The sequence below is a fragment of the Salvelinus fontinalis genome, chromosome 32, assembly GCF_029448725.1.
Source record: "Salvelinus fontinalis isolate EN_2023a chromosome 32, ASM2944872v1, whole genome shotgun sequence".
Lineage (NCBI taxonomy): Eukaryota > Metazoa > Chordata > Actinopteri > Salmoniformes > Salmonidae > Salvelinus > Salvelinus fontinalis.
Window position 1 is genome coordinate 41,597,396 of NC_074696.1, and position 121,896 is coordinate 41,719,291.

The 121,896-nt window shown below is 42.4% G+C and overlaps 5 protein-coding genes and 3 non-coding genes across 12 annotated transcripts; 2 read left to right on the top strand and 6 right to left on the bottom strand.

Annotated features, from left to right (window-relative positions):
* Positions 1-51,882: 51,882 nt before the first annotated feature.
* LOC129831368 (chloride intracellular channel protein 1-like) lies at positions 51,883-62,927 on the top strand. 2 transcript variants are annotated; one of them, XM_055894713.1, is made up of 7 exons: positions 51,883-52,063; positions 52,360-52,438; positions 54,637-54,746; positions 54,890-55,015; positions 56,311-56,417; positions 56,930-57,111; positions 59,130-62,927. In XM_055894713.1, the coding sequence occupies exons 2-7, from the start codon at positions 52,397-52,399 to the stop codon at positions 59,289-59,291; spliced, it is 729 nt and encodes a 242-aa protein (XP_055750688.1). In that variant the 5' UTR covers positions 51,883-52,063; positions 52,360-52,396; the 3' UTR covers positions 59,292-62,927. The 2 variants fall into 2 exon arrangements, with proteins under 2 accessions (XP_055750688.1, XP_055750689.1); XM_055894714.1 differs by lacking the exon at positions 51,883-52,063 and adding an exon at positions 52,089-52,111.
* Positions 62,928-67,670: 4,743 nt separating this feature from the next.
* Positions 67,671-78,279, top strand: LOC129831369 (N(G),N(G)-dimethylarginine dimethylaminohydrolase 2-like). Of its 4 annotated transcripts, none has more exons than XM_055894715.1 (6): positions 67,671-67,957; positions 69,190-69,863; positions 70,127-70,315; positions 70,877-70,996; positions 72,920-73,063; positions 76,069-78,279. In XM_055894715.1, exons 2-6 carry the CDS (start codon positions 69,555-69,557, stop codon positions 76,183-76,185), a joined length of 879 nt encoding a protein of 292 aa, XP_055750690.1. In that variant the 5' UTR covers positions 67,671-67,957; positions 69,190-69,554; the 3' UTR covers positions 76,186-78,279. The 4 variants fall into 4 exon arrangements, with proteins under 4 accessions (XP_055750690.1, XP_055750693.1, XP_055750692.1 ...); XM_055894718.1 differs by having other exon boundaries at positions 69,194-69,863; XM_055894717.1 differs by lacking the exon at positions 67,671-67,957 and adding an exon at positions 68,065-68,210.
* Positions 78,260-81,093, bottom strand: LOC129831370 (40S ribosomal protein S5). The gene is made up of 6 exons (XM_055894719.1): positions 80,986-81,093; positions 80,088-80,197; positions 79,608-79,817; positions 78,991-79,119; positions 78,540-78,638; positions 78,260-78,382 (listed from the first exon to the last, which is right to left on the bottom strand). Coding segments are annotated over exons 1-6 (618 nt in total). The 5' UTR covers positions 80,987-81,093; the 3' UTR covers positions 78,260-78,313.
* LOC129831495 (small nucleolar RNA SNORA3/SNORA45 family) lies at positions 78,730-78,860 on the bottom strand. The gene has a single exon (XR_008755743.1). It is a non-coding gene; the product is annotated as a small nucleolar RNA SNORA3/SNORA45 family (small nucleolar RNA).
* LOC129831493 (small nucleolar RNA SNORA65) lies at positions 79,312-79,439 on the bottom strand. Its single transcript, XR_008755741.1, has one exon. It is a non-coding gene; the product is annotated as a small nucleolar RNA SNORA65 (small nucleolar RNA).
* LOC129831494 (small nucleolar RNA SNORA3/SNORA45 family) lies at positions 79,897-80,028 on the bottom strand. The gene has a single exon (XR_008755742.1). It is a non-coding gene; the product is annotated as a small nucleolar RNA SNORA3/SNORA45 family (small nucleolar RNA).
* A 6,350-nt stretch (positions 81,094-87,443) lies between the features above and the next one.
* Positions 87,444-98,454, bottom strand: LOC129831371 (lysosomal thioesterase PPT2-A-like). Its single transcript, XM_055894720.1, has 8 exons — positions 97,929-98,454; positions 91,110-91,263; positions 90,183-90,278; positions 89,940-90,047; positions 89,720-89,803; positions 89,386-89,470; positions 88,723-88,777; positions 87,444-88,592 (listed from the first exon to the last, which is right to left on the bottom strand). The coding sequence occupies exons 1-8, from the start codon at positions 98,103-98,105 to the stop codon at positions 88,449-88,451; spliced, it is 903 nt and encodes a 300-aa protein (XP_055750695.1). The 5' UTR covers positions 98,106-98,454; the 3' UTR covers positions 87,444-88,448.
* A 3,563-nt stretch (positions 98,455-102,017) lies between these two features.
* cratb (carnitine O-acetyltransferase b) lies at positions 102,018-121,672 on the bottom strand. Its single transcript, XM_055894721.1, has 15 exons — positions 121,173-121,672; positions 117,097-117,327; positions 116,738-116,856; positions 114,970-115,023; positions 114,514-114,667; positions 112,893-113,067; positions 112,299-112,389; positions 112,019-112,106; positions 111,709-111,809; positions 111,203-111,322; positions 109,223-109,345; positions 108,466-108,601; positions 107,875-107,937; positions 107,647-107,784; positions 102,018-104,090 (listed from the first exon to the last, which is right to left on the bottom strand). Exons 1-15 carry the CDS (start codon positions 121,221-121,223, stop codon positions 103,887-103,889), a joined length of 1,848 nt encoding a protein of 615 aa, XP_055750696.1. The 5' UTR covers positions 121,224-121,672; the 3' UTR covers positions 102,018-103,886.
* Positions 121,673-121,896: the final 224 nt, after the last annotated feature.

A 121,896-nucleotide genomic window follows, 5' to 3' on the forward strand; every position in this document is an offset into this window, starting at 1 on the left:
CCTTGATTTTGAGAGTATCCCAATGCATCAGCATTCTCAACACCTGGGCAGTCTCATGAGCCCTCTCTCTCCGCGAAGGTCTCCTCCTCCTCTCAACAAATTATGCCACCCATTGCCAAGACCTGATCCGCATTCTGTTTTCTCCGTATCACATCAGAAGAAAGGACTGGAAGAGTAGCCGCTCCCTCTTCATGCTGAAGGATGCTGGCAGAATACTAGGCCAATTTGCTATTTTCGCACTGGCACACTCGCATCCCACTCCAGACAGGATTCCAAAACTGCTTTCACTCCAGAAGCAACTTGAGCCAGGATCTCACCACCTTGGATATTGACTGACAGTTTGAATGCGTCCTGGATGGACTCTGAAGTCACATACTCTGGGAACTCACTTGCCTTCCTAGCTCCAACGAACGGCTGTCGACTAAGCAGGTCTGCTGGGACATTCTGGGGCCCGGGGATCGACTTCAAGTCAAAGTCGAAGGGGGCCAGTTTAGAGACCCACCGTTGCTCACAGACGTCTAGCTTTGGTTTCCTCATTATATATATCAGGGGGTTGTTATCTGCTGGACTGTGAATCTAGCTTTGAGAAAAATCTGTAATTAAAAGCTCTATACAAATGAAAGTGTGTTATTATTATTACACTCACACACGTGTCGGTCTGTCCGACTGTCTTTGTCTCATTGTCTCTCCCTCCTCCTCCTCCTCTTCCTTCTCTGTCTTTATCTCTGGGTAAGGACAGGTGTCGCAAACATTACCTCATACTCCCTTTGTTTGATTCTCTACCCTGCCATTGATCTGTAAGCACCCGTTAACCTTTTCTCCACCCACATCAGCCATTCCTCTCATACTACTCATCAACATCTCAATGTGTCCACTTACAGGTGTCATATGACCCTGTTGCACATGTCACACCCTGTTACCTTCATGTTTCCATCATCTCCATCAGCATCAAACTCTCAGCATATAAGTGGGTGTCCAAGTTGGTGCTCCTCATTCTACACAGCTCTACACTTCATTAAGTTGCAATTTGGACTCTGGATTATTGAGTTGCATTATTCCAATACTCACTATTGAACTTTGATATTTTTCCATCTACTTGGATCAAGATGAACAAATTCATGTTGGGATGTGTGGTGCTGGTGGGACTCTTTGCTGTCGGTAAGTTGGTTTTATTCTCTCTGGGCAGGTTATTATTATTCATTGGACAAATTGGGGCTTGTTCTAAAAATACTTTTTTTGTGTGTGTTGGAAAAAAGGACCATTAAAGTCCACAACAGTTTTTAACTGGTTATTTGTTCGAGATCATGAAGAGTTTTTAACTGATTATTTGTTTGAGATCATGACAAAGAATGTAAAGACTGGAGATATGAAGAATGGGTGGGTAGGAAGTCAAGCTCGGATGGATCATGCTTGCATGTGAGTGGAGTTGAGCAGTCGGAAATCCCGCTTATCGCGCATGTTGGTGATCGCGCACGGCTCTGGACATCCTTTCCAACCTGCCTTCCACCGCTCCGCTAAAAACCGGTCCTAGCTCACAGAAATAACAACTGCGACTCCAAATTCGCTCCATTCATTAAAATCACAATTTAACCAACACCTATTTATTTTTGCGACTACCTGGACCTACCATTTGGTTTTGAAGTATTGAAACCAAACCATATGGATTTGAATGAAAAGTATTTGAATAAACATGAAAACGTGAATGGAAGAAGCGCACATCATTTCAAATAAGCTAAATGTCATATTCTACAGCATATAAACACTCAAAATAGGTCAAGATTCAGACAGGGAGCCTAAGAAGGAATGGCAATGAATTATTTAGTCTATATTATTTATATTTTTGTTCAAAGCTATAGCCTACAAATAAATACAGTGTGAATCGTTTGCGAGTGCGGCGACACAATCGGCTGGTAGGGACATTAACTTTGAATTTCCTTAGAATTAAGTACAAATTAAATGAAAAATGACATATTAGTGGGTATGAATTCATTTTTATAATTCAATTTTAGATATACGAGTTTGGCCGGTCTGTGGCATCAGGCTCATGCGATGGTGCCTGGAGAGAAGGCTAACAGTAAAGAATGGGTATGCCTAAAGGTTTTTAGGCAAAATAACGCAATCAAAACGGAAAACTCATTGAACATGTGAATACTGTATTGGGACAAAATCAATTATCGCCTATTGTATAGATAATAGAACAAAAATGAACGTAACGTTGAAGAGATCTGATTTTTAGTAAATAAATACTTTGCTACAATGACACGCTTAGTTATCTACCCACCTGGTTTCTTTCTTTTAGCATGTGCACGTAGTAAGTAAACCATCATGCTTTCGGAATAAGTGTCTTTTCAGATTCCACAATGATTCTGGACTCTACATCACCGCACTCCCTCTTTTGCTCTTGGTTCTCATTTTTGTAAGTAACCTTGATTTAGCAAGGAAAATATTTAGGAAACTCCATGACAATAGCGAAACCAAGGGGCTATAGCAGCACACAGGTAGACTTCAAATGCATGCTGGACCGGGTATTCCCTCAGCTCATGAAGTGTGCGCTACTGGAGCAGAGAAGGCTGACGCACCAGCTTTTGGGAATCTTGCTCTGCGCTCCAGTCAAATTGGGCATGCTCTATTCCTCGCTATGCTCCAGCTCAGCTCCACTCATACTCCGGTGGCCACTGACCTCGGATCTGTCTGAAAATATGTAGAATATTGACCAGATCCGAAATTAGGCTATATTTGAAGAAGAAAATATCCAGATGAAAATAAATATCCTCAATAACTCAGATTTGCTCAGCGAACTTGCAGTTTCCCATGTCAATGATCTCGGGAATGGGCACGGCTGTATTTGAGCGAGGGAGAAGTGTTCAGGTAGACTATGTTATGACACATCCACTGGAGAAATGGGAACAGCAATATGTTGCTATTTCACAGTGGCTCCTTGATCACACCAACAGTGTATTTGCATTCTGGAACATCAGAAGTACATTGATTTCCAATGGAACGCTGCATTTGCCTTTCAGCATTGCATTGCAGAGGCAATGTTGAAATTTTTTTGTACACATATCCAGATGATGCTGAGTACCATTTTGCTCTAACACTATTGGTGTGGGTAACCACCAGATTTTTGGTCCTTAAATACATTTTTGTTAACAAACTTCAAGCAGGTTGGAGAATACTGGAGATCCAGTGAAGAGATTGCTTTTCAGTTAACCTAAATTAAATTGCCAGAGAATTCCGTTTTCATTTCTCTACCATAAGTCGCCTGCAACCTCGTTTTAGAGAATTTCGCAGTACGTCCAACCGGCCTCACAACCGCAGACTGTAACCACGCCAGCACAGGACATCCACATCCGGTTCTTCACCTGCGGGACAGTTTGAGACCAGCCACACGGACAGCTGATGAAACTGAGGAGTATTTCTGTCTGTAATAAATCCCTTTTGTGGGGAAAACCCATTCTGATTGGCTGGGACTGGCACCTCAGTGGGTGGGCCTATGCCCTCCCAGGCCCACCCATGGCTGTGCCCCTGCCAAGGCATGTGAAATCCATAGAATTGACTGATTTCCTTATATGAAATGTAACTCAGTAAAATCATAGAAATTGATAATTGTTGCATTTATATTTTTGTTCTGTATATTTACGGATAGTCAGGGGCACACTCCAACACTCAGACATAATTTACAAAAAAAAAATTGTGTTTCGTGAGTCCGCCAGATCAGAGGCCTGTAGGAAAGACCAGGGATGTTGTCTTGATTTAGTGTGTAAATTGGACTATTTTCCTGTCCTGCTAAGCATTCAAAATGTAATGCATACTTTTGGGTGTCAGGGGAAATTAATGGAGTAAAAAGTGCATTGTTTTCTTATCAGGAGTGTATTGAATTAAAAGTCAAAGTCTAAAATATAAATTGTAAATTAAAGTACAGATACCCCCAAAAAACTACTTAAATAGTACTTTCAAGTATTTGTTCTTAAATACTTTACCACACTGCCTACTATCAGACGTCACCAAATGGGAACTTTTATAGGACAACACTCCACTAAAAGTGCTTTTCAGTCCAAGAATAGGTTCACTCTGGGTGTATGGTTGTGCAATCAACAATTTAAAGTAGTCCAAATAGAGTCCGTCAATTCATTAATTAAACTGACAGGTATTAACCTAATATTTATGTGGCCTTGCAAACTCTTATTTCTGTGCTGGACTGAACAAAGAAAGGAAAAAACAAACAAATGATGTGTATGTTTGTACATATAGTGTCATGAATGACAGCAATCTTATTTGTTTCTCTCCTCTTTCTTCTCTCTCCTCGTTGCTCTCTGTCTCTCCATCTTTCTCTCATTCCATCTCACAGCAGAGTCCCTGAAGTGCAACACATGTACTGTGGGGTTGTCCAGCCTTTGCTTTATTGGTTCAACTGCAGTATGTACCACCTCCGAGCCCAACTGCTTCACCGAACAAGCAGGTACTGACCCTGTGTTTTCGTACAAGTAGAACGCTACAATACAAATAGCTCATTGAGTTACTGTGTAATTCCAAAGTTATAACTGTGTAATTCCTAGGTTATTACTGTGTAATTCTTAGACAATTATTGTGTCATTCCCATTTCACAGTGTAATTTCTGTTAATATCTAGTCATTTTTGTACTGTAAAATAAAGAGCTACCCAAACAAAAACGACCTGTAATTACGATTGTTCTTCCTTCATCCAGAGTTCAACGTCACTAAATTCCTGAATCTCAAGCGCAAGGGTTGCATGGCCACAGCTTTGTGCAACACCACATCCATTGGTACCATCCTGACAGCCGACTACACCGTCTCAAGGACCTGCTGCAACACCAGCGACCAGTGCAATGGGGCCGTAGCCATCCAACTCCCTCTCACTGTGGCCCTTGGTGCCGCCCTGGTGGCCATCTGGAGCACTTTATCTTAAACAAACCCTTCACAATAAGGGGACCTCCTCCATCGGCTTCCATTGAAGTGTGTTGTAGTTCTTAAAAAACAGAATATACTGAAACTGGTTTTATTCTGGGAAAGACTGCAATGTTTATTCAGGCTATATCCCCTCAACTTTAGTTCCAAGTACCAACTCAAACTGATTTTACCTCTAGGCTAAGCAACATCCTTCTACAGCATCGTAATGTACAGTTCAATCAATGTCACTGCATTTATATTGGGAACTTATCTGTGTGACATAAGTACCTTTTAATGGCATAAATTCTCACTCATGTCACTATCAATTATCATTATCTAGCAAGTTTTTATTTTCCCCATTGAGTATGTTACCCTCTGTATTCTTTTATAAAGATAACATTTCTATGTATTCTATGTACAATAAATAAACATACTACACTTAAAAATATATCTACTACTACGAGACACTACATTATGTGTGTGTGTGTGAAATGGTTGAACAAATAATAAAATAAAGACTAAACAAATTTAACTCATTCCAATCTGACATAAATACTGTCTGCATTCCTTCCTCTTCTTTTCCGACTAACGTCCTCTTAGCACCCTCATGGAAGACAATAAAACTTGTTACACTTCATTATAGTAGCCTATAATCAAGTCTCCTATCATGTACCACCCACTTAGCAGGAAACTGGAATTTCCCACATATATTTATTAGTAATCTTTCCTCAGCATGCTCTAAGTCAGTGGTTCCCAAAATGTAGGACAGCAGGCCTCGCGCCCGAAAAAAAATTACACATTCATATATATTTTTTAAAGGAACTCAATTTTCACAGGGAGGAGTGGGATTGACCCCAAAGCTGGAAGGGGGGCCCTGCTCGAAGTGAGCACTTTTTGAGAAAACTCATTCATTAGGGATTAAGCCTACGACTCCTATTGAAAACAACAAACACTACCCTCCTACAAGAAGATGAAGACTAATATTTTGATAGGGCTTTCTGTATTGGTGGTCTTCATAGCAGTGGGTAAGTCCTATCAGATAATTTGTTGCTATGGCAATATTCAAAGACAGATACAGTAAAGGTAGTGATTTGATGAGTTTTGATGATTTAAGGTTTAATCGCAAATTCTGTACTCTGTGATTATATTTTCTAAGGCTATAAATTGTTGATGTGGGATGATGGTACAGTCCCCTACATATGTGTTTGGACAGTGAAGCTCAACATTTTTATTTGGCTCTATACTCCAGCATTTTGGATTTGAAATCAAATGTTTCATATGAGCCGACAGTACAGAGTGGCACCTTTTATTTGAGCGTATTTTCATACATATCTGTTTTACCGTTTGCAAATGAAAGCACTTTATGTATCTAGTCCCACCATTTGAAGGTGATAAGTATTTGGACAAATTCACTTGTGTATTAAAGTAGTCAAACATTTAGTTGCCTATTTGATCCCATATTCCTAGAACGCAATGACTAGATCATGCTTGTGACTCTACAAACTTGTTGGATGCATACGCATTTTGTTTTGGTTGTGTTTCGGATAATGTTGTGCCCAATAGAAATGAATAGTAATTAGTGTATTGTGTTATTTAATAACGTGGATGCTACCATGATTACAGACAATCATGTTCTCTCTAAGCTGCGTTGGCGCATTAGCCTGAGACTGCCTCCCAGCTCCCCAGGACTGCAGAGCAGAAGAAATATCAGCAGCACAAGGTTGAACTTCACTCAACTTTATAAAGTTTCCCCTGTTAGTCGACACCATCAATGTTTCCCTTTACTGTGGCAATTGTGATCGAATCAACGCAATATTAGCCACTTTCAATGGAACATACCAAAACAAAACGAACTATGCAAAACTTATTATACAAAACAAACTATGCACGAGATGTTGTTGTAAGCAGAACGCATCGGAGTAGGATTCTATTGCATTGACCTCCATGTACTCTACACAGACATGATGCGGCAATATCAAGTCAGAGCTGCAGTAGGCCTATATGCAGGTAGACCATTTCCATATATGGATCTGTGCCATTTACTTTGAACTGAACTGTGTTTACAGCATGAGCGGTCATGAGTAGATGTGCTTGTTTTGAGATCATAGCGAGAGCTGCATGTAGCCACGTGTGCACATTTTGTTAATATCCTTTGCTAATATGTGAGTTATTAGCCCAGTTAAATATAATTTGTAGTCAGCAATAGGGGAGTGATATGTAGCCTTAGAAATAATGTTCATGAAATAAATAACATTCATATATTAGCCATTTCTGAGACTCACTTAAATAATTCATTTGATGATACATCAGTGGCAATACAAGGATATAACATCTATAGAAGAGACAGAAATGCTTATGGGGGAGGTGTTGCTGTATATATTCATAGCCATATCCCTGTAATGCTTAAAGAAGATCTTATGTCTAGTGTTTTTGAAGTGTTGTGGTTGCAGGTTCACTTGGCACATCTAAGCCTATTCTTTTGGGGTGTTGCTATGGGCCACCAAGTGCTAACAGTCAGTATCTAAATAATATGTGTGAAATTCTTGAGAGTAGAGGTCGACCGATTATGATTTTTCAACGCCGATACCGATTATTGGTGGACCAAAAAAAGCCGCTACCGATTAATCGGCCGATTATTATTTATTTTTTTGTATTTTGTAATAATGACAATTACAACAATACTGAATGAACACTTATTTTAACTTCATTAAATACATCAATAAAATCAATTTAGCCTCAAATAAATAATGAAACATGTTCAATTTGGTTTAAATAATGCAATAACAAAATGTTGGAGAAGAAAGTAAAAGTGAAATATGTGCCATGTAAAAAGCTAACGTTTAAGTTCTTTGCTCAGAACATGAGAACATATGAAAGCTGGTAGTTCCTTCTAACATGAGTCTTCAATATTCCCAGGTAAGAAGTTTTAGGTTGTAGTTATTATAGGAATTATAGGACTATTTCTCTCTATACCATTTGTATTTCATATACCTTTGACTATTGGATGTTCTTGTAGGCACTTTATTATTGCCAGTGTAACAGTATAGCTTCCGTCCCTCTCCTTGCCCCGACATGGGCTCGAACCAGGAACACATCGACAACAGCCACCCTCGAAGCAGCGTTACCCATCACTCCACAAAAGCCGCGGCCCTTGCAGAGCAAGGGGAACAACTACTCCAAGTCTCAGAGCGAGTGACGTTTGAAACGCTACTTGCGCGCACCCTGCTAAATAGCTAGCCATTTCACATCGGTTACACCAGTGCAAGGGGTGCGTACTGGCGGCAGCGAAGTCAGGCGCAGGAGAGCAAAAACTGATTTACAACGGCGCAGTCTAATAAATAAAACCACCGTTAGCAGTACAATAATAAATGGGTAAAACCCGTCACACACCAGCATTTTGTGCACAAGCATTACAAATAAACAATACCGGACAAGGACATGGGGAAAACAGAGGGTTAAATACACAACATATAATTATGGAATTGGAACCAGGTGTGTGGGAAGACAAGACAAAACAAATGGAAAATGAAAAGTGGATCGGCGATGGCTAGAAGGCCGGTGACGCCGACCGCCAAACATTGCCCGAACAAGGAGAGGGACCGACATTCGGCGGAAGTTGTGACAGGCCTCGGGAACGACCCGGAGGGCAAGGCGCAGGGCGATCCGGACAAAGACGGTGGAAATCCTGCAGCATAGAAGGGTCCAACACGTCCTCGACTGGCACCCAGCACCTTTCCTCCGGACCGTACCCCTCCCACTCCACGAGATACTGAAGGCCCCTCGCCCGACTCAAATCCAGTATGGAGCGAACGTAGTACGCCAGGAACCCCTCAATGTCCAGAGGGGGCGGAGGAACCTCCCGCACCTCAGACTCCTGGAGCGGACCAGCCCCACCGGCCTGAGCAGAGACACATGGAACGAGGGGTTAATACGGTAATCGGGTGGAAGCTGTAACCTATAACAAACCTCGTTCACTCTCCTCAGGACTTTGAATGGCCCCACAAACCGCGGACCCAGCTTCCGGCAGGGCAGGCAGAGGGGCAGGTTTCGGGTCGAGAGCCAGACCCGGTCCCCCGGTGCGAACACCGGGGCCTCACTGTGGTGGCGATCTGCGTTCTCCTTTTGTCGCAGCACGGCCCGCTGAAGGTGAACACGGACAACTTCCCATGTCTCCTCCGCGCGCCTGAACCAGTCGTCCACCGCAGGAACCTCGGTCTGACCCTGATGCCAAGACACCAGAACCGGCTGGTACCCCAGTACACACTGGAAGGGAAAGAGGTTAGTGGAGGAGTGGCGAAGCGAGAGGGCACGAACGCCGCCCACTCCCCCGGGCTGGTCCTGGCAATAGGACCGCAGAAACCTGCCTACATGCTGATTTACTCTCTCCACCTGCCCATTACTCTTGGGGTGAAACCCTGAAGTAAGGCTGATCGAGACCCCCAAACGTTCCATGAATGCCTTCCAGACCCTAGACGTGAACTGGGGACCTCGATCAGACACTATATCCTCAGGCACCCCGTAGTGCCGGAAGACGTGCGTAAACAAGGCCTCCGCAGTCTGTAGGGCCGTAGGGAGACCGGGCAGAGGGAGGAGACGACAGGACTTAGAGAACCGATCCACAACGACCAGGATCGCGGTGTTACCCTGTGAGAGGGAAAGATCAGTAAGAAAAAATCCACCAACAGGTGCGACCAAGGCCCCTGTGGAACGGGTAAGGGGTGTAACTTCCATCTGGGCAGGTGCCTAGGAGCCTTACACTGGGCGCACACCGAGCAGGACAAAACATAAACCCTCACGTCCTTAGCCAACGTAGGCCACCAGTACCTCCCGCTCAAACAACGCACTGTCCGACCGATCCCAGGATGACCAGAGGAGGGTGATGTGTGGGCCCAATAGATCAACCGGTCACGAACAGCAGACAGGACGTACAGACGCCCAGCGGGACACTGGACGGGAGCGGGTTCTGGACGTAACACCTGCTCAATGTCCGTGTCCAGCTCCCACACTACCGGCGCCCCCAGGCAGGTGGCGGAAACATAGGAGTGTGATCCATGTACCGCTCCTCTGTGTCATACAGCCGGGACAATGTGTCTGCCTTAGCGTTCTGGGAGCCTGGTCTGTAGGGAAGGGTGAACACAAAACGGGTGAAAAACATGGCCCACCTTGCCTGGCGAGGGTTCAGTCTCCTCGCTGCCTGGATGTACTCCAGCTGCGGTGGTCAGTCCAGATGAGAAAAGGGTGTTTAGCCCCCTCAAGCCAATGTCTCCACGCCGTCAAAGCCTTGACGACAGCCAACAGCTCCCGGTCCCCCACATCATAGTTTCGCTACGCCGGGCTGAGCTTCTTCGAGAAGAAGGCACAGGGACGGATCTTCGGAGGCGTACCCGAGCGCTGAGAGAGCACGGCTCTCAGTGATCTGGTTCAGACTCCGATAGTCAATACACGGGCGCAGACCTCGCTCCTTCTTCTTCACAAGAAAGAAACTGGAGGAGGCGGTTGAAGTGGAGGACCGAATATACCCCTGACGCAGGGATTCGGAGACATATCGTTGAATAGCCTCCGTCTCCACCTGTGAGACGGGATACACGTGACTCCTGGGAAGTGCAGCATCTACCAGGAGATCTATCGCACAATCGCCCTGTCGATAAGGTGGTAATTGAGTCGCCTTCTTTTTGGAAAAGGCGAGAGCCAAATCGACATATTCAGGGAGGAATGCGTACGGTGGAGACACCTCCCCGAGCACTCTTGGGACCACCCCGTGAGAGCCCTCTGTGGCCAAGTGATAAGAGAATTTTGTTCTCAGGTTCATAACCCGATTTATTATATTACTCAGTCTGCAAACCAGAATTTGTAAGATCCTGGTCGAATGAAACAGACGGAGGCCCAGCTAAAATAGTCAAAAAGGTTAATTCACGGGAACGTTCTAAAGTCAAGAATACAAAAAAATAAATTTTATACTGACTTCTCACCCCCACACACATTCACACAACAATATGCACACTCATACACACACACAACCATACGCACACACATGTCCTGCTACCCAGCCGACAGAGATTAGTGACCTTGTCCTTGAGACGTACTCCCCGTTCTCTCCCAAATCTCTAGTGAGGTCGGCACCAAGCTCAGACAGTCTGTGTTTAAAATACCATAAAGACATATTGTCTTTACCCTAATTCTGACTAGGACTACACATTTATTGATTATGATTTTATACATTCTAATCAATTCCATACAATTATATGTTTCAGGGCGGAATATTCTTATCATTCAATTAACAGATCATTCTCAACTAACACCAAGAAGCAGTGGGGTCATGACAAACTAACCAGGGTAGACCTAGCACCATGGGAAACACAGGAGAGTCAATAAGGAAGAGACTGATTCTCTCTGTGTGACCCCCCTGCGTCACCATGCCCAGAGGAGTGGTGGCCTCCCTAATCAACCCTGACCCTAATGGTCGACTATCTAAGGCGTAAACGGGAAGGGCTCAGCCACGGGAACAATGGGGATCCCTAAACTATGGGCGAATGATTTATCTATAAAATTCCCAGCCGCACCTGAATCGACAAGCGCCTTATGCTGGGAATGCGGGGAAAACTCAGGGAAAGTGAAATACACAAACATATGTGCAACAGAGGGCTCTGGGTGAGAATGGCACCGGCTCACCTGGGGTGGCGCCAGAGTGCACTGCCTGCTGCCTCGATACCCAGAGGAACCAACCCGGGCACCGACCGGCAGTGTGACCTCTGCGGCCACAGATGGTGCACGAGCTGGAACCCCCTCCGGTCTCCCTGCGCACCGCCCATCCCAGCTCCATGGGTATCAGAGAAGCGGTGCGAGGGGATGGAACCAACAGACCCTGATCTGAACGTCCACGGGTAGCCAGCAGGTTATCCAGCCGGATGGACAGGTCCACCAGCTGGTCGAACGTGAGGGTGGTGTCTCTGCAGGCCAACTCCCGACGGACGTCCTCGTGCAGACTGCAACGATAATGGTCAATCAGGGCCCTGTCGTTCCATCCCGCGCCAGCAGCCAGGGTCCGAAACTCGAGGGCGAAATCATTGGCGCTGCTCGTCCCCTGCCTCAGATGGAAGAGGCGCTCACCCGCCGCTCTACCCTCGGGCGGGTGGTCGAAGACTCCCCGGAAATGGTGGGTGAACTCCTCAAACTGGTCCAACGCCGCATCTCCCTCTCTCCACACGGCGTTGGGCCACTCCAGAGCTTTCCCGGTGAGGCAAGAGACGAAGGCGGACACCCTCTCACGGCCCGAAGGAGCCGGGTGGACGTTTGCCAGGTATAAGTCCAGCTGCAATAGGAACCCCTGGCAGTTCGCAGCCGTCCCATCATATTTCTGGGGAAGGGAGAGACGAAGCCCACTGGGACAAGGAGAAGGAGGGGCGCGTGATGAAGACCCCAGTTGTGCTGGTGGAGGCGCTGGGAGAACTCCCTGTCTCTCCCAGCGGTCCATTGTCTGGACAACGCAGTCCATGGCGGTGCCGAGATGGTGGAGCATTGCTGCGTGCTCCCTGACGCGCTCCTGCAGCCCTATACCTGGGGTACCTGCTCCTGCTGACTCCATAAGTTTGGTCCGGAATTCTGTAAGGGGTGCGTACTGGCAGCAGAGAAGTAAAAACTGATTTACAACTGCGCAGTCTAATAAATAAAACCACCGTTAGCAGTACAATAATAAATGGGTAAAACCCGTCACACAACAGCATTTCGTGCACAAGCATTACAAATAAACAATACCGGACAAGGACATGGGGAAAACAGAGGGTTAAATACACAACATATAATTATGGAATTGGAACCAGGTGTGTAGGAAGACAAGACAAAACAAATGGAAAATGAAAAGTGGATCGGCGATGGCTAGAAGGCCGGTGACGCCGACCGCCAAACATTGCCCGAACAAGGAGAGGGACCGACATTCGGCGGAAGTTGTGACAGGCCTCGGGAACGACCCGGAGGGCAAGGCGCAGGGCGATCCGGACAAAGACGGTGGAAATCCTGCAGCATAGAAGGGTCCAACACGTCCTCGACTGGCACCCAGCACCTTTCCTCCGGACCGTACCCCTCCCACTCCACGAGATACTGAAGGCCCCTCGCCCGACTCAAATCCAGTATGGAGCGAACGTAGTACGCCAGGAACCCCTCAATGTCCAGAGGGGGCGGAGGAACCTCCCGCACCTCAGACTCCTGGAGCGGACCAGCCCCACCGGCCTGAGCAGAGACACATGGAACGAGGGGTTAATACGGTAATCGGGTGGAAGCTGTAACCTATAACAAACCTCGTTCACTCTCCTCAGGACTTTGAATGGCCCCACAAACCGCGGACCCAGCTTCCGGCAGGGCAGGCAGAGGGGCAGGTTTCGGGTCGAGAGCCAGACCCGGTCCCCCGGTGCGAACACCGGGGCCTCACTGTGGTGGCGATCTGCGTTCTCCTTTTGTCGCAGCACGGCCCGCTGAAGGTGAACACGGACAACTTCCCATGTCTCCTCCGCGCGCCTGAACCAGTCGTCCACCGCAGGAACCTCGGTCTGACCCTGATGCCAAGACACCAGAACCGGCTGGTACCCCAGTACACACTGGAAGGGAAAGAGGTTAGTGGAGGAGTGGCGAAGCGAGAGGGCACGAACGCCGCCCACTCCCCCGGGCTGGTCCTGGCAATAGGACCGCAGAAACCTGCCTACATGCTGATTTACTCTCTCCACCTGCCCATTACTCTTGGGGTGAAACCCTGAAGTAAGGCTGATCGAGACCCCCAAACGTTCCATGAATGCCTTCCAGACCCTAGACGTGAACTGGGGACCTCGATCAGACACTATATCCTCAGGCACCCCGTAGTGCCGGAAGACGTGCGTAAACAAGGCCTCCGCAGTCTGTAGGGCCGTAGGGAGACCGGGCAGAGGGAGGAGACGACAGGACTTAGAGAACCGATCCACAACGACCAGGATCGCGGTGTTACCCTGTGAGAGGGAAAGATCAGTAAGAAAAAATCCACCAACAGGTGCGACCAAGGCCCCTGTGGAACGGGTAAGGGGTGTAACTTCCATCTGGGCAGGTGCCTAGGAGCCTTACACTGGGCGCACACCGAGCAGGACAAAACATAAACCCTCACGTCCTTAGCCAACGTAGGCCACCAGTACCTCCCGCTCAAACAACGCACTGTCCGACCGATCCCAGGATGACCAGAGGAGGGTGATGTGTGGGCCCAATAGATCAACCGGTCACGAACAGCAGACAGGACGTACAGACGCCCAGCGGGACACTGGACGGGAGCGGGTTCTGGACGTAACACCTGCTCAATGTCCGTGTCCAGCTCCCACACTACCGGCGCCCCCAGGCAGGTGGCGGAAACATAGGAGTGTGATCCATGTACCGCTCCTCTGTGTCATACAGCCGGGACAATGTGTCTGCCTTAGCGTTCTGGGAGCCTGGTCTGTAGGGAAGGGTGAACACAAAACGGGTGAAAAACATGGCCCACCTTGCCTGGCGAGGGTTCAGTCTCCTCGCTGCCTGGATGTACTCCAGCTGCGGTGGTCAGTCCAGATGAGAAAAGGGTGTTTAGCCCCCTCAAGCCAATGTCTCCACGCCGTCAAAGCCTTGACGACAGCCAACAGCTCCCGGTCCCCCACATCATAGTTTCGCTACGCCGGGCTGAGCTTCTTCGAGAAGAAGGCACAGGGACGGATCTTCGGAGGCGTACCCGAGCGCTGAGAGAGCACGGCTCTCAGTGATCTGGTTCAGACTCCGATAGTCAATACACGGGCGCAGACCTCGCTCCTTCTTCTTCACAAGAAAGAAACTGGAGGAGGCGGTTGAAGTGGAGGACCGAATATACCCCTGACGCAGGGATTCGGAGACATATCGTTGAATAGCCTCCGTCTCCACCTGTGAGACGGGATACACGTGACTCCTGGGAAGTGCAGCATCTACCAGGAGATCTATCGCACAATCGCCCTGTCGATAAGGTGGTAATTGAGTCGCCTTCTTTTTGGAAAAGGCGAGAGCCAAATCGACATATTCAGGGAGGAATGCGTACGGTGGAGACACCTCCCCGAGCACTCTTGGGACCACCCCGTGAGAGCCCTCTGTGGCCAAGTGATAAGAGAATTTTGTTCTCAGGTTCATAACCCGATTTATTATATTACTCAGTCTGCAAACCAGAATTTGTAAGATCCTGGTCGAATGAAACAGACGGAGGCCCAGCTAAAATAGTCAAAAAGGTTAATTCACGGGAACGTTCTAAAGTCAAGAATACAAAAAAATAAATTTTATACTGACTTCTCACCCCCACACACATTCACACAACAATATGCACACTCATACACACACACAACCATACGCACACACATGTCCTGCTACCCAGCCGACAGAGATTAGTGACCTTGTCCTTGAGACGTACTCCCCGTTCTCTCCCAAATCTCTAGTGAGGTCGGCACCAAGCTCAGACAGTCTGTGTTTAAAATACCATAAAGACATATTGTCTTTACCCTAATTCTGACTAGGACTACACATTTATTGATTATGATTTTATACATTCTAATCAATTCCATACAATTATATGTTTCAGGGCGGAATATTCTTATCATTCAATTAACAGATCATTCTCAACTAACACCAAGAAGCAGTGGGGTCATGACAAACTAACCAGGGTAGACCTAGCACCATGGGAAACACAGGAGAGTCAATAAGGAAGAGACTGATTCTCTCTGTGTGACCCCCCTGCGTCACCATGCCCAGAGGAGTGGTGGCCTCCCTAATCAACCCTGACCCTAATGGTCGACTATCTAAGGCGTAAACGGGAAGGGCTCAGCCACGGGAACAATGGGGATCCCTAAACTATGGGCGAATGATTTATCTATAAAATTCCCAGCCGCACCTGAATCGACAAGCGCCTTATGCTGGGAATGCGGGGAAAACTCAGGGAAAGTGAAATACACAAACATATGTGCAACAGAGGGCTCTGGGTGAGAATGGCACCGGCTCACCTGGGGTGGCGCCAGAGTGCACTGCCTGCTGCCTCGATACCCAGAGGAACCAACCCGGGCACCGACCGGCAGTGTGACCTCTGCGGCCACAGATGGTGCACGAGCTGGAACCCCCTCCGGTCTCCCTGCGCACCGCCCATCCCAGCTCCATGGGTATCAGAGAAGCGGTGCGAGGGGATGGAACCAACAGACCCTGATCTGAACGTCCACGGGTAGCCAGCAGGTTATCCAGCCGGATGGACAGGTCCACCAGCTGGTCGAACGTGAGGGTGGTGTCTCTGCAGGCCAACTCCCGACGGACGTCCTCGTGCAGACTGCAACGATAATGGTCAATCAGGGCCCTGTCGTTCCATCCCGCGCCAGCAGCCAGGGTCCGAAACTCGAGGGCGAAATCATTGGCGCTGCTCGTCCCCTGCCTCAGATGGAAGAGGCGCTCACCCGCCGCTCTACCCTCGGGCGGGTGGTCGAAGACTCCCCGGAAATGGTGGGTGAACTCCTCAAACTGGTCCAACGCCGCATCTCCCTCTCTCCACACGGCGTTGGGCCACTCCAGAGCTTTCCCGGTGAGGCAAGAGACGAAGGCGGACACCCTCTCACGGCCCGAAGGAGCCGGGTGGACGTTTGCCAGGTATAAGTCCAGCTGCAATAGGAACCCCTGGCAGTTCGCAGCCGTCCCATCATATTTCTGGGGAAGGGAGAGACGAAGCCCACTGGGACAAGGAGAAGGAGGGGCGCGTGATGAAGACCCCAGTTGTGCTGGTGGAGGCGCTGGGAGAACTCCCTGTCTGTCCCAGCGGTCCATTGTCTGGACAACGCAGTCCATGGCGGTGCCGAGATGGTGGAGCATTGCTGCGTGCTCCCTGACGCGCTCCTGCAGCCCTATACCTGGGGTACCTGCTCCTGCTGACTCCATAAGTTTGGTCCGGAATTCTGTAAGGGGTGCGTACTGGCAGCAGAGAAGTAAAAACTGATTTACAACTGCGCAGTCTAATAAATAAAACCACCGTTAGCAGTACAATAATAAATGGGTAAAACCCGTCACACAACAGCATTTCGTGCACAAGCATTACAAATAAACAATACCGGACAAGGACATGGGGAAAAACACAACATTTAAGTATGGAATTGGAACCAGGTGTGTGGGAAGACAAGGCAAAACAAATGGAAAATGAAAAGTGGATCGGCGATGGCTAGAAGGCCGGTGATGCCGACCGCCGAACGCCGCCCGAACAAGGAGAGGGATCGACTTCGGCGGAAGTCGTGACAACCAGCCTAATCTCGGGAGTTGATAGGCTTGAAGTCATAAACAGCGCAATGCTTGAAGCATTGCAAAGAGCTGCTGGCTAATGCACGAAAGTGCTGTTTGAATGAATGCTTACGAGCCTGCTGCCGCCTACCATCGCTCAGTCAGACTGCTCTATCAAATCATAGACGTAATTATAACATAATAACACACAGAAATGCGAGCCTTTGGTCATTAATATGGTCGAATCCGGAAACTATCATTTCGAAAACAAAACATTTATTCTTTCAGTGAAATACGGAACTGTTACATATTTTATCTAACGGATGGCATCCCTAAATCTAAATATTGCTGTTACATTGTACAACCTTCAATGTTATGTCATAATTATGTACAATTCTGGCAAAGTAATTACGGTCTTTGTTAGGAATAAATGGACTTCACACAGTTTGCATCGAACCAGGCGGCCCAACCTGCTGCATGTACCCTGACTGTTTTCACAGAACGCAAGAGAAGTGACACAATTTCCCTAGTAAAAATTCATGTTAGCAGGCAATATTAAAACTTCTTGCGAATATAGGGGGTACGGTTTCGACTTAGCATAAATTGGTCTCCAGATTAAACTGCCTAGTACTCAATTCTTGCTCGTACAATATGCATATTATTATTATTGGATAGAAAACACTCTCTAGTTTCTATAGCCGTTGGAATTATGTCTCTGAGTGAAACAGAACTCCTTCTACAGCACTTTTCATGACAGGGAGTGAGATTTCAGAAATCTTGGCCCCTGTTCCCAGGTCAGTTGTAATGTCCCTGTGAATGCTATGGGGAAACAAACACTGCCTACGTCTTCCTCTAGATGTCAGTAAGTGGTGACACTTTGAATGGAGTCGATTGCGCAATCAGGGCCTGTATAAAAGACCAATGACCGGAAGTACATTTCTTTTCGTCTCTGCGCCTGACGCACGATGGACGTCGGACTTGCCTCCTTCCAAGCTGTTGTTTAGCCAGTAATATTTCTCCGGTCATGTTTTTACTCGTTATAGGTGTTAAAAACATCATAAGGTAGTTAATTTAAACCGTTTTATAGCAATTTATATCCGTTTAGGGCGATTTTATGGCATTTCTGTGTGACGCACTTCAAGGAGCTGGGCACTTTTCTAGTACATGGTGAACGTTAGTGGCCATTTCGACGGGACAAGAGGACATCTTTCGACCAAAAGACGATTAGACCGGAGAAAAGATTCATTGCCCAAGATTCTGATGGCAGTTCAGCTAATAGTAAGAACTATTTATGATGATAAATCGTTGTTCTGTCGAAAAATGTTAAACGCTTATGCCGCCATTTTCTTTGGGGTAGCTTCGCTTTGGCGCAACCTGTATTGAACAGTAAGGATAATTTAAAAAATGTAATTCAGCGATTGCATTGAGAACTAAATTGTCTTTCAATCGCTGTCCACCCTGTATTTTTTAGTCAAGTTTATGAGTATTCATTAGACTAGATCACTGTCCAATATGGCGCCCGACATTTTCTGACCAGCTTGGCTACTTTTCTCATTGTATAAGCACAATTTTGGTGGCTAAATATGCACATTTTCGAACAAACTCTATATGTATGTTGTAATATGATGTTACAGGAGTGTCATCTGAAGAATTCTGAGAAGGTTAGTGAAAAAATTAATACATTTTGGTGGTGATAATGCTATCGCTCTTTTTGCCGTGAATCAATGCTGGGGTAATGTTTGCACATGTGGTATGTTAATATAACGATTTATTGTGTTTTCTCTGTAAGACACTTAGAAAATCTGAAATATTGTCTGGATTCACAGGATCTGTGTCTTTCAATTAGTGTACGCTGTGTATTTTTAAGAAATGTTTTATGATTAGTAATTAGGTAATACACGTTGCTCTCTGTATTTATTCTAGTCGAGTTGTGATGGTGGGTGCAATTGTAAACTACGATTTCTACCTGAAATATGCAAATTTTTCTAACAAAACCTATCCTATACAATAAATATGTTATCAGACTGTCATCTGATGAGGTTTTTTCTTGGTTAGTGGCTATCAATATCTTTATTTGGTCGAATTGGTGATAGCTACTGGTGGTGAGAAAAAATGGTGGACAAAGAAAAATTGTGTCTTTTGCTAACGTGGTTAGCTAATAGATTTACATATTGTGTCTTCCCTGTAAAACATTTTACAAATCAGAAATGATTGCTGGATTCACAAGAAGTGGATCTTTCATCTGGTATCTTGGACTTGTGATTGAATGATATTTAGATGCTACTATTTACTTGTGACGCTATGCTAGCTATGCTATTCAGCTTTTTACTGGTGGGGGAGGTGGGGGTGCTCCCGGATCCGGGTTTCTGAGTCAGTAGAATTAACTAAATATGCAGGTTTAAAAAATATATACTTGTGTGTTGATTTTAAAGAAAGGCATTGATGTTTATGGTTAGGTACATTGGTGCAACGACAGTGCTTTTTCGCAAATGCGCTTGTTAAATCATCACCCGTTTGGCGAAGTAGGCTGTGATTCGATGAGAAATTAACAGACACAGCATCGATTATATGCAACGCAGGACACGATAAACTAGACAGGACACGATTGCTAGATAAACTATCTAGCAACTTACCTTGGCTTCTTGCTACCCTCGCGTAACAGGTAGTCAGCCTGCCACGCAGGCTCCTCGTGGAGTGCAATGTAAGGCAGGTGGTTAGAGCATAAGCGTTGGACTAGTAACTGGAAGGTTGCAAAAACGAATCCCCGAGCTGACAAGGTAAAAATCTGTCGCTCTGCCCCTGAACAAGGCAATTAACCCACCTTTCCTAGGCCGTCATTGTAAATAAGAATGTGTTCTTAACTGACTTGTATGGTTAAAAAAAGGTGTCAAAAAAATATATATATTTTTTTTTAATTCGGCCAATCGGTGTCCAAAAATACTGATTAACGATTGTTATAAAAACTTGAAAACGGCCCTAATTAATCGGCCATTCCAATTAATCGGTCGACCTCTACTTGAGAGTGTATGTGATGTAAACAGAGGTCTACTTTCTTGGGGACTTGAATATTGACTGGTTTTCATCAAGCTGTCCGCTCAAGAGGAAGCTTCTTACTGTAACCGGTGCCTGTAATCTGATTCAGGTTATTAATCAACCTACCAGGGGGTTTACAAACACTACAGGAACAAGATCATCCACATGTATCGATCACATTTTTACTAATACTGTAGAACTTTGTTCTGGCTTACTTAGGAGAGGTGAAAAAAGTATTGTTATCGATCAATTATGACTAACTTAGAAGGAAAGCTACTGAGGATGGTAGCTGACTCTATAGCCACTCCTATCTGTCATATTTTTAATCTGAGCCTAGAGGAAAGTCTTTGTCCTCAGGCCTGGAGGGAAGCCAAAGTAATTCAGCTACCTAAAAGTGGTAAAGCAGCCTTTACTGGTTCTAACAGCAGACTTATAAGCTTCCTGCCAGCTCTTAGCAAACTTTTGGAAAAAAATTGCAAAATTGTGTTTGACCAACTGCAATGCTACAGTGCCTTGCAAAAGTATTCATTACATTACAACCTGTAATTTAAATAGATTTTTATTTGGATTGCATGTAATGGACATACACAAAATAGTCCAAATTGGTGAAGTGAAATGAAAAAAATTACTTGTTTCAAAAAAATAAATAAAAAAAATAACGGAAAATTGGTGCGTGCATATGTATTCAACCCCTTTGCTATGAAGCCCCTAAATAAGATCTGGTACAACCAATTACCTTCAGAAGTCACATAATGAATTGAATAAAGTCCACCTGTGTGCAGTCTAAGTGTCACATGATCTCAGTATATATATTCACCTGTTCTGAAAGGTCCCAGAGTCTGCAATACCACCAAGCAATGGGCATTATCAAGACCAAGCAATGGGCACCATGAGACCAAGGAGCTCTCCAAACAGGTCAGGGACAAAGCTGTGGATAAGTACAGATCAGGGTTGGGTTATAAAAAAATATCCGAAACTCTGAACATCCCACGGTCACCATTAAATCCATTATTAAAAAATGGAAAGAATATGGCACCACAACAAACCTGCCAAGAGAGGGCCGCCCACCAAAACTCATGGACCAGGCAAGGGGGGCATTAATCAGAGAGGCAACAAAGAAACCAAAGATCACCCTGAAGGAGCTGCAAAGCTCCACAGCGGAGATCGGAGTATCTGTCCATAGGACCACTTTAAGCTGTACACTCCACGGAGCTGGGCTTTATGGAAGAGTGGCCAGAAAAAAGCCATTGCTTAAAGAAGAAAATAAGCAAACACGTTTGGTGTTCGCCAAAAGGCATGTGGGAGACTCCCCAAACATATAGAAGATGGTACTCTTGGTAAAATTGAGCTTTTTGACCATCAAGGAAAACGCTATGTCTGGCGCAAACCCAACCTCTCATCACCCCGAGAACACCATGTTTTTCATCGTCTGGGAAACTGGTTTGTTTCACAATAAAAAATATTTTGCATCTTCAAAGCGGTATGCATGTTGTGTAACTCAAATGATACAAACACCCCAAAAATCTATTTTGATTCCAGGTTGTAAGGCAAAAAATAGGAAAAATGCCAACGGGGGTGAATACTTTTGCAAGCCATTGTACCTTATACGTATAGCTTTTTATCGTGAATTACTGAGGGAGTTATAGGTAGACAGTCATTCTGTCTTCTTGCATTCTTCAACCTGATGCCACTCGTGATTACCAACAAGCACATGTTCAGTCAGGTGTTCCTATCTACAGTATCTACTGTATCATTGTTTGTTTCGGATTGTATTGTGTTGTACTGCACATGATTCATCAACTTCTCTTGCCTCTCATCCATGTTCTACCGCCCAGTCATTGACTTGTAAGCAGTGCATTGTGGGAATCTTTGGGACGTCATTCTTTTCCACGAACGTGGTGTGAACATGGTGTGTGACAACTCCACTCTTAACTGCTACACCAGAGAAGCGTGTAAGGACACCTGAATGATGAAGAACTGTAGGTTACGTGTCAGCCTGGTCTCATAGAATAGACATAACATAGTAAACGTAAATATGTGACACTCAAATTAGTATGATATGTTACATTTGGTACGGTTACATAAGACAGATGGTAGCCACCTAGCTACATAGTTAGAATATGTAACATATCAAACTTTTTGCAAATTTGTAACATATAGTACATTTAGTAAATTCATAACATATTGTATATTTAACAAATTCGTAACATATAATTCAAATTGTAATTCAGAACATAGCATACGAAATGGGTGATGGACATTTGGGGTGGCAGGTAGCCTAGTCATTAGTGTTGGGCCAGTAACCGAAAGGTTGTTAGATCAAATCCCTGAGCTGACAAGGTAAAAATCTTTTGTTCTGCCCCTGAGCAAGGCAGTTAACCCACTGTTCCTAGGCTGTCATTGTAAATAAGAATGTGTTCTTAACTGACTTAAAACATTTAAAAAATCCAAAAATGAAAACAAAATGTAACAGTAACAAAAGGTGGAATGTCTCAGATTTCCATACAGAATAAAACAAAATGCTCTGAGACCAGGTTGCAGCGCACTGCAGAGGCCTGACCTCTTTAGCCAATCAGAACGTTGAAGAAAAATGTAAATTCACCATGTGTCGGCCTTGATGTTCATAAAACTCCACGGGCCCCCTCTTGCACAATGGAACCCAGAATGATATGTGACCACAGGTCATTACCGTTCTTCCTAGGACCCCTAAACCAGACTGGCTACCGCAAAGCCCAAAGAGCCTGACCCTCTCTGGAATCACTGTACCAGTGCTTGGGATATTTAGCCTATATTGGCTGTTGGTTGAGATGTGTTGCTCGTTCTAGCTATGCCAGGGTGAGCAATTGTAAATGTGAATTAGGCCAAGTTGGAGGTAATAATGGATTTAGGTTACATTTTATTGAGATGCACGAATATACCACGCCAAAAGCTTGATTTTTATGGCTGTTTTATGAATTTCTTGCAGTTCTACATAGTACTGATTTGTGTTCACTACTTGGACAACTGATTTGATAGCATGTTTAGTCTATGAAAATAAATTCTATGAATCGATAGTTAACCTCTCTGTTTTCTTTTATTCTGTAATAGGGTATATTGTAACCATGTGTTCAATGAAAACGTATTTATGGTACAGCATAGTGTAAGTTACACAATACAATGAAATGTCTATTCGCAACTAAATGTCTCCTCACAAACAGTGCAATGATATTAAGTTACACGTTTTTTTATTGACATTAGGCTATAGCCTACAAATAGCTATATCGCGCCGTTGTAGGCAATACTGCAAATTATTGTTTGTTCCTGAACTGGCCGAATGGCACAGCTAGCCTTCGGCTATTTTTCAGCACCACAAGTTGGTTCAACTTCTTTAACATCATGCGATCCTGGTGCTGTCCTTTCAGAACCATGAAGGTCGCTCCAATCGCTTAAAATAACACTCATCGAAATCTGTTTTCTACACCTAATAGTCCTACTAATCACTTATTGTTATTATTATTATTACAAATATAAGATGATCACTTCTCAAAATGGTGCAGGGTTCAGTAAAGTTAGATCAAAGCTGAATAAATGTCATGCATGTCACGCCCTGACCTTAGAGATCCTTTTTATGTCTCTATTTTGGTTTGGTCGGGGCGTGAGTTGTGGTGGGCATTCTATGTTTTGTGTTCTATGTTTTTTTTTATTTCTGTGTGTTTGGCTGGGTGTGGTTCTCAATCAGAGGCAGCTGTCTATCGTTGTCTCTGATTGAGAATCCTACTTAGGTAGCCTGTTCCCACCTGTGGTTTGTGCATAGTTGTTTTCTGTCTTTGTGTCTGTTCCAGACAGGACTGTTTTGTTTCGTTCATTCTCTTTGTTATTTTGTGTAGTGTTCTGTTTTAATAAATTAACATGAACACTTACCACGCTGCGCTTTGGTCCGATGATTACTCATCTTCAGACGACGAACGTGACAATGCAAGATCACCTAATGATTCATTTGCATTTTAAATAACAGAACCAAATATAATAGCATATTAGGCCTATAACATTACTGTTACAACAAAAACACTTCTAATTTCTAGTGATGGTTAGCTGAAGCCGAATATTGACATTATTTTCTCCCGTGCCAAAACTCAACAGAGCATGCCACAAGGCAGGATATACACTATATGATCAAAAGCATGTGGACAACTGCTCGTCGAACATTAATATGGAGTTGGTCACCTCTATGCTACTATAATAGCCACCACTCTTAAGGGTAGGCTTTCCACTAAATGTTGGAACATTGCTGCGGGGACTTGCTTCCATTCAGCCACAATAGCATTAGTGAGGTTGGGCACTGATGTTGGGCGATTAGGCCTGGCTCGCAGTCTGTGTTCCAATTAATCCCAAAATTATACGATGGGGTTGAGGTCAGATGCTATGTACAGGCCAATCAAGTTCTTCCACACCGATCTCGACAAACCATTTCTCTATGGATCTCGCTTTGTGCACAGAGGCATTGTCATGCTGAAACAGGAAATGGCCTTCCCCAAACTGTTGCTATAAAGTTGGAAGTACAGAATCATCTACAATGCCATTGTATACAGTATCGTTAAGATTTTCCTTCACTGGAACTAAGGGGGCTAGCCCGAACCATGAAAAACAGCCCATTATTCCGCCAACTTTACAGTTGGCACTGCGCATTGGGTCAGGTAGCGTTCTCCTGGTATCAGCCAAACCCAGATTCGTCCATCGGACTGCCAGATGGTTTCGCGTCTTTCTCCAGAGAAAGTGTTTCCGTTACGCCAGAGTCCAATGGCGGTGAGCTTTACACATCTCCAGCCGACGCTTAAATCAAATCAAATGTATTCATAAAGCCCTTCTTAAATCAGCTGATGTCACAAAGTGTTGTACAGAAAGAGATTGTAGCAGAACATGGCCAAGATGTTCAAATGTTCATAGATGACCAGCAGGGTCAAATAATAATAATCACAGTGGTTGTCGAGGGTGCAACAGGTCAGCACCTCAGGAGTAAATGTCAGTTGGCTTTTCATAGCCGATCATTGAGAGTATCTCTATCGCTCCTGCTGTCTCTAGAGAGTTGAAAACAGCAGGTCTGGGACAGGTAGCACGTCCGGTGAACAGGTTCCACGTCCGCAGGCAGAACAGCTGAAACTGGAGCAGCAGCATGGCCAGGTGGACTGGGGACAGCAAGGAGTCATCAGGACAGGTAGTCCTGAGGCATGGTCCTAGGGCTTAGGTCCTCCGAGAGAGAGAAAGAAAGAAAGAGAGAGAGAGAGAGAGAGAGAATTAGAGAGAGCATACTTAAATTCTCACAGGACACCGCATAAGACAGGAGAAATACTCCAGATATAACAGACTGACCCTAGCCCCCGACACAAACTACTGCAGCATAAATACTGGAGGCTGATACAGGAGGGGTCGGGAGACACTGTGGCCGCATCCAATGATACCCCCAGACAGGGCCAAACAGGCAGGATATAACCCCACCCCCTTTGCCAAAGCACAGCCCCACACCACTAGAGGGATATCTTCAACCACCAACTTAACATCCTGAGACAAGGCCGAGTATAGCCCACAAAGATCTCTGCCCCGGCACAACCCAAGGGGGGGGGGGGCTCCAACCTGGACAGGAAGATCACATCAGTGACTCAACCCACTCAAGTGACACACCCCTCCTAGGGACGGCATGGAAGAGCACCAGTAAGCCAGTGACTGAGAGAATCCCATTGGAGAGAGGGGAACCGGCCAGGCAGAGACAGCAAGCGTGGTTCATTGCTCCAATGCCTTTCCGTTCACCAGCACACTCCTGGGCCAGACAATACTCAATCATAGGACCTACTGAAGAGATGAGTCTTCAATAAAGACTTAAAGGTTGAGACCGAGTCTGCGTCTCTCACATGGGTAGGCAGACCATTCCATAAAAATGGAGCTCTATAGGAGAAAGCCCTGCCTCCAGCTGTTTGCTTAGAAATTCTAGAGACAGTAAGGAGGCCTGTGTCTTGTGACCGTAGCGTACGTGTAGGTATGTACGGCAGGACCAAATCGGAAAGATAGGTAGGAGCAAGCCCATGTAATGCTTTGTAGGTTAGCAGTAAAACCTTGAAATCTGTCACGCCCTGACCATAGAGAGCTTTTTATTCTCTATGTTGGTTAGGTCGAGGTGTGACTAAGGTGGGTTATCTAGGTGATTATAATTCTATGTTGGCCTGGTATGGTTCCCAATCAGAGGCAGCTGTTTATCGTTGTCTCTGATTGGGGATCATATTTAGGCAGCCATTTCCCCATTGTGCTTTGTGGGATCTTGTCTATGTATAGTTGCCTGCGAGCACTACATGAGGGTTAGGGTTTTATCGTTTTGCGCATTATTGTTTTCTTTGTGTTTCACTACCTAATAAAGTGGATGGAACCATACCACACTACATCTTGGTCCACTCATTATAACGAGCGTGACAAAATCAGCCCTTGCCTTAACAGGAAGCCAGTGTAGAGAGGCTAGCACTGGAGTAATATGATCACAATTTTTTTGTAAATTGAAATTTGCTATCATAAATGTTAGCAACCCCGCCGCCTTTGCGGGATGCACGGAGGATATGGTCAGTAGTGTAACCAGGAGGTGAGGCCTCATTTAACACAGTAAATTCATCAAGCTTAAGCCATGTTTCAGTCAGGCCAATCACGTCAAGATTATGATCAGTGATTAGTTAATTGACTATAACTGCCTTTGAAGTGAGGGATCTAACATTAAACTTCTTAGGGATCAAATCCCTTAAGCGGGATCGATTTGACAACATCAGGTTAAATGGCAGAGCGCCAAATTCAAATTAAATTACTATAAATATTTAACTTTCATAAAATCACAAGTGCAATACAGTAAAATAAAGCCTAACTTCTTGTTAATCCAGCCACCGTGTCAGATTTTAAAAAGGCTTTACGGCGAAAGCAAATCATGCGATTATCTGAGGACAGCACCCCATCATAAAACCACATGAAATCATATTTCATTCCGCCAGGCACCGCACAAAACTCAGAAATAACGATATAATTCAAGCCTTACCTTTGAAGATCTTCTTCTGTTGGCACTCCAATATGTCCCAGAAACATCACAAATGGTCCTTTGTTCGATAAACTCCTTTTTATATCCCCAAAATGTCCATTTATTTGGCGCGTTTGATTCAGAAAAACATTGGTTCCAACTCGCCCAACATGACTACAAATTATCTAATAAGTTACCTGTAAACTTTGTCCAAACATTTCAAACAATTTTCCTAATCCATCCTTAGGTATCCTAAAATGTAAATAATCGATCAAATCTAAGACGGAATAAACTGTGTTCAATAGCGGATAAAATCAACGTGGAGCGCGTGACCTGGAGCACGCACCAAACAAAATAGTACACTTGGCTCTACACTGAACAGCCATACTTCTTCATTCCTCAAAGGAAAAACATCAACCAATTTCTAAAGACTGTTGACATCTAGTGGAAGCCATAGGAACTGCAACCATATGCCACATATGCTAGTTTCCCATAGAAACCAAATTGAAAACAGAGTGACCTCCAATGTTTTTTTCCTGGATGGTTTCTTCTCAGGGTTTCGCCTGCCAAATAAGTTATGTTGTACTCACAGACATGATTTTAACAGTTTTAGAAACTTTAGAGTGTTTTCTATTCACATCTACTAATTATATGCATATCCTAGCTTCTGGGTCTGAGTAGCAGGGAGTTTACTTTGGGTACGCTTTTCATCCGGACTTTAAAATACTGCCCCCTATCTCAGAGAGGTTTTAAGTAGCCCTATTTTGAGATGTGAGGAATGGAGGATCTCTTTCAATAATCTCTTTCAATAATATTCCAGTGACATTGCTAAGGCGAACACCGCCATGTTTAGTTTTGACCAACCTAGGTCGTTGGCACAGACACGGTCACAATGGGGATAGATGAGCTGACTACACTGACTGTGACAAGCATTGCGCATGATTATCTTAGGCTTGTGTGTGGCTGCTCGGCCATGGAAACCCATTTCTTGAACAGTTCTTGTGCTGACTTTGCTTCCAGAGGCAGTTTGGAACTCAGTAGTGAGTGTTGCAACTGAGGACAGATGTTTTGTACACGATATGCGCTTCAGCACTCGGCAGTCCTGTTCTGTGAGCTTGTATGGCCTACCACCTTGCGGCTGAGCCATTGTTGCTCTTAGACTTTTCCAATGACTGCACTTACAGTTGACCGGGGCAGCTGTAGCAGGACAGAAATTTGACAAACTGGCTTGTTGGAAAGGTGGCATCCTATGACGGTGCCACGTGGATCAACTTTTCATAATGTACTCCTACAAAGGTACCTGCCCTATCTATATTAGTCTACTCTCTCCATTCTCTGACAGCTGGAGCTACTAATCCTTTCACCCTCTTCCATGACTTTTAGCTAGCTAGCTACAAATGCAATTGCAAGCTTTTTAAAATTATAAATACATCAATATAGCTAGCTAGCTAATATGAAGTTAGCTAGATGGTGATATTTAATTCACTTAGATGGCTATACAGTATGTAAAGTTACCTAGCTAGCATTACGTTAGAAGCTCATTTGAGTTAGCCTGCACACTAAATTACTGTAACAAGCTTTAAAGTTCTATGTGTTTATTTGTTATCGTTATTGGGATATCTAGGTTAACTGGGAATTTGTCCAAGGTACTTTCTTGTTTGGGAAGAACTCTGCGTACGAATTTGATGTTAGCCGTGTACTAATCATAAATGTCTTGACTGATTGGGTATATCTGAAACTTTTTAAACTTTTAAAACCTTTTTAAAGTGTAAATGTGTATACTGTATGTGATGGCTGGATGACTTTGCAAATTTTCACCTAAAATGACACAAATCTAACTGCCTGTAGCTCAGGACCTGAAGCAAGGATATGCATATTCTTGATACCCTTTGAAAGGAAACACTTTAAAGTTTGTGGAAATGTTAAATTAATGAAGGAGAATATAACACATTACATCTGGTAAAAGATAATACAGAGAAAAAAAATGTTGTTTTGTACAATCATCTTTGAAATGCAAGAGAAAGGCCATAATGTATTATTCCAGCCTAGGCACAATTTAGATTTTGGCCACTAGATGGCAGCATTGTATGTGCAAAGTTTTAGACTGATCCAATGAACCATTGCATTTCTGTTCAAAATGTTGTATCAAGACTGCCCAAATGTGCCTAATTGGTTTATTAATACATTTTCAAGTTCGTGACTGTGCACTCTCCTTAAATAGTAGCATGGTATTATTTCACTGTAATAGCTACTGTAAATTGGACAGTGCTGTTAAATTAACAAGATTTTAAGCTTTCTGCCAATATCAGATATGTCTATGTCCTGCAAAATGTTCTTGTTAGTTACAACCTCATGCTAATCATATTAGCCTTCGTTAGCTCAACTGTCCCGCGGGGGACCCACTGATCCTGTAGAAGTCTGCCTTCTTCTGAGTTATTTGGTACTGTCTATCAGTGTCATGGCATTTTCTCCACCCCTAAACATTCCATTCCTCGGAGCGGCTTTTTTTCTACTTAGCAGGACATACAGGTTTTCCTTGTTCTCCTCCCCGGTTCCCGCTCAAACCAATTAAAAAACTGAAAACATTGTCAAAACATTGTCATATCAGCCCTTTACTTTTCTATAAGATGCCTGTGCAAGTAAACTGGCACAGTGACATCATACCAAGATGGTGGTTATTGTTGCCAGGTAGAAAACAAGCACATGCCACTGTAGTCATCACTTTGACCATCTCCTGACTGTGACACATAGCTAAGAATTTTGAAGTGTTCATCTAGCTGGGTTTTTCAAAGTTTTACATAGATATATTCAAAGCTTTACATTGATACCTTCGCCCGTCAGAGAGGCCTAGGACCAAATTGCCCAGGGCGGGATTCAGACCCAGGACCTCAAGCTTAATGATGAGCTTGGAGGGTACTATGGTGTTGAATGCTGAGTTGTATGCTGCATGCTGCCTCGATTCCCAGAGGAACCAACCCGGCACCGACCAGCAGTGTGACCTCTGCGACCACATATGGTGCACGAGCGGGAACCCCCTCCGTTCTCCCTGCGCACCATCCCTCCCAACTCCATGGGTACAGGAGAGAGGGTGCGGGAGGATGGAACAACCAGACCTCGATCTAGACGTCCACGAGTAGCCAGCATGTTGTCCAGCCTGATGGACATGTCCACCAGCTGGTCGAAGGTGAGGGTAGTGTCTCTGCAGGCCAGCTCCCGACGGACGTCTTCACGTAGATTACAGCGGTAATGGTCGATCAGGGCCCTGTCGCTCCATCCAGTGCCGGCAACCAGGGTCCTAAACTCCAGAGCAAACTCCTGTGCGCTCCTAGTCTCCTGCCTCAGATGGTAGAGCCGCTCACCCGCCGCTCTGCCTTCGGGTGGGTGGTCGAACACTGTCCGGAAATGGCGGGTGAACTCCTCAAAACGGTCCAACGCTGCATCCTCTTCTCCACACTAGTCCACAGCTTAGTTTAAGGAGGAAACCCTGGCAGCCGGCAGTATCTCCGTCGTACCCCTGTGGCAGGGATAAATGGATCCTGCTGGGTTCAGGCGGGGAAAGGGCGCTCAGGGGAGATCCCGGTTGTGCTGGTGGAGGCGCTGGAAAAACTCCCTGTGTCTCCCAGCGGTTCATATTCTGGACAACGCGATCCATGGCGGAGCTCAGATTGTAAATCATCTCCGTATGTTCCATGATGCGCTCCTCCACCTCCATGGCCGGGGTACCTTCTCCTGCTGACTTCATTTAGGGTCAGAGATTCTGTCAGAGTCGTGTGTATAGGTGGCAGGAGAGTCAGGCGCAGGAGAATCAAACTTAATGTAATGGAGTTGTTTAATAACAATAAATAAAACATAACTCCAAAACTATAATAACAATAAAACAAAGTGGGTAGGAGGACCTGTCGCGCACCAATACAAACAACACAAAACTGAACATCAAACAATCTCTGACAAAGAGATGAGGGGAAACAGAGGGTTAAATACACAACAGGTAATGAGTGGGATTGAAACCAGGTGTGTAGGACGACAAGACAAAACTAATGGAAAATGAAAAATGGATCAATGATGGCTAGAAGACCGGTGACGTCGACCGCCGAGCACCGCCCGAACAAGGAGAGGCTTCGACTTAAGTCGTGACACAGTGGTCTAGTGTTTTAGCAGCGCTAGTACTACCGTCGATATGCTGATAGAATTTAGGCAGCCTTTCCTCAAATTTTCTTTGTTAAAATCCCCAGCTACAATAAATGCAGCCTCAGGATATGTGGTTTCCAGTTTGCAAAAAGTCCAGTGAAGTTCCTTGAGGGCTGTTGTGGTATCGGCTTGAGGGTGATGTACACGGCTGTGACTATAATTGAAGCAAATTCTCTTGAGAGATAATACAGTTGGCATTTGATTGTGAGGTATTCTAGGTCGGGTGAACAAAAGGACTTGAGTTCCTGTATGTTATCACAATTACACCATGAGTCGTTCATTTATTCCTGTCGGTGCTAACTAAGAATCCAGATGGCTGGACAGACTCCAACAGTATATCCCGAGTGAGCCATGTTTCCGTGAAACAGAGTATGTTACAATCAATGTTTCTCTGGAAAGAAACCCTTGCCATGATCTCGTCAACTTTGTTATCCAGGGACTGAACATTAGCGGGTAATATACTCGGAAGCGGTGGATGGTGTGCACGCCTCCTAAGTCGGACTAGAAGACTCCACCGAATCCCTCTTCTCAGCCGGTGTTGTTTTGGGTCGGGCCTCTGGAATCAGTTTAATTGCCCTGGGTTGTCCTGGTTGTAAAAAAAAAAGAATGTTATGGTAATTTCTCTGGCATTTTCCCCTCACCTGCAAACTCTTTGTAAACCATGTTTTACATTTTTCACTGTCTGTATTTCACCTGTTATAATTTGTGCAAATAGAGTTGGAATCTATATAGCAGGTTGAAGGGATAGTCTTCTGTGTGATCAACACACCTCTCTCTCCATCTCTTCTGTCACTCTTTCTGTCTTGTCTGTTGCTGTCTGTGTCTTGTCTGTGGCTGTCTCGGGTTCTTGTTTGTTACTGTCTATCCTCTTCAGTTATAGCCTGTTCTGTTCATCTGATGTCTCTCTCCATCATATAATATTCTTCTGTTGCTATTTCTCTGTCTTGTCTGGTGCCTCTCTCCATCATTTACTCTCTTTTTTTTCTGTTTCTGTGCCTCTTTAGTTTTGCAATCCAAAACAGTCAAGTGGATACTGGGTAGCTTCACTTATTTTTGGCCTGTGTCTGGGTTACGTAAATCCTCCTCTTCCCGACCAGTTGCCCTTGTCTGCTGTTCTTATCTGTCCACCTCCTTGGCTCATCTGCAAGGTAGCAAGGTAGATGTACAACATGCCATTAGTTAGTTTTAAATGGTAACTGCACTTCCTGATTTGACCTCGTTTTAAATTTTGTTCATTAAGAAATGCTAGCTGCCATGACTGAACTCAAACGTGAGATGGTTTTGGGGTGTGGTTTGATGTGGGTGTCTCATATGTGTGTTCACAGGTGGGAAGAGTTAGCCAAATTATTTTGCCAATTAGCTTCAGCCGGCTGCTGTGCGACCTGACTTTGGATAGCCTATCTCCGGGGCTGGTTAGGGACCGTCAATAAATTGCATAATGTAAATGGTACAATATTTTCATGTTGCAATCTTTGCAATCTTAACCTTCATTTACATTGTGATGCAGTCACGACCACAAATTACAAAACTCTGTTTTGTACGAGACTGACTTTATGACCAAAATTATCCTATGTACACTTTGTAGTCAATTTTGACAGTAGAATTTCTGACTCATATCGATGGCACATACGCGGTTTTCTAAATGAGAAGTTGCTTTTTAATGTGATCACCCGGTTAGCAAAGCTAGCATTAGCTAGCTTTGATAAGCACATTTCATGCAATTCTACTACACTTTGAATGACTGGAGACATGAGCAGAATCTTTTTTAATAAAACAAATCAGAAGGAAGCCTAGGCCTACTCTGCTGACACAAACAGATCAATCCAAATGGCTTTGTCTTGAATGCATACCCGCAGGAAGTAGGGGTGCTGAGGGTGCTGCTGCACCCCCTGATAAAAATTTTGAATAATAATATAAAAAAATATACAGTGCCTTTGGAAAGTATTCAGACCCCTTTACTTTTTCCACATTTTGTTACGTTACAGCCTTATTCTAAAATGTATTAAATATTTTTTTCCCCTCATCAATCTACACACAATACCCCATAATGACAAAGCAAAAACAGGTTTTTAGAAATGTTTGCTAATGTAGTAAAAAGAAAAACGGAAATATTACATTTACATAAGTATTCAGACCCTTTACTCAGTACTTTGTTGAAGCACCTGTCATGCAAATTATTACACAGGGACCCTCGATGTCAATCTTAAATTAATCATCCTTTATTTGCCAGCATTCTGGAGAGGTTCCAACCAACTCAATGCACCATAGTACACATGTCAATCGGGAGCTCTCCCTGGGCAGGCCCAGGAGTTCTCTTATATACGACTATACCAGTGCTTCTCAATTATTTTCTGTTACGCCCCCCCCCCCCCCCCCCCCCCCCGCCCCCCCAACTCTCCGCCGCTACTGTAAATAGTATAATTTGTCTATAAAATTGTTATAGGTACACCTCTGCATAATATTGTACCCTTATTAATATTAAAGAAAACAAAAAAGAAAGAAATATAGATCAACTTACAACAAAGAATAACTTTATTAACATTGTTTTTTAGTCTGTAACAGAAAAGACTTAAAATGATCTCCAAAAATATCCTTATTTTTTGAACAAGCCTTAGAAAGTTGGTTGCAATTTCAGTTTAATCCACCTGAAACGACGGAACAAATAGTACAACAAATATTGTGGTTAAATTCAAATATAGTAATTGATAAAAAAACTGTATTTATCGAAGAAATGTTTAAAAAAGGTATAATTTTTGTGAATGATATCATAAATAGGACTGGTGGAGTTATGTCACACATGCAGCTAACACAGACATATGGAAATGTCTGCTCTACCCAAAATTACAACCAATTAATTGCAGCATTACCACAAAAATGGAAGAGGCAAGTAGAAGGGGAAAAAAGTAAGGAACTTGTATGTCGGCCCTGTATTAAAGAACATAAATGGTTAAAGAAAAGTGTGATAAATAAAAACATATACCAATTTCATTTAAGGACCAAAAAACTGACAGCTGTGCCATATAAATTGCAAAATAGTTGGGAAGAGATTTTCGATGTACCCATTCCATGGCACATGGTTTATGAATTGATACGCAAAACAACGCCGGATTCAAAACTTCGAATTTTTCAATTTAAATTACTGTACAAAATTCTTGCAACTAATAGAATGTTATATATATGGGGTATACAATCTTCCCAGCTCTGCAGATTCTGTTGTGAGGAGGCAGAGTCATTAGATCATTTATTTTGGTATTGTCCATATGTAGCTCGTTTTTGGTCACAGGTCCAGGAATGGCTGAAGAATTGCAACATTTGCCTAGAACTAACGCTACAGATAGCAATACTGGGGGATTTGAAAAGCCATAGTCAATCAATCAATAATATAATAATTATTTTAGCAAAAATGTTTATTTTTAATTTACAATCTGTAGAAGCTATGAGAATAGGAAGGTTCAAATCTTTTGTGAAGCATCACAGCACAGTTGAAAAATATATGGCAAATAAAAATCCGAAATGGATGATGTTGGAAGATAGATGGGAAGGGTTAAGTAGAACTGAAGGGTGGGACTAATAACAAGATAATGTATGGCATACGGGATCTGTGAAATGTGTATAGGTGCGGAGCTTTTGTGAAATAGCACAGTTACAAGTGGAAATAAAATTGGATGGACAACAGAAATAGAGGAAGGACTAAGAACAAACAAGAGAGAACTATTATAAAGTAGTCTGTGTCTGTAAAATACGTATAAGATGTATAAATTGAAGGTAAAAGCAGAAGTGTTTATTAGTTTACTCCAATTGGGGGAGCGGTGGTAGGGTTGCGGGGAATAATAATAAAGGTATATTCTTTAAAAAAGTATGTATGTCTATATAGGTATGTGTATGTATATATGTATATATGTATGCATGCGTGTATGGATATATATATTTACCCCAAAAAATATGGGGGATTGGAAATGATGCAGACAATTACATTGGAAGCAACATTCTTTCCGCAATATTAAGCTGATCCACCCAAAAAAAAGAAAAAAAAAAAGAAAAAAAAAAAAAAAAAGAAAGAAATATAGATCAAATTACAACAAAGAATAACTTTATTAACATTGTTTTTTAGTCTGTAACAGAAAAGACTTAAAATGCATCACTTTGCCTGAAAAAATTAATAAAATTTAATCCTTATTTAAACTGTATTTTTTTTTTGACCATTAGATACTGAAAAATTAAATTAAATATAATCAATAAATAATAATAAATTCAAATTGATCAGCAACATTAACTCAGGAGCACAATATATGAAACACTTTAACTTATAAAACAAAAATGAATAAAACAATTTGTGCTGATTTTTTTTATCAAAATGAGGAAGTCAGGATTAATGGCTACAATGAGAACGTTTTGCAAAGCGGGACGATTGTTGGCAATATTCAGCACGTTTTCGCGGAAAAAACTCAAGCGGCTTATCAGCGTGATTGGGGTGTAATGTCTTTAAGTGACGCCTTCATTTATTTGGCTTCATGCTGTCCGCTGCCAACATTTTTAGACACAGTAAACATACCGGTCTTTCCTCGTCTCCCACCGTAGTCACAGTGAAGCCAAGCGCTACATACGCGTCGTCATATTTCCTCGTCTTAGCTTTCGTGAGACTTACGTTTGTCCCATTATCTCCATCTCTCTCCGCCTTTCTTTTCATCCCTGTTAAATATTTTTCCATGGTGTCTCTTAAGGGTTTGTTATCTGCACTTCATATCTCCTGCTCTGTGCTGTGTGCTCTTATTCGGTGCAAAAGAAAGCATGTTCCCCGGGGGCATCGCTCCGAGCCCCCCCAGGGGGGCGCGCCCCACTATTTGAGAAGGACTGGACTATACACAGACAAGGTATATTTGCATGATTTAGCATAATTCATTCATGTAACCGACCAGCACTGGTTCATAACATGTGACAGACCAATATCTCACAAGGCTTCTTCTCCCTAAGCTGAGACCTTGAAACTGAGATATCTTTTGTTTGTTCTCAAAACAAGGTCTGGGCATACCGCCAAATTTCAGATACTGATAAGTAAGGATTCGTTAAATCAGTCACTTGCATGAACACAGAAATTGGTTATTAGAATAGCACATGAATAGAACACAGAAATATGTTACAATAAAAGCACAAATATTAAAAGTCCCATTACACACCGTTGGCAGTGATTACAGCACAAAGTATTCTTGGGTATGACGCTACAAGCTTGGCACACCTGTATTTGGGGACAAAATCCCATTCTTCTCTGCAGATCCTCTAAAGCTCTGTCAGGTTGGATGGGGAGCGTTGCTGCACAGCCATTTTCAAGTCTCCCTAGAAATGTTTGATCGGGTTCAAGTATGGGCTCTGGCTGGGTCACTCACGGATATTCATAGACTTGTCCCGAAGCCACTCCTGCATTGTCTTGTCTGTGTGTGTATGGTCATTGTTCTGTTGGAAGGTGAACCTTCGCCCCAGTCTGAGGTCCTGAGCGCTCTGAAACAGGTTTTCATCAAGGATCTCTCTGTACTTTGCGCTGTTCATCTTTGCCTCAATCTTGACAAGTCTCCCAGTCCCTGCCGCTGAAAAACATCCCCACAGCATGATGCTGCCACTACCATGCCTTATAGTAGGGATGGTGCAAGATTTCCTCCAGACGTGACACTTGGCATTCAGGCCAAAGAGTCCAATCTTGGTTTTATCAGACCAGAGAATATTGTGGCTTCTGTCTGGCCCTGATTGGTGGAATGCTGCAGAGATGGTTGTCCTTCTGGAAGGTTCTCCCATCTCCACAGAGGAACTCTAGAGATCCGTCAGAGTGACCATCGGGTTCTTGGTCACCTCCCTGATCAAGGGCCTTCTCTCCCGATTGCTCAGTTTGGCCGGGCAGCCAGCTCTAGGAAGAGTCTTGGTGGTTCCAAACTTCCTCCATTTAAGAACGATGGAGGCCCTCTTGAGTGGTGCAAGGCACTGCATCGCAGTGCTAGAGGCATCACTACAGATCCAGGTTCAATCCCGGGCTGTGATGCAGCCGGTCGCAACTGGGAGACCCATGAGGTGGCGTACAATTGGCCCAGCGTCGTCCGAGATAGGGGAGGGTTTGGCCGGCTGGGATGTCCTTGTCCCATCGCACTCTAGTGACACCTTGTGGCTGGCCCGGGCGCATGCACACTGATTTCAGTCGCCAGCTGTATGGTGTTTTCTCCGCCTCTGTGTTCTTGGGGACCTTCAATGCTGCAGACATTTTTTCATACCCTTCCCCAGATCTGTGCCTTGACACAATCCTGTCTCGGAGCTCTACAGACAATTCCTTCGAGCTCATGGCTTGGTTTTTGCTCTCACATGCACTGTCATCTGTGGGACCTTATATAGACAGATGTGTGCCTTTCCAAATCATGTCCAATCAATTGAATTTACCACAGGTGGACTCCAATCAAGTAGCAGAACATCTCAAGGATGTTCAATTGAAAAAAGAGCTACATTTCGAGTCTCATAACAAGGGTCTGAATACATTTGCCAACATTTCTAAAAACCCTTTTTTCGCTTCGTCATTATGGGATATTGCGTGTAGATTGATGAGGACATTTTTTTGTTTAATCAATTTTAGAATAAGGCTGTAACGTAACAAAATGTGGAAAAAGTCTGAATACTTTCCAAAGGCACTGTATAACCTAATGAGGAACTATTTTAAAACACTGAGAAATATAGACATTTCATCAATTACAAATTACATGACTAGATTTTTAAAAAAAATACTAAGCCCTCCCCTTGATTGAAATTGAAAAAGAATGACCCTCCCCCATTTTCCTCCACGTACCAATTCTCTACATTTCGATCCTCCTTTAGGAATTCAGAGTTACAGCTTCAAAACTACAGTGATTGACATCCACAACATAAGCATTTTAAAATGCATGAACAGAAACAGTGTGAAAACAAAGGGAGTGTCTTTAATGCGTTCTGAGCTTCTGTGTTTCTCTCTCCAAAATTTGAGCCGATAGCTCAAATGCTCTTGACTATGGATACTCAGTGCATTGCACTGACGGGAGGCAAACAACTGGGACGACATAGCTGCAAAGTGTGAGCGGAATTAGATCCCACTCTCAATGCCTCCCTTACTATTTCATCCCAATGAAAATGTTGTTTCACTACCCCCGTAATAGACGTTTTGATAACAGGTTTCAAACCATCCATCAAAGTAGACATACACATTCTATCAATGTACTCACATACCCAATCTTTTTGATGCTGAGTACATCAACTAATTTTGGTTTAATCGGTTTTGCTTTTCTGTTGATAGAACGCTGACATCAAAACGCTGGTGTTGAGCTTTTGATTTTTGTTTTCTGTCATTGTGCCAACTCACAATAGCATCTCTGAATTCTTTATTAGATTGGAATTTTCCATCAGCAGGGAAGTGCTGACCAATCTTATCTGGTTTGCTCAATTCGTACAATATTCAAGCTGAATTGGTAGAATGCTCATGCGCCTCTTTCAGCGCCTCTATAGCTTTTTGAAACTTTTCTTCCTCGAGCCCCTCTTTTACATGGAGAATCGGGGCAACCGGTAGCCATTTCAATAGTTATTCATTCTGACGCCTCTCCCGAAGGTGTCCAGAGCATTTAGATTTCCTCAACCACAGCTCTAATGTATACCAATTGTAATTTTATTTTTATGTAGGTAGTTATACCTACTTCCCGGATAGTAGTAACGGTATAGGTACCTAATAATTTGGTCACAGGACTTGATACCTTCTATTAGAAATAATACTGAAGTGTTTGGCAATTTTCTACTGGCGAATGCTGGTGACCTAATGTCTTATACCAGTGTTACGCCTCATAGCACTGTTGTTGACAACGCGCATAACCAGTATTATTCACAGTTGTCTTCCTATTTACACATAATCTGTCACGGTTCCCCGCCCCAATAGGACATAAACCAACGTCTCCTTATTGCTACCGCTAATACATTCGAATCATGTTAAAATAACATTTTAATATCTTTTGGCTTTTCTAACCATGAATGAGGCTCTCCTCCAGAACTTGTAGGCAACCTTTATCACCATCCACATTCCCATTAACAATGTTTCATCTTTAATTAAGCACAGATACTCTCAGATTACTCCTATTCTCCACCATATGCACTTCCTTCCTTTGTCCTTCTACATGGGCTACTTCTCTACAACCTTTCGTAGTAGTACACATGCATGAAAATGTATCCACACACACACACACACACTTTACTGCCTCACGGCCACCACGGCTGGGACTTTTGCCCCACTTACGGATCTCTCAGGGGAACACCACCACTAGGGACCTATCCTACACAGAACATACCCTACACTATAGTTAGCTATAGATCCAGGGACCTATCCTACACAGAACCTACCCTACACTGTAGTTAGCTATAGATCTAGGGACCTATCCTACACAGAACCTACCCTACACTGTAGTTAGCTATAGATCTAGGGACCTATCCTACACAGAACCTACCCTACACTGTAGTTAGCTATAGATCTAGGGACCTATCCTACACAGAACCTACCCTACACTGTAGTTAGCTATAGATCTAGGGACCTATCCTACACAGAACCTACCCTACACTGTAGTTAGCTATAGATCTAGGGACCTATCCTACACAGAACCTACCCTACACTGTAGTTAGCTATAGATCTAGGGACCTATCCTAACGGAACCTACTGTATCCTATCACCATAGATCTCCCTATGGATCTCGGGACCTATCCTCATGGAATCAACCCTACACCAGTTTATAACCAGTCGTATCACAATGGAACTACTGAATAAACTCAGGCTTTCTAGATCCATATCCTGTAATTGTTTCAGCCTATGACTCTGAGTGGTAACAGGTGTAGGAACTGTGCCAACCTTGTTTTTGGTGCCGGCTCCTGTTTCACTGATTCGGACTCTCTAGTTTGACTGTAAATCGTGGTGAATCATGTTGACAATGCAGAGCTGTTCAGTTCTGAACGAACAGAATAAAACTCACAGACAACTAGTAAAGCTCAAACCAAGTTTATTCCCACATTGGGAACAGCTGAAAAGACAAAGACATGTTTCCACCCGCACAAGTATTTCTACTATTAGGCGGCGTCTTCTTCCTGCACATCTAGATAGCCAATACATCTCTGTTACAAGGCAGAAACTTGGCAGGTGGTGTGTATGTAATAGAACTGTTCCTTGTCGCTTTATCTGACGGGACCTCGGCCCACATTCCTCACCCCTTCCTAATCCACGGCCTTTGGCCCTCTCCATAGGATCCATGAGATTTAACAATAACATTATACATGTAAAGTAGTTATAGTAGAGTAACATGAATAAGTATATATTTCAAGCTAGAACAGCATCAACACATGAGAAAACCAGAGTCAAGCCGGTTTAAACATGTAGCGTGAACAAAACAAACTGGGACGGTCTTCTAGTTCTTCAGAATCAGAATGTGTCTTCTACTTCCTCTAGCTCAGCGTTTTCCAAACTCGGTCCTCGGGACCCCAAGTAGTGCACGTTTTGGTTGTTGCCCTAGCACTAGACAATTAGATCACGTGGCTTCACAGACAATGGCTGACCATTGTCTTGTCACTAAGAAATTCTTCGTTGGGGGTAGAGAGAGAGAGTGAGAGGAAACATGACGCACATTCATTACGCCACTCTATTCTGTTCTATTCTGTTATTGTACATTATATGAATTCCATACCAACACCAAAGCAATAGTCATCACCAAAACCAGCTGTGGTTGAACTGAAGGCCACACCCAGTGTGTGGCCATAGATATCTGAAGACCACAGACCACACCCTTGTTTGATGTGCTATTCAATGAATGGGGAAAATCACGGAAATGCCATGCCATTACAACATAGACATTGCATTGATCATACAAATCCCTCTCTGGTCATTTAAAACACATCTCTCTAGTCTCCATTATTCTCTGTTGGTCTCTACAAGTGTTATGTAGTAATCTCCGATTTCTTTTGAAAAATCCCCTAGCGGTGCAAGCAAAAGAATGGGGAAAGTGGTCTCTACCTTCTACATTCCACACCCACTCCCCTGCTCTCTCCATGCTGTTGAATACACCACTAGCCGATGCTTACCTTTTCCACCAGCATCGCTACATGCTTAAAAAAAAATGTTTTGCCTGGAGATGCTGGATGTTGCTACATTACCAGCCAACGAACTCAATAAAAGCTTTATGGATGAAACGATAAGTCGAAAAATAAACGATCAAAAAATGAACCGACCCTTCAAACTGAATAGCATTAACACTTTAACTCACATGATGAAACCTATGGCGGAGGATTGTTGGATTAACAACCCTTTAGCTAAATTGGCCCTGCCCTAAAATGACAACCAATGAAATCAAATATTGTCCACGCAAACTGCATCCTCTGTTTTGTTTGTGAGTGAGTGGCGTTGATTATCGATGAGACTCACCCGGCATAAAAGATGAAGCAACTGCAAGGATTCCAAAAATGATTTTGTTTGTTTGTTCATCTCGACAAAAGTGATGAATTGAGTTTTGATCCCAGAAACAATCCTTTTCCAAAGTCTGGCGTACTTAAAGTTGGCAGTGACAACAGAGTGGCAAAGCATGGGTTATAGACCTGGGATTGTATACTGTCAGAGTTGGGTTGGTATGGGGGGGCAAATGGAGGGGGTCGAAGGGAGGAGGGGGTGGAGGTTTCAACTAGTCTTCTGTCATCTGAAAGTTGAGAGTAAATTGTGAAGTAATCCAGGTGTGAACTGTGAATGTTTAAAATGAGAAGCAAGGTATGGGAAGTGTTTGAGGAGGGAGCATGTGGGGGAATGGGGAGGGGAGTGGGGGTGAGGGGTTGGAGGGAAGGAGGGAAAAGAGGGAGGGGGATTCTGGTTTACAGTATCTGGGTGTCACTGAACTCTTCTGTCATTCAAAAAGCCCACTGACTGACAGCCACCTTAAAATGTCCCATCATATCAGGTGATAGTCACACTCAGGTGACAATGAGGTAAAAGTATACCATAGAACAGGTATTCCCAAACTGGGGTTCCCCCTGGGGTATGTGCAATGCCGTCAGGGGTACGCCAAATAAAAATGTGATTCACATTTAAGGGAAATTGAAGGGACTGTGAGGGGATGTTAGGTAGAGAGGAGAGGAGCAGGACAGCCTTTTTTACAAGGCTATCACTGCAGTACTATTCCTAATGATTCCTCTTTAGATCTTGGAGTACCAGTAAGAGCTAGACTAGGCCTACAATAGCTTGTCGTACACTTATTTCAAGCATTTTATTTTCTACTACTAGCCTATCGAGGAGAGATTTCAGTTTGCTCTTGCTTGCTGAATGTAAAATACAGAAACCGAAAGAACTGGTTGTGAGTTTGAAAGGAGAGAAAGAGAGCATGCAATGGCGTGATCAAAATACACCATGTGAGTAGCTGTCACGCCCTGACCTTAGTTCCTTTTTTATGTCTCTATTTTGGTTTGCTCAGGGCGTGACTTGGGGTGGGCATTCTATGTTTTTGTTCTATGTTTTCTATTCCTATGTGTTTGGCCGGGTGTGGTTCTCAATCAGAGGCAGCTGTCTATCGTTGTCTCTGATTGAGAACCATACTTAGGTAGCCTTTTCCCACCTGTGGTTTGTGGGTAGTTGTTTTCTGTTTTGTGTTGTTTCACCTGACAGGACTGTTTCGTTTCTTACATTCTCTTGGTTATTTTTGTTTTGTGTTCAGTTATAATAAATTAACATGGACACTTACCACGCTGCGTTTTGGTCCGATCTATCCTGTTCATCAGATGAAGAAGATCGTTACAGTAGCCAGCTAATGTACCTTTCTGGACCTTGTAAACTGTCGAATAGACCCATAACTGATCCAAATGGTTGCATAATCAGGCCTATGCAGTATGCAGTTATTTCGGCATGAAGCATTCAAAACAGAACGTTTGAGTGGTTCAAATTAGCTTACAACACTGCAGTTTACAGCCATAGCCATTCATTGAGTAGGTCTTGTCACGTTCCTGACCTGTTTTCTTTTGTCTTGTATTTATTTAGTTGGTCAGGGCGTGAGTTGGGTGGGTTTGTCTATGTGTGATTTTCTATGTTGGGATTTTGTGTTCGGCCTGGTATGATTCTCAATCAGAGGCAGCTGTCAATCGTTGTCCCTGATTGAGAATCATACTAAGGCAGCCGGGGTTTTGTGGGTGTTTGTTTCCGTGTTTGTATTTGTGCCACACGGGACTGTTGTCGGTTGTTATTTTGGTTTCATGTTAGTGTTCAGTTTCGAGTTAATAAATTATCATGAGCACTACCCACTCTGCGGGTTGGTCCGATCCATGCTCCTCCTCGTCTGAGGAGGAGAACGACTGTGACAGCCGTTACAGGTCTACTCTCTTGAAAACAAGAACACATTCATGCACCGTGTTGTTGTAGCCTATAGGTAGAATAATGTTTAAAAACGTAGGCCTAATCAGAGGTAGAGCTTTGTGTGCCCGATGTCCTGGGGACTGCGGAGCGCAGCCTGTAGCCATAATCTGTTTGCCAGAATTGTTTTTGCTTGCGCAACAACAAAAAATTGCGGCGTTTGTTGTTGAATTTCTACATTTTTATTTAAATAAGAGTTTCTATATTATATTTTTTCATTAGGCTACATGTAGTCTACATTGAAGTAGGCCTATTATTTGCAGTTGTCACTATGACAATGAACACACCCTGAAGCACAGAATGGTCTGTGTTAACACCTTATTCATAGGCCTACAGCGTGCAGTAGGATGCTTGGATCAGTTGATTGACAGGTGCAGGCTACTGTAGAACGATAAACTTTCCTCAAGTGTGGATGCTCGCCGACATTTTTGAGTTATGTATAATTTATCGGTGGTGTGGACGGTCCTTAACGCTTAAATGGGCAAATGCTGCCCTCTAGCAGGTGAATATGATATGCACTACAGCAGTGGTTCTCCGCCACGTGTTGATTTGATAGAAAGCACGACTGCAACATTGACAGCCTACTACCTCCTGGGTTGTTGTAGGTTGTAGTTCTTAAATACACAATGTACTCAAACTGGTTTTATTCTGTGGGAAAGACTGCAATGTTTATTAAGGCTCGTTTCACTAAGCTTTAGTTCCAAGTACCAACTCAAACTGGTTGCACCTCTAGGGCTTAGACTTAACAACATCGGTATGAACAGTTAACCAATGTCACTGTATTTACATTGGGAACATGTCAGAGTGACTAAGCACTTTTTAATGTCATAACTTCTTCTCAACCATGTCACTATCATTTATCTTCATCTTCATCTAGTGAGTTATTGAGTATTTCACACTCTGTACTTTTTTATAAAGATAAACGTTCTATGTATTCTATGTACAATAAATAAACATACCACATATGACACTTAAAAAAACCTACTACTACGAGACACTACATTATGTCTATGTGTGTGTGAAATGGTTGAACAAATAATCAAATAAAGATTTTTAATTAAATTAACATTTTGACTGAGCATTCCAATGTGACGTAAATTACAGATACTATCTGCATTCCGGACTGTTCTTTTCCGACAAACGTCCGCTTAGCACCCTCATGGAAGACGATAAAACCTGCTATACTTCATTCTAGTCTCCATCTGCACCACCCCTTAGCAGTAAACTGTAATTTTCCTCATTCATTCGATTAGTAATCTTTCCTCACCATTTTCTATAGAGTGTGTCCTTTTTCAGCAAGACTCATTCATTAGGGATTAGACCTACGACTCTTATTGAAAACAACAAACACTACCCTCCTACAAGATGAAGACTAATATTTTGATGGGGCTAACTGTCCTGGTGGTCTTCCTAGCAGTACTAAATCCTATCAGAATCATCTGTCCCTATGACAATATTCAAAGACGGGTACAGTAATATGTTGTGATTTGATTGGTTAGGGTTTATCACAAATTCTGAACTAGGTGCTTTTATCTTCTAAAGCTATACATTGTTTATATGGGATGGTGGTACACTCCGCTACGTATGAATCCCTTGGCAAATATGATGGTAAACATCCATGGGATGCATGTTACCTGTTCTGTACACAACAAAGGAGTTCCGAGAACTTGAGAGTGCTTTCTATTGTTTTAGTCTAATTTCCAGGAATAATTATACATATCTCATGGGTACCTAGGCCGTTCTGATATGGCAAATTGAGTCTGCTGTGGTAGCATTACCTTCACTAATTAAAACCTGTTTGGGATAGGGGGCGGTATTTTCACGTCCGGATGAAAAGCATGCCCAAAGTAAACTGCCTGCTACTGAGACCCAGAAGCTAGGATATGCATATATATTGGTAGATTTGGATAGAAAACACTCTAAAGTTTCTAAAACTGTTAAAATTATGTCTGTGAGTATAACAGAACTTATTTGGCAGGCGAAACCCCGAGGACAAACCATCCAGGAATATATTTTTTGAGTTGACTGTGTTTTCAATTTGGTTTCTATGGGAATCTAGATTTCTGAGGCATCTGGTTGCAGTTCCTAGGGCTTCCACTAGATGTCAACAGTCTTTAGAAATTGGTTGATGTTTTTCTTTTGAGTAATGAAGAAGTATGGCTGTTCAAACTGAGTGTCGAGTCTAATGTACTGTTGTGTTTGGGGCGCGTGACCTGGCACTCGCGCCACTTTTATTTTATCCGCAATTGAACACAGTTTATTCCGTCTTACATTTTATCATTTATTTACATTTTAAAATACCTAAAGTTGTATTAGGAAAGTTGTTTGAAATGTTTGGACCAGGATTACAGGTAATTTATTTGATAATGTGTAGTCATGTGGGCGAGTTGGAACCGGTGTTTTTCTGAATCAAACGCGCCAAATAAATTGACATTTTGGGGATATAACGACGGAATTAATCGAACAAAAGGACCATTTGTGATGTTTATAGGACATATTGGAGTGCCAACAGAAGAAGATCTTTAAAGGTAAGGCTTGAATTATATCGTTATTTCTTAGTTTTGTGTCGCGCCTGGCGGGTTGAAATATGATTGTCATGTGTTTGTTTGATGGGGTGCTGTCCTCAGATAATCGCATGGTTTGCTTTCGCCGTAAAGCCTTTTTGAAATCTGACACGGTGGCTGGATTAACAAGAAGTTAAACTGTATTTCGGTGTATTGCACTTGTGATTGTATGAAAGTTAAATATTTCTAATAATTTATTTTGAATTTCACGCTCTGCAATTTCACCGGATGTTGTCGAAACGTTCCGCTAGCGGAACCCCTAGCCATAAAAGCTTTTAAATCATATTCATTCCACTGTAATGACTGAACCACATGTAATTGGCAACTTTGTAGATGAATAAGCCAGTGAACACTCCTCTAGTTTCAGGGGCTGCACTGTGTGTACAATATCAATTTACACAGTATACAATCGAGTAGACCATTCATCTTAATGTATATACCTAATACCTATACTAACTGTGAACGTCTAAACATGCATGTTTCAGTTTTTTATCATGCTGTCTCCTCGCATTTTTCCACCTGATGCCAATCGTGATAAGCAAAAGACTGTTCCCACAAACATGGTGTGTGACAACTCCACTCTCAATTGTTACATCGGAGAAGCAAGAAGCAATTAAGGAAGCCTGTACACCAAAAACGTGTGAATATGCAATGAATTAGCTTATATAACGTCAATGTCATAATGAACCAATCACTGAAAAATCGTATCCAAAATCCATTCCATCTAGAATTCAATGCCACAGGGTTTCTGAAACTTCACACCCGTGGCTGTCTGGACCTGTGTGGCAAGACCACCACTGCAACCATCCTGGGTGCTGGTGTCACCAGCAGCTTCTCATGCTGCTAGACAGACTTGTGTAACAGGGCCAGCTCTGTCCATGTCTCTGTAACTGTAGCTCTCAGTGCCGCCCTGCTTGCCTGGTGGAATCAGACTGGAAAATCCTGTCACCCCCCCCCACCACCATTTTGTCATTGTGATCGAGCCATTACACCCTTGCCTGTCTTGCACTAACACTCCCACTTGTCTTCTCTTACTAGCACTGGATTCCTGATAGCTACTTTATCTTCTTATGGCTGCAGGGGCAGTATTGAGTAGCTTGGAGTAGCTTGGTTTTGAGTAGCTTGGTTATTGAGTAGCTTGGTGCACAGAGGTGCCCAGAGTAAACGGCCTGCTCCTCAGTAATAGTTGCTAATATTTGCATATTATTATTAGTATTGGATAGAAAACACTCTGAAGTTTCTAAAACTGTTTGAATTATGTCTGTGAGTATAACAGAACTCATATGGAAGGCAAAAACCCGAGGAGTTCCACTTCCTGTTTGGATTTTTTCTGAGGGTGGCAGATTTTCAACCAAGCTCTCATTGAAATTACAGCGAGATATGGATGAGTTTTCACTTCCTATGGCTTCCACTAGATGTCAACAGTCAATAGAACTTTGTCTGATGACTCTAATGTGAAGGGGGGCCGAAGGAGATAGGAATTAGTCACCACTGCCACGAGCTGACCATGCTTTGACCACGCGCGTTGACGTGATAGGCAGCTCCGTTCCATCGCTCAACTGAAGTCAATCTAATTCTCCGGTTGGAACGTTATTCAAGATGTATGTTAACAACATTCTAAAGATTGATTCAGTACATCGTTTGACATGTTTCTACTGACTGTTATAGAACTTTTGGACATTTCGTCACGTTATAGTGGACGCGCTTTGTGACTTTGGAATTGTTTACCAAACGTGCTAACCAAAGTAGCTAATTGGACATAAATAACGGACATTAGCGAACAAATCAAGCATTTATTGTGGACCTGAGATTCCTGGGAATGCATTCTGATGAATATCATCAAAGGTAAGGAAACATTTATCATGTATTTTCTGGTTTCTGTTGACTCCAACATGGCGGCTAATTTTACTAATGTTCTGAGCGCCGTCTCAGATTATTGCATGGTTTGCTTTTTCCGTAAAGTTCTTTTGAAATCTGACACAGCGGTTGCATAAAGGAGAGGTATGTCTATAATTCCATGTGTATAACTTGTATTATCATCTACATTTATGATGAGTATTTCTGTTGAAACGATGTGGCTATACACTATCACTGGATGTTTTTGGAACTAGTGAATGTAACGCGCCAATGTAAACTCCGATTTTTTTATATAAATATGAACTTTATCAAACAAAACATGCATGTATTGTGTAACATGAAGTCCTATGAGTGTCATCTGATGAAGATCATCAAAGGTTAGTGATTAATTTTAGCTATATTTCTGCTTTTTGTGAAAGCTATCTTTCACTGGAAAAATGGCTGTGCTTATTGTGGTTTGGTGTGACCTAACATAATCGTTTGTAGTGCTTTCGCTGAAAAGCATATTTGAAATTGGACACTTTGGTGGGATCAACAACAAGATTACCTTTAAAATGGTATAAAACACATGTGTGTCTGAGGAATTTTAATTATGAGATTTCTGCTTTTTGAATTTGGCGCCCTGCACTTTCACTGGCTGTTGTCATATCGATCCCGTTAGCGGGATTGCAGCCATATGAAGTTATTGAAGAAAAATGTACTTACTATGACTGTGGTATGTGGTTGTCTGAAATAGCTAGCTTCAGATGAATTCACTAATGTAAGTCGCTCTGCACTCTTAGGGAAAAAAGGGTTCCAAAAGGGTTCTTTGGCTGTCCCCTTAGGAAAACCCTTTTTTTGTTTCAGGTAGAACCTTTTTTGATTCCAGGTAGAACCTATGTGGAAAGGGTTCTACATTGAACCAGAAAGGGTTCTTCAAAGGGTTCTCCTATGGGGACAGCCAAAGAACTCTTTTAGGTTCTATATAGCACCTTTTTTTCCCCTAAGAGTGTGGATAAGAGCATCTGCTAAATTACACAAATGTCAATGTAAAAATGACTTCTGTACACAGTAGTGTATAAACCTGTTACACTTCTGTTCACACTGTTGAAACCCTTTTCACTTCTGTTCACATTGTTTAAACAGGTTTGAGACTACTTTCCATCCTCTATTAACTAGGTTTGGCACCCTGAGCTCAGAAATAAATGCCTACATTGTAACTCCTGATCTACTTTAATAACATTCATCAACTGAATAGTACTTGCAACTATGATCTGCAACAACTCGAAGTGCCTTTATACTACCCTACGAAACACACAGTGCTGTAATATTATTCTTAATAATAAATAAATCGAATTACGTCACAAAACGGAAATAAAAGGTGCTGTTTTTCATTGGTGACACAATAGTGTCCTCTACACTTCTTTATTCTAAAATGTCATTGGTTTTGTCAAATGTACTGGCCTAAAAATGCTGAAACAATAATGGATAATAAGTCGTGCAAATAATGCTTTAGTTAGGAGGCTACCAATCTATCAAACATAAAACGGAACTGAGAAAAAAAGGTACAAGAAATGAAAGACAAACTTATGAAATATCTAGGGTTAGGGTTGGGCTATGTCTCGTGTAAGGGTTGAGCCGATGTGTAGACATCAACACAAGCTAATGTCAGTTTGCATCATTTGGGTGTCTATACACATTCGTCTACATTAGTGTGTCTTGCACAGTAAAAGAGTGGGTGTGTATTGTGTAAGTCCCATAACGTTAGTGTAACAGGTTATGTCCTCACCGTGACCTCATTGGCAACTTTGGCAGCTAAACTGAGCTGGCAGACAGGCTGGTGGAATCTTTCTCCACCCTGTTTGTCTGCAACTCACTTTCAAACCAATCGCGAATAAGTCCATCAGAGAGACGAAAGCACATTGGTGAATCTAAGACTTGGCCCGATGCTGTCAAATGTCCAGAAAAGAGTACTTCATCCAGGTGACTGGTGGATTAGTGGATTTAGTGGGGTTCTGCTCTGCCACACCAAAACCCGCACATACAAATACTTCAATACAAGCACTTCAATATAAATAAGCACATCTCATTGATCTTATAGGCCAGACACAGTTTGCACCTACAGTATTTCCCCAGACGAATGTAATGTTATATATCAACATGATGTCATATTTTGTATTATTTTAGCTATAGTGCTTTTGTTTTATCCCCCTCTGGCACAAAGCGTAAAAACATTCATAAACACACATGATATCACAATATTCCAGGAACTTGAATTAGTAAAATATACACTTTTCTATTTAGATCATTGTCTAAGTACATAATGACCCATTTCAGAAAATGAACACACCAGAACACTTGATTAAGTGTCACACACCATCAAAGGTCTGTTACATAAGCTTACTACTGAAGCATGAGTGCCTGACTCAATGAGCTGACAACCTACATTTAACCTCTACAGGATCGGTGTGATAGACTGCATCCAAGTTGTTGAGTAGAGTGTTGGAGGCTATTTTGTAAATGACATCGCCGAAGTCGAGGATCGGTAGGATGGTCAGTTTTACGAGGGTATGTTTGGCAGCATGAGTGAAGGATGCTTTGTTGCAAAATAGGAAGCCGATTCTAGATTTAATTTTGGATTGGAGATGCTTAATGTGAGTCTGGAAGGAGAGTTTACAGTCTAACCAGACACCTAGGTATTTGTAGTTGTCCACATATTCTAAGTCAGAACCGTTCAGAGTAGTGATGCTGGACAGGCGGACAGGTGCGGGCAGCGATCGGTTGAAGAGCATGCATTTAGTTTTACTAGCATTTAAGAGCAGTTGGAGGCCACGGAAGGAGAGTTGTATGGCATTGAAGCTCGTCTGGAGGTTAGATAACACAGTGTCCAAAGAAGGGCCAGAGGTATACAGAATGGTGTCGTCTGCGTAGAGGTGGATCAGAGAATCACCAGCAGCAAGAGCGACATCATTGCTGTATACAGAGAAGAGAGTCGGCCCGAGAATTGAACCCTGTGGCACCCCCATAGAGACTGCCAGAGGTCGGAACAACAGGCCCTCCGATTTGACACACTGAACTCTATCAGAGAAGTAGTTGGTGAACCAGGTGATACAACTTGATACAACATTTTGAATAGAAATGCAATGGTTCATTGGATCCGTTTAAAACTTTTCACATACACTGCTGCCATCTAGTGGCCAAAATCTAAATTGCTCCTAAACTGGAATAATACATTGTGGCCATTCTCTTGTATTTAAAAGATGGAACAAAAAAATAAAATAAAATGCTATTTTTTTTCTTTGTATTATCTTTTACCAGATCTAATGTGTTATATTCTGCTACATTAATTTAACATTTCCACAAATTTCAAATGTTTCCTTTCAAATGGTATCAATAATATGCATATCCTTGCTTCAGGCCCTGAGCTACAGGCAGTTGGATTTGGGTATGTAATTTCAGGCGAAAATGTTTTTAAAAAAGGGTCAGATCCTTAAATATCTGCTGTCTTCATCTACGGTAGGCTACTGTATTACAATTTGGTACAGACGCAATTCCTTCCACGTTGTGTAGGCCAGGCTAGCTACAGAAGGCTTATTTTTTATTTCATAACCCAAATTACATAGACGACCACCAAGGTCTCCCTGCCCCACCCCCACTCCCCAGTCCCCATCTCGTTCACGTACACAATCCGGTGCCTTTCTTTCTTATCACCGCTATTCGCTCGGGGCGCTTGGTTAGGGTTACAACGGAGTTCTAAACATCACTTGTATGTGGACTTTCCAGGAAATGGAGGATTGAGTGTGTAGCAAGCGACACAGAGGGAGAGGAAACCGAAAAGGCGTTAACTGCAAGTTCCACACAGGACGTGAGCGAGGTAAGAACAATTTAGACTACATTGTTACTCACCAAACTCGCGTGAAAGGTTGTTATTAATTAAGTCATAACGGTTTACAGTAAGACCTTATTTTTCTGATGCTTGTTTGTATTAGTTTATATAAACTATCGAATTTATCTGACTGACTATAGCAGATAGGGCGGCCAAGCCCTTGGTCGACATCGGTTATGTTTATCATTGAAATTGAGTAAAATATCTGAAAGTTAGTGCAAGACTGCACATTGAGAGTTGTTAATGTTACCCATCCAAAAACTAAACGGTCCTGTCACCTTTAGGTATTCCAGTTTCAGCAGCAACACTTGAAACAAAAAGATGAGTGACGAAAATCAACCTGAAGTTGAACTTTTTGTGAAGGTAAGCAACATCATCAAATCCATTCTGTGGCATGCATAATCATATCTTGGACTTTGTAAACAATGCGCCATTACTTGTCGCTGCCAAATTGTCATTATGTGGTACAATGTAATCTATTTTACTAAAACGTCATTATAACCCACGCATTTCTGCAACAAGATAACTTATCAGTGAGAAATGTAAACTGTTGCCACTGGTCCCTCGCGCCATTTGTTTGAAGACTGCTAGAATGCCTAGAGAAAGCAGGCCTAATGGTTTTTATAGTATTAATAAGATAGTAGTAATACATTACGCTATTTTATTAACATATTAGCTATGCCTATTGCTGTACCCCATTTGGTACATCAGTTGAATGGCCAGAACATTTTATAATCTTATTAAATGCACATTAAGATAATACATATGAAATATAGGCTCCTTAATCTATACTGAACAAAAATATAAACGTAACATGTAAAGTGTTGGTCCCATGTTTCTTGAGCTAACAACAAAAATCCATACTCACAAAAACCTTATTTCTCTCAAATATTGTGCACCGGTGAGAATTTCTTATTTGCCAAGATAATCCATCTACCTTACAATTGTGGCATATCAAGAAGCTGATTAAACAGCATGATCATTACACACGTGCACCTTGTGATGGGGACAATAAAAGGCCACTCTAAAATGTGCAGTTTTGTCACACAACACAATGCCACGATGTCTCAAGTTTTGAGGGAGCATGCAGTTGGCATGCTGACTGCAGGACTGTCCACCAGAGCTGTTGCCAGAGAATTTAATGTTAATTTCTCTACCATAAGCCTCCTCCAACGTTGTTTTAAATAATTTGGCAGTACGTCCAACCGTCCTCACAACCGCAGACCACGTGTAACCACGGCAGTCCAGGACCTCCACATCTGGCATCTTTACCTGCTGGATCATCTGAGACCAGCCACCCGGACAGTTGATGAAACTGTGGGTTTGCACAACTGAAGAATTTCAGAAACCTCAGAGAAGCTCATCTGCGTCCTCGTCGTCCTCACTAGGGTCTTGACCTGACTGCAGTTCAGCGTCGTAAACGACATCAGTGGGCAAATGCTCACCTTTAATGACCACTGGCACGCTGGAGAAGTGTGCGCTTCACGGATGAATCCCGACTTCAACTGTACCGTGCAGATGGCAGACATGTACAACGTGTATGGCGCCGTGTGGGCCAGCGGTTTGCTGTTGTCAATGTTGTGAACAGAGTTCCCCATGGTGGCAGTGGGGTTATGATATGGGCAGGCATAAGCTACGGACAATGAACACAATTCCATTTTATCAATGGCAAGATTCTGAGGCTCATTGTTGTGCCATTCGTCCGCTGCCACCACTTCATGTTTCAGCCTGATAATGAAAGGCCCCATGTCACAAGGATCTGGACACAATTCCTGGAAGCTGAAAATGACCCAGTTCTTCCGTGGACTGCATACTCACCAGACATGTCACCCATTGAGCATGTTTGGGATGCTCTGGATCGATGTTTACATCAGCGTTCTCACCAATATCCTGCAACTTCGCAAAGCCATTTAAGAGGAGTGGGACAACATTCCACAGCCTGATCAGCTCTATGCAAAGGAGATGTGTCGCTCTGCATGAGTCAAGTGGTGGACACACCAGATACTGACTGGTTTTCTGGTCCACATCCCTACCTTTTTTTAAGGTATCTGTGACTAACAGATGCAAATCTGTATTCCCAGTCATGTGAAATCCATAGATTAGGGCCTAATTAATTTATTTCAATTGACTGATTTCCTTATATGAACTGTAACTCAGTAAAATCTTTGAAATTCTTGCGTTTATATTTTTGTTCAGTGTATATTTCATAAGCTGGCCAGAGCAGCCTAGGGGTATGGTCATTCAGAGGAAAACACGGTCCAATATAAAGATAGGGTACCCTTTTTTTACTCTCTTATAAGGATTTCTCTGTGTGAATATCAAGGCTTAGAACCCTTTTTTCCCTCAGGTATGAAAGATGTCTTTGTGGTAGCAGCTTAAAATGCTTACTTCTTGTTCATTTCCCCACCATTCAAATGTCAAGAGACCCACAGCCCTGCTCTGTCACACATTACCCTCTTTGAGGGTAATCCGTCTTTGACTTCCCCTATCTTTCTTGGGTAGTATATGATCTTCTTGTTCGGATGAATGACCATAATATGTGGCCTTCTATCCCATTCTAGGCAGGCAGTGATGGCCAGAGCATTGGCAACTGTCCGTTCTCCCAGCGCCTCTTCATGGTGCTGTGGCTTAAAGGAGTAACGTTCAATGTCACCACCGTGGACATGAAGAGGTCTGTCTAATGCCTATCAATCTGTATCTATATTACATATACATTTATATTACATTTGCACATGCCTAAGCTACTTACTCACTCACTCTAATGCTGTCATTGTTTCCCCTCTCTCCCTCTGTCATTTCTCTCTCTCTTGATAGGAAACCAGACATCCTTAAGGACCTAGCACCTGGTGCTCAGCCCCCCTTCCTGCTCTATGGGACGGAGGTGAAAACCGACACCAACAAGATCGAAGAGTTCCTGGAGGAGAACCTGTCCCCTCCAAAGTAATCACTCCGTCCATCATTCTATTCTTATTCCATCCTCTGATCAAACCATTAGACAGTTATGCTGCTACTTGCACCAAGCAAAGTTCCATATCCTACCAGATCTATGTTCATAGGTGGCGTGTGAATTTCAAGTTTGGGGAAGCACATTTGTTTATAATAAAGCATTCCATGCATCTATCATCGCATTTGTAGACTTATGTAGGATAGCCTACTATTCTGAGTAGATTGGATAGTCATAATTTAGGCTAATAGTATAACTCAATCACTGTTTGCAAAAAATACCCTTCAATACATCGCTGAGCGTGTTGTGGCGCAGAGTAGGACTAGGCTATAGGCTATATCAGATACGTGTTTTCCCCTTTCTTTGCACAGGAAAGAATGTGGGCTTTTATAAGCACATTTCATTTCAATTCTACTAAACTGTATGACTGGAGACATTAGCAGAATATTGTTTAATACAACACAAAGTACAGGTTTACAAAAAGTATAGGCTACTGCTGACAAACAGATCAATAATTACGACCTTGTCTGCAGGCGTCTAATCGAGGCCTACGAAAAAGGGGAGACAGAAATTATACAGTATGATGTCCATCTAACCTGGAGGAGGAAATGATTGTCCAAAAACAAAGTTTCAAGTTGCACTGATCTAATGATAAGTGAATATGCGCACTCACCGGGGATATGGAGGATGCTCTCTGCTGGTGCCAATAAGATAGGCTTTGGTTTGCTCAAATTGAGAATTTTGATAACAAAAAAATAGATTCAAGTATTTTTATTGTCTTATCTTTCCAGCAATAGTGATTGTATTTTGAAATATAGCGATATGCCTGGCCCTATTTTAGCTGCTTCAACAATAATATATTTGGTATTTAAATAACCAAATTGCGGGCCTTCCAACTGTAGGCTATGCCCTTATGATTTAGAACAATCCACAGCTTGTTTTTTTAATGAAGTTAATGATCATCTGGGGCCAAATCATGCTTTCTGGTGTACTTGCTTATTTTGAATGATTTTAATTCTTTCTGCATAGACAGAAGTAATTATATAAGGTTGACAATTTAATTCAATTTACTTTAGGAGAAGCTTAGCTTCCTTTGTATAATTATTTGTGTCTGTTGTTTGCCTCTGTAGAGTATGTTGAAAGGTTATGTGCTGTCCTTGCATGTACTTTATGTGTTTAACATTACTTCCTATGTTCCTCTCTGAAGACAACATGCTTTCTCCCATGATAATTTGCTGACGGAGGTCTGCTAGATGGCAAATTTGTAATACGTCCTCCACCCCCTCCCCAGATACCCCCGCATGGCTTCCAGGAACCCTGAGTCTAACACAGCCGGCCTGGACGTGTTCTCCAAGTTCTCGGCCTACATCAAGAATTCAAACCCCCAGCTCAATGACAGTGAGTGAGAATGACATCAGGATGAACTGAGCCCGACCCATTCATGTACAGAAACACTATTGCGTGTTAACAAGCACCTGCAAGAACTCCCACAATCTGTCTCTGTATTCCGGAGCAGCAGGGAGTGTCTTTGTTAATGGCATTATGCTCTGAGCTTTGCGTCTCTTCACAAACCGGTTGCCTGTGGTTTTGTATTTTTAGCAGCGCCTTCAGATGTACAGTGAAAGTACACACTAAGATAAGCATTTGTCATGTGCAATGAGTCATTTTAAATTACTCTTTAACTCAACAATTTACATCTGTGCCTCAAGTTTTTGTTCAAATAATTCAAGTAATTATATTTCTATAGGTGTTAGTCATATTTCCTTTGTATTGTGCATTGTTTCATGGTGAAGCACATTCAATTCCTGTTTCGATATGAGGAGCTTTAGCTTTGCGCGTACTACAGTTTGTTTATGTACGTGTCAGTCTTAATAAATGTGTTGTACTTTGTGTGTTCTCTGTGTGGTCAGACCTAGAGAAAGGCCTGCTCAAGGCCCTGAAGAAACTAGATGACTACCTTGGCTCCCCACTTCCTGAGGAGATTGACGAGAATAGTGCTGATGAGGTCACTTCTTCTGCCCGCCCCTTCCTGGATGGGCAGGACCTCACTCTGGCCGACTGCAACTTGCTGCCCAAGCTGAACATCGTCAGGGTAATTCTTTGTTTTAAGCCCTGCTTGTGGCCTAGTGTGAAGTCCTTATAATCAAATCGGTATTAATTGGAGTTGGTGGACCATTTGTGAGCTAAATGCTGCCACGTGTACAACATTAACTTCAGTGCAAACTGCAAAGATCCAATGGGCTCTTTTGGTCATTCTTTTTTGGACTGTAAACATTTATTGGCTATAACTGTTACTTTTCTTGTCTTTACTTTTTTGTATCTTCCTTGTATTTTGGTTATTCTGTAGCCACGTGTATTTAGAAACAGAAACACCTTTATTCACTGAAGACATTTGCATGTTCAGAAATTTGACTCTGTGAAATGATCCTGCCACAATAAACAGAATATACAGACAGGCACAATAAACGACTATACTTATAAAATACACTATATATAAAAAAGTATTTGGACACCCCAAATTACGGAATTCGGCTATTTCAGTCACACCCGTTGCTGACAGGTATATAAAATCAAGCACACAGCCATGCAATCTCCATAGACAAACATTGGTAGTAGAATGGCCTTACTGAAGAGCTCAGTGACTTTCAACGTGGCACCTTCATAGGATGCGACCTTTCCAACAAGTCAGTTCGTCAAATTTCTGCCCTGCTAGAGCTGCACTGGTCAACTGTAAGTGTTGTTATTCTGAAGTGGAAACGTCTAGACGCAACAACGGCTCAGCCGGGAAGTGGATGGCCACACAAGCTCACAGAACGGGACCGCTGAGTAGAAATTGTCTGTCCTCGGTTGCAACACTCACTACTGAATTCCAACTTGCCTCTGGAAGCAACGTCAGCACAAGAACTGTTCGTCGGGAGCTTCATGAAAAGGGTTTCCATGGCTGAGCAGCCACACACAAGCCTAAGATCACCCTGCGTAATGCCAAGCGTCGGCTGGCGTGGTGTAAAGCCCACCACCATTGGACTCTGGAGCAGTGGAAACGTATTCTCTGGAGTGATGAATCACGCTTCGCCATCTGGCAGTCCAACGAACTAATCTGGGTTTGGCGGATGCCAGGAGAACGCTACCTGCCCCAATACATAGTGCCAACTGTAAAGTTTGGTGGAGGAGGAATAATGGTCTGGGGCTGTTTTTCATGGTTTCTGGCTAGGCCCCTTAGTTTCAGTGAAGGGAAATCTTAATGCTACAGCATACAATGACATTCTAGACAATTCTGTGCTTCAAACTTTGTGGCAAAAGTTTGGGGAAGTCCCTTTCCTCTTTCAGCATGACAATGCCCCCGTGCACAAAGTGAGGAATGGTTTGTCGAGATTGATGTGGAAGAACATGACTGGCCTGCACAGAGCCCTGACCGCCACCCTATTGAACACCTTTGGGATGAATTGGAACGCCGACTGCGAGTCAGGCCTAATCGCCCAACAGTAGTGCCCGACCTCACTAATGTTCTTGTGGCTGATTGGAAGCAAGTCCCCGCAGCAATGTTTCAACATTAGTGGAAAGCCTTCCCAGAAGAGTGGAGGCTGTTATAGCGCCGAAGGGGAGACCAACTCCATATTAATGGTCAGGATGTTGGAATGAGATGTTTGACGAGCAGGTGTCCACACACTTTTTACAGTCCACACTATGAATACTATAATCTACATTATAAACGGGGTGGTTTGAGCCCTGGATGCTGATTGGTTGAAATCCGTGGTATATCAGACCGTATGACAAAAAAAATTATTTTTACTGCTCTAATTACGCTGGTAACCAGTTTATAATAGCAATAAGGCACCTCTGGGGTTTGTGATATAAGGCCAATATACCACCACTAAGGACTGTGTCCTAGCACTCCGCGTTGCGTCTTGCCTAAAGAACAGTCCTTAGCCGTAGTATATTGGCCATATACCACATCCCCTCAGGCCTTTTTGCTTAGTTAGAACTTTGCATGTAGAGACAGATGTACAGTATGAATAAAAGCAATGTTACAGGATGATTTGCAATGGGGTGGAAATTACATGTATCTCTCCGTTCTTTCTCTTTTTTTCTCTCTCCCTGTCCAATCCTCAGGTTGTGTGTCTGAAGTATCGCACTTTCTCCGTCCCCAAGTCTCTCTCCAACCTGTGGCGATACCTGGACGCTGCGTACGCCCGCGAGGAGTTCTCCTCTACCTGCCCCAACGACACAGAGATACACATCGCCTACTCAGCCGTGGCTAAAGCACTTAAGTAGGAGGAGAAGGGGATTCCATCAGTTTTCACACACCAGTGAATACATCTTATACACTCACCTACGCACACACTGTACATGTGGCAGCATACACACACTAATGCGCTCACACACACATGCACTCTCTCAGACACACATATTATTCAACAGCCTTGCTTTTGGACAGGAAATCAATATTACTGTAAGATCAAGTTGGAAACATTTAATTGGCCATTTAAGAGTTTGTGAAACTGAGACTTATAGTTTATGGTTCCCTTTTTGTCACATGCTGCATCCACTCTTAATTCAGTGGCAGTTACACACAGTTAAAGTTCTATACACGGGCAGTAGGTTACATATGGTAGCATCCAACTAAAGGTGTTCAGTCACTATGATTAATTCTGCACTCCATACATTGCCACATTGCCAGCTATTAGCTTCTATCTCTTGGCCAAGCCGTAAAGAAACTGTTCTTCTGTTGTGATTACACACACACACATACTTAGACCAGTTTAATTGCTACCTGCAGCTGAAAGAGAGAGGTCTGTTATAGGCGTGTCTATAATTATACATTATTACAGATATATTATTACACTGTTGATATATTGTTTAGGGCGAACCGCCTTTAACATGGTCAGTTTGAACCAGTCGTTTTATACATGCTAAATGATCCGACGTTAGGTTCAGGGAATAGGAAAGCAGGTCTTGGGCATGTAGTAGTACATTGGGGCACACTATACAGAGGTGTTTCTCAGCACTGTACAGTTACTGACACAGGAAATGATTTCAGCAGACCTCGGCTTCCCCTTTCTCCGCCTTGTAGCGCTGTGAAGGGTTAATCAAGTTTATATCCCCCCATTGTAAGGCTCTTTTGCTATTAGTAATCAACCTCCATTCCCCCATTCAAAGTGAAGGATATTTTTTATATTATGAAAACAACTGTGAGAGGCTCATATTGCGGGACAGTTGAGTTATTCCAGACAAAGTAATGTGGCTATAGTTGCTGCTTTGTGTGAACTTTAGGTTATTGAAGAAGTACTTGACTTTGTATGGCCTTGAGGCACCAAGCCGGTTCGGTCACATGTTTTACTGTAATCTGAGGGAAAACTACAGGATGTAATGCAGACGTGCACACGCCTCCTCGCATGACTAAACCATAAACGTCACATTCATTAAAAAGAGAGACGCACATTGCATAGATAACTGAAACTGAAATCTTCAAGGAGAGAATGCTACAGGATTGTGTATTTGTACTCTTTGATATGGTTACTGACAATGGAAGACTCAATCAAACTTGAAAAAAGAGAAGTTTGAACTTTAGTGAGCCAAATGAAAGGTTTTACTTCAGGTCTATCGAGCTGGGTGTTGTTTAAGTTGTTTAAATCGACAACACCTTTGAACCTACTACCGTCCTGTGCTTTGTAGTGCTGAGCAATTAGTGTTTTTTAGGTCGTTTGTTTTCAGTTCTATTAATGCAAAATAATCACGGGTTTTCAATTTTGGTTTTGATAATTTTTTTAAATATGAAATGCATTATGAAATAATGACATTACAATGATTTGAGAGCTTTTTAATGGAAATTCCAAAGCCCAAAATAGTAAACATTGAATTTCCAAAACATTTAAAATATTCCATTGTCTCTGATCAGGTCCACATTGGGTAAACGTCAATAGAAAAATATTGAAATTACTATGAAATAATAAAATGTGTATATTACTTCGTTTTTAATGGATTACATTATTATTTTTAATTCCTTAAAGTAATCATCTCATCTCTGCTCAGGCAGTAGCAGTCAGCCAGCCAGTCCATCTAACATTACGTCCTCCCCATACTGTACTGTATTTAGTCATCCTATTTAGCTAGCCTGCCTATGCTGCAGAGCTTTCTCACGAAATCATTTGACTAGATCTTCAAAGTAGATAAGGCATTCTTTCACGAACTGTCTCTGTCCCTCTCGTCGTTGTGTTGTGTATATTCGTCTCTCATGTGGTCTATTCAGTCTGTGTAATTATCCTAACGTAGCATGCGTAAAAGTGTATCCGTCCTGAGATCAGTATATAATGACGAGATGCTAATTTCGCCGCCCTAATAATGAGAGTCGTCGCAAATGCGGGAAGGCAAACGACAAGCGTAGGTCATTCCAAGCCCATTGCATTCGGTTTATTTTGGACAGATTTTGGCGAGAGGGAAACCTCTCGTTTTGCCTCTTCCTCTCTGATCTGTTTGAGCTGGGTGAAAACTGGCGCAATGGATTGTGGTCATTGTAATTAATTACGACGTTTCTGCGCTGAACTAGGTTGAATATTTGTTTAATGAAAACAACTCCCTTCGGCCCTGCGTCCTACATAGTTCTTGACATCATTTATTTTCTGAATGATTTGACTAACTAAATGGAATTCAAGTAATTTAACCGACTTCGGTCCATTAGTTGTTTAATAACTATGAAAAAACGAGATGTCAGTTAATCGCTCAGCACTAAGGCTTTGTAGTGTGTAGTGACTTTGAATAAGTAATCCATTTTACATTGACTTGAAATTCAGGCCCTGGGAAAGAACTGGACATATTTGTTTGGGCTCTATTTAATCCATATCGCGGAAGGTCAGTGTAACAGCGTGATTGAAATTCAAAGCCAATATTACCGCGTTAGTGGAGACTGCATTCACGGTAAATGCTGCATATGCCGGCTCAATCGGAAATTACATTTGAATTTCTATTGCACAATCTGTAACGGTTCAGCGATACAGATTGAATAGAGCTCTCAGCCTGACTGATAGATGGTGCAGTCATGGTAATGACATAAGCTTACAACAAGCTTTGTGAAGACAGAACCTACATATTTTGTATGACTTCCAGGGTAAGGTTTTGTAAAACAGTCACTAAGTGCAATTATCGTTATTGAATAGTACAAACATGAAGATGTAATTTGCAATATATTTAGCATCTGAGTTGACATTTATGTCAGCTATTTTATACAGTGTTTCATCAACCGTGTGATGAATCTGTAGTTTAAAACCCATATTTGTCCTCCACATCTGATAGATAAGAAAATTATTCAGAAAACCCATTACTATTTTACATGACTGACTCCTTTATGGTATGGATTTTATTTGTTTTCTATGGACCTACTTTTACCGGTCAATTGTCTATAGTCCTGTTGTCATGACTATTTGTCAAAAGGGACCAAGTCTTCATTTCAATGTTGCCTGTTGTATTCTAGTATTTTCCTTTACTGAAGCGTGTAACAGTTTATTTTATTTTTTACTTCCTTTTACTGTAAGATTAGTGATGACTTCAGGGACTTTTTACATTCTTCTTTAATTCTTCTTTAATGTATTATCCTCCTTTACGTCTCCATTTCATACATATCTATTTTCCATCTTTATCCCATCCTCTTTTTTTAAAGATTCATTTTCATTTTTGTTGTTTATTTTCTTCCTACTTTTGATGCGTTCTTCCCTCCACATATTTCAGCCCTTTACTTCACCTTCAACTTTATTCGAAGGCAATAGCACTTAACCTAGATTGTGTTGTGTACATTGAGTCAATGGCATTTCATTAGATCTTTATTGACGATGACGACAATCAAATGTAGTATTTCTTTTGTAGGTTTTAATCATCCTGAAAAGACGGGTCAAAATAAAACCACAATTGGTTACTGTTTCTTGACTTGTTTGTTTATTAATGGCTGCCAATCCTTTTTCAACAAAGTTATGCTAAATATAGCACCATAGAAAAGTAGCAATGTTAGAAAGCCATGTTAACCCTTACTTAAACAAATGTTCTTATGAATGAATGCAGTGGATTTGATCAACATGGATTATGTTTCGCCACTAGTTTCATTGTCATTTAAACACAGTGATATGTCGCAATAGACACATGACTCATTTCTACCCTCGGGTGACTCTGTGACTGCACTACTTTTTAGGGTGCATCTGTGGGTGTCTCTGTGCCTTGTGTGTGCGTCTATTGTATGTGAGTTCTACACCTACATGTAAACAAGAGTACATGTAAACAAAGAGTTTTTTTTGGTTTGTGGGATTCACCCCATTACAGTATAGGTTGTGTATGTTAGTGTATGATGATGAATCTACATATAAAATGGAATACATTTGGATATCAGCTTAGTATGAGAGAAAAAATAACCAGGATGCACAGTGCACCTCCCCTCCAGATGGGGGCAGCATGGGCCATAGCCCCATTGCACAGGTCCGTGTCACAGCGGTCATTTTGGTAGGTGAAGTTCAGGCCTGCAGCGTGTTTCTCCCCAGATAAACCACATTGAGAGGGAATGGCACAGCTCTTCTCATACAGGACCAGATGCAGGGAGCCTACAGATGAGGAAAAGGGTCATTTCAATGCTATTCAGTATATTTCACTTCAGTAAGTCGAGGCCTATTTGTCAGTGCACTGACTGAAATAGAGACAAGAGATGATAGTGTAATTGCTAGACTGACAGACATTGGGATGTATTACTGTCACACTAAGAGACATACAATTGGCCCACCAAAAGTCTGGATAGGCCACACCAGTTCTGCATTTAGAAAGGTGTTAACACAATACATTCAATCACTGCAAATTACTGACCTCAATTGAATTATGTGGCAAAAATACTTTTCAGAGAGGTCCCTTTCCTCTTATCCTCAGACTAACACAGAATCATGTGTCCAACCCACTTAGCGCTTGGCTATTTTTAGAGATAATTTGATGGCATCACTGGCATTAGGGAGCTAACAACCGGCTTGCTGAGAGAATAGTGGTGACATTTGGCCTTTTCAGCTAGCCTTTTGCCTCATATTATGTAGTGAATACCCAGCAGGAAGGCAAGGCTAGGCAGGCCATAAAACATCTCCCACACTTAACTCTTCAACTTTAGTTAACATTACACAATTGCAGTACGACTCAAGTTTGTTATTCAATCCAATGCACAATCATGAAACATTATTGTATATTCTCTTAAGTTTCTGTCATGCCACCTCCACCGGAAACCCAATACTGTCTCCAATGCCCACACACATGCACAAACACACGCATGTAAACACACACGCATGTAAACACACACACACAAACGTACAGCCTGCACTCACCTTGCATCTCCACTGCTGTGCCAGCTAGTCAGCGTTGTCCGGCAGGACACTCCTGAGGGAACTTGAGGCAGTCCATAGGAGAGATGGCAGGAAACGTGTAACAGCACAGAGGTGCTAATAAAGAAAGGGACCAACATACATTAAGATTATGTATCAAATATAAGATGTAGATCATACTAATGGGGGTATGAAGGTGGGGAAAAAAGACAACTCAGAACTAAAGGTATTGATTTTCCCCTAAACTTTTTAATGGTTGCAACCTGGTCTCAGAGCATTTTGTATTATTCTGTATGTAAATCCAATACACTCCATTTAGTATAATATGTTACTTTTCGTATGTTATGTATTAATTTGTGGGTATCTATTAACCATTTCATATATGTTATGAATAACAATTCGTATTATATGTTGTGCATTTGCCAAACGTACAATATGTTACAAATTTGCTAAATGTACAATATGTTACGAATTCTAGCTAGGTGGCTAACGTTAGCTAGCTCGCTAACGTTAGCTAGGCTAGGGGTTAGGGTTGAAGTTAGGGTTAAGTTTAGGAGTTAGGTTAAAGGGTTAAGTTTAGGGGAAGGATTAGCTAACATGCTACGTATTTGTAAAGTAGCTAAAAAGTAGTAAGTAGTGGAAAAGTTTCTAAAATGCTGATGTCTTCTGGGATGAGATTCAAACTCGCAACCTTTGGGTTGCTAGACATTTCCGTTATAAGCCCACCCATCCACTTTGACCTTGCCTTAATTTAAGTAACCATCTGGCTTACATAACCATACCAAAGGTAACATATCATTGTAAATGGAGCTTTCGGATTTACATACAGAATAATACGAAATGCTCTGAGGCCGGGTTGACTAGATAATGTAGAATTATTATCTCAATGCATTTCTCCTGTTATTGAGCTATGGGTCGAATCTAAAAAGTTAGTTGTCCTTGTTAAACCTATTGAATTGAGTATTCTTAGGCATTATCAAGCTTATCTCTTTTCCTCAAACTTTCTCATCTCCATCCTTTTCTTACATACCTGCCAAAGGAAGACAACACAGGAAAAGAAGGAACAGTTGTGGAGAAGACATCTTAGAAGTTGTAGAAGTTGATTCTTGGGCCCTTCAGAAGTATTACAAACTCTTCTCTCGTTTTGGTAAATGTCCCTGCCTGATACCTTCATCCTCTCTCTTCTACCAACTCCACTAGCAGTTAATAGGTAGCGTGTCCCATTCAAACCCAAATTACATTTATTTGTATCTCTTTCCTTCCTTCCAAGTCAGCATCCAATCAATCCAACTCTCAATCTTTCTCTCCCAGTCAACAACACTCTCTGTTTTTTCTTACTGTATTATTTCTCTCTCTGATAGTGCAATGTGTCCAGATGTCATTTGTATTGTCCTCATATGTTCAGTTGTAAATTCCCTCAATCTACCTCCCCATCTATCTCTGGTCCTCTTTCTTTCTAACCAACCAGACACTGGGAGCAACGTTTTCCACCCAAAACTCTCCAAATGTAATTTGGATGGTAACCATGTAGTGCTTAAACTGGCATGGATTTACACAGAGGGCCTTACTTTTAAGATAACAACTAAATGTGACATGTAGGGTGGCGGTGATTTATATTGTACCCGACTCATAAAATAGCAAGGCAAGTTACACATCATGTCCAAAATGAAGGCTACACCCACAGATGTAGATACAGACGACACATTAAAAACAGTGGAGAGGGTGCACTGTATGTGTAACCTACAGTATATCATGATGCATTTTATACATGAGTATTTCTTGCTGAAAAGCTTATGCATTCGACTTATGCATTCAGCTTATGCATGAGATAATGAAGAGAGAACGGGAGGGAGACAGACAAACAGACAGACGGACGGAGAGTGACTAAGAAAGAGAAAGAGTAGGTAAGAGACGGGAAGAAATACTTGCAGTAAGAGTAGCGCAAGAGGAAGGAAAGAGAGGCAGAGAAAGTAACTGCATTATCCATAACTCCCTATAGAGTGCCCTGAGGTGGGCAAGGAGGATAGTCAAGTGACAGGAGTCTTGTGATAGGGGTGGGATCAGACCGGATTAACAGTTTACCAGGCATTAAGCACACAGCCAGCCTTCCTGAAACCCATTAGATAGGCTAGGGTCGTGTTCATACACCACAGAACGGAAGAAAAGAGAGTGAAACAGGGAAGAACTACATGAACTTGTCCAATAATAACTGCTTGTTTTTTTCATTTTCTGTTAAAAAAAAAGTTTTGCTATGGGGAAGGGAGCATTGTCTGGTTGGCCTATTCTAGTGCTGGTATGTAGAATACAGATCCTCCACTGTATTTCTATGGGATGTTTTGTGTGGGCTGGAGTTGGGCTGACAGATGGTGTTCTTTTGTTAATCCTGTGTTTATGTGTGTGTTTGTGTGTGTGTGTGTGTGTGTGTGTGTGTGTGTGTGTGTGTGTGTGTGTGTGTGTGTGTGTGTGTGTGTGTGTGTGTGTGTGTGTGTGTGTGTGTGTGTGTGTGTGTGTGCGTGTGTCTGTTTGTCTGTCTCTATGTGTCTCTCTCCCTGTCTCTCTCTCTCTCTCTCTCTCTCTCTCTCTCTCTCTCTCTCTCTCTCTCTCTCTCTCTCTCTCTCTCTCTCTCTCTCTCTCTCTCTCTCTCTCTTACGTCATCAAATGAACTTCCAAGCTTTCTTTCTGACTCCCAATCAAATCTGCAGTGGACTGTTTTGACATGTTTCACTGCAGTAACATATGCCAGTCGCTAGACGGGAACATTGCACTGCCCTGTCTGCAGGTCACACACGCCATCTGTCACTAGTGGGTCTGTTTCTGTGTTTACCATTTAATCAGAGATAAATATCTCAAATGTGAGACTGAGTGATGCTCAATATTTGTAGGCCGAACCTCTCAAGTGTGATAAACCACCAGCATTGATATTGAATTAGACAACTGTTCTTAATTTTCCAAGACAAACAGACACTTTGACAAACTATGTTGTGTGACTCCATCATGTATCTTTCTCTTGGACCCCATTGCACAGATATATGACCCATATTGCAGAAAAGCCAGGATTATTTTTCACAGACAAAGACTAGAGGCCAACAACACACACACACACACACACACACACACACACACACACACACACACACACACACACACACACACACACACACACACACACACACACACAATTGAATAGTCAAACGTATTGCGTTTGTAAAAAAGAAAGTGATGAAAGTTTGGGGATTAATAATGTAGGCAATTTATTCTGATGAGCGCACGATAAGAAAATAGCATTGCAAATGTATATAACTGTTCACGTTTATATTATGTAGAATGGGCGGATACAAGTTAGGCGAGGGTGCTGGGGGTTGTCACACTTGGAAACAATGGATCAGGGGGAAAATATGAATAAAACAATCTCTCCGAGGACCACTGAAATCAATCTTTGTTACTATGAATTCTGCATAGAAAGAGTTTACGTTAGAAGCAACATTTCAACGGGTTTGGCGAACATTTTCTAAGGAGATTAGCTGTTAAGCCTAGGCCTACTTTATTAAAGTGACAGAAGTCAGAATCATTTGCGAGTTGAATTGTATTCGATCTGCACTTTCATACAAGGTAAGAAGCAAATCTATCGTGATAATAACCTACTGTCTACTTTTCTCGTTGAGCGGAGAGGTGGAATCCTGGACAGGACGTACTGGTGGGGGATGTGGAGGGGAAGGGGGGGATGAAAGCGTGAACAGGGCAACGGGTGAGACGGGGAGAGGGAAATATAGAAGAGAAGATAATAACGAGATACGATGACCGAGAAGACACAGCCAGGGGAAAAGAACAGAATTTGAATAACCTCTGTAAAAGCATTAATACGGTAGGCTTCCATCTTCACTTAGATTTTTGAATATTGACATTGCACTGGGCGTGATGAGCTCTTACAGGCAAATATTTCAGATGTTTTTCGTGCAACTTGTTACTCTGCAGATGGCTGGCATGGGATGCCAAAAATACATTGAAATAAATTAGTAAGAGAAATGTTCCTAAATCTAGGTTTAGGTAGTCAACATTCCTAAAATCAATACTGAGAAACATCCCTTTTTGTTTGTTATTGTCTGATAGTTAATTAAATGCTGCCGTGAATGGTTATTATCACCCTGCTATCAAATGTTTTCTCTCTCTTAATTATCCAGAATACACTAAATGTAGGCAGAATGTGAACATATATGGACATGATATTGACAATCCTGCACCACTTGTTGCGTTCAGCAAAGAGAATATTGCCGCCGGTATTCACTACAGGATGATAATAAAGCAGTGATTGTCTCTAAACTGTAGGCAATGAGCGGATATATTTGCCATTGCAAGGCCATTGTAGGATGTTGTGCTCAAATAATCTGCCCTTGAACAATGCAGCCCTTGTCTGTATTCTCCCGTCCACTCTGTTATCTGTATTAATTCTGGTTCACAGTTCAACTTGAAATAAGAATAGTGTCTCTATCTGCATGACTAGCTGTTGAATAATTGTTTTTATTTAGTTGTAGCATATGGGGGCTGTATAGTGGTGGACACTGGACACGTCAGATTATCCTTTTTGATCCTTTTTTTTTTCATGCCATCTCTGTCCAACTCCAGTATCACCACAAAACAGACTTTTGTCTCTCTAAGAAAAATATGTTATGGTCCAGACAGTAGCCTATTGTATGTCCTGCAGTCGAAGAGACTGAGATGCGGGCAGTAGAGCAGACACAATTGATCACAGGAACTTTCATCTAATGAGTCACAGAGCAGTACAAACATGCTTTATCCTTCTCATCAAAAAGCCCCAATGAATCTGTCTCCCTCCTTTCTTTCAGACAGCAATCAGACTGAAACTCCCCATATTTACCTCCCTGGAACTATGCGGTGGGTATTGGAGTGGCTGATCACTGCAGTGGAAGAACAGGGATGAAGACTTTCTCCTGTGTGTTTTCCTGCCTGGTTGACAGACTCCCCATAGAGTTGCTGCTTCTCTCCATCACATCCCTTTAGTGTCCAGCTGGTCTTGCCGTCACACCTCGCAGCTTCTCAAACAGTTGGGAACACAATCTGACAAGAACTCTCATCCACTCCCTCCCACTCATCTAGTGGCATACACACACTTTCACTGTTCTGTCTCGTAGTGGCAGAACACCACTACTAGCCCATAGCCAGGGTACTCCTACACCTGCACACACACATTATGGCAAGCGTGTTGCCGTACGGCCGCTTCACTCACGCCGTGGTGCGGGGCATCCCAGAGACCTTTGGGAAAGTTGATGACGAGAAAAACGACAAGGTCGAAAACGGGGAAACCACGATGGACCTGGCCAAAGCACAGCGTCAGTTTGGGGTGCTGACGGGGGCTCTGAGACAGAAGGTGGGGCTGCAGCTCATAGAGATCCCTGCAGACCCGGAGCTACCAGAGAGCTGGAGGATAGAGGATGTAGCGGTGATACAGGGAGACACGGCACTCATCACCAGGCCTTTCAAACAGCAGAGACGCAGTGAGGTAAACACTGACCACAACAACTGAGAATTTTTTTTATTCTCTGTATCGCAGATTTTTTTTTTTACCCTAAATGAAGGAGATGTGTGTGTGTTGTGAATCATTCCACTAAACATGTTGTAGTTCTGTCTAAATTATTGATTTATGTTGCTGTTAATTATGTTTTAATTAGAGATTAATGTTGCAGTAGAGTCAGTTTGACCTGGAAAATCAACTCTCTCTCCCCTTTTCCCTCCCTCCCTGTCCCTTTCTCCTATTTCCCTAAGACTGAAGCAGTGAGGAGGGTGATGTCGGAGCTCAACCTGACAGTGGTGGAGATGGGGGCAGAGGAGGGGGGCTCCGCAGGGGCCACGCTGGAGGGCAGTGACGTGCTCTTCACCGGCAGGGAGTTCTTTGTGGGAATCTCCTCCCACACCAACCACAGAGGAGCTGAGGTTCTGGCTGACACTTTCAGAGTGAGTATAGCTTGATTCCTTTCTCAAACCACATGAGGACAAGATTCAAAGTCCCTCCCCTCCAACCTTCTCCTCCAATATGTTCTGAGAAAGAGGCAAGCAAAGAGGACGTAAGGAATCAAGGAAAGACAAATTGGGAAAGAACCCATGTGTTGCAACAGGGATGAGCAGGTGGCCATTGTCCTATTGTATTATGAGATCTATAGTTAAAAGACAAATAATTTTTATGTACAATGTAAATGTATACTTCTTACATCTCTACCATGCTCCCATAAACTAGACATGATGTTTTCACAGTCAGGTCTGTTTATTTACATTTTAATGGACTTGTTGGATTTGGATATTCAAAATCACTCAGGGTGTGGCATGCAATTTTGTGTGGGGCTTTGTTTGTGTCTGCCATCTGTCTGATTTCCTGGTGTTGCTTTACATGCAATATTTACACTGTATTTATTATCTAATCTATCTGATTTCTTACTTGATTTGATGTCCAAGTACACGACCATATCCCTGTGTACAATATTTTATATTTTGTTCTTACCATCTCTGTCCTCGTTTTAGGACTTTGCTGTGTCCACGGTGCCAGTGTGTGGGGGAGCTCGTCTAAAGAACATCTGCTCTATGGGAGGTCCTGATACTATCATCATCAGCAACAGTGATGGGGCCAAGAAGACCCTCCGGGTGAGCGTGTGTGTTGTGTGCGTCCGAGACAAAGATGGTGAATGAATATACTGTAGCTCTCTACCCATGTGCAGACCACATTCTGCTTGCCACAACAAACTCCCATTCCGACATGCAAAGTGATCACCTCAAAAGACTCTCTCCAGCCCAGTATTTATGTCACTGTGCTCAGATGAATAATGTAAATGATAAATCAAGCGTTATGGGACTGTGTTAAACAATCATGGTGTTGTTTAGAGTCCTATAAGCACACATGACCCTAGTATCTGCTCTAGAGGTCGACCGATTATGATTTTTCAACGCCGATACCGATACCGATTATTGGAGGACCAAAAATCCGATACCGATTATTCGGCCGATTTTTATGTATATATTTGTAATAATGACAATTACAATATTACTGAATGAACCCTTTTATTTTAACTTAATATAATACATAAATAAAAATCAATTTAGTTTCAAATAAATAATGAAACATGTTCAATTTGGTTTAAATAATGCAAAAACACAGTGTTGGAGAAGAAAGTAAAAGTGCAATATGTGCCATGTAAGAAAGCTAACGTTTAAGTTCCTTGCTCAGAACATGAGAACATATGAAAGCTGGTGGTTCCTTTTAACATGAGTCTTCAATATTCCCAGTTAAGAAGTTTTAGGTTGTAGTTATTATAGGAATTATAGGACTATTTCTCTCTATACCATTTGTATTTCATATACCTTTGACTATCGGATGTTCTTATAGGCACTATAGTATTGCCAGCCTAATCTCGGGAGATGATAGGCTTGACGTCATAAACAGCGCTGTGCTTCAAGCATTGTGAATAGATGCTGGCAAACGCAGGAAAGTGCTGTTTGAATGAATGCTTGTGAGCCTGCTGCTGCCTACCACCGCGCAGTCAGACTGCTCTATCAAATATCAAATCATAGACTTAATTATAATATAATACACACACAGAAACATGAGTCTTAGGTCATTAAAACATGGTCAAATCCGGAAACTATCATTTCGAAAACAAAACGTTTATTCTTTCAGTGAAATACGGAACCGTTCCGTATTTTATCGAACGGGTGGCATCCATAAGTCTAAATATTGCTGTTACATTGCACAACCTTCAATGTTATGTCATAATTATGTACAATTCTGGCAAATTAATTACTGTCTTTGTTAGGAAGAAATGGTCTTCACACAGTTCGCAACGAGCCAGGCGACCCAAACTGCTGCATATACCCCGACTCTGCTTGCACAGAACGCAAGAGAAGTGACACAATTTCCCTAGTTAATATTGCCTGCTAACATGAATTTCTTTTAAATATGCAGGTAAAAAAAAAAAACTTGTGTGTTGATTTTAAAGAAAGGCATTGATGTTTATGGTTAGGTACATTGGTGCAACGACAGTGCTTTTTTCACAAATGCGCTTGTTAAATCATCACCCGTTTGGTGAAGTAGGCTGTGATTAGAGGATAAATAAACAGGCACTGCATTGATTATTTGCAACGCAGGACAAGCTAGTTAAACTGGTAATGTCATCAACCATGTGTAGTTAACTAGTGATTATGTTAAGATGTTTTATTTTTTATAAGATAAGTTTAATGCTAGCTAGCAACTTACCTTGGCTCCTTGCTGCACTCGCGTATTAGGTGGTCAGCCTGCCACGCATTCTCCTCATGGAGTGCAATGTAATCGGCCATAATCGGTGTCCTAAAATGCCGATTACCGATTGTTATGAAAACTTGAAATCGGCCCTAATTAATCGGCTATGCCGATTAATCGGTCGCCCTCTAGTCTACTCTATTTGGTCCCCATCCGGAGATGATTGGCTCATGCACATTTTAATTTCTCCTTGTGTGGGCTACTCTAATGTGAACAGACCCTGGCCGGTGCTGTCATGTGAAACTTGTTAGCCCTGCCTCTCTGTGTGTGTGTAGATGATGGAGCAGCTGACTGATCACCACTACGAAGTGCTCACGGTCCCTGAGGGTGCAGCAGCTAACTGTGTCTATGTCAGGGGCCCCTCCAAAGTGGACTACCTGCTTCACCCGCCCACTGAGGAGTGTCCCGAAAGTGTCCCTGTGAGTGAACAGTGGTCTTTAGGTTACATTACTAAGCAGCACTTTTTTAATATCCACTTTATTGTGCCTTTGACATTTACATTGCCATCAGAAAGTATTCATACCCCTTGACTTATTCCACATTTTGTTGTTACAGCCTGAATTTAAATTAGATTAAATTGCTTTTTTCTCACCCATCTACACACACTACCCCATAATGACAAAGTGAAAACATGTTTTTAGAGATTTTTTGCACATTTATTGAAAATTGAAATACAGAAATAATCTATTTGCATAAGTATTCACACCCCTGAGTCAATACATGTTAGAATCACCTTTGGCAGTGAATACAACTGGGAGTCTTTCTGGGTACGTCTCTAAGGGCTTTGCAAACCCGGATTGTACAAAATGTGCACATTATTCTTTAAAAAATTATTCAGGCTCTGTCAAGTTGGTTGTTGATCATTGCTACACAGCCATTTGCAAGTCTTGCCATAGATTGTCAAGCCGATTTAAGTTAAAACTGTAACTAGGCCACTCAGGAACATTCAATGTCGTCTTGGTATGCAACTATATGGCCTTGTGTTTTAGGTGATTTTCCTACTGAAAGGTGAACTTGTCTCCCAGTGCCTTTTGGAAAACAGACTGAACCAGGTTTCCCTCTAAGATTTTGCCTGTGCTTAGCTCTATTCCCTTTCTTTTTATACAAAAAAAACTCCCAAGTCATTGCAGATGACATGATGCATGATGCAGACACCACCATGCATGAAAATATGAAGAGTGGTACCCAATGAAGTGTTGGATTTGGCCCAAACATAACACTTTGTATTCAGGAGCTAAAGGTAATTTCTTTGCCAAATTTGTTGCAGTTTTAATTTAGTGCCTTATTGCAAACAGGATGCATGTTTTGGAATATTTGTATTCTGTACAGGTGTAACAGTATAACTTTAAACCGTCCCCTCGCCCCGACACGGGCGCGAACCAGGGACCCTCTGCACACATCAACAACAGTTGCCCACGAAGCACGGTCGTTACCCATCGCTCCACAAAAGCCACGGCCCTTGCAAAGCAAGGGGCAACACTACTTAAGTCTCAGAGCAAGTGACGTAACTGATTGAAATGCTACTAGCGCGCACCCGCTAACTAGCTAGCCATTTCACATCCGTTACACTCACCCCCCTTTCAACCTCCTCCTTTTCCGCAGCAACCAGTGATCCGGGTCAACAGCACCAATGTAACAGTATAACTTTAAACCGTCCCCTCGCCCCGACACGGGCGCGAACCAGGGACCCTCTGCACACATCAACAACGGTCGCCCACGAAGCACGGTCGTTACCCATCGCTCCACAAAGGCCGCAGCCCTTGCAAAGCAAGGGGCAACACTACTTGAGTCTCAGAGCAAGTGACGTAACTGATTGAAATGCTACTAGCGCGCACCCGCTAACTAGCTAGCCATTTCACATCCGCTACACAGGCTTTCTTTTCATTTAGATTAATATTGTGGAGTAACTACAATGTTGTTGATCCATCCTGTTTTCTATCACAGCCATTCAACTCTGTAACTGTTTTAAAGTCACTATATGATGAAATCCCTGAACGGTTTCCTTCCTCTCCGGCGACTGAGTTGGGAAGGATGCCTGTATCTTTGTAGTGACTGGTGTATTGATACATTATCCAAAGTGTAATTAATAACTTCACCATGCTCAAAGGGATATTCAATGTCTGCCTTTTTTTACCCATCTACCAATAGGTACCCTTCATTTTGGCTTCATATAACAAAGGGGTTGAATACTTATTGACTGAAACATTTCAGCATTTTTTTTTTAATTTGTAAAAATTTCTAAAAACATAATTTCACCTTGACACCATGGGGTATTGAGTGTAGGCCAGTGACACAAAATCTCAAGTTGATTCATTTAAAATTCAGGTTGTAACAAAACAAAATGTGGAAAATGTCAAGGGGTGTGACTACTTCTGAAGGCAGTGTAAGAGAGAATTTCTTTCTTTTCAGTACAAAGTCCCTCTAGTCAATTCCAAGAGTGCCCTGATGTTCTATTTCATTAACGCTTTCATTTTCCTCCCTGATGCAAAACACCATGAAATAGTCACATGATGAAGTGCATGCTAGAATAAAGAATGGAGGATGAACATTAGGCTACTACACAAAAGCTTGTCAACCAGCCATCGCGGACCTTGGCCAAAGATGATGATGTTCTATTTCATTAACGCTTTCATTTCCCTCCCTGATGCAAAACACCATGAAATAGTCACATGATCACATGATGAAGTGCATGAAGGCATGATGTTCTATTTCATTAACGCTTTCATTTTCCTCCCTGATGCAAAACACCATGAAATAGTCACATGATGAAGTGCATGCTAGAATAAAGAATGGAGGATGAACATTAGGCTACTACACAAAAGCTTGTCAACCAGCCATCGCGGACCTTGGCCAAAGATGATGATGTTCTATTTCATTAACGCTTTCATTTCCCTCCCTGATGCAAAACACCATGAAATAGTCACATGATCACATGATGAAGTGCATGAAGGCATGATGTTCTATTTCATTAACGCTTTCATTTTCCTCCCTGATGCAAAACACCATGAAATAGTCACATGATGAAGTGCATGCTAGAATAAAGAATGGAGGATGAACATTAGGCTACTACACAAAAGCTTGTCAACCAGCCATCGCGGACCTTGGCCAAAGATGATGATGTTCTATTTCATTAACGCTTTCATTTCCCTCCCTGATGCAAAACACCATGAAATAGTCACATGATCACATGATGAAGTGCATGAAGGCATGATGTTCTATTTCATTAACGCTTTCATTTTCCTCCCTGATGCAAAACACCATGAAATAGTCACATGATGAAGTGCATGCTAGAATAAAGAATGGAGGATGAACATTAGGCTACTACACAAAAGCTTGTCAACCAGCCATCGCGGACCTTGGCCAAAGATTCTCCCCATAAATGTGAATGTAATAAAATGGTATTATATCTCTTCCTGCCCCCCAGGCCTTCCAGAAGCTGACGGACTACACCCTCCTCCCTACAGCGTGCAGCGAGGCCTCCAAGCTCGGAGGGTCTCTGTCTTCATTCTGCCTACTTATCAACAGGAAGCCATACTTCTAAATGCCCTGCTCTTCTCCCATAGAACACACATAGACCTTCATTGACTATATGTAAATACAAATGTGAACATATCAAGGACATCGCTAACTGTTGGGCAGGGAGCTAAAGAGAAATTCTTAATGGGATCCTTGGGACATCCCAGATCTGAAGTTGAAATTTAAAACGGGTAAGATAGGGGTATGGTTAAGGTCAGTGCTTAGGGTAGGGACATCCCAAGGAGCCCGGCACTACACAGGGCTAGAGGGTTCAATGTGCATATTCTGCACAACTGCACCCCCTACTGTGGAAAGAGAGCAGTGTGGCTTGATGAACATTAATAGGCTGTAGATTTTAAATGTAGGTGTTCTGTATGCGGGCATTTTATGTCCCTATATAACTTGTATTTAAATACTAATCCATTCTCCAACCCACACTATCCGCGCTCCAAGTAGGCTGTTTTGTTGCGGCCATAGAAGGGGCGTACCACTTCAACGTTTTACAATTTGAGTGGTAAACTTGCAATGGCTGCCGGTCCTGAATTGAATGGGCACGTCCGTTGTATGGATTCCATATCTATGGTTATATCGACCTTTCGCAAATATCTAAATACAATCACAGAGAAAAAAGGAGTTCGGAGAGCAAATGCCTCCTGCTGAAAAAGACGAATCTCTCAACTCAATATTTTGCGAACACGAAGGGAGGCGCAGCGAGAGGTTTTGCTAATTCAAAAATCTTTCGGCGCGAAAATAACTTTCCAGTTTGGCAACGTGTTTCGAATGTATTAAAGATAAAAAATGATTTGCTCCGTGAGGCTTATTTCAGAGTAGAATTTAGTTAATGCGGAAGTTGTTACGACTGTACTGTGTGATGCACGTGACTTCCCGGTAATTTTGAGAATAAAAAAAACACTCGCCCCTTTAGAAATCCAGGACGGACTATGCCTTAAATACAGCGTCTCTTCTCGTTAAATATAGGCGGTTGACGTCAACACCACTAATCGAATATTAAAATAAAAAATACGAGATTTATCCACCAATCCAAAAACAGGAATAGGCGGGAGTTTATACAGCACACCATACGCTATGTGGAAAAAGAATCCCTGGTACAGCTCGCCAACATTTTTTTTGTAGCCTTTGTTGCTGCCAAATATTCCACAATCTGTTTTACGTCTTTTCATTGGCTTGGGCTATCAATGTCAGAGCAGCCACCCAGTAAAATGTGGGGCATATATTTAAAACAAATAAAATAACATCCTCTCCAGTCATGTAATCTAAATAAAGTAGAATTGAAGGAAATTAATAAACACCTCTGCTCAACTGTAGGCCTATGCCACTACACATCTATCACATTTGCATGTAAGGCTTTATTATAAAGGGGATTATAAATGCACGTTTGTTGAATTAGAACACAGGTGAAACCTGAAATGCAGATTGAGTGCCTGCTTTTGAAAAACGTATCCTGCCACCAGGCCTGGCTGCATGCTTTATAGGTATGAATAAACTTGTTATATTCTTTGTCATACCCTCCAAGGACATGACTGATTTGTGAAATTTTACACACTTAAATAATGTCCTGGTGGTTGAGATGACGGTCAAATGAATAGCCCAAGGAAGGAACGAGTTCATAAATCCCCTTCAACAATTTCCAGCATGACAGTTGACTTGTTCCTGTGGATTAACCAAGGCCCAAATTGCAAAGGCCTATGGATTGAAACACTGACAGTTGTTCATGTCTCAAACATAACTGAGGGTTGTACACTATTGCTCAACACCTCCAGACTATGATATAGCAACTCGGAACAAACTGGCATTGTTTGAGTCACAGTACCTGGGTTTTGTACTTTGTTGCAAAGTCCTCATTGGTGATAAAACATTAAATTAATGTTTTAAAACATTAAGGCATATAGTTCAACTACCTATAGTCAAAACAAGTAAACTCAATTTGTACACAAATTCAGTATAGCCTTTGTATGTGATGTTTAGAACTTTGTATGTAGTAGAGCAAATTAATAAATTTTAAACCTTTGACTAATTTCTCAACCCAGTCATGTATTGATGCCCTTATAAGTGTGCATTTTACTAAACACCATACCACATTAAACAGATGAAGTTCAAATTTATTTCTGAGTTTTTTTTCTAGAAAGCAAACATTAACGGTTGGACTTGGCGACTCTCTCCAACTCATCCTTCTTCTTGATGGCGTAGGAGTTAGAAGAACCCTGACAGAGACAAAACATTCAATACACTGATCAAAACCAAATAAATTGACATGGAGAACTAGTAAAAAAAAGAAATTGTATAACAACTGCAGACTGGTCCAGAACCAAATGTTAAGTACCGAAACAGCATTTGAGACTACACTTTAAACAGTCTCACCTTAGCAGCGTTGATCAGTTCATCGGCGAGGCACTCAGCGATGGTCTTGATGTTCCTGAAAGCAGCTTCTCTTGCTCCAGTGCAGAGCAGCCAGATTGCCTGAGACAACACGGTGGGGGCAGACATGCACAACACAGAACATAAATAAACTACGTTGTGAATCTGCACAAAACACAAGTCAAATTGGACATTCTGTATCTGAGCTGGTGATTGGCTGGGCCACAAGAGACTACAGCCAATGAATAGGCAAAGATGTTCAATCTGCGAGCACTCTAGCACACCAGGACAATGAGTTTGTAAAGGCGTGACTCTAGCCTCAAGTACACAAATGACAAGTCTTTCATTATCCTGTTACTTCACTTGTGACAGCCTAGATTTTTGGCAGTGAAACAAGTGGCAGCATACACAGGCACTGAGTTGGAGAGCAGAATGTGCAGGCAGGCTACTTCACCTGGTTGACTCTGCGCAGAGGGGACACGTCCACAGCCTGCCTCCTCACAGTACCAGCACGACCAATACGGGTGGAGTCCTCACGGGGTCCGCTGTTGATAATGGCATTGACCAGCACCTGCAGGGGGTTCTGAGGGGGCAAGGCAGAGGAGAGACAAGGTCAACCCCCACAACTGTACTGTAAACCATATTCAGGGGTACAAATCACAGGGACAGCCACATAGAGCCTACATTTGGGACATCCAGCTGACTGAACTAAAATTGGAGTGATAACTAACAGGAGAGTAGGCATGGACTTAAAACATTAAAAGTTCCATGTGGTGTGTGTTCCAGGCCTTTCGGCACAGAGCTGCCCATTTGTTTAGGCAGCCCTGCTTCCTAGAGCTGGGTCCATCTGAGCCTCCACTGGATTATACTCAGGTCACTAAAACAGACCGGCATAGTGGCGGGAGGCTGACAGGCATGGAGTTTAAGACAAAGACCGGGTTCCAAACGGCACCCTATTCCTTATTTAGTGCATTACCTTTGACCAAGGACCATAGTAATGCACTATAAAGGGAACGGGGTGCTATTTGGGACAGAAAAAACAATGTTGAATAAGGCAGAGATAATACGTACCTCGCCAGTGAGCAGGTGGATGATCTCAAAGGCATGTTTAACGATGCGACAGGTCATCAGCTTCTTGCCGTTGTTGCGGCCATGCATCATCATGGAGTTGGTGAGACGCTCCACAATGGGGCACTGGGCCTTGCGGAAACGCTTGGCAGCATAACGGCCTCCAGAGTGTGGCAGGTACTTAGCATACTTCTCCTTCACAGCAATGTAATCCTGAGGTGAAGCAAAACGCATAAATATTAGTTCCCGCCCCAAGAATTTAGGTTTGAATGTCCAGGTTAAGGGAATATATATATATTTCTGAGCTGGTGATTGACTGGGCCACAAGAGACTACAGCCAATGAATATGCAAAGAAGTTTACTATGCGAGCACTCTAGCACACCAGGACAATGAGGGTTGTAAAGACGTGACTCTAGCCTCGCTTACACAAATTGCATTTTAGTGCCTAGAAGGGTCACCAGTCGAACATTGAAATGCTTCACCTGCAGGGAGATGTCATTGATCTGAACATCATCCGTACTCCATTTCCCAAAGAGCTTGATTTCTGGCGTTTCAGCCACTGCTGGGGCAGTCTCCCACGACTCTGAAGTCACTGGAGAGAAACATATTTGGTCAGGCAATACTGATGATTTAATTATGAGATTCAAGGTACCACAAGTGCAATGTCTGGCCTCAAATCCCACAAGGCAAAAGGCCTTGAAATAATGGTATCCTACATTACCAAATCATGATCAACTAATTCGGTGAATGCAAGAGGAAACACCAGGAATGAATTTCTGCCACTGCTGCCAACACACGAATAGTAACTAACGTTAGACATAACGGTTAACGTTTACTAGTGATGTTGGCAACGTAGCTACACATGGACAGCATAAATAAATGTGTAAATAACTACCTGTAATTAACTAGTAGGAATAAAAACAGACAATGTGAACGAGTCTACACACAAGGCCCAAAAGCCTAACAACGCGAGTCTAACAACTAGCGGTAGCTAGTTAGCTACAGTGACGTTACAATTTCACCAGCCAACGTCAGATTGTAAGCAACACTACAATATATTTCAAATAGCCATGTGTTAAACAGCAAACTAAACATATTGTAAAGCAACAATGCGCTGAGTGATCCCGTGAGGACGCTAAACGTGTAGTTAGCTCGACATACATGTTGCACATGTGCTAGCATCGCGCTAACAATCTTCCCCTGATGAAATCATTTGAGCACGGAGCAAGCATTCAGATTCCTTACAAAACAACTTTGGACTAAAAATTGTGATATACTTTTGACTCAAAGGCAAACGAGTAACGTTACACGTATGATGGGTTGACATTGTGCTCTTTCATGCAATTTTGGCCATGAAAATCGTATATTCTTTTCACTCACTTGTCTGCCGTTCTGTACCACACTTCTCAGAGACGTAAAAGGGCCTGGTGAGGTTGCCTCATGCAGATATCCAGCAAGGCGGAAATGAAGCAAAAGTATCCGGCTTGCACGGGTTTTATGGAATTTTAGTTCCATGGCAGAAATCTCATCTCCGATATTAACACGAAATCTGGAAATGTAATGACAACTAAAATTGGAGTATATAATATCCCTGACGTGTTTTACATAAACCCTCAGAAGTTATTGATGTGGTGATCCACATATGTTTCAATGAAAATAATACGTCCTACTGAATTTGGATGACGCAAGGATAGTACACTGAACAAAAATATAAAGTGTTGGTCCCATGTTTCATGAGCTGAAATAAAAGATCCCAAATGTACAAAAGGCGTATTTCTCTCTAATCTTGTGCACACATTTGTTTACATTCCGGTTAGTGAGCATTTCTCCTTTGCCAAGATAATCCATCCACCTGACAGGTGTGGCATATCAAGAAGTTGTTTAAACAGCGTGATCATTACACAGGTGCACCTTGTGCTGGGGACAATAAAAGGCCACTAAATGTGCAGTTTTGTCACGCGACACAATGCCACAGATGTCTCAAGTTGAGGGAGCTTGCAATTGGAATGCTGACTGAAGGAATGTCCACCAAAGCTTTTGCCAGAGAATTTCATGTTCATTTCTCTAAACGCGCCTCCAACGTCCTTTCAGAGAATTTGGCAATAGGTCCAAATCGGCCTCACAACTGCAGACCACGTGTAACAACGCCAGCCATGGACCTCCACAGTCTGCTTTTTCACCTGCGGAACAGCTGATGAAACTGTGGGTTTGCACAATCAAAGAATTTCTGCACAAACTGTCAGAAACCAGTTTGTGCAGGGAAGCTCAGCTACGTACTTGTCATCCTCACCTGGGTCTTGCCCTGACTGCAGTCTGGTTTCGTAACCGACTTCAGTGGGCAAATGCTCACCTTCAATTGCCACTGGCACGCTAGAGAAGTATGCTCTTCACAAATTAATCCCAGTTTCAACTGTACCGGGCAGATTTTCTGATGTCAATGTTGAACAGAGTGCCCCTTGGTAGTGGTGGGATTATGGTCTGGGCAGGTATAAACTATGGACAATGAAAACAATAGCATTTTATCAATGGCAATTTGAATGCACAGAGATACCGTGATGAAAGGCCCATTGTCGTGCAATTAATCCGCTGCCATCACCTCATGTCTCAGCATGATCAGTGGCGACCAGTGATTTCAGGACAGGTGGGGCAGAACCCCACATGTTTTGAGCCCCACATTTTTTGCCCAAAAAAGAAATGGCGGGGTAAGCCAGCAGAAAATATAAAGCGTTGCGCCATGATTGGCTCAGTGTTCTGTCACTCATGGGGACACTAAATCCCCGCCAAGTAAGGGAAGACTTACATTTAGCCCCTTGGGTGCTGCCATAGAGGGACGTTAGAAGTGCCCATCCAAGAAGGCTCAAGGTCATTGGCCACAGATAAAATTATGTAAAATCACAGAAAGTTGTAGTCGGAAGTTTACATACACTTAGGTTGGAGTCATTAAAACTCATTTTTCAACCACTCCACAAATTTCTTGTTAACAAACTATAGTTTTGGCAAGTCGGTTAGGACATCTACTTTGTGAATAACACAAGTCATTTTTCCAACAATTGTTTACAGACAGATTATTTCACTTATAATTCACTGCATCACATATCCAGTGGGTCAGAAGTTGACTGTGCCTTTGAACAGCATGGAAAATTCCCGAAAATGATGTCATGGCTTTAGAAGCTTCTGATAGGCAAATTGACATCATTTGAGTCAATTTGAAGTGTACATGTGGATGTATTTCAAGGCCTACCTTCAAACTCAGTGCCTCTTTGCTTGACATCATGGGACAATCAAAAGAAATCAGCCAAGACCTCAGAAAAAGAAAAAAAAAGACCACAAGTCTGGTTCATCCTTGAGAGCAATTTTCAAATGCCTGAATGTACCACGTTCATCTGTACAAACAATAGTATGCAAGTATAAACACCATGGGTCAACGCAGCCGTCATACCGCTCAGGAAGGAGACGCGTTCTGTCTCCTAGAGATGAATGTATTTGTGTGTGAAAAGTGCAAATCAATCCCAGAACAGCAGCAAAGGACCTTGTGAAGATGCTAGAGGAAACAGGTACACAAATATCTATATCCACAGTAAAATGAGTCCTATATCGACATAACCTGAAAGACCACTCAGCAAGGAAGAAGCCACTGCTCCAAAACCGCCATAAAAAAGCCAGATTACGGTTTGCAACTGCACATGGGGACAAAGATCGTACTTTTTGGAGAAATGTCCTCTGGTCTGATGAAACAAAAATAGAACTGTTTGGCCATAATGACCATCGTTATGTTTGGAGGAAAAAGGGGGATGCTTGCAAGCCAAAGAACACCATCCCAACCGTGAAGCACGGGGGTGGCAGCATCATGTTGTGGGGGTGCTTTGCTGCAGGAGGGCACTTCACAAAATAGATGGCTTCATGAGGAAGTAAAATTATGTGGCTATGTTGAAGCAACATCTCAAGACATCAGTCAGGAAGTTAAAGCTTTGTTGCAAATTGGTCTTCCAAATGGACAATGACCCCAAGCATACTTCCAAAGTTGTGGCAAAATGGCTTAAGGACAACAAAGTCAAGGTATTGGAGTGGCCATCACAAAGCCTGACCTCAATCCCATAGAAATTTTGTGGGTAGAAAAAGCATGTACAAGCAAGGAGGCCTACAAACCTGACTGTTACATCAGCTGAGTCAGGAGGAATGGGTCAAAATTCACTCAACTTGTGGAAAGGTTGTGGAAGGCTACCTGAAGCATTTGACACATGTTAAACTATTTAAAAGTAATGCTACCAAATACTAATTGAGTGTGTGTAAACTTCTGACCCACTGTGAATGTGATGAAAGAAATTATTCTCAACTATTATTCTGACATTTCACATTCTTAAGATAAAGTGGTTATCCTAACTGACCTAAAACAGGAACTTTTTACTATGATTAGATGTCAGGATTTGTGAAAAACTGAGTTTAAATGTATTTGGCTAAGGTGTATGTAAACTTCGACTTCAACTGTATGTACAGTATCTTTGCTTGGACTGATCATGTCAACATCATACTTTCAAAATCTTAGCTAGCAGTCATCATGAATCAAGTCGACAATTTACTGGCAAATCCTTTTTAATCCTTGTCATATGAAGAGGAATTATAGATAAAAGATATCGGTGCTCATCGACCATTGGACATAAACATTACACAACAAGTTGGAAATCGCTAATTCAACAATAAGTGGTTTCAAAGCAATCACTAGCCTGCTATTCAGTGGAGTGGGTGTGTGGTCCAAGTCTTGGTTTAGGGGTCTCTTTTCCAAGCTTAAAAGGATAAATATTCAACATTGGCCATGCTGTCAATGAAGCATGATTTGTCCCACGCTCAAAACTACTAACTCGGAACTGTGAAAACTTGACTTCAAGACAACTGGGAATTCCGAAAAAAATTAGCTCCGACTGGGAAATACGTTTTGAACGGTCATCCAACTCGGAATTGTAAATTGGGAACTCGGAACTCTTTCTAGAGCTACGACCTGAAGATCAATGACATCATCATGAGTCAACCTTGTTTATTTCCGAGTTCCCAGTTGTCTTGAAAGCACCATATATCCAGAGAATGCCAGACTTTGATGACAAAATTTGCCCACGAAGGACCGCCGTGCCACCTTCCAGTTCAAGTGAGCACAGCAACACAAGGTGAGTCCAAAAATGTCTTGTATGCTGCTGCATAAATTATATAATATGCCAGGGAGATAGTATTACTTTCTGTTAAAATAATTTATAAAGGTTGAAGATAAATGATTAAATCATTCTACCCGGAAACTTAACCATTAGGGATTAGAGGTTATGTACCATAGACAAGGAGTACTTAAAGCTGATAAACATATGTCCAAATAGGTTGGACTGGGCAAGAGAGGAATGTATGTGAGTGCTGAAAGAAAACAAAGAGAATCCTTAACCTATGTTTGAACCGACCCGGCTATAACTCTGGGGAGATAAGATAGGACAGGGAGTACCCCTCCAGGTTTCCCTTATCTTGGGGGGAATAGAACTGTCAGTTGGGTAGTGATCAACTGTTGTGAGAATTGTAGAGAAGTAGATAGGATAGCTCTCCTAATGTTAGTGTGTATGTATGTGCGTAGGTTAAGAGGATGTTATAAAAGGAACATCTTTGTATATGCACGGTAGAGCTCTCGCAAATAAAATTGGATTTGACTAATTGTGAGTTGGGAATTCTGTCTGTTTCATTTAAACCAGAACTTTACACACTCTGGGTTGCAAACCTATAAGGATAATTGAAATTTATGAACATTGATTACAAAATTCTGGAACACTTTCTTAGCTACAGTATACATAAGTGTCTGTTGTGTAGTAAGCTGTTAGTAGCCCATGTGCCTCACCCTAATAATTTGGTCTATTTACCCCTCTTAATTTCACCTACTGTTCTGAATTGGTGGTGCACATGTAGCCTATAACCTGTTTTAAAGAAATCTAATCATTGAATATTGTAAGTTTTCATTGTATGCCCTTTATTTATCCAACGGTTTTGACTTGTACAGGGAGAACACTAAGAACGGCCCATGTTCTGAATTCTGTCGCTATACATTTCAAAAGTGCCAAACAAATAGTTATATTGACTACATCTGTCCTCGCTCGCTCATTGTCTTAATCGAAATTACGGATGGCCTCTTATCCGCTTGTCATCCCCCTTATGCCATAGTTCTCAATTGTCATTAGGAACTACATTTGTTTAAGCAAGTCAGCATTATCAGCTATGTTTCTGTAAAAGGCAGTAAATTAAGCTGAATTAACAGTTTCACTGCCAGACAAGGCTCCAGTGTTAGCCAGGGGTAGCAGTGGTAAGATGTTGGGACAGCTTTATGTAGGCCCTTACAGTTTGTGGGCACCGTTTGTCACCGTTATAGTGCAATGAATGTATTGTGTAGTGGCTTTGCTGGCATGCATCCCAATTTTTTTGGGGGGGGGGGGGGGGGGGGGCACCAAGATTTACATGCTAAAATGGCCACTGCGCATGATAATGCACGGCCGATCTCGCAAGGATCTGTATACGATTCCTGGAAGCTGAAAATGTCCCAGTTCTTCAATGGCCTGCATACTCACCAGACATGTCAAAAGGCCTTGCATTGTCCAAGTAGAGGCTTTTACACTGGGTTGTGGACGTCCTCACTCAGGCCTACAAGGGAGTAGGGCTCCCTGTCCCAGAAGGTGTGATATGTCACTCAGCCAGAAGTGGTGCCTCATTCTGAGAGACTTCCCCCTGAATGAGATAGGCGAACCTTCTACAATCAGGGGTGGGACACTCCAGTCTTCAGGGGCCGGCCACTCCAGTCCTCAGGGGCCTGATTGGTGTCACACTTTTTCGTCATCCCTAGCAAACACAGCTGATTAATCAAATTGCATTCTAAACTGAAGATCATGATTAGTTGATTATTGGAGTCAGGTGTTTGCTGGGGCAAAACTGTGACACCAATCAGGCCCCCGAGGACTGGAATTGCCACATGGTCATCACCCTGCACGTTCTCAACATTTTACAAGGTCAACGTTGCATCCTGCCACACCGTGGACCAACATACGGTTTTATATGAACCGCGGCACATCCTCCCAAGCTGTCACGTCACCGGTGTAACTTTGATATTAATTATTCGACCTGTGCGGAGCACAAGGGACATACTCCATACCTTCAACCGTACTGACCGCCTTCCAGGTATTTGTAGAATCATAGTTACATACGTAACTTCCGGTCCCACCAGATAGTGACTGATTTTCTGATCCACGCCCCTACTTTTCAAAAATGTTTTATGGTATCTGTGATCAACAGATTTGTATATATATTTTTTACATTTAACCTTTATTTAACTAGGCAAGTCAGTTAAGAACAAATTCTTATTTACAATGACGGCCTACCCCAGCCGACGCTAGGCCAATTGTGCGCCGCCCTATGGGACTCCCAATCACAGCCAGATGTGAAACAGCCTGGCCTCGAACCATGGACTGTAGTGACGCCTCTTGCACTGAGATGCAGTACCTTAGACCGCCACCCGGGAGTCCAAAATGTATATCTGTATTCCCAGTCATGTGAAATCCATAGATTAGGGCCTAGTGAATTTATTTCAATTGACTGATTTCCTTATATGAACTGGAACTCAGTCAAATTGTTGCGTTTATATTTTTGTTCAATGTATTTAAAATGTAATTTTGAATAAAGATATTGAAAAGAAATCTTTCATTTTCATCCATAGCCATGGGATGTATCCCCCCCACCCACCAAATTAGTCCACTAAACCTTCACTCCTGTTAGAGTAGAGAAAATTATAAATTCCCTTAGAAGCAGAATATAAACCAAGAAGACGCACATAATACTGCAATGTCAACAACTTTACAAATATTTTACAAGCTATAGCAATCCCTCATACCTGACAGTCTCATTTCTAGTTACATTTTTAATCTTTGTGCAATGCTTTCGATCTTACTTCACAATGTAACTTAGAGTACTTTCACTATAGTCCCAGAGGCAATCCCCTTCTTCATACAACCACAAGAAAACACCCATAACAGTATAACAAACAGTTGAGTTAAAAATAAACCATTCCCTTTGACAAAAAACAGACATAGGCTTCGGGTCAAACCTGAGATATCTAAATGCAACGAGAGGTACAGGTATGTCACATACATTATGTTCAAGACAGGTAAATAACACTCTTTACTCTTCTCCCTTTCCATCCATTCCTAAACCCTCTTTCCTTTCTAATAATTTCTGGTCTCCAGTATCTCTTCCCTTTTTTTCTTCCACTCCACCTTTTTAGCACCTTCACTGTAGGCAGTGTCATAACACTTCGGTTTGGAGACATATAAAATGGAACACTGAGACACATGGCTAACATTCAAAAAACGTAAGGCATGATTTCTACTGCAGCGGTCTGCCGGGTAGCTTAGCAACAGCAACGACCACCATGAGGGCTTACTTTATAGGTTAAAAAGACAAAGACATTTGTTACCAGCTAAAACCAATGGTAAATATCACTCTAGTAAAGAGATGAACTGGGCAGTGGGTCTGAAAATGAACGTCACTCAGTCAGGCACTGTTGTGTGGTACTTTCTTAGGTATGTGTAGGTAAAACACAGACATGGATACACATGTAACAATATGTACATGTGGGTTTGAAGTGTAATGATGACGGTATGTTTTGAATCCTTCTCACAAACGTAAGAGCATAAGTAGTAGTTCAATGTAGTGCAGATAGAGTTAAACGCATATTTCCACTGTGTGAATCACACTGCAGCGGTAAAACTGTGTGTGTTTCACTGTAAAGATTGTATGAAATATGACTGTTCTTGTAATGCCGTTTGGTGGAGTAGTCGGCGCTAAACGAGCCACTTCTCAATGCAGGTGTTGAACACCGTGTCGTTGGAGTGCCACTTGACGTGCTCTACTCCAGCTATTGAGCACAGGAACAGGTCCCCACGAGCGTTTAGGGTCTTCAGGCCAAACACATCTCTCAAATATAGCTAGGAAAGGGAGGAGACAAATGTACAGAACCATTATAAGAAGATAACATATAGCATCTTGATATATCTAGCATCAAGGTGGAATCTTGTGTCATAATTATGCAAAACCATGGTCTAAAATAATACTTACATCCTGGTCCTTTATCTCAACGACAGTCTCGTTGTCATTGTAAAATCCAAACTGACTAAAGAGTGAAAAAGAAATAAAAGACGTGGATGATATTGAATGAAGAGATCTCTCTTGGAACACAATGCCTCATACATTAAAGCGGAGAGAATATTTTTCTTAGAGACAATTTAAGATAAAAAAATACCGTATCAAGCAGATAGAATGGAAACAATGCTTTACCAGAATATACAGAGTATACCAAACATTAGGAACACCTAACACACAAGCGTTCCACAGGGATGCTGGACCATGTTGACTCCAATGCTTCCCTACAGTTGTGTGAAGTTTGCTGGATGTCCTTTGACTGGTTGACCATTCTTGATACACACTGGAAACCGTCGAGCGTGAAAAACCCAGCAGCACCTACTATCATACCCCGTTCAAAGACACTTAAATCTTTTGTCTTGCCCATTGACCCTCTGAATGACACACATTCACAATCCACGTCTCAAAGCTTAAAAATCCTTCTTTAACCCGTCTCTTCATCTACACTGATTGACGTGGACTTAACAAGTGACATCGATAAGGGATCATTGGATTCACCTGGTCAGCCCATGTCATGGAAAGAGCAGGTGTTTTAAACGTTTTGTATACTCTAGGAAAGAGGAAGGATGAACTAGTCACCTGGATTGCCAGGGTGTGATGACTCCATCGTCTGGCCCCCCAATTAAGACCAGCTTCTTGATACGCAGGAAGTTCTTCTTCCACACTGAATGAGAAAGGATATGATATTCTACCTATATAATATATTTGTAATTGCTGACATGATAACAAAATGCACATAACAATACTGTTCAATGACCAAAAGGTTCCTATAAAATGCAGAGTAATACAACCAATGACAACGTCGACTCAGCAGCAATAGAGTAGACAGACATCCACTATTTCAGAGAAGTGTTAGAATATAAAGCCCACAGCAAAGGGGACCGACCAGATTCACATTAGCAGCGTTGCTGACCTGTTGAATTGGGATTTGGCCTCTCACTGTTCAATAAAGCCAGATAATCACTGCCGTTCACGTACATGTCCGTGTGATGGGGGTCTGCAAGAGAGAACAAAACAGTTTAGTCAAACAACTTTTCACTACGACCAAATATCCTCAATATATCCAGTGACTCCTTGGGAACCCTACGAGGCAAGGTTGAGTGAAGGTACATTTTGTCCGAAAACACACTTGCCTTTCCAGTAGTTGCAGATGGATATCCTCTGGCCCACTCCAGTGTAGCAGAAATGAAACAGGTTGGACTTCATGAACTGGGGGAAGAGGTACTTTAGGTAGTCTGTGTCTGAACAGAAACACAAGTTAGTTTAATTCAGGCCTCAGCACATACTAGCACAGAACTTCAATGTATCATGTTTCAAACAATCACGTTGGCTGTTGAGCACAAAGACCAAGTTGATGGTTTATAACGAACTCACACCTCCATACTGTCCAGCCTGAGGCGAGGACAAAGAGATGAAGGAGTGGACATTGTGATTAGGGAGAGTGGACAGGATCCCTCTGCAAATCAGGCCACCTGTAACAGAACAAGGGTGAATAGTGGTGTGGAGGCTGTGCTTTGGCAAAGTGGGTGGGGTTATATCCTGCCCGTTTGGCCCTGTCCGGGGGTATTGTCGGATGGGGCCACAGTGTCTCCCGACCCCTCCTGTCTCAGCCTCCAGTATTTTTGCTGCAGTAGTTTGTGTGTCAGGGGGCTAGGGTCAGTCTGTTATATCTGGAGTATTTCTCCTGTCTTATGCGGTGTCCTGTGAGAATTTAAGTATGCTCTCTCTAATTCTCTCTCGGAGGACCTGAGCCCTAGGACCATGACTCCTTGCTGTCCCCAGTCCACCTGACTGTGCTGCTGCTCCAGTTTCAACTGTTCTGCCTGCGGATATGGAACCCTGACCTGTTCACTGGACATGCTACCTGTCCCAGACCTGCTGTTTTCAACTCTCTAGAGATACTCTGAATGATCGGCTATGAAAAGCCAACTGACATTTACTCCTGAGGTGCTGACCTGTTGCACCCTCGACAACCACTGATTATTATTATTTGACCCTGCTGGTCATTTATGAACATTTGAACATCTTGGCCATGTTCTGTTATAATCTCCACCCGGCACAGCCAGAAGAGGACTGGCCACCCCTCATAGCCTGGTTCCTCTCTAGGTTTCTATCTAGGTTCTGGTCTTTCTAGACACCGTGCTTCTACACCTGCATTGCTTGCTGTTTGGGGTTTTAGGCTGGGTTTCTGTACAGCATTTTGACATCAGCTGATGTAAGAAGGGCTATATAAATAAATTTGATTGAATATAAAGCTGTATTAAAAAAGATTCAGCAAAAAACACATAGTCGCGCACACATACCTTGAGAGTAGCAGATGAAGTGGACCCCATCTGCAGCGTTTTGCATGATGGGATAGATGGCTTCCTTGAAGCCCTCCACTTGTTTCCATAGTGGCTGTAAGCTGGAGCTGCGGTCAAACAGGTCGATGACTGACACATTGGTTCCTGGGTGAGACTGTCAGAAGAAGAGGATGGGACAGATTAGAGCACTATAAGCATATAATTAGAATATACAAATCCTCATTTTAATAGGATCAATGACTACAACAAAGATAGGTTTATTTGGAAGGCTATAAAGCTAGGATTCTCAGAGAAAATGCCAAATTAGTCAATACATGATGTAAAATGTCTCAACTGATATCAGCATTTCTTATGCAAAAACTTAACTCAGCCAGTAGTTTTGAAAGTGGTGCTCACAAGCCGAAAGTGTTCAGTTTTTGGTGCACTCGGTTCCAGGTAGAACCCTTTTTGGTTCTAGGTAGAACCCTGTGTGGAAAGGGTTCTATATGGAATCCAAAATGGGTTCCTTAAAACGGTTCTCGTATGATATGTAATGTCCTGCAAGTAAAAAAATAAATAAATCAAACCATAGGTAGGTAGACTTAAAGCTGAAATGTGTAAAATGTGTTTTTGGGTGCCCTGACCAAATTCAGTTATAGATATGTAATTCTCATTGAAAGCAAGTCTAGGTGGTAGATATGTTCTATGTGCGCTGTTTCTATGCTTCCCGTTCTTAAGTTTAATTAAAGTATTTTATTTTCAGGTTTTGTACACCAGCTTTAAACAGCTGAAAATAAAAAATAACTTTAGTTATGGAAAAGACTACCATCTAAATTGCTGTGAACAATGATTCTCTACACATGTTTGTTTAGTCACAAACTGAAATTAGGCAAACTATTAGAATTTTAGCAACCAGGAAATGGCAGAGCGTTTTCTGCATATTGCAGCTTAAGTTGACTTTGAATAAGACCATAATTGAAACTGTTCAGCCTACGGACTTTGTTTGATGTCAGTCTTCATTGGAGACTACCTGTGCTGGAGGACATCTGCATGATGGCGCTGCTGGCAGGCTTAAATAATACAATGTCCAATCAAGTTATTTTTGTTTGCTGTCACAATTTACCATAAGGCAGGGTTCACCAACTGGCGGCCTGTAGGACGAATTTTCCCACGGGTGATTTTATTTGTCACTCCAAGTTTTCTGAATTGAATGAATTGTTGGATATAAGACTAAAAACACCAGCAAATCAGCTCTTCATGATTTACATTTTGGAAATCTGTTCCAAGGTATTCCCACCCATAAGAGAGATATGTGATCGTATACGAAATGAGAAATTATGTTTTTGTCAAATATTATATCGGTTTGGGCTTCTTGCAGTTAATTTGAAGTCTACATATTTTTAATTGGTCGTGTTCCAGTGCATCAAAACCATGATGTATCATGGGTAAATTGTGACCGATGGTGATCTACAAATAATATTGAGTAGTTATTTATTATGGAAGATGATTTGTAGATTAGTCAGTCTCGCCTTTAAAGTCGGCAGCAATGTCAAGCACCCATTTTGTTCTGCCCCCCTGAACATATGCTCAAGGGGGAAAAAATAGGCCCGCGGCTGAATCTAGTTGATGAGGTGCCATAAGGTGTAAAAAAAATTACCAAACTTATTTGTAACTAGTAGTTAATAAGTTTCCTGAACAGATACTATTTTATTCTTACTAGAGTAGTTTCTTAAGATGGCTACTTACTTGAGTACAGATTTTCAGTACCCACCTCTGCCTAGTGCTGGGGATAGTTAGGGACTGTCAATAAATTACACCACCTTTTTTTAAAAAGGGATATTTTCATGTTGCCCATCTTTTAGTTGTCTCATTAACTGCTTTGAATATTTGCATATGAATTTCTACAATTTAAAAAGTTGGTTTGAGGTTTAAGTCATTAACATTTTTAGCTTTTAAAAATATTGTCCCAGGTACACTGTGTAATTTACTGACAGTCCCTAACCAATCCCATAGGGATATCGAATCTCAAACCAAATTGACCATGGACATTATGATCGGGTAGCTTTCAGCTGCACTCCTACTTGATGATTACTTGGCTGCTGCCAGCAGGATTCAAATAAACCCAACCCATGGAAAAATGCTACATTCCATTTTTTACTGTAATCTTGCAAATCTCTGTTTTGGACGAGGCTGACTGTATTACAAATGATCCTATCTACACTTTGTAATACATTTTAACACTAGAATAAATGTTTGATTCATATCCATGCCACATAGGCCATTTTTAAAACGAGAAGTTGCTTTATAGGGGCAATCGCTCTTTAAACCCCCCCCCCCAAAAAGCAATTTTTTCATTTTTTTAGGCTGTAACAAAATGTGGAATAAGTCAAGGGGTATGAATACTTTCTAAAGGCACTGTATGTGATGTGGTGTGCCTTCTGCACGATGAGGTTGATTCAGGTGTTGTCAAGTATGGGGAGATGTCCTTGCTGGGTTGAGTGACACTGTGCCAATAGGTTCTATTTTGTGGTCTGAGAAATTAGTTGGTTCCCCGAAGTGATCTGTTGAAGTCAGAGTTTGTCAGAGTCTTTTGTTACTTTAGCGTACACGTTCTTTGCCACAGTGGAGGTGGTTGTGGTTCCCCAGCAGGGTGGTACAGAACAAGAAGGGCCCGCACACTGTTAAAGCTCCCAATTCACCGCTTTATGGACAACGTTTCCATCAGAAATGGATCTTTGTCAGGCCAAATGCGCATGTGTTCACATCCCAAAATATACACATTACACCTCACATGACCATTGCGGACATGACGCAGCATGGGTGCAAAAAACGGCCGAATAATTAGGGCCGATTTCAAGTTTTCATAACAATCGCAAATCTGTATATATTTTTTTTTACACCTTTATTTAACTAGGCAAGTCAGTTAAGAACACATTCTTATTTTCAATGACGGCCTAGGAACGGTGGGTTAACTGACTTGTTCAGGGGCAGAAACGACAGATTTTTACCTTGTCAGCTCGGGGATTCAATCTTGCAACCTTACGGTTAACTAGTCCAGCGCTCTTATCACCTGCTTTTCATTGCACTCCACGAGGAGCCTGCCTGTTACGCGAATGCAGTAAGAAGCCAAGGTAAGTTGCTAGCTAGCATTAAACTTATCTTATAAAAAACAATCAATCATAATCACTAGTTAACTACACATGGTTGATGATATTACTAGTTTATCTAGCGAGTCTTGCGTTGCATATAATCGATGCGGTGCGAATTCGCGAAACAGGACTGTCGTTGCGCCAACGTGTACCTAACCATAAACATCAATGATTTTCTTAAAATCAATACACAAGTATATATTTTTTAAACCTGCATAATTAGTTAATATTGCCTGCTAACATGAATTTCTTTTAACTAGGAAAATTGTGTCACTTCTCTTGCAACAGAGTCAGGGTATATGCAGCAGTTTGGGCTGCCTGGCTCGTTGCGAACGGTGTGAAGACTATTTCTTCCTAACAAAGACAGCCAACTTCGCCAAACGGGGGATGATTTAACAAAAGCGCATTTGCGAAAAAAAGCACAATCGTTGCACGACTGTACCTAACCAAAAACATCAATGCCTTTCTTAAAATCAATACACAGAAGTATACATTTTTAAACCTGCATATTTAGCTAAAGGAAATCCAGGTTAGTAGGCAATATTAACCAGGTGAAATTGTGTCACTTCTCTTGCGTTCAGTGCACGCAGAGTCAGGGTATATGCAACAGTTTGGGCCGCCTGGCTCGTTGCGAACTAATTTGCCAGAATTGTACATAATTATGACATAACATTGAAGGTTGTGAAATGTAACAGGAATAATTAGACTTAGGGATGCCACCCGTTAGATAAAATACGGAACGGTTCCGTATTTCACTGAAAGAATAAATGTTTTGTTTTCGAGATTATAGTTTCCGGATTCAACCATATTAATGACCTAAGGCTCGTATTTCTGTGTGTTATTATGTTATAATTAAGTCTATGATTTAATAGAGCAGTCCGACTGAGCGGTGGTAGGCAGCAGTAGGTTTGTAAGCATTCATTCAAACAGCACTTTCGTGCATTTTGCCAGCAGCTCTTTGCAATGCTTCAAGCATTGCACTGTTTATGACTTCAAGCCTATCAACTCCCGAGATTAGGCTGGTGTAACCGATGTGAAATGGCTAGCTAGTTAGCGGGATGCACGCAAATAGCGTTTCAAACGTCACTCGCTCTGAGACTTGGAGTAGTTGTTCCCCTTGCTCTGCATGGGTAACGCTGCTTCGAGGGTGGCTGTTGTCGATGTGTTCCTGGTTCGAGCCCAGGTAGGAGCGAGGAGAGGGACGGAAGCTATACTGTTACACTGGCAATACTAAAGTGCCTATAAGAACATCCAATAGTCAAAGGTATATGAAATACAAATCGTATAAAGAGAAATAGTCCTATAATTCCTATAATAACTACAACCTAAAACTTCTTAACTGGGAATATTGAAGACTCATGTTAAAAGGAACCACCAGCTTTCATATGTTCTCATGTTCTGAGCAAGGAACTTAAACGATAGCTTTCTTACATGGCACATATTGCACTTTTACTTTCTTCTCCAACACTGTGTTTTTGCATTATTTAAACCAAATTGAACATGTTTCATTATTTATTTGAGGCTAAATTGATTTTATTTATGTATTATATTAAGTTAAAATAAGTGATCATTCAGTATTGTTTTAATTGTCATTATTTTAAAAAAATATATATATTATTTTTTAATCGGCCGATTAATCGGTAGAGGCTATTTTTGGTCAATAATCGGTATCGGCGTTGAAAAATCATAATCGGTCGATCTCTAGTATAAAGTCAGAAAATCTGCTCTCTCAGCCACTGCCTGTCACCAAGGGAGTACCCCAAGGCACCACGCTCTTCTCAATTTACATCAACATAGCTCAGGCAGTAGGAAGCTCTCATCCATTTATATGCAGATGATACAGTCTTATACTCAGCTGGCCCCTCCCCAGATTTTATGTTAAATGCTCTACAACAAAGTTTCTTTGTGTCCAACAAGCTTTCTCTACCCGTAACTTTGTTCTGAACACCTCCAAAACAAAGGTCATGTGGTTTGGTAAGAAGAATGCCCCTCTTCCCCACAGGTGTGATTACTACCTCTGAGAGTTTAGAGCTTGAGGTAGTCACCTCATACAAGTACTTGGGAGTATGGCTAGACGGTACACTGTCCTTCTCTCAGCACATATCAAGGCTGCAGGCTAAAATTAAATATAGACTTGGTTCCCTCTATCGTAATCGCTCCTTTTTCACCCCAGCTGCCAAACTAACCCTGATTCAGATGACCATCCTACCCATGCTAAATTACGGAGACGTAATTTATAGATCGGCAGGTTAGGGTGCTCTCGAGCGGCTAGATGTTCTTTACCATTCGGCCATCAGATTTGCCACCAATGCTCCTTATAGGACATCACTGCACTCTATACTCCTCTGTAAACTGGTCATCTCTGTATAACCGTCACAAGACCCACTGGTTGCTGCTTATTTATAAAACCCTCTTAGGCCTCACTTCCCCCTATCTGAGATATCTACTGCTGCCCTCATCCTCCACATACAACACCCGTTCTCACAATCTATTGAAGGTTCCCAAAGCACACACACATGCCAGGGTCGCTTGTCTTTTCAGTTCGCTGCAGCTAGCGACTGGAACGAGCTGCAACAAACACTCAAACTGGACAGTTATCTCAATCTCGTCATTCAAAGCCTCAATCCTGGACACTCTTACTGACAGTTGTGGCTGCTTTGCGTGATGTATTGTTGTCTCTACCTCCTTGCCCTTTGTGCAGTTGCTTGTGCCCAATAATGTTTGTACCATGTTGTCTTGTCATGCATGTTGTCGTCTTAGGTCTCTCTTTATGTAGTGTTGTCTCTCTTGCCGTGATGTGCGTTTTGTCCTAATATATATATATATATATATATATATATATATATATATATATATATATTTAATCTTTGATCCCAGCCCCAGCAGGAGGCATTTTGCAATTTGATAGGCCGTCATTGTAAATGAGGATTTGTTCTTAACTGACTTGCCTAGCTAAATAAAGGTTAAATAAATAATAATGATTACCTGCTGCATTGAAACAGCACTAGACTAAATTTCGTCATCCTTGTGGTATTGAGAGTAACGTGGTAATGCTTTCACTGCTTGCATATAAAAGGAAGATAGATCCTACAGGATAGTACTTGCTTTATCCAGCTAATCTGGTCCTTTCTGTCATCCTGTGAACGCCGTTTATTGTTGCTCACGGCTATGTTCCTTATGGCTGTTTTCGTGTGCATACACCCAGGCAAAGGGTAACAAAGACAACATTATGTCAAGAATCTGGCAACAATCAACAGCCTATTTCAGCAGTATTCATGAAGAGCTCAGCTGATATGTCTGGTGGCGACAAACGTTGATTTCATTATAACACCGCCTTCATAGAATACCAATGTGACACTTATGTAACAGTCCTATCGAGATTGGAAACATTGTAGCGACCAAAATTACTGTAAAAAACCCATGGTCTCGTGCTATTCAAGCAGACCACAGCCATGTTTGATGAGTACACATAAGCGCGGGCCCAGGTTACAGCAGCACAATGGAAACCCTAATACAAACAAGTTATAGTTTAAGACACTGATATGAGTCTTAGACATGTTACAGTCTACATAATCCAGCCTGCCATATCTGTTCCGTTGTTACATAGCCTAACATGCGTTTATTATCACCCATATCCAATCTTTTTTTATTTATATTTGTAGCCTGTGTTGGTTTATTTTCATGCACTCACCTGATTGATGAAGCGAAGCAACTCCACAAATACCCCGGAGCTGTCGAACAAACCATGGACTATGACCACTGGTTTGTACCCGATGACTGTAGCAACAAGGCAGGCACCAAACAGTGTCCACAACAGCCTTGTCACCCCTCTCTTCCTCCGACAAGAGACGGCAGAGGGCCCTTTCATAGTTATTTTAACAAAACATTAAATCGCGGTAAAAACCAACGAATACTAAAATATCGTACACTGTACACAATCTGCCCAACACTGTACTCGGGTTAAAATCTTCTTGCTTGGTTTAGGGGAATTCCTGTTTCTTTAGACAATTTTGCTAATAAATAGGTCCTACATAAAATTGCCATCTCATGTGCTACTCTCGTTCCCTTTCATAAATCGTGTTTTAAAATTAAATTAACACCCTTGCGAAATCTCTGCATATACCCTCTGCATCATATAACAGGTGTTTAGACACAACCCCACTTAATATTTGCTTGGGGGTTTGTTTGTTCCGGTTCTTGATCAAAACCCGACACCGCGCATTAAGTCATTTCCGGTTTCGATAGCTTCTCAAAGGAGCCGCCTGCCCCAACCGTGGCCCCAACTATCCTAGACAGAAAAATACCACCTACACAGAAATATGCCGCATGCACCTTTCCCAAAAATAACACAATTAGGACGGCAACATATAGTACATTTATTGTAAACAAGTTTGTAGCTCACAGACAGTACATACTCAAATAATAATTCAAGTCAAGATCTGCTGAATTGTTCCCGAATGTCGCCAAGGCCTGGTCATCATACCAAAATACAACTATTGAATGTGTCGCTCAGTTACTATTTTGCTCACGCACAAAATTACATCTTCACACAGTATTTCCATTTAAAGTGGGCATTACTGAAGTGGGGTAATAATTATCATATACAGTACTAGTTTGGACACACCTACTTATTCAAGTATTTTTCTTTATTTGTACTATTTCCTGGTCGAATTGCTGCAAAGAAACCACCAGTGGTGGAAAAATAACCCAATTTTCATACTTGAGTAAAAGTAAAGATACCTTAAAAGAAAATTACTCAAGTAAAAGTCACCCAGTAAAATACTACTTGAGTAAAAGTCTAAAAGTATTTGGTTTTAAACGTACTTAACATTCAAAAGTAAAAGTATAAATCATTTAAAATGTCTTATATTAAGCAAACCAGACAACACAATTTTCTTGTTTTTTAAATGTACGGATAGTCAGGGTCCCAGTTCAACACTCAGACATAATTTACAAAGGAAGCATTTGTGTTTAGTGAGTCTGCAGATCAGAGGCAGTAGGGATGACCAGGGATGTTCTCTTGATAAGTGTGTGAATTAGACAATTTTCCTGTCCTGCTAAGCATTCCAAATGTAAACGAGTACTTTTGGGTGTCAGGGAAAATGTAAGGAGTAAAAAATACATGATTTTCTTTAGGACTGTAGTGGAGTAAAAGTAGTCAAAAATATAAATAGTAAAGTAGAGATACCCCAAAAAACTACTTAAGTAGTATTAAAAGTATTTTTTACTTAAGTACTTTACACCACTGGAAACCACTACAAAAGGACACCAATCAGAAGAGACTTGCTTGGGCCAAGAAACACGAGCAATAGACAGTAGACCGGTGGAAATCTGTCCTTTGGTCTGATGAGTCTAAATTTGATATTATTGGCTCCAACTGCCGTGTCTTTATGAGACGCAGAGCAGGTGAACGGATGATCTCTGCATGTGTGGTTCTCACCGTGAAGCATGGAGGAGGTGTGATGTTGTGGGGGTGCTTTGCTGCTGACACCGTTGGGGATTTATTTAGAATTCAAGGCACACTTAACCAGCATGGCTACCACAACATTCTGCAGCAATATGCCATCCCATCTGGTTTGTGCTTAGTAAAACTATAATATACACTGCTCAAAAAAATAAAGGGAACACTTAAACAACACAATGTAACTCCAAGTCAATCACACTTCTGTGAAATCAAACTGTCCACTTAGGAAGCAACACGGATTGACAATAAATTTCACATGCTGTTGTGCAAATGGAATAGACAAAAGGTGGAAATTATAGGCAATTAGCAAGACACCCCCCAAAACAGGAGTGATTCTGCAGGTGGTGACCACAGACCACTTCTCAGTTCCTATGCTTCCTGGCTGATGTTTTGGTCACTTTTGAATGCTGGCGGTGCTCTCACTCTAGTGGTAGCATGAGACGGAGTCTACAACCCACACAAGTGGCTCAGGTAGTGCAGTTCATCCAGGATGGCACATCAATGCGAACTGTGGCAAAAAGGTTTGCTGTGTCTGTCAGCGTAGTGTCCAGAGCATGCATGCGCTACCAGGAGACAGGCCAGTACATCAGGAGACGTGGAGGAGGCCGTAGGAGGGCAGCAACCCAGCAGCAGGACCGCTACCTCCGCCTTTGTGCAAGGAGGTGCACTGCCAGCGCCCTGCAAAATGAACTCCAGCAGGCCACAAATGTGCATGTGTCAGCATATGGTCTCACAAGGGGTCTGAGGATCTCATCTCGGTACCTAATGGCAGTCAGGCTAACTCTGGCGAGCACATGGAGGGCTGTGCGGCCCCACAAAGAAATGCCACCCCACACCATGACTGACCCATCGCCAAACCGGTCATGCTGGAGGATGTTGCAGGCAGCAGAACGTTCTCCACGGCGTCTCCAGACTCTGCCACGTCTGTCACATGTGCTCAGTGTGAACCTGCTTTCATCTGTGAAGAGCATAGGGCGCCAGTGGCGAATTTGCCAATCTTGGTGTTCTCTGGCAAATGCCAAACGTCCTGCACGGTGTTGGGCTGTAAGCACAACCCCCAACTGTGGACGTCGGGCCCTCATACCACCCTCATGGAGTCTGTTTCTGACCGTTTGAGCAGACACATGCACATTTGTGGCCTGCTGGAGGTCATTTTGCAGGGCGCTGGCAGTGCACCTCCTTGCACAAAGGCGGAGGTAGCGGTCCTGCTGCTGGGTTGTTGCCCTCCTACGGCCTCCTCCACGTCTCCTGATGTACTGGCCTGTCTCCTGGTAGCGCATCCATGCTCTGGACACTACGCTGACAGACACAGCAAACCTTTTTGCCACAGTTCGCATTGATGTGCCATCCTGGATGAACTGCACTACCTGAGCCACTTGTGTGGGTTGTAGACTCCGTCTCATGCTACCACTAGAGTGAGAGCACCGCCAGCATTCAAAAGTGACCAAAACATCAGCCAGGAAGCATAGCAACTGAGAAGTGGTCTGTGGTCACCACCTGCAGAATCACTCCTGTTTTGGGGGGTGTCTTGCTAATTGCCTATAATTTCCACCTTTTGTCTATTCCATTTGCACAACAGCATGTGAAATTTATTGTCAATCAGTGTTGCTTCCTAAGTGGACAGTTTGATTTCACAGAAGTGTGATTGACTTGGAGTTCCATTGTGTTATTTAAGTGTTCCCTTTATTTTTTTGAGCAGTGTATATTTTTTAAACAGGACAATGACCGAACACACCTCCAGGCTGTCTAAGGGCTATTTTACCAAGAAGGAGAGTGAGGGAGTGTTGCATCAGATGACCTGGCCTCCACAATCACCTGACCTCAACTCAATTGAGATGATTTGGGATGAGTTGAACCGCAAAGTGAAGGAAAAGCACCCAACAAGTGCTCAGCATATGTGGGAACTCCTTCAAGACTGTTGGAAAAGCATTTCTCATGAAGCTGGTTGAGAGAATGCCAAGCGTGTGCAAAGCTGTCATTAAGGCAAAGGGAGGCTACTTTGAAGAATCTAAAATATATTTTGATTTGTTGAACACTGTTTTGGTTACATGATTCCATACGTGTTATTTCATAGTTGATGTCTTCACTATTATTCTACAATGTAGAAATTGTAAAAATAAAGAAAAAACCCTTGAACGAGTCCAAACTTTTGACTGGTACTGGTATGTATATTATATTTAACCCACATGCGACTCGTAGTACGACTAAGCAAAATAGCCCACTAAATGAACTGACTCCAGAAGATAAATAGCAATATGCAAGAACACTATAGTTGAGTTACAGTAATCGGCAATCAAGAAATGTCGGAGAAAGGAATTCTAAATACAAGTGTATTTAATTACTTTGCAAAATGAATGAATTCACATACAAGGCATAAATCTTAAGTTACAAGGCAATACTGACATTAACAAAGAATATATACTGAACAAAAATATAAATGGATCATGCAACAATGATTTTACTGAGTTACAGTTCACATAAGGAAATCAGACAATTAGATTAATTCATTAGGCCCTAATGACTGGGAAGGGATGCAGCCATGGGTGGGCCTGGGAGGGCATAGCCAGTCCCATCCACTGGGGAACCAAGATCTGCCAATCAGGAGTTTTTCCCCACAAAAGGGCTTTATTAGACAGAAATACTTGAGTTTCGTCAGCAGTCCGGGTGGCTGGTCTTAGATGATCCTGCAAGTGAAGAAGCCAGATGTGGAGGTCCTGGGCTGGCGAGGTTACGCGTGGTTTGCGGTTGTGAGGCCAGTTGGACTTACTGCCAAATTCTTTAAAACAACATTTGAGGCAGTTTATGGTAGAGAAATTAACATAAAATTCTCTGGCAACAGCTCTTGTAGACAGTCCTGCAGTCAGCATACCAATTGCACGCTCCCTCAAAACTTGAGACATCTGTGGCATTGTGTTGTGTGACAAATCTGCACACGTTAGTGGCCTTTTATTGTTCCCAGCACAAGGTGTACCTGTGTAATGATCATGCTTTTCAATCAGCTTCTTGATATGCCACACCTGTCAGGTGGATGGATTATCCTGGCAAAGGAGAAATGTTCACAAATAGCGATGTAATTAAATCTGTGCACAAAATTTGAGCGAAATAAGCTTTTTGTGCATATGGAAAATTTCTGGGATCTGTCATTTCAGCTCATGGGATCAACACTTTACATATTGAGTTTATATTTTTGCTCAGTATAGATAGCATCAGCTATCCTCAGCAAAGAAGTTTGATATAATAATATAGTATCCATGTTTGGTATTAATCACACATTAAACAGTCAATCCTCTGAATACTCAAACAGAGATGAACATTTTCTCCCCTCAGAGGGGGTATGGCTGACTAGTCCTTGGTTATTGTCCTTTCCTTGTGTTCCTGGACAATTTGCCATGCAGGTCGAGGTGACAGAGAGCACATAAATTAGGGCCGAACCTAAATGAGTTAACTAACAAAACTGGACAAGCTGGGGCATGAAGAGCTCTGCTGAACAAAATAGCAGAACTACATTCATTTCAAAGTAAATAAAAGGAACTGCATTACAAAATAACAGGAAGAAACACAGAACTGATGTGCACCCAGGGGGAGTTCAACAGTACTCAGAGTTCCAGCTTTATGCAGATATAGGCATGGTTTGTTAACATGGTCTTTTTTCAGGAATCTGCCCACAAAATGAGAAAGTAATAGACAGATTGGACAGTTGACAGACATTCCCATTGGACTGCCAAAGCATTGCAGCAAACAAGATGCCAAATTGCATACAAAACACAGATGGTATTAGATAACATACAGTGAAATCTATTTCGTCGACAGTCAATAAAGCATTACAAACCTCTAGCCAGACAAACCTAGCTTATTAAGTAGTCTGCTATGGCCTTAAAGTAGGAACACAAAACAGTTCTAGCAATAGTATTCAATTGCCCTTAAGTACAAACAGTAACATAAACCTAGCAGCAAATCAAGCTAATGCTAGCATGTACAACAAAGGCCAAATATTCCTTTTTAATCAAAGCATTAGCACCTTAGATGTTTTTCATTTAAGTCCTGGATTATATTCATTAGGGCACACAACTTAAAAAGTATTGAAGAAACATGAGCGTTTCTTATTGGACAAGAGCTGGTTTTGTCAGTTTTCTTATATTTGTTGCCTGATGAATACACACTTCTGTTGTGTCAGATAGCACAGCACTATACAGTAGGCTGCAGTAGCTCCTGTAGCTGGCAGAGGGTGCTGTGCAGTGTGGCAGCCAGTGTCTCAGCCTGGGTTTCCTCACAGCAGTTGAAGGCTGTTACGGAAAAGTGGACATGGTCCGACTGGGGGTTGTAGCACACAGCGTATCCGTCGGGAACGAGAGGTCCGAAACACATTACACTGTCCGTGTTTGCAGGCACCTAGTGTAAGTGGGTTAATATAGTTGAGAAGTTGGGGAGAAGAGAAGGAAGACAGGGTATAAAGTTACTTTGACATATGTGGCAAAAATAATTGAATTTTTTACAGATCAAACGATTTACTTTAAATTGGTTTGCACAATAGTTCCCTAAATGTGTGTCTTGCAAACATTTCTGAACATGGTACCCACAGGACAATAGGTGTTGTTAACCAATAAAAAAAAATGTAATTGCCAAACATCAGGTAAAAGCCGTAGTAAAAAAAAAAAAAATACACATACATACATACACTGCTCAAAAAAATAAAGGGAACACTTAAACAACACAATGTAACTCCAAGTCAATCACACTTCTGTGAAATCAAACTGTCCACTTAGGAAGCAACACTGATTGACAATAAATTTCACATGCTGTTGTGCAAATGGAATAGACAAAAGGTGGAAATTATAGGCAATTAGCAAGACACCCCCCAAAACAGGAGTGATTCTGCAGTGGGTGACCACAGACCACTTCTCAGTTCCTATGCTTCCTGGCTGATGTTTTGGTCACTTTTGAATGCTGGCGGTGCTCTCACTCTAGTGGTAGCATGAGACGGAGTCTACAACCCACACAAGTGGCTCAGGTAGTGCAGTTCATCCAGGATGGCACATCAATGCGAACTGTGGCAAAAAGGTTTGCTGTGTCTGTCAGCGTAGTGTCCAGAGCATGGAGGCGCTACCAGGAGACAGGCCAGTACATCAGGAGACGTGGAGGAGGCCGACAACCCAGCAGCAGGACCGCTACCTCCGCCTTTGTGCAAGGAGGTGCACTGCCAGCGCCCTGCAAAATGACCTCCAGCTCCATGGAGGTCATTTTGCAGGGCGCTGGCAGTGCACCTCCTTGCACAAAGGCAGAGGTAGCGGTCTTGCTGCTGGGTTGTTGCCCTCCTACGGCCTCTTCCACGTCTCCTGATGTACTGGCCTGTCTCCTGGTAGCGCCTCCATGCTCTGGACACTACGCTGACAGACACAGCAAACCTTTTTGCCACAGCTCGCATTGATGTGCCATCCTGGATGAACTGCACCACCTGAGCCACTTGTGTGGGTTGTAGACTCCGTCTCATGCTACCACTAGAGTGAGAGCACCGCCAGCATTCAAAAGTGACCAAAACATCAGCCAGGAAGCATAGGAACTGAGAAGTGGTCTGTGGTCACCACCTGCAGAATCACTCCTTTTTTGGGGGTGTCTTGCTAATTGCCTATAATTTCCACCTTTAGTCTATTCCATTTGCACAACAGCATGTGAAATTTATTGTCAATCAGTGTTGCTTCCTAAGTGGACAGTTTGATTTCACAGAAGTGTGATTGACTTGGAGTTACATTGTGTTGTTTAAGTGTTCCCTTTATTTTTTTGAGCAGTGTATATATATAAATAAGACACATACTTGCAGATCTGCAACTTGTTTAGCAACTTTATAACGTAGCCCTACTCCAGTACTGTGGACACTATTCTGGTAAAAGGGCTCAATCACAAAGCTTTACACGGTAGTGAGCTTTACACCACTCCAGCCGACGCTTGGCATTGCGCATGGTGATCTCGTGCTTGTGTGTAGCTGCTCGGAAATGGAAACCCATTTCATGAAGCTCTGTAGTGAGTGTTGCAACTTGAGGACCAACTAATTGTACGCGCTGTGCGCTTTAGCACTCGGCAGTCCCGCTTTGTGAGCTTGTTTTGCCTACCACTTCGCGGCTGAGCCGTTGTTGCTCCTAGACGTTTCCAGTTCAAAATAACAGCACTTTCAGTTGACCAGGCCAGCTCTAGCGGGGCAGAAATATGACAAACTGACTTGTTGGAAAGGTGGCAGCCTATGATGGTGCCACGTTGAACGTCACTGAGCTCTTCAACAGTAAGGCTATTCTACTGCCAACGTTTGTCTATGGAGATTGCATGGCGTTGTGCTCGATTTTACACACCTGTCAGCAACGGGTGTGGCTGAAATAGCCAAATCCACTAATTTGAATGGGCGTTCACATACTTGTGTGTGTATAGTACCAGTCAAGGGGTTCTTTATTTTTGCTATTTTCTACATTGTAGAATAATAGTGAAGACATCACAACTATGAAATAATACATATGGAATCATGTAGTAACCAAAAATCCTAGCATTCAACAAATCAAAATATGTTCTATATTTGAGATTCTTCAAAGTAGCCACCCTTTGCCTTGATGACAGCTTTTCACACTCTTGGCATTCTAGGTGTCCAAACTTTGGACTGGTATTGTTTATTTATATATATATATATATATATATATATATATAAAAAAAAAAATTCAAGCAAACATTGTGCTGGCCATTTGTTTGAGGCCAGGACTGCTTGGCCCTCTTCCAGGGGACCCTTATTCATGCGGCTCTCTGCACTGGCCGTGACCTAGTTCACCTGCAAACAAAGATATTTATCAACATCTTCAATGTCTGGGTTCGGGAGCTGAGGGGGAGGGCATGTGCTGGGTGCGAAACTCCAGATGGGATGGAACGGCCACGCCTGAGTCCAATTCAAACATTGCTGACGTAGGAGATGATTATGTGTTCAAATAAACATCTCACTTTTAAAAGTTCATATTCTGTTAACTCAAACCCAAATAATGCTGTTGACTCATCCTATACTCAAACTTGTATCTCAAACAGACGCTTGCTCTTTCTTCATAGACGATGTCATGCTCCTGAGGAGAATGAGCTGGCCAATCAGCAGTCTACTTGCGTTAATATTTTTAATTTAGAGACATACGCCCACACCATTCTGGGGGAACGGGCATGGGTCTCCGGGAGGGAGGGGTTGGCTCCGTCGCTATGGAGGCCGGTAGCCTAGTGGTTAGAGCGTTGGGCCAGTAACCAAAAAGTTTCTGAATCGAATCCCCGAGCTGACAAGGTAAAAATCTGTCGTTCTGCCCCTGAGCAAGGCAGTTAATCCACTGTTCCCTCCCGGCGCTGAAGACGTGGATGTCGATTAAGGCAGCACGCCGCACCTCTCTGATTCAGAGGAGTTGGGTTAAACGCGGAAGACACATTTCAGTTGTACAACTAACTAGGTATCCCCCTTTCCCAATGATTGTTTATGTCAGTATGAAAGAAGTCCTATTTGAGAATGTTACACCTCCACCTTTCCTCCCCCCACCCGAAGAATGAAATTGTCATGTCATTAATATGTGAAAACCAATAAAAATATTTAACTTAAAAAACAATTCTCACTCAGCTGACACCCAATTAAGAATAAATATGCATAGCCCATTCATGAATAGGCAAGCCCACTCATTCGAATTAATTTATTACATGAATGACTTGAATACAATGACAAATCCCTGATGTAAACAGGATTATCTGGCTAGATCGATGGCACTGTGTTGACTTTGATAAGCTACAAGTGCGCACAAAAATACCATACTAAACTACATGTAAATAGAGAGGGACACAGACCCAATATAATATTGCATTACTCGACACTCACCTTTAGATTACATAATTATATCCTGTCATTGGAATGAATGTTGCAATCTTGTCAACTTCCACTGGAGTTGTACTTTACCTGTCCTGTTCTCAGTTTCCAGTGGGTGGCCAGCCCATAAGCAGTGTCCATGAACAGTCTGGGCACGCTCAGTCCCTCCTCGATGGCCTGAAGCTTCAAGCCCAGCAGGTGGCGGTCGATGGATTGTCCTTTGAGCGCCTAATTTAGAAAAGGTCAGATGTAATTAGATGACAGAAAAGTGAAACAAACTACAGAGACGATGGCAGCAGAAGCATTGGGTGTAGTCACCTGATCAGTTAGAGTGACGTAGGTCTCTATGGCCTCTCTGAGTAATTCCAGCTTTGCCTCTCTCTGCAACACACAAATAGAGCGTCAAGACGCATCAACAATGTCAATTAATAGAAATCTCTGTAAAGCTGCCATATATTGTTGGCGTAGTTAATAACTGCTGTGATTCCCCTGTAATCAACATTGTTCAAAATATTCTTCAAATTAGCCAAAAAAGACAAATAACTCAAATGCTGTCAATGAGATCTCTGGAATATTTTTAGCCTTACAAGATTATAGATAAGCATGTCTTAGTTACCTTGCTTTGAAGTAGCCTAACTTAGTCATTTGATCCCTAATTCATTGAATGAGGGAATTCTTTTATAAAGAAAGTATTTGGTTGTAATTATGTTGCAATATATATAGGCTACAAAGTTTATATAGGCTACTAAGTGTGGCCAACCATCCTCCAGGAGAGCCTTAAAGGGTTAGTGTTGTATTTTGAGACAGGCTTGAATATGCAAAGAAGCCAACAGGCAGAGGGTAGCCTACACTTTGGTCTGATTCTCTATGGTAATAATAATTCATTTTATTTAGTAAAGTGCTTCTCACCGAGATAGAGGGGTCATCAAAGGTAAGCACAAATTTGAGCATTTGATTGGTGGGAGAGCGGATGTAGTCTGTGCGCCCCCCTCGAAACATCCTCTGGGAGGCAATGTCACAGGAGGCACAAACCTCCTTGTGAACTCTGATGGAGAGAAGGAGAAAAGGGAGAGCAGGGGTGTGTTCAGTTTGTTTTAACGTTTGCTGTGGTGCGTGACGTTTTGAACTGAGCGACACGTTTCCCCAAAATGGTGCACCGTTCATCAATAACCTTTAAAGTATGCTTAATCCCGTTTGGTGGGTGAGGCCTTATCAATATGGGTGGGACCATCTGAAATAGTAAAACTCGTGCAGCACACCATATGTATGCTAACTGCCCTCTGGGCCACCATAATCACAATGTTTTTTCAACTGGTCATTCAGTACAATACTATTTCAGTTGAATATCCTCATTGCAAACAGTTCTGTTGTACTGATGGCAACCCAAGTATTGAATTTGGACACAGTGATTGTTGTTAATCACAACTAATTTACAAAATTGAAAATGCAGATATTCCACATTCAGAACTGTGGCTGCCAAGAACATTTATCGTCTCATTTATTAACCACGAGAATTTAATGCCTCGTGTGAAAATGTACTAGCATGCCTATGAAAATCAGTACCACAGTTTGAAAACATGAACTGCACACATCATTTCCTTATTATTGCATACGGTATCCTAGTTTGAGGCCGAATGCCCTTTGTAAGTGATTCCTATGAGCTCACTTGTAGTAGGCCAGCTGCAGTGCCACCTGGATGAAGGAGTTGGGACTCAGGTTGTGCTGTTTGGGCAACTCCTTCCCAAACCTCTGGAAGTTGAAGCAGCGGATATCCAGGTCGTTGATCAATCTGGGGGGGGTGTGACAAATTCATACTCCATTAATAAAGCATCAGAGTAGGAGTACTGATCTAGGATCAGTTTTTGCCGTGTAGATTACAATGAATGGAACTGATCAGCTCTCTTGCTCAGACAATTTATGAATACGGGCCCAGGTTAGTTGTTGAATTCAAATTATAAAGATGACTCTTCACTCCATTGGGATAGAAATGTATCGACAGTTGTCAGTTTAGCCACAGGATGGCAGCACATGTGCTGAACCCAGGAAAACACAGCCAGCTCAGATCACAAACAATTACTTAAAATAGAATGAGTAGGTCAGGAGGCACCAAAGCCTTCTTTACGCTGCTGACCGTGTTTTGTCATGGTTACAGCAACACTTAGGGCAGCTAATCGTGTTTACACTCCATTTGCTTTGGTCCATGTCACTTTCATTTCAGCTGAGTCGTGTTGAAGTTCATAGCAAAGCAAACATTGACTACACAGAGGCCGCTTCTTATCATTGTAGTACTGTATCACCAACTACACTTATGCACTTAGTGTTAGTACTGTAGTCGGAGGTGTTGAACCAGTCAGTATGCGCACCATATTAAAATACTTAAGTCTATTGAAGCACCTGTGCGTCAATCTAATGAACATAAAATTGAGTTTTTTGTTGTTGTATGGGCTGCGTCTCAATCCAGTACTATCTCGCCCTTCAACATCTGCGGTGGAAAGTGACAGAGCTACAGAGCCGTTAGTCAGACCAGAAGACATCCCGAAGATCGGTCTTTACGAAAACAGTTTGGCCTACTAACTAATATGTCAAATAAAAGCAATGCTTTTTACCCATTTTTCTCCCCAATTTCGTGATAGCCAATTGTTAGTTAGTCTTATTCCATCGCTGCAACTCCCGTACGGACTTGGGAGAAGAGAAGGTCGAGAGCAATACATCTTCCAAAACAAGACCCTGCCAAGCCGCACTGCTTCTTGACACACTGCTCGCTTAACCCGGAAGCCAACTGCACCAATGTGTCGGAGGAAACAGCATACAACTGGTGCCCAAAGTCAGTATGCATGTGCCCGGCCTGCCACAAAGAGTCTCTAGAGTCCAAAGGGACAAGAACAAAGCCTCCCATAACCCTGACGACGCTGGGCCAATTGTGCGCCACCTCATGCGTCTCCTGGTGGTGGCCAGCTGCGACACAGCCTGGAATCGAACCTGGGTTTGTAGTGACACCGTAGACCGCTGCGCCACTTGGGGGCCTCGTGTGTTCTCTTTGACTCCTTCCGCATATTTGCAATCAAATGCCAGAATTTTCTCCATCTACTTAACTCTGCTTCCACCGGACAGGCTACTGATTTCAAAACTCGGTCCTCCAGAAAGTGTAGAGCATTAGCAAAACTTTTGCAGTTCTTCATGATATCTTTCAAAAAAGCAGCATTAGAAAGGATTACATACAGATACTGAGCAGCTCATGTTATAGACAAAAGCGTGCTACCAATCCAAATTAATCTCACTGCATGTCCAGCCCATACGTTATCTCAGCCAATCATTGCTAGCGGGAAGGTTCCTGACTTTTTCCGTGGCTACACCAACTAGGCTTGTAATTTCCCAATTGTATTTGTATTTACAGATGGCAAACAAGTTTGTTATTACAAAGGCACATGAAAGTTCACACGTTCCAGAAGGCATCTGTCAAAAAATGCATTTAGATTAAAAAATAATAATTTACGTTCAAATGCCTCTCCTGTGTAGTGACGCACGACATATGCCTAGTTTCCTGAAACGAGTCACATATTTAGATCATATAAAGACTATGATATATAATAACACAGGAGTAATGAAACAATGCATGATAATAAATGCTAAGGGCATGCAAACTCACATATCAAGGTTTTGCTTGGCATGCTCGATATCTCTCTTAATCTCACGGTCAATGTTGAAGTAAAGCTTCTTGGGCATCTGAAGTGGGATCAAAGGGGTTTTCTTTGGGTCCGGTTTCTTACTGCAGAGAGAAGAACGAGGGGAAATGTTAATTGGCATTGTGTGTTTTTTAATCAACTGACTCATTGTTTTTCTTCCGATAAAACTCAACTACAAGTATTTTGAAATGATGAGAAACTGAGCTGAATACCGTATACACACAGTATGTAATTGAGCAGAGAAACTGAGCTGAATACCGTATACACACAGTATGTAATTGAGCAGAGAAACTGAGCTGAATACCGTATACACACAGTATGTAATTGAGCAGAGAAACTGAGCTGAATACCGTATACACACAGTATGTAATTGAGCAGAGAAACTGAGCTGAATACCGTATACACACAGTATGTAATTGAGCAAGTAATGCAGCAAAAGTAGACAAGACCCTCCCCTTTCTCATCTCACCAGTATTGTAGAATGTGATCCAGAAGAGTAGCTATTGGTGGACCTTCAGCCGTGGCCTGCTCATACAGAAGCCCCCATGAGCCATCCTCACCCACCACAAACTACCAGAGGAGGAGGAATAGTGGAAGAGAAAGGTAACTAATTAGTTTAACCAACAATTGTTGCTCAGTCCATGATCATTTATGTTAATTGTTTTATTTTATTTCAGTGTTATACAGCATTTGGTGCCCAGCCCATATGGACTTACAATACACAAGTATGTGATCTATGATTGGTTGGGTCATTTTGACAATTCTACTGCTCCACTCACCTGCAGTGTTTTGTCAAACCAACGATTGCCGCTGTTCGAGTGTGTCCCGCCCCCATGCAGGATTTGAGCTGCCATGCGACTGGAGTACCTGTCAGTCAAAGTAACACAGAACTTCATGACGAATTAAATCTAATAATCCAAAAAACACATCTGTAATCAATGAAGTCCCTGGTGTGTCAAACATAACTGAGCAAAATGTATTCATACTGTACAGCAACTTGCATTCAAGTTGAAAAATAGTAACATACAGGATGAGAGAAAAGAATATTGTGGCTCATACTTTTCATCTGAGACCCTCATGACTGGAGAGTCCAGACACAAGGTGAAAAGACCCTTCTCAATCGCTCGCACTGACTCCTTGTTCAATTTATCTGGGTAAGAGAGAGGGCATGAAAAAAAAGGTGAAGAGACAAAGCAAATAAACGGCACAGATCCACACAGACCTACTGCAGCTCTGATCAGTTACGCCCACCGGTCTGTGTAGATTAATAAGGACTGAGTAGTGCGCAATACAATCCCACTCCGAAGCGTTCTGCATCCAGCAAAATATCTTGCATAGTTTGCTTTGTTTCAGTATGTTGCATTGAAAGTGACTAATATTGCATTGATTCGCTCACAATCGCCACAGTATAGGGAAACATTGATGGTGTTAACAGGGAAAACTCTAGAAAGTTGAGTGAAGTTCAATCTCGTGCGCCTCTACGTGGGCCGATATTTCATCTGTGCTCTGCGCGGCAGTCTCTGGGTTACTGCACACCTGTGCGGACATTACTAGCAACATGTATTTGAAAACAGTGTGGTCCTCTGCGTCACACAGCCTGGACGTCCCATACTATGGGTATGTATAGTATAATGCTGTGTCTATCATGTCTACCTTTGAGCAGGCGGCTGTAGGCCTGGCCCCAGGTCTGGCGATGCTCGCTGGTCAGGATGCCCATTGGCTCCTTGTCCGTCTTCCAGGACTCAGCCCTGATTCGCAGAAGCTGGGCGTGGATCTGGCTCTCGGTCATCCGAGAGCCATCACTGTTGTATACGTCCATCTGAAAGAACTAGGTGGGACAGAAAAGAGAATTGAAAATGTAAGTGTGATGTGGAAAAGCTAATCCATGCTTTTGTCACTTCAAGGTTAGATTACTGCAATGCCCTACTTTCAAGCTACCCGGATATGGCACTAGGCCTAAATAAACTTCAGTTAGTGCAGAATACAGCTGCTTGAATCTTGACTAGAACCAAATAATTCCATCACATTATTCCTCTTGCTCGTGCGGTGGGGAGATCTTCATGGACTATATTCTGCCTTTGTTTTCAGGGTAGTAAGTGAGTGGTCTGTTGATATTCCTTAAGTGGTGTGGGGGCTGTGCTTTGGCAAAGTGGGTGGGGTGATATGTTGCCAGGTTTGCCCCATCCAGGGGTAACCTCGGACAGGGCCTCCCGACATCCCCAGCTTTGCTTCAAAGTAGCCGAGACAAAATCTGACCATAGAAACGTGGAGTCAATTATTTGATAGACTTCCACATGCCATTTAAACCAGTTGCCCATTTCTGTCATGTTCTATTGATTTTCAAATCAACTTTCTTTCATTGTTCAGTGGCCAAAGGCACAATAGTCATATTAGCAAACCATGCTAGTTGTTGCATCTTTAGATCTCCCTTTCTAAATGTCTAATGCATATTTTCATCTATGTGACATGAAATCTGCTTGCATACGCAGTGCGCTTTTGACAGTGTTTTCCAGCTAATTGCATTATGAAACAAACATTTGAGCATAGCTATGCTTACGTGAATAATAGGTGATCAACATTCAAATGTCCAACGCCACATCTTCCCAACGAAAACCCTATCTTAGGCATCCTCTCACTAACTCCCCTCCCGGAGGACCTGAGCCCTACGACCGTACCTCAGGACTACCTAGCTTAATGATTCATAGGTGTCCCTGTCCCAATTATTATATATTTTTAGTTTGGACTTAGGCGGCCCGAAAAAACCCGTAAGGCTTTTTCTATGCAGAAAAAGTATATTGCCACCATGAATATTATTTGACCTTGCTGGTCATCTATGAACGTTACAATGTCTTGAATTACTTTTAAACGTTAACGTACTCTTAAATCTACACCCAGCACAGCCAGAAGATGACAGGCCACCCACGCTCTGAGCCCGGTTCCTCTTTAGGTTTCTTCCTAGGTTCCTGACTTCTAGGGAGTTTTTCCTAGCCATTTTGCTTGTGAGTCTGCATTGCTTGCTCTAAGGGGTTTGAGGCTGGGTATCTGTAAAGCACTTTGACAACTGCTGTTGTAAAAAGGGCTTTATAAAATACATTTGATTGGGTATCATTAATGTTGGGTATCATTGCCATGTTTATTAGTCTGTAATATGGGATTAATTGGAGTTGACCCCTTAGCTCTGTGTAGCCGCTCTCATCTTGAAGAAGAAAAAACGTTAAATCCTCTTCTGACCACAGCCATATAGTCAGTGATGCATACTGTGGGTCAAGCTCACCTGGTAGTTCCTCACCACTGTGATGTGGCGGGCACGGCTGTGATGGGTGATGGTGTCGTGTTTGCGGCCTGGGATCCGACAGGATGAGAAGAGGAGGGGAAAGAGCTCCATACAGAGTGGCTGGCCCCGCATGTACTCCACTGGCAGACGGCCACTGAGATACACACAGAGAGAGAGAGAGCGAGAGAAAGCATGCAGATACAGTTACTGACAGTATGCCGTAATAAATTTAGACTGGGTATATAAACCAAAGCATACAGGCCAACACAGAGGTAAAAGGTTAAAGCCCTAAAATAGCTGTGAGAGAGTGTCTGCAACCTAGGATACAAATATTGATATGGTTCACCATTTGGTGAAACATGACTTGGAAAAACTGGTCAGTACTATGTAGCTAATATTAATGCTTCAGGTCTAAGACGGCGTGTATGTACAGTACAATCTTGAAACGGCACTTACTTGTCTACTACATTTTTGAAATCGAGTGCAGCAGCAATCAGCTTGGATGCAAACCTGGGTCGACACAAAAGATGTTAGAGAATGGCCCAGCCAGAGTACTGTTTGTTCAATACAAATCAAACTTCACCTTGCAACATACAACTTGTGCATTATCATAAAATGGGGTGGAACTGTTCAAAGTACCTTACATTTCCGACAGCTATAGATAGGATAAAGATGTATGAAATAACATTCGGAAAGTATTCCGACCCCTTGACTTTTTCCACATTTTGTTACGTTACAGCCTTATTCGAAAATGGATTCAATAGTTTATTTTCCCTTTATCAATCTACACACAATATCCCTTAGTGACAATGCAAAAACAGGTGTTTAGACATTTTTGCAAATTTATATTTACATATTTACTCAATACTTTGTTGAAGCACCTTTGGCAGCGATTACAGCCTTGAGTCTTCTTGGGTATGACGCTAAAAGCATGGCACACCTGTATTTGGGGAGGATCTCCCATTCTTCTCTGCAGATCCTTTCAAGCTCGCTCAGGTTGGATGGGAAGTGTTGCTGCACAGCTATTTTCAGGTCTCTCCAGAGATGTTTGATCAGGTTCAAGTCCGGGCTCTAGATAGGCCACTCAAGGACATTCAGAGACTTTTTCTGAAGCTACTCCTGCGTTGTCTTGGCTGTGTGTTTAGTGTCGTTGTCCTGTTGGAAGGTGAACCTTTGCCCCAGTCTGAGATCCTGAGCACTCTGGAGCAGGTTTTCATCAAGGATCTCACTGTACTTTGCTCTGTTCATCTTTCCCTCGATCCTGCCAGTTCTCCAAGTCCCAGCCACTGAAAAACATCCCCACAGCATGATACTACCACCACCATGCTTAATCGTATGGATGGTGCCAGGTTTCCTCCAGACATTACGCTTGGCATTCAGGCCAAAGAGTTCAATCTTGGATTCATCAGACAAGAGAATCCTGTTTCATGGTCTGAGAGTCCTTTAGGTGCCTTTTGGCAAACTCCAAGCGGGCTGTCATGTGCCTTTTAATGAGGAGTGGCTTACGTCTAGCCACTCTAGCACAAAGGCCTGATTAGTGGATTGCTGCAGAGATGGTTTGTCCTTCTGGAAGGTTCTCCCATCTCCACAGAGGAACTCTGGAGCTCTGTCAGAGTGACCATCGGGTTCTTGGTCACCTCCTTGATCAAGGCCCTTCTCCTCTGATTGCTCAGTTTGGCTGGGTGGCCAGCTCTAGGGAGTCTTGGTGGTTCCAAACTTCTTCCATTTAAGAATGATGGAGGCCACTGTGTTCTTGGGGACCTTCAATCTGTGCCTCGACACAATCCTGTCTCGGAGCTCTACGGACAGTTTCTTCGACCTCATGGCTTACTTTTTGCCCTGACATGCACGGGCAACTCTGGGACCTTATATAGACAGATGTGCGCCTTTCCAAATCATGTCCAATCAATTGAATTTACCACAGGTGGACTCTAATCAACAGGGTGCACCTGAGCTCAATTTCGAGTCTCATAGCAAAGGGTCTGAAAACATATGTAAATACAATCTGTTTTTTTTTGTCAGTAGTTGGACCGACTAAGTTGTTCTCACTCTGTACTCAGCAAATCCACAGGTACAAATGCTGAGTGAGTGTACAACATCATCCAACCAGATCATGTCAACACTGGTGACTGTGTACATTCAGCAAACCAGCCTGCTCCTCTTTAGTATCTCACAGGCACATAGTGCATACAGCTATGCCCGTATGTTGCTGGCTGGCACTCACACAAGCTGGCCCCTCCAGTCTGAGAAGTCCCGCTTGGGCAGGGAGATGGCCGGGTTAGAATGCACGGGCAGGGGCTGTCTGCTCTCCAGGTACGCCCACTGCACCCACCAGTCGGATATCTACAGTAGAGGACAGGGGAAAGGACAACAGCAAAACAACTATCAATCATGCAGTACAGTCCAGAAGGGAGGGCAGCTGTGGAAAGACACTGAGCCATCAGAGTGAAACTCAAATTAGCACCATGCATTGCGTGTACTATAAAGTGTCATCCAAAACCCAGCACCCCACTGATATTTTCTTATCTCAGTCTATTTACGTCGGTTACAAATTGTGCATAATTTCCCACATTGTTTGCATACCCAATTGTTTGAGTGTCTAGCTCGTCTCTCCAGTCCCTCTTGAAGTTGCGGACCGAGTCCCCCCTCTCCGCAAAACTTTTGGATATTCTTGCGGGTGTGGACCAGCTCTTCTTCAGGTATCAGGGGCTCCAGGGCTCGTAGGTACCCCTGCAGAGTCTGGGCCAGCGGGGGTACCGGCTGGGCGGGCACGGAGGAGGAGAAGCATCTCTCCTGGCTGGATCCAGACACAACCTACATGTATGTCCAGATAAACAATGTTGAGTCTAGTCAGTATGAGTAATGAGATGAGTTGATATTTGAACAAAACTAAAGTTTGAACATTTGTTATTTGGGTCACCCAGGGCTATTTCGGGGTCACCCACCTAGGGAGCAAAGCATCTGAAATACTCCATTTGATACGTTGTGTACGTTACCCTACGTTGTCAATGTTGCCACGCGGTGCATTCTTGGTACACTCCTACAAGGAGTCAATTGGGCACTAGCTCAAAAACCCAACATTAGCATGAATTACGTGAACAAGAAGCACATCACAAATCTTTTCCGAGATGTGAGATAATAAACTTGTTCTCTGTAATATCGTATATCTTCCGTTCTTTCGAGGGAAATAGGCAGGTTTCTCGACTAATGCTGCATTCACAACATCTCGTATGCTGGTATTTACCAAATTACGACTGGGAAATATTCACTTGAACGCCCCTCCAACTAATTGCTAGAGGGAAACTCATCCATCATCCCAGTACTCCAAGGTATATCAAGCCTTTTGTTTATATACTCCATTAGTAGCTTGTTTAACTACTGTGGTAGTCTGTCAGGTACTCAGCAGGAAGGTCTGATTTCACTATTATTAAAACAAGATCGATGGCAAAAAACTGGAGGCCTCTTTCACTTCAATGTTGTGATCCAAAAATACTAGCAAAATGCATAGCACTCCGAATTATTTTATTTTTTTACCAGGTATTGTTCATCCTGGTCAGACAGTTTTTTAACATGGACGATACATTGGAGATAGTATATACGACTACTAGAAATACTAGAAAATTAAACATCTAAGCCGCCAAGCCTGGTAGTCACAGCAGATTTTGAAAAGGCTTGGATAAAGTAAGACTGGATTTCATATACACTGCTCAAAAAAATAAAGGGAACACTTAAACAACACAATGTAACTCCAAGTCAATCACACTTCTGTGAAATCAAACTGTCCACTTAGGAAGCAACACTGATTGACAATAAATTTCACATGCTGTTGTGCAAATGTAATAGACAAAAGGTGGAAATTATAGGCAATTAGCAAGACACCCCCCAAAACAGGAGTGATTCTGCAGGTGGTGACCACAGACCACTTCTCAGTTCCTATGCTTCCTGGCTGATGTTTTGGTCACTTTTGAATGCTGGCGGTGCTCTCACTCTAGTGGTAGCATGAGACGGAGTCTACAACCCACACAAGTGGCTCAGGTAGTGCAGTTCATCCAGGATGGCTCATCAATGCGAACTGTGGCAAAAAGGTTTGCTGTGTCTGTCAGCGTAGTGTCCAGAGCATGCAGGCGCTACCAGGAGACAGGCCAGTACATCAGGAGACGTGGAGGAGGCCGTAGGAGGGCAACAACCCAGCAGCAGGACCGCTACCTCCGCCTTAGTGCAAGGAGGTGCACTGCCAGAGCCCTGCAAAATGACCTCCAGCAGGCCACAAATGTCTTTTGTTTGGAGCGCTCCTGTCATTGTCTTTCCAGCGCTCTCCCCTTAGATAACCACTCAGCGTGAAAGGGAAAAAAGTAATACTCTGAGCCAGTAGAAACGCCATAAAAATAGGCCTACCGGATTACTTCTTATCCCTTGAGCAAATAGCCTACAGCTGTGTCTGTCCCGAGCTCACTGGCACAGGAAAATCTGTGGGCCCAGAATATTTATACAATGCTGTAAGTTTGGTAGCACCAGCTTCTGGCCAGACCCAAGTTAATAGTTTATACATTGTTTCAAGTTCATTGCAGACAGGGTTAAGTAGCCAATGTGATTTATCAGGATATTGTCTACCTGCAGGTTGCAGTGTTTTTATTTGTTTACTTTATAGGCAATTTTTACATTGTTGGCAATAGAAGTTAAACCTAAAATGTATCCTTTTCATTTGGATATAATTTTGACTAACCACAAGACAATGATTGAGATGACAATATGAATAAATGAAATTAAACTGTTCCATGAAAATGTGCAAATGGAAACCATAAATGGCACGCAGATCGGTAGAAATGGCCAAATAAATTGGCATTCCCCATTAGAAAGTTTGCCGACGCCTACCAGCAACTTCAGGAGAGTAACGTTAAGGTTCTCTCTGGCTCCTTCGAGTAATTTGTGTCTTTCATCAAACAGTTGATTTTATTAAAACACATAGGGTGTTTATATATGGAAAAATATATTTTTTATAAATTTGAACAATCGATTGGTCAAAAGACGATTTTTGGTCGACCAAGATTTTTTTGTCGGGGACAGCCCTGCTCTTATTATTGATATTGATTATTGTACTGCAATGTTGAGGGAGCTAGCATGCAAGAATTTCACGGCACCTTCCTTTTATACCTGCTGTAAACTGTATGTGACAAATACATTTGATTTGAAAACACAGAAACCCTACTCATTACTTTACATGCTTATTAACCTATGTCAGCCAGAACGAGGCACTTGACTCACGCCCAGAAGGCAGCCTGGTTCCAAAACAAATGCAATCATTTTTTACCCAGTGCAAAGTCCACCCATTTGGGTCACCTGGACAGTTCAATAGAATCTCCTCATTGATTTTCCCCATCTCCTCATTTCTTAAAGTAATTGAGTGTCCAGTCAGTGAAAATAATATTCTGTTTTAACACCTACCCAAATATTGTTATTGATTCATCCTAAACTCGTATCAGTGGCCAAAGCATAAATTGGAGAGAAGGGGAAAAAATATATAAAAAAGAAACACTTTAAAAAAAACACCTCAAATGCTTGCTACACCAATGAACTATCATGGTCCAAACACACCAAGACAGTCATGAAGAGGGCACGACAACACCTTTTCCCCCTCTGGAGACTGAAAAGATTTGACATGGGTCCCCAGATCCTCAAAGGGTTATACAGCTGCACCATCGAGAGCATCCTGACCGGTTGCATCCCCGCCTGGTATGGCAACTGCTCAGCATCTACGGTCCAGTACGCTCTACCAACATGTGCAAATTACCTAGAATAACCTGTACTCCCGCACATTGACTTGGTACCGGTACCCCCTGTATATAGCCTAGTTATAGTTACTTCAGTTTATTTTGTGAATATTTTCTTAACTCTTTCTTGAACAGCATTGTTGGTTAAGGGCTTAAGGGCTTGTAATAAAGCATTTCACAGTTAGGTCTACACCTGTTGTATTCAGCACATGTGACAAAAAGTTTGATTTGAAATACCAGTTGGAAGCATTCACATGCTTTGAACTAGTTGAGAAACTAAAAGTACAGCCAGCATGTTTGTAAACAAATTAATTAACAAATTGTTGCATTTAACTGCAGAAAAGTAATTTCCTTAGTAAATGACGTCTGGTCAGCATATGGGAGAAGAGCGTTCATGCGGCTTTTTCGTAGACGTATGTGGTAAATACATTTTTACATATACATTTAAGTCATTTAGCAGACGCTCTTATCCAGAGCGACTTACAAATTGTAAAGTTCATACATATTCATCCTGGTCCCCCCGTGGGAATTGAACCCACAACCCTGGCGTTGCAAGCGCCATGCTCTACCAACTGGCTCAGTTGGTAGATACCACCTTCCCACTTGGTTATGAACACAGCATAAATACATTTTTCTGGGAAGGAAAACTCATTTTGTAATTAATTATAGGTCATTTTCCATAGACATCTGGACAGTTTAAAGTATTTCTGGTAGGATGCAGGAAAATAAGGGCGTTAGAGTGATGTGCCAATCAAAACATGACCAGCCAGAACATACCTAAGTAGGAAGTTTGTAAGTATGTATGGGTAGGTTCCCCATACCAAAACAACTTCCAAATGCAACAGTATTACAACTTAAAAGGGTTAACTATTCAGATAGCTTACGACTCACCCTAGACAGCCAAACTCTGCATGTTCTCGCAGTTATTTTTCTCAAAATCATCTCAACTCACGAGCCACTCCTTTAGCGCGAACTTTCTTGAACAAGTGACCGAGAAAGTGTTTTGGAAAAAATAGCTAGCTAGTTTACACTTTTCCTAAGTAGATAACCTGCTAAAATGTAGCCAACTAGCTAACTTGCTAACGACAAATATCAGGTGCGTTTTCTTCGAGTCCTTGCATTAATTTTGGGGTGTCAAAGACTTTGTTATTGTCCAACTGGTAAAAAGTTATCGTTCCTGGTTTGGAAACTTTGACGGGCTTTGACATGGCAGAAAATGGCAAACGCCAGTCGCACACTCTGCCAACTACAGAGCATTGGTGAGCAATCTTCGGACTTTCGCAAAGAGTTTAGATTAATTTCTGTAGCAAAAGCAACACAGCTAAATCGACACGTGTCCAATGTTTCCGTAAACCAAACCCAAAGAGCTCCTACAGAACAATGAGGCAGAAATTTCAGCGGATGTATAAATGTGAAGCATCCGCTTGGCGTTTCCACTCAATACCAAATATGGTAGAAAGAAGATGGAACAAGATGGATTTTGGCCGACATTCTGCAAATGTTGTAATCGATTAAACATTTCAATACAATTCTGTTCCCTAAACTAAAATATCCTATGAAAAGAGTGGACTACGATTTGTAGACTTCACCCTTTGCAAAAGTATTTTTAAATCGC

Excerpts from the sequence above, each read along its gene's own strand:
- LOC129831368 (XM_055894713.1), top strand. The coding sequence starts at position 52,397 with ATGAGTGACGAAAATCAACCTGAAGTTGAACTTTTTGTGAAG. Across the intron at positions 52,439-54,636 it reads AAGTTGAACTTTTTGTGAAG|GCAGGCAGTGATGGCCAGAG; the intron begins GTAAGCAACATC and ends ATCCCATTCTAG. Across the intron at positions 55,016-56,310 it reads GAGAACCTGTCCCCTCCAAA|ATACCCCCGCATGGCTTCCA; the intron begins GTAATCACTCCG and ends CCCCCTCCCCAG.
- LOC129831369 (XM_055894715.1), top strand. The coding sequence starts at position 69,555 with ATGGCAAGCGTGTTGCCGTACGGCCGCTTCACTCACGCCGTGGTGCGG. Across the intron at positions 70,316-70,876 it reads TTCTGGCTGACACTTTCAGA|GACTTTGCTGTGTCCACGGT; the intron begins GTGAGTATAGCT and ends TCCTCGTTTTAG. Across the intron at positions 73,064-76,068 it reads AGTGTCCCGAAAGTGTCCCT|GCCTTCCAGAAGCTGACGGA; the intron begins GTGAGTGAACAG and ends CCTGCCCCCCAG.
- LOC129831370 (XM_055894719.1), bottom strand. Across the intron at positions 79,818-80,087 it reads TCAATGACATCTCCCTGCAG|GATTACATTGCTGTGAAGGA; the intron begins GTGAAGCATTTC and ends GCTTCACCTCAG. Across the intron at positions 79,120-79,607 it reads TCCACCTGCTCACTGGCGAG|AACCCCCTGCAGGTGCTGGT; the intron begins GTACGTATTATC and ends TTGCCCCCTCAG.
- LOC129831371 (XM_055894720.1), bottom strand. The coding sequence starts at position 98,105 with ATGAAAGGGCCCTCTGCCGTCTCTTGTCGGAGGAAGAGAGGGGTGACA. Across the intron at positions 91,264-97,928 it reads TGCTTCGCTTCATCAATCAG|TCTCACCCAGGAACCAATGT; the intron begins GTGAGTGCATGA and ends TTCTTCTGACAG. Across the intron at positions 90,279-91,109 it reads CTTCATCTGCTACTCTCAAG|GTGGCCTGATTTGCAGAGGG; the intron begins GTATGTGTGCGC and ends GTTCTGTTACAG.
- cratb (XM_055894721.1), bottom strand. The coding sequence starts at position 121,223 with ATGATTTTGAGAAAAATAACTGCGAGAACATGCAGAGTTTGGCTGTCT. Across the intron at positions 109,346-111,202 it reads GCCAAGCAAAACCTTGATAT|ATTGATCAACGACCTGGATA; the intron begins GTGAGTTTGCAT and ends CACCCCCCCCAG. Across the intron at positions 108,602-109,222 it reads CTGCAGCTGGCCTACTACAA|AGTTCACAAGGAGGTTTGTG; the intron begins GTGAGCTCATAG and ends TCTCTCCATCAG.